The sequence below is a fragment of the Python bivittatus genome, unplaced genomic scaffold, assembly GCF_059951505.1.
Source record: "Python bivittatus isolate LINGU-HERP-01145 unplaced genomic scaffold, Pbiv_v1 ctg000070_np1212, whole genome shotgun sequence".
Classification (NCBI taxonomy): domain Eukaryota; kingdom Metazoa; phylum Chordata; class Lepidosauria; order Squamata; family Pythonidae; genus Python; species Python bivittatus.
Window position 1 is genome coordinate 25,634,469 of NW_028277034.1, and position 144,179 is coordinate 25,778,647.

General features: G+C 36.6%; 1 protein-coding gene across 1 annotated transcript; it reads left to right on the plus strand.

Annotated features, from left to right (window-relative positions):
• Positions 1–42,578: 42,578 nt before the first annotated feature.
• On the plus strand, positions 42,579–106,869 carry SLC7A11 (solute carrier family 7 member 11). Its single transcript, XM_007430906.4, has 12 exons — positions 42,579–43,126; positions 46,099–46,225; positions 49,703–49,818; positions 59,942–60,067; positions 62,719–62,818; positions 63,949–63,993; positions 92,153–92,276; positions 92,428–92,531; positions 93,093–93,189; positions 96,124–96,273; positions 99,383–99,560; positions 106,289–106,869. Exons 1-12 carry the CDS (start codon positions 42,856–42,858, stop codon positions 106,354–106,356), a joined length of 1,506 nt encoding a protein of 501 aa, XP_007430968.2. The 5' UTR covers positions 42,579–42,855; the 3' UTR covers positions 106,357–106,869.
• The last annotated feature ends 37,310 nt before the right edge of the window (positions 106,870–144,179 follow it).

The window sequence follows — 144,179 nt, forward strand, 5'->3', positions numbered from 1 at the left end:
CTATAAAAACAGAACAACAGGACAAGCCTCTCAAACACATTATTAATAAGCTAACTCTTACTAGACAATGACAATGCACTTTTTCAGGCACTGGGTATCAGATCCATATTGCAACAAGCCCAAATGTCTACTAATCTCCATATTTACATCAGCAGCACTATCATGGACCTCAACAACTTCACACACAAGCCTAGTAGGACCTTCATATGCTCTTCCTTTAATGTAATATATGCCATCATCTGCCGACAATGTCCCTCTGGATTCTATGCAGGACAAATAGGCTAGAAAAAGAATTAACAGACACAAATTTGACATTAGAACTCAAAACAAGGAGAAAGTAATAGCAGAAAATTTTAACCTCCAAGGACATTCCATTACAGACCTCAGAGTAGCAGTTTTTGAACAAAAGGACTATGCCAGCATATTTGAGCTTAAAACAGCTGAGCTTACATATATCATAGGTTTTCAGCTATCTCAGAAGGTCTGAACAAACACAGTGGGTTTTAACCCATTGCACTTATTAATTTACAAGGTACTTATAATCTGTCCCACATGAACTTTCATCTGCATAAACACTCTGTCTCTCTCTGCCTTCCCCCTCCCACTGCCTAATCCCAATGTATTTAAAATTTCTTTCTTTCTCTGATGTTTTATCTGCTAGTACATGCACTAATGAGCATGCTGTCATCATATAAAATAATCCTGAGATGCTTGGTCTGTACTTAACCCTTAAGACAGCTACTGTCAACCAGAGGGCAATGTGGAATGAAGTCATGAAGCCCTGAAGATTGTGGGAATCAGATGAGCTCATTTAATCTACAAATACATAGAAAGCTCTCTATAAATGTATCAAGTAAAGAACAATTTCCTCTTCCCAGTGTATGCTGCAAATCTTGCAAGCTTGTTCAGGGCCCATTGCAAGTCAGAAGTCTCATTTCAGTATGGTATTGCTCAAACAATTTTATGTTGTCAAATATTTATCTGAGGCAAAGCAGTTCGCTCTGGTGCTCAGGAGGGAGACTGATTTGATTCTTCAAAAGAAAAACACTAGGATGCATGTAACCCAGCTTGAGACACCATAAAGGACTTCCAAAAGTTACAACAGATAGGTAGAAATAGATCAGCTTGCTGTGATGAATGGGAAGTGAGCAACAGCACTGGAACAGGATGAAAATGCTGTGTAGTTTGTGCAGCTGTGAGGATGAAAAATATGCAGTTGGCATTGAAGCATTTGTTTTGTAAGAAACACATACACAGTAAATTAGCTTTGTTGGAACTTATGGGAAGGCTGCCTGCTGAGGATTGCTATCTGTCTGGATTCTTTCCACAATTACTGATTCTTGTTTTTATGTTATAAAATGTAAAACTGTTCTAGTGCTGAAATAGAATCAGGAAGATCCATGTTTAGTCTCCCACACAACCCTGAAGCAAACCAGGTGTGCTGCTTTGAGCTTTTTGAAGGCAAAGGGAAAGGGATATATACAGGGGCAACCAATAAGAAGCCATAATGATGTACTATGATACCACTGCACAAATGACAGAAATATGTCATGACATTTGATGGCAGAATGAAGTCAGGCCATTAGCCTGCTGATGTCATAATGCATATATTGTCTATGCTCCTTCCTTGTTCCCTCTGCAGAAGCCTAGGATTATATGAATGCAAAAAACATCAGTTGTGCCCCTAAGGAGAAAAATCAGCAAAATTGGAATAACCTTGTTATTGGCAGAAAAACGAGAAGTGGGCAGGGGAGAAGGGAAGCAACTTTAAGGGACTGGGATGGGGGCTGCAACGTTAGAAAAGAAAGATAAAGGAGGGACAGTGGTAGAAACGTCTCTTCCATTATTTTGTTTTCCTGGGCCTATTACGTAAGAGCCTTTGAACACTTTCTGGGCAGACATAAACATGCAGGTGGGTTTTGTGTGAAGGGATTCATCTTGATCACTGTCACCACTTTATTACTACTTTCGACAATGCTGATCCTTCAGTGATCCTAATAGTGATCCTTTAGCAAACAAAATATAATACTTTCATTTTATATAACTCAGACTTAATCATTTGAGCTCCAAACCTTTAGCTGAGGAGGAAAAATAAAGAAATCAAAATGTAGTTTCTGGTTAATATATGTTATGTTTCTTTTTTTAAAAAAAGGATTGTCAAAATAATTTATTATCTGCACTATATTTATCTTTTGAATCAGGCCTTAATAAATACTACTATAAATATGCTTTATAATGTGCCAGAAAGGTTTTGTGAATACCTGACTATGTGCAAGAGATCAGATTCCACATCAACTTAGAGCCTCTAAGGCCTTTTTTCATCTGTTCAGGCTAAAACCTATTAATGAAGTGCTCAATAAAATTGGGTGCGTTTTACATAACAGACAACAAGATTAACAATAAAACTGGAAGATAGAGAAAACTGCATACAGTATGTCATTTTCAGCTTGACAAATACATGCTTTAACAAAATAAGATTTTTATATAACATATATGTTGAGGGGGGCACGACAATCAAATAAATAAATTAGTCTGTGTTGGAAATAGAAAGTAGCATATAAAAGTTTTACATAATACTTCTTCTCCTCCTCCTCCTCCTCTTCTTCCTCCTTCCCGATTGTGTTAAATCAGTGAAAGACTACTCAGAAATGATTGATGTAGGAGAAATATAGCGCAGAACACTTATCCTTTATTTGTGGAATAGATTCTGGGAAAAGGCAGAAATGTGTTAGGGGGTAGTTCTGCTTCTTTCTACTTATATCAATATTTATGATAAAATTCCCAGTCTTGTATCCTTGAAGCAAAAGTGTTGTTAGAGTATAATAGAGTCACTCCATTTTAAGGAATGGATAACCAAGCCATAACCTTAGACAAAGTCGAAATGATCTCTTTCAAAGGTATTATAGCATTGTCTTAATTCTGCTTAAATAAATGTATAGTATGGCCAACTTATCTCAACCAAGTGGCCTTCATATGTGTTAAACTACAGATCCAAGTTATGATCTTGCTAGCTTCTGAGAGTACTGACTCTAATCCAATGTGCTGAGAGGCTGGGGAAACTGGTATGGATAAAGTAATTTTATCATTTGATTTTGTTGTATGCACTGCAATTGAGTTAGCATGTTGAGCAAAATGCTAGGATGAAGAAGTCAGTATCAGAATTGTTCATCCTAGCCCTCAGAACCCCTTCTGCAACAAATCCCTGGATATTACCTTGGCCATTGAACAAAGTAGTAAATAACTGAGCCATCATATTTCAGCATCTTGAGCGAAGTACTTCTATCTCCTACTGGCTAATGGATTATAACACGAAGAAAAGTAAGAAGATACTAACTGAAGAATAAGGCATTGCTTCACTATGTCACTAAACAAGTCCAGGGCTTTGCTTTGTATTTTTGTGTTTTGTCCTGGTTTGATAAATTTATGTTGAATTTATACAAAATGGGTGAGAAGTTATATTTACTGCAGTAACTTTAATTTGGTATAATTTACTGCATGATACAATATATGATATGATATGATATGATGATATGATGTGTAAGTGATCATACCAGCTGCCCCAATCTGGTACCCTGGCCATGCATTGGTCTAATGCACCTGGAGATTCCAGCTTGGAGAAGTCTACTCTATAGCACCAATAAAATTAATGTTATAAATAAATAATTTAGTAACCCTCAATTTTGAATGTGAATGCTATTTTAAGAGGCAAAGTAGACTTTCAGTTAGCTAATGAAGAATTTTATTTATAGTTATGTCATAGTGACAATAATTTTATTGAATTATAAACATTTCTAAACTGAGGAACAAGAAACTGTGACCTTTTATCTACAGATCATTAAGTTGTAAGACTTATCAGCAGAATATATATTAAAAGAATAGAACTATGTGAGAATCTGATTTAAAAAAAAGAATAGCAAGTTGGCCTGTGATTTAGAATATACCAAAATATTTTTTTGTGTATTGATTCACTAAAGTCAAATGTTGTTTCCTTACAATTTTTCTTTTTTTCCCCCCCCCCTATAAATCACAGGGTTAGCCTGAATATAGTGATGCAGTGTTCTTGTTAAATGGTAACAATTGGTGATCTTTGTTACAGAACCATCATGTAATTTAGTCCCGGACACTGCTAGGGGTATCTGTGATGGCCTTCAACCAGTACCTAAGCTCAGGAGTCTACCATAAAGTCATACAAGAACATGGTGTACATGGTCTATGATAAAGTCATACAAGAACGTGTCGATTTTCAAAAATTAACAGTTGGGAGTGTTGTTACAAATGAAGTACCATTTCTAGGATACAAAAACACGAGCACATTACCCTGATGTGAGAAGACTGTCCAATGTTGCAATTGCTGTTCTGCCTACTCCCAGGCAGAGAGAGGAGAAAATTTACCCACAGGCACGAAAGGCCTTCTTTTTGGCTACCAATGATTCTGTGGAACATAGAACTTCTTCTAGGAAGACTAATTAAAAAAAACAAACAAAACAACAGCAGCCAGTTTGATAATGACCCATATTATTTAGTGATGGGAATCCATGGAGAAAAAAACAATTTGGTACAGACTTGAGGGCTGGGCGAAGATAATGAATGTAAGTCATTCATCTGCTTTAAAATTTTAAACTATGTTTTCCTCTTTCCTAAGACAAATGTTGCTGAGGACATGATTTAGAATGCTTCAGTGTTAATGTGGTTGATGGTACAGGCGGATGGGATCTACTTTAATGGTCCTATTGGCCATTAAAGTCTACTGCAAGCACTCTAGTCAGTTGCTAGTGTTGCCCTCCACAGCTATTTTTCAGCTGCAAGGAAACCAGAAACCTACCGTCTAAGGGTACACGTGCCCATAGTTATTGGCTGGCAATGTATTAATATTGGAAATTAGCTAATTATAAATACAAGTTTAATGCTCTTTTGAAAGAGCATTAGACCTGTGTTTTTAAAAAAGGACTAGCACTGTTAGGAGGCTGTGCTGATCCTGTCCTGCACAGATGGTCTGTTTGAATCAAAAAAGAGTGCCAGGTTCTGCCAGTTATGTATTATTGGCTCTGTGACCAATGAGGGGATATCAGGTTTTACAAAATATTTCCTATGGCTGTACTGGGTACTGTTTTCTTTTTCTTTTTTTACTTTGGTGGGGAGTTGTGGAGATAGTTCTTCTATCTGATGGCTTATTTCTGGGTGCTGCCAACCATAGCTACTCACTGCCAGTGCTGCCATTTCCTTTCAGCACTTATATGATTACACCTTCATCCTTTACTCTTTGCCTCTCTTTCACGCTTATTAGACTGAGTGACAAATTGCAGGCACAAGGACAGCATAGGATGAAATGAATGTGAGCGCTCTCAGTGCTCTCACAACCATTTCTAAACCCAGGTTCTAGTCCATCCACAATCACAGAAAATCACTTTGAGCCAGTTACTCTCTCTCAGCAAAACTTACATTGTTGTTGTGGAGAAAAACAGGAGAAGGGATGGTATCTAAACTGACTTGAGCTCCTGTATGAAAGGCAGGATATACAGTACATCAAATAAATGAATGAATAACTCATTGAGTCTGGGACTTTTTAGGTTGCTTCTGAACATGGGTCTAGTACTCTTTCAGTAGAGCATTAGCTTACATTCAAAAATAGCCCTCTGTGTCTCTGACCTGTCATTTGGCCAACTTGAAAGGGAGCTAAATCCTCTGCCCTAGGCACCTACTTACACTTTTTCAATCCCACCCCACAATTAAGGAGACTGACTGGTAGATGATTTTCCTGCCAGCAGATGGCACTCAATGGGAGGAGAAAACAAAGCCGTGGAATCTACCAATTACTTTTCTTAACTGGTCTTGCAGTAAACCTGTAAGGACAGCACTACCTTGCTGTCAGAAAAGAGATTGGCTATTGGGGCAAACAATTTATGCTGGCATTCTTTTGTCTCAAGGGCTGAGGGATATCGTCTTAACACAGCCATCAGGCAAATCCTCTTTTTTGGGTTAGCCTTGTTATTCCCGCTGAAGTTCAGATGTAATGTAAGCTTTATATGAGAAGTAAAATATTTGATGAAGCCCTTTTTTCTGAAAACAATAAAGAAGCTTTGTAGAAACAACTTGGCATCCTATGTGTGTGCCTTTCTATAAATCTTATGTCTTTGGAAAGCTATTGACAAACATTCCATAATCTTTCATCGAAGAAGCATTAAAAATGACATTGGTTTTATTCAAGGGAGTGTTAATCAAATGCTTTATAACGCGATAACTCACGCATTTGCATGTATTTGGTGGAATTGCTGATCAATAAATAAAATCACAAAGTTTTCATGTTAAGATTATTTCTACCTATGGAACATATATCAGCAAACCTTGGCCTGTGCCAGCAGCATCCACAGGAGATGGGGATGTCAAAAAAAGTCGAGCTGGCAGTCATAGCAGTGTGATGGAAGACCTGCCTCTGTGTGTGTGTGTGTGTGTGCGCAGTGTTGATGAATATATAAAATGGGAAGAAGTTTGATATCACTGCTGCAACCATTATCTTGATTTACCTGAGCATTACGGATGCTGCTGCCCTGTGCCTAGGCATGGCAATGCTCGAGGAGCCTAGTCTAGTTGCATACTGGACATTTCCTCCTTCAGATTGTTTTCCTACACCATAACATATCTGTGCTTTCCTTTTAACTCAGGGTTAGGGTTTCCTAGTCCTCATCCTCTTGGTCTCACCATGTAGCCACTAGCTGCTGAACGAACAAATGCCACTTTAAAATCTTTCACTGAGTGAGAATGGCCACCACTGAATCAACTACTGCCTTCAGGGGCACACAGCCTAATCAATATATGAACCAAAGCAAAAGAACAGAAAAGGCTGTGCAGTGTTCTTGTTAAGATATCGGCTTGTATCAATAAGTGAAGAAGAAGATATAATATCATTTCACTAAGAATGTCTTTGGTCTTTATTATTACTGAGTGGAGTGTAGAGACTGGGAACTGTTTTAAAGATCAAGTTCACTCATATCTCCTTGCTTCTGGTGATCAATAAAGATGGCACTTATAGAAAAATATTAAGGCAAGCCCTTTAATAGCCCCAAGGAAGATTTTGAAAATTATAAAAATAATTGATATGTTTTCGTTTTAATTACCAGAAATATGCTTGGAAGCTTTCCCAGTTGAGGTTAAAAGATTAAAGGTACCATGATAACAAAGCCCAGTGAACTGACAATGACTTAGTCTGTGAATGTTGATAGACCCTAGGTATGCATAGATTTTCTTAGATGCCATTCAGGTTGCATGCTAGCATCTCACAATATATTCTCATAAGGTCCTTTCTAACTTGTTCCTAAACATGACCTACCCTTTTTTTGCCATGTTCCCATGAAGTTGCCTTTGACTCACCTCTAACCAGTAAGTAAGTTAGACTGAAGTCATTATTACCTGTATTGCTGTTAAAGACTACAAGGCATATTTTTCTGCTTTGCTTCTGAAATACACTTTTCTATGTTATGTCACCGAGAGCATCTGCCTGTCTGGGGTAGTATGCTTTAATTTGTTGTAGACTAGCCCCAGCAGTTAATTGGCTACTTTGCAGAGAAAGGAACAGCTCTTCAGCTGAGTTAATGGTTACCATGCTCTCTAATACTTTTCAAAGTGCTTTTTCTCATGGATGCTGTAATAGTACAATGAGTATAATTCTTGCAAATAGAAGGTTGCTGGCTCAAATCCCAGCAGAATGTTTTTAATTACTGTTTTTCTTTCCCTGAGCTTACTATTTTTCTCTGCGTTTTTTTTAAAAGTCCAGTAAAGCACTGTTTTATAGCTCTTCAAGTGACCTTATAGACAAGGTTTCAACCAAAGCTCCCAAATAGCCCATTCATATACACACAAATATACACAAACACATACACAGATATTGTCTAGGAAGATTTGCTCATAGGAAGAAAAGTGACTGGCATTTATTTTCCTGAAACAGAAAGGTGGGATGGCACTACAGTAGGGAAATAGTCAAATGGCAGGTCATGGTAATATCCTTTTTGGATTGAATACCCTATAAGCTATTGCCAAAGTACCCAAGTCCAGATATTTTTAAGATAGTTTAGAGTGAAACTAGCATGAGCACAGGACAGGAGCAGCTCAAACAGTAAGTGCAGATATGCTTCCATTGGGTGAAAAGCACTTTGAATTAGCTGTAAGGAAAGTACCATAGTCTGTTAATGACTGTACTGTACTTTAGCAATACCCTAGATTACTTGTGACCTTATACAGATGCTGTCTGTGGATATACAAATAAATTGAAACAGATGAACTACAGGGAACATCAACACTTCTCTTTCACTTGCTATCTAAGTATCTAAGAAGGACATCTAAGACATCTTATTACGTCTCACATTTGAACTCTCACAGGAGTTGTTTTTTTTTATGTGGATCCAGTCCTAGTCTATGTGTGTGTGTGTATGTCTGTCATGGCTGTGTGAGAGGGATGACACTTCATGTATTCTTGTTCTGACATAGTGGATTTTCAACTATAGAAGCTTGAACTACAGTAAATTAGTCTTTAAAATGACACAGCGCCTTGTCTTCTCCATAACATGTAATGCTTTATTATGTATTTGCTTTTGCCTAAGTCCAATCAGTTTTGAAAATACAATCATTTCTGATTCTTTAGAGGAAAGGCCCCCTTAGCTCTTCAGTCCTTTGTCTTAAGTTTTTTTGTGTTTTGGTTCACTTCCCTATACAGTCAAGGAACAGGTATGTAGGTGGAAGTGAGGTTTGTAAAGAAGTACAGGACAGATTGAATCTGTTCAGTGCCTGTGTATCCCTGATAAGGCCATTATTTGTTTCTCTTGCAGAGACAACCTGTCAGTTGCTTGATACAAAAGTTGCTCGAGGCCTGTCTCTTGCCACCAATGGAGAATACACACAATTACTAGGTAAATGCTAAGCAATCTTTTGATGCTTCCAGGCTGAGAAAAGCATCATGAAAAGAGAACTCTGTTCTCTTGTTTCATCCTTCTTGTTTGGCCCTTTTCTGTCTTTCAGATTTAACTATATCATATAACAAAGAGTGAATCACCTCTTCTAATAAACAGTTCAACTGAACTGTCCCCATAACTTCTATCCCATTTGAAGATGATTTGATTAATAGCACAATCATTTTTAAACCAGCCTTTTCTTTTCTTTTTTTCCTACGGGCCAGATGAGAGGAAGTTAATTTTCACTTGAATGATTCCAGTTTCCGACTGATGGAGCATGTAGCTGCATTCCCCAGCTCAAAGCTATCACTTATCTTTGTCAGATTGCCTTCAGTCACTCCTGCATGCTGTTAAAAATTTAGCAATGGCTGGTGCAGATTTTGTTTTAGTGTAGTCCAGATGGAAGGTTAATGCTAATAGTGAGCAGGATTTGAATGAGAACCAAAGCTATTTGTGACCTGGTCTGCCCTTCCTGTGGAGCCATATGGAATCTTGCCAGGTGAACCACTTTTCTCTCCCATTATTCTCCATCCTGCCCACTCTTTGCATTTCCTTCCCTAGAACAATGAGTCAAATTAGTTTACACAGATGTGTGTTTGCAAAGCAAGCAAGAGATGAATCCTTTGTGTCCTGTCACATTTGCTTCATGTAGTTTAAAGACTCCAGCTTTGCAAAACTGTGTTTTTGGTGGGGGAAGGGGCATCCACTAGGATGAAAGGCAACACAGAAGGCAGAAATGACACATGGCATTATTAGCACTTTTCTACTTAAATGCATGTTTGTGGTTGATGTTGACATAAATATTTGATTTCCAACATTTTAAAATATTCATCATGCTGCCTAACAATGGTGAATAACAAATTTAACAAAATAGCCAAGCTGTGAAGATTAAGGTTTGGCATCTGCAATATTTCACTGGTTTTGGTGAACAATTGCTAAATTTAGCTCAACAGTGAAAATTATTTAGCTGTTTAAGGATTTTTTGATAACTCTTTCTTATTCTGAAAGATTGGGATGGATGATTTATGCTTCATGCAGTAGAAGTGTTCTGTTGCATTACTGGGATCTGTAAATGTGAAGGGATATCTTACAGCTTGTCAAATGACTGTAAACTTGAATTCTGTGAGGGGATAGAATAAAAATCTAAAATTACTATTTATGCCCAGTGATAATTCACAGATTACATTTAGATGAGGCATAAAGATTACTTTGATATTTGATATATTCATAGTTTGTTTTTCTATTTTTTTACATCTGTAACATTGAGTTTTATGAGCTTAACTTCCTATAAGTTTTGTTGTGTAACCTCCACTCTATTAATTGTTCACTCATGATATTTTAACTGAGATTGGATATTTGTATTATTATATACTATTAAAAAATTATATAGAATAATGAACAGATTCAGTTTTAAATAAAAGATATACTATCTTTCCATCAAATAGGACTCTAACTCATGTATGTTGAATTCATTCCTTGGATCCAGATTTGTTCAATGCTCTTTAAAACAAACAAACAAACAAACAACTTGAGAAGGAAAATGTAACTTTATTTGTTTCTTTAAATTGATTTTAACCTCTTCATTTGGGAGCACAAATGTTAGAGTTTAATTCAATTTTCACCACATCTGATTATTATATATCTATCTTACATATTCAGTGATCCTGAATGAAATTTTAAGACCTCAATACATTTGGGCTACATTTCATCCATCTATTTTTCTAATTATACCTTATGTCACTGTGAGCAAAAAACAGAGCATGATTGCTGTAAATCAATCAGTGGTTTTATAGGGAGTGTGCATTCTCTGACAGGACGTCTACATTCTTATATCAAAAGGAACTGGCATAGATGACATGCATAAATGTCATAGTTGAGCATCTCACGTCATAAACCAAAATATTTTGATAGTTGCTATAACAAGTTAAACAAATAATAAACTTATTTGCATATGGTAGAAACATTATAAGAACATGTGGGGCAGTGAAAAAATTACATTCAGGGCTGATTCAGTTGAATCTTTAAATCCTCTCAATTCTACATTCATGTCAAATTTTTCTACTCAGAAGTAGGATTTTGTATTTGTCCCTGTTGAAATGAGTTTCTGCCCATTGTTTCAGCTTATTGAAGACCTCCTGAATCTTAATACTGTCCTTAAAGTGTTTGCTATTGCTTATCTTTGAATCACCTACAAATATAACAGCCATATTTTCTAGCTCCTTGTCCAAGTAATTTATTAATATGCTGAACAGCATAAGGCCTAACCTAGATACCCATAGTATACCACTTGAAACTTCCAGTTTGATGTGGAGTCAGTGACCTACACTCCTTGGATACAATTATTCAACCAGTTCTGTATCCATCTAACAACCTAGTTACCCACTTTTTTCAGGCTTTGGCTTTGCCAAGGTGCACTATTTCTATCACATTCCTATCATTAGGTAACAAGAAAACAAGAAAATAAGATTTATTTTAAATGAGTTATTTTTGATAAATCCATGCTGTTTCCTGTCAAGCAATGCATTCTTTTCTAGGTGTTCACTAACTGATTCTTTAATAATGTTTTCTCAAAGTAGGTGATTTACTTTATTGATGACATTTTATTATATTTTTGAATTGTATTTTATTGTCTTAACTTTTATGAACTGATCTTGGACTGTAATAATAAATGTTTGTTCATTTGTAACATCTAAAATTTTGCCTAGTGTCAGTATCAAGCTGACCAGCCTGTGGTTACCTAGGTCCTCCTTTTTCACCCTGTGTTGAAGTTAGGAACAACATTTGTGCTTTTCTAGGCCTGTGGCACTATGATTGTCCTCCATGATTTCTCAATGGTCACGGAAAGAGGTTCTGGGATGTCATCCATAAGCTACTTGAAAGCTCATGATATATGGTTGGTCCTTGTTTATGGTAGCCAGGTGGTCCCTCACTATCCCTTTACCTACCTTGGACTGCTGCTACTTTCTTGTCAGTTGTTTCACTTAGGTCCAAGCAGTAGGCTTGCTCCTTACTTTTTTCCTCCTCTTTCTATTGACATAGCCAAAAAAGTTATTTATACTGCTTTTTAATGTCCCTTATCAATCTGTTCTTCTTGTGCTTTAGCCTTTCTAACTTTCATGCTTTTACATAGGCAGCTTACAGTATTTCCTTGTGCTACAGGTAGATCTAACCAAATCTTTCCACTTTGGACCAGAATTTGTCTCTTCTTGTTGTGTGATCACTTTATCAAGTTGCCGTGAATCTCTTCCTATTAAATTTGTTAACTTTTCCAAATTACTTTTTTGATGTTATCTACCTACTAGCTTTCTTTAGGTGAAATATAAACTGGTGATGTTATAATTTTGTTTAGGATAGTAGGGGTAAGCACAATAGCCCCTCTTCGTTTAGGCACTCTAGATGTTTACAACCTTAAAAAATCAGGATATTTTATACATGGTGAACCTACACAGAAAATACTACAAGAAGACTGTAGCTAGAATTTAATCCCTGCTCACTGATCAAGCCTTATGAGAGTTAATCTAGCATGCAAATCTGCTCATGACTCTATAAAAAGAAAGTAGTCATGGTTCTAGCAATGGATTTTGAAGCATAGAACTTAATCTTAAGCATCCATGATTTTAAAAAAAATTATGTCCATGGAATATTTGTATATGAAACTGTGAAACACTGGATTGATATTTAATCAATTTTCTACGTCTTTTATAATATGATAATATCTGTTTGTAGTCACTTTGTATATGCCCCTTGTTCCACTTCCTTTTTCCTGGCCTAGTTTCTATTCAGATATTGTACCTGACTACATTTTTTTTCTGTTGCATTATTAACAGCTGGTGTTAGCATTGACATGATGTTACCCTCTGTGTAACCTTTATTCCCTGAGCTTTGCCTTGTTAGTCAGTCATGATTTTGACCTCTTGCCCTGGTTCTCCAGAAGGAAAATGTCAATGGACAAACTTATAATCTGTTTCAGTGAACCTTAAAAATGTTGTTGATTATTTCCCCCTCCTGATAATTTATAGCTACTGTCACTTGGCAAAGTACAGAATGCACAAAGTTGGTATAATTATGCCTACAGGCAGGTTCCTGAGTTATTGAGCAGAGTCAGAACTTTGGCTTAAACCAGAATTTCAAATAAGGAAAATCCAGTAGTAGATGGAGCAGTTATAAAAAGTGTGTATGTGTGTGGGCTTATAGGATTCTTGTAAATAAATAATAATAATAAAAAACCGTATTAACTTTTCTTCAGAAAACAGTTTTGATAACTGCTTTGTATGGGCTTCATAGCATCCTATATGTTTGCATTTTTTCCTTAATAGACTTTAAAAGGCCTGATCATTGTTAAGGATTTTTTTTTTTTTTAGACTTTTGCCAGCTAGCTTGGAAACAGCATCAGAATAATAATCTGAGAATTCTGATTGACTTGTTTTTCTCAATGCTTCCCCTGAGTCTACTCTGAAATCTTTCATGAGTTTTTCTTAGCTGAAAAAAAATGAGAGAGATACTTATGTCTCAGTACAAGTAATCCTTCAACAAAATGTGACACTACACTTACACATTTTCACATGTCAGGATCTGAAAATATCCCATCCTCAGGAATATGTGCTCTTGGTTTCCTTCTCCCCAAAGTGATAAATGTTGAATGTTATGTTTCGTTATGGATGAGAAGAAGTACAAATAGAGCTAGAATCCTGAAGCCCTTATTTTCATCTGAGCTTATTTTAAGTTTGGACCATAGTTGTTTACATTAACCAGGTCACAATATTGTAAAAATCATTCCTGCATGATTACCTTCTTAGGCATAAGCACTTGTATGCTACCTTGGCTCCCTGGTTGACAGGCCCCCATTCCAATCTTCTTTTGACTGCCCACTTCTTTCTGTCAATAGCATACAGAGTTCCAATTTAAATTTCTCAGTGGCTTTCATTTGCCTCCACCAACCTTTGGTTTTACTATCAAAGTATCACATGAAGAACATTCATGGAATGGAGATGTTTGACTGTATCTTGGCTTTGCTTTGGAGATAATAGTACTTCACTGGCCCATTTCTACTGCCTGCATTACCCAAAAGGATCTTATCACTTTTTTCATGTTCTGTAATTCTGATTTGGTAGTGCTATTAATACAGAAACACTACAGTACAGCATTTTCTTGATTCTATTACCCATCAGTAGTATGTTACATATCTGCCTGCTCCATGTAAAAAACCTCCACGTATATAAAACTAGGCATATCAGTGAAAAGAGATTTGTGCAGTTTTCTCTTTAATAGAATGTCTTCCTACATATAAGATGGCAAGGTTGTTATTCATACGATCACCATTATCACAGAGAGCAAATCACATATGTTACTGCCTCACTTCACATTCTTTTTTGTTTTTATACCTTCAAATGCTTAAGCATGACAGTTAATTGCTTGGGTCTTTGGGATAGTAATCTATTGTTATAAATTACCCTTCCAGACAGTGCCTTTTTTGTGATTTCTAAAACCTGTCATTACAATTCCTTAAAAATGGCTATTTCTGCTATTTTGAAGCAGGAAGCTCATGAAAATTGCTGTGCGAACTCAATTATAAAATTAATTTTTAAAAACAAAACCTCAAAATCCTCTCCCCTCCCCAAAAGGGAAAAAATTAGCCCTGCCCATTTTCCATCACTGCTTGTCCCTTGTAGCCTTCTCCAAAAATATAAATGTAGCCACAAAAAGGATGTCATCCCAATAGCATGGGATGGCTAAGATTCTCATGCAGTAAATGGGACTAAAACATTATGGGAAATTGATTTTGAAGTCACATGGTCTTTTAGCTCAGCACTTCCTGAGATTTCTTTATGTGTAAGTGGACAGTAAAAATGGCGTCAATAGAGCTAAATCACCATGTGAAGATGTGGTACCCAGAGGTCCAAAATTCAGCACCACATGGTGAATTATTTTTTAGCAAAAAAGCATTCTCCTTCCTCCCCTTTGGGCCTCATGGATAAATAAAGGAAAGAGAAAGGAAAGGTGTCAGTGTCATCACATGGTATGGGAGGAAAAGAGAAAGACCGAATGTGCGCATGAAACTGGAAGGGGAGAGATGAAGGTGGGGGAACAGAAAGAAAGAGCAGAACATCCAGGTACGTAAGGGGATTTTGCCTGGGTTGGGCTAAGCAACCCTGCATGCAAAGGGAAGAGTTAATCATAGCAACTAGTATCTTGTTAGTATGTATGTTAGGTAGTCTCTTGGTAGTTGTGAGATTCTGATATATTCTTTTAACCTTGCCCCCTTTTTTGCCTTCTACCTTCTCTCTTTTTTCTCTTTCTCATAGTTTGCTTATGCAGAATAAATATTTTTTTCTCCTGCTTCCTTGTAAACATTGGTATTGTCTGATATGTAAGTAAAGTATATGTTTGCTTATATGAATATAATATTTTGTGTAATATTTTAAGAGGAGGAATTGGGTCAAGAAGGGAGGGATAAAGAAGAGGGGAGAAATAAAGATAAAAAGCAGAGCTGAAACCAGTTAAAAGTAGTCATCACAAGATTGTCCAATAATTGCTATTCTTTACCACACTTTTTGCTGCATAGGATAACTCATACCATACAAGAGTCTAGAGCTCCCTAAAACACAGAAGTTCCACAGGGAAAGTTTTTATCCCCATCATTGTGGATGCCTCACCCTGACTAGAGTGATTAGTTTTAGGCTCTGCTTTATCAATCAACTCCTGAAGGTTAATTAATCAACCTTCCAGCTGGTATGTTTCACAAAGCCTACACTAGAATTGTACTCAGGTCCATTCCCAACAGATAGGTGCAGAAATTTTTGTGCAAAGGCATCTTTACAAATCTTGAGTGGTAAAAATATAGCTGTCCAACTCTAGGGTCCATTGGAGTTGGGTGCCTAATAAATCCAAACAAAATATAATAATAATAATAATAATAATAATAATAATAATAATAATAATAATACTATTTACTCTATTTTTTTTAATGGAAAAAGGCTATGAAACAGCAGACATGTCTATTGTCAAGAAACCTGGCAAATTACAGACTGGCATATGGTTTTGGAAATATGCAGCTTTACATTGTGGTTTTTTTTTTTTTTAATTTGAAAGTGCTGGTAACATTGGGAGTGAGGTGGGGGTGGGAAGTAGGTTATATTAACTATAGGTAATACATGTGATTGGAGAACAATTAATGAATCATTTAGACCTGTCAATCATAGATTTCATTCCTCTGCCTAACCACTCTTACTCCATCCAGGTGTTTCCTGGAAGAAGAAAATCTAAATGTAGATTTAGATGTACATTTAGTGCTTATCTGCACTGCCCAATTCCTCATTACCAGGACAAGCAAGCACCATTTCTGGAAAGCAGAAGGAAATGATGTTGCCCTCTATTAATCCAGTGACTTCCAGGTGAGCTTTTCTGCTCCACTTTTGAAGTACACTTGAGTATTTCTCTGGTGAGATGGGTTGCAGACTAACACCAGCAACTCATTGAATATTTTGTAGAAAAAGGAACACTTTTCAAATGAGTCATTGCTTACTGTGCACTTTAATAGATTCTGTATCTCCCTTTGCCAGCACTGCTGAAGGAGCACAGTGGCTATGATCTTTTCATAACAAATTGTAAGTTCATATAGTGAATTGTTCAGTACTGTCAGAAACTGTTTTTAATAGATATTTTATTTTCCCGAGCTACCTAGTTTTCCTCACTAACCTTTAAAAAAAAAAAAACTTTATGGGTATTGTTTTATCATTTCTTTCCAAGAGAGGTAAGGCAGAAATCCTTTTACCTCAGGGTGTAAGAATGGAATTTTACTTAAAGGTGGTTGTTAATCCTGTATATATTTGTGTTTTGATGCTTTAACCATGTATATATAAATTTAACTTGTTTCTCTCTCTTTATATACACACATGCTCATGCAGAAAAATCTATAACTATACATAAAAACTACAAATAAAAATTGGTGGAAGACCCACCAATAGAAAGAAAAGTGATTGGCAACTGTTTTTCAGGAACAAAAATGTGGGACAGCACAGCAGCAGGAAAATTGTCTAATGGGCTGATATGGTAGTCCGAAGTCCAACAGAACAGCAGCAGCCTAAATGGTAAGTGTGGAGATCCTCTTAGTCTCAAAGTAGATTTGCTTATTCTATAGGGATCCCCTTTTGCCAGTGGAGCTACAGAGACAGTCTGATTTAGGATTCAGCTGAAACTCATGCAAAGTCTACTCTCTACTTAAATTCTTTCCTAAAGGATTGGTATCACACAGTGATGCAGTTTGCACCACGAACAGATAACAGATATTATAATTCTCCATTGCTGAGACATTTGTTACTTTTTGTTTGTCACATTGTAGACATAGCCCTGTCCTTTTAGTGTTGTCAAATTTATACTCCTGGCTATCATATAATTATAAATATTCCGCTAAAAATTTAAATAATTAAAAATAAATCTGATACACAGCTATGAAATTATAGGAAACTTAATTATAACAAGATTTTATCTTTTGTTATAATATTCACTGTAAGATTTCTAACTTCTTGTAAAACTCATTCTTTATGCAGAAAGCTTTTGTTCTGGACTTTTATTTACATGGAAAGAAACTGAATATGCATCAGCTTTAATTCTAAGGGTTAAAAATAACATAATAACTATATCTATGTTATTACCAGGAATGTACATTAAACATTGTTGTCTTGGGGTCAATATCTTGAAAAAAAAATGTCAATACACTCAAATTCATAGACAAATAGAATATATGCTGATTAAATGTGGTTTAACTGATCAAGACTATGACAAATGTAAACAAAATATTAAAGTACAGAGACATCAAGCTGACCATGAAGGTACATATTGTCAAGGCCATGGTTTTCCCACTTACAATGTACAGCTGTGAAAATCAGATCATCAGAAAGGCTGAATAACAATAAAAAAAAGAGACTTTGATCTCTGGTGCGGGGAAAAATTGTTGAGAATATCTCGTATCACAAAAATAATAAATAATTCAATATTAGAGGAAGTAAAACCAGACTGTTCACTGAAAGCAGTAATAATAAAGCTAAACTTAAATATTTGGGTCACATAATGTGAAGACAAGCATCACTGCATAAGATTCGGATTTCTGGAAAAATTGAAGGTAATTGAAAAAGAGCTCAGCTGAAAACAAGGTGGCTAGATATTGTCACTGATGATACAAGCAGGGGCTTACAAGAAATCAAAGAAGCAGATACATATATTCCTAATGAAAATGCCCATTAGGTCACAAGAAATCAGAAATGATTGAATAAATGAAAAATAGCAATTAAAAACTGATCAACTGGCATGAGTTTAATTTGAACAACAGAATGTCATAACTTTCTAGCTTGAAGGCATGTTTTTAAAATGGAACTATGTGTTTCATCTAAAGGAAAACAACAACTGAAAGCAACATTCTTTTGCTAGATTCTTTTCTTCATATTACATAACAAACAGAGAAGCCTTATTATGCCATCATGCATTTTTTTCTGTATCCAGTACGTACTAATAGCTAACACTGAAGACAGAGACACTTGCCAAGGCACAGTAAAGAGTTCAGGCTAATTATGGAAGAATACTAATTGCGCTGCTTCTCTTTGCTGAACCTGTATTTCTGAGATGTGCATTGTCCAGCACTGTCTGAATTCTGGGTTAACCATAATCACGTCTAATGGGAGGTTTGCATGTGGTACTTGGTGTGTAACTATTTATTTGCCTCCCCTGCCCCAGGGTTCCAGGTGGTTGTAAGCATAAATGGGCCTTTCCAGATTACTACATTAAAAATGTAAAAGTTCGGTCAGACCCACTTCATATCACCAAAACAAGCCTCAGTTTACCAGGTTTTTAGAACACTTATATATAGAGCTAGCATTTTCCAAACTTTGCAGGGTAGAGAAACAAAGAGCTGTCATGCCAGTTTGGTCTTGTTACTGTAATGAGGCTTTCAGTTTTCCTATCCTAAAAAAATAAAGTAGTTTTAAAATATGTCCATGGTGTGACTTGCATACTTTTTTTTGTTGTGGGCTTGCCAAGATGAATTAATGTTAAAACATACAAAAGAGATCATCATGCTCCCAAGCCTCGCTTAAGGAAAGCTGTAAAGTAGGTCAGTAAAGCATGTTGAGACAATTATATTGTAATCCAAATCCTGTAAGTTCCTGGAAGCAAAGCACCAACAGGCATTTACAGCACATTCATTTTCTTTTAAGGTGTGCTGGCTAAAATTATGCTCTCACTCTGTGTTTGGTCATTCATTCTCTACTCACATGGCTATATGCTGGTGGCAATTTCATGCTGCCTGGGGTAGTAAGCTTATGTGAAAACTGTTCCCAGACATTGCTTTTCCCCTAAAATTAGCTTGAAAACCTTAAATGATTTCCTCCTTGATTTATTTAGATTTCTAAGAAATCCCATCCATCAAATTTTAAAGCAAAATTCATTAATAAAACCCATTAGTATCTTTTCAAACATTAAGATTAGAGTCTTATTGATATTTAATTTTACTTAATAATAATCAGTACTTAGCTGAAAAAAAGTATCAAAATAATTCTGCCACAGACCTTGTTGGAAGTAAATTTGAGGGCACCACTTCCAATGAATTCCCAACGGATAAAACGAATACTAGGAGGAATTAAGAGTTCATCCTCATATGTGGTACAAAAATGCCCAGTAACAGGTCTTTTTTTTGTCACACCATTATGTTTTCTTTGTTTCATCCAAAGCTGATAATTGAGGTAGCCTAAAGTATTTCTTATCTGTTCCAGTTTTAACATAGTGTTTTCTTTTTTCTTCTAATGCATTTTGGCCCTGGTTAAGCTCTAGCAGGCCTCATCAAAGATGTGAGTGCTGATATGTCCAGGATGAGATCTACCCACCTCCTATTGTCCACTTTAAGCTGCTGTGTCCATCTCCCTTTTCTCTGGTTATGTTGTCTGGGGTTGCAGCAAAAACTGGACATTTTTACAGGGACATTTGCCTGTGTTTCCAGAGTACTTCTGAGGTCTTAGGCAAACCACTCATAACCATGGCTTCAGAATTTTTTTGAAGCAGTGGTAGGCCTGTATTTAAAAAAAAAAAAAAAAACAAACAAAAAACAAAACAGATCTAACACACGCTGTCTCTCAAGGGTGAGAAAGATAATAGAGGTAGAGTGGAGCATGGATGGGTAGAGAGACTGGGATGTTGAGAAACAGCAGCTGGACTCTCAGGATCACTCAGTTCCAGGGCTTCAAAGGGTTTTTAAAATGGGATAGGATTGCATTTATTTTTTCACTTTTGCCTCTGAATTACAGTAGCAAACTCCTGGGATGCCCTGAGGGTTGGAATTGAGATATGATCCTGATCCTTGATCTGTAGTGATCATACCACCTATTTAATAATAGTTGGCAGGCAATTTGTTAGACTGGAATATGCACCAGCATCAGTTAAATAGAGTGGATCGACCCTGATTTACTGATTCCTAGATGGATTGGGTTGTCTGTTCTAATTGCTTCCTCTGACAATTTCAATTTCAAGAGTTGAAAGAAGCTTCTGCCTCAATAAGGAAAAATCTGTCACCCCCGTGGCATGAGTGCCTCATTGGGATACATCCAACCAATTAATCCCAATGCAAATTAGGTAAAGTCTAATTTATAATTGTGATTTGATGAGTCACTTCAAATTTATGCCTCAAATCATCAGGCTGAATTGTTAAATTAAACTTATTTTATGAAAAAAATATGATAAAAGTGTGTTTCTGTTCATATGCCAGAATCCATGAGATATTTGAACTAATTCAAAGTTACATGATTTCTACAGTTGTTTTTTTTACCTAATGTATAATTTTCATAGTTCACAAGCATATTGTTTTGCAGAGGCACATTTGTTAGGTGATTTTCAGGGCATGCTTTAGTTTTAAAAGATGAAATGTAGTAATTAAATATGCTAGTTGCTTGTAAAAACCTGAGCTATATTTTCATCAAATTGCAGAAGAAAGTTTTTTTTTCCTTTGCAATATGTCAAAGAATTATAACAGAAACAAAGATTCTATAAATAAATAGGGAACAACAAGCAGTGTGTGAGCCTGTTAGTTTCTGAGACTTTGAAGAAGACAGCAAAGCATTAGTGTCCCAAAAGCATCACCTCCGTAGAGCTGAATTTTCTTTAACTGGGTATGGACTTAAACACACTGTGCGGATAGCTGGTATCTTGTTCTTAATTTGAATATTTTGACTTAAGAGGTGAAATTCCTATTGTGCGTTGTTATAAGCTGAATCTCTCCCCCCCCCCCCGCCAAACACAACTGAACACTTTCAATTACCAGCAAATTCAGAAGTATAGCTGAAAATGTTATGATAACAGAAAGAAATCAAATTATTCTGTATTAACACCAAGGACTTCAAATTTGCCAGAAATAATAATGAGCTTTTGTCCTCACCACTCGTTTAAACTTCAATACTACATGAATTCAGAAATTGTAGCAGGGTGACACAATTTGCATATAATTGTTACCTAAGCTCAGAAATTGCTTATAATTCAGCTAATGTCCTTCAAATAAAAATTCAAAGCACAAAGAATTGTTGTTAAAAATGAAATTAAAATGGAAAAAAGTCAGTAGATCAAGTTTTAATTTACTTCTTTTAGAATTTATTATGGCTTTATTGGAGGTTAGGTTTTATCTGGACTTCTACATGTTTTAGTTAAAAATTGATATGATTTCTTGAACAAAATAGTTTGAGCTGGAAAGTTTAGAAGTAAATTTTCTTTGCTGTTTTCTGTCTTTATATTGTTGGAGCTCTTTATTTCTGTTTTGTTCAATTTTATGACCATAAATTGAACATAAAATTAGATTTAATTTTAAATTAAATTTAAACTATTGATATAATTAGCTGAAATGTGTCTACTTTTACTCTAGTTTGTAGATTTTGAATACATTTTTGTATTCTAGAGTTTAGTTCATGGCTTTGTGAAATTTGGAGTTGAATTGAATTTAGAAAGCTGGGTATAATTATTTAGTTTTGATGAAATTGATGCTGATGCCTGATCTCTGATTGTCTGTGTTACGTATGCATTCCATATTCAATCACAATGGAGTTTCTTAGAGCTATGAACTATACTTCAACAGTCATCTGAGATCAGATGCTAGCAAGAAAAGGATGCTTGAAGAAAGCAAAATACTTCTTAGTCAAAAGGATGGCATGCCAACATTTGTACTACTTTGCTGCAAGAGTTGTCTGTTCAAGAAAGAAATGACAAATTGAAGGGTCACAATGGATTTCTCTGAATCGTTATTGAGAGGTAACTGTCACTGGTTCAAAGGATCGTATTTTTAAATAAGTACTGATCAAATTGCAGGTGGAATGTGGAATAATTATGCACCTCTTCTTTGGCTATGTTGTATCCTGGTGGGAACCCATGTAGAGACCAGTGGTGTTCTGTTCACACTGGTACACTTGTAATTATTAAATTATATATAGAAAATGAAAAATGGGATAATTCATATGGACATATGATTGTGTGTATTTGGAGACTCAGTTAAAAGATTCTTGAAATGGACATGGAGACTTTGGCATATTAGAAAAAGAAGAGTTGAATTCAGACTCCCAACAGTACTCATCTTGAGATGATGGATTATTAATTAAAAAAAAAAGAAAAGGCATAGCCAAAACTAGTTTACCAGGAGAATTCTACTAAAAGGGATCTACTCAAAAAGAATCTGCTCATAACCGTAAAACTGCAACTTCTATTGTTAAGGAAACTGCAGTGTGAGACTATATGTTAGCTCTCCTGTGAAAGGATCTTAGAAAATGTTTCAGTAAAGGAAAAGCATATTCCTCACAAATTCCAGGTATGTGATAAAACCCATTGCCCCATGAAGGGCTCATTTTCATGCTTTCTGCTGCTACTTTCCACCTGGCACCTTTAGCCAGAGTCCCCCTCCTTACCTACCTGAACATGGTGTGTAATTTAGCTGTGTGAGGTCCAGATGAGCTTTGTATCATCAATTCTTTATCCAGATTCAGGAGAGTTGTACTTTTAATGCCTTTCCATTTTCCTTCTATTGAGGTAGATATTTTCCTCTCAAGTAGAAAATTAACACTAAATTATAGATCTTTCTTACTTACACTCAAATATTTTAAGTCCTTGCATGATCATTCTGAAATATCTAAATATTTGATTGTCAACTGAACATTTATTGAATAAGCTTGCTCTCTTTCCCTGGCAGTGTATGCCCATACCTAGTAAATTAAAAACAGGAATAAAACACTGCCTCAGCACCTTTTTTGTTTAACTTTCTTCCCATTTGGACAGACACACACTCAGCCTGTGTCACAAATATCTATGAACATGTGGTTTTCCCTCATGTGGTAATGAGGTTATAAGAGTTATTACATAGCCATGGACTTGTCTTCTTAGAGAGGCCACATCTCATTGCTGTAATGGGATCTGCCAGAATTGCAATTTGGGCTGCAGCTAGTGAGAATTAGGAGAAAGACCCTGGCTGTCTGGGTTCAAAAATTCAATTTATACATGTGATATATTCTGCCCCCATCACAATTTATAGTATATACTGAGGAAGGATCATGACAAATTACTTGTGTTGTTTATAACTGCTGCCTGTTCCCACTTAATTTTGCTTATATAGACTTTTATTGCCCATATTTTTATCTCCTTTTTGTGGGTTCATAGTTCCATGGGGATTTTCTTATAAACCATACTAGTTTTTGGAAACAAGCAAATTATGCTAGTGGAATTTGAATAAGAGGGTCCTTTTCTTAAATCATTATTAAAGTGAGTGAACGATGCTGCTTATGTTATATCTCCCTTGGGAAGAATTAGTGCTTAGTAGTGTCTTTGCTTCAAATTGGCCTCTTCTTCTTTTAAACCTACAGTGGGACTTCATCTCTTTCCTTCAGATTCCCAAGGCTCTTTAACTGGCTGACATACAGTGGTTTATATAAAGGCATGAACATTTAAATTAACCTTATACACTGGTGTTCATTCCCCTTGGGAAGCACTAATTTAATACTAGGAAATGCTAGGGAGAAGTATTACCTTTACATGGCATCCATTTTACAATACTTAGGACAATAAATTGGTGGAACTATTTTGAAGATCACACATTTATATTGTGTATTAATTACAAAAAACTCTGAAAAATCTACCATTCATTCTGTCTTTTTGGCTGGATACATTTCTCTGTTTAACTGATGAGCAAGATCACTTCCTGCTCTACTTGACCTTCCCAGCACACTTTTGTTTCAAACTGGAAATCAGAAATTATTTAGCAGTTAAACTTGCCTTTCTAACATCTGTTGGTGGCATTACATATGTATAGTCTGGTTTTCACCAGTTCTCCCTTTGTATAAATGGAATTATATGGGAAAAGCTTTTCTGGACAACAAAATATGAATTCCCTCTTTTCTGGCACCTCAACATTGAATCAATTTATCATACACTTTAGATGGTGCTGTGGTGCCACACGAAAACTAGGGAGTTGTCATACCTCCTTTTTTGGAGCAGGTATGAGGAATTGATTTTCTGTGAAAAGTGTTGACTAGTCCTGGGGAAAGGCTGGAGCTACAGAAAATAGAGCTAAGCTATTGATATGATTCTTCAATTGTTAAGTCTGGTTCCATCCTGATTTCACTCTCCTCCACTTTTGGCACATTTACCAATGTGAGATAAATTTTTTTTCATTCCAAACCCCAATGTAGAAAGAAAAAGAAAAGATACAACATAGAAGCCTGAATTTAAAATAGCATTACTATGAATTAGACAGATGTAATGGGAAAGTGATCAAAGAAGTTCATCTTTCAGTGGCTAGGGGCTACACTTTTTTTAAAAAATGATATTTTTACTGACTGAGGTATGTAGAAGCAATGACATGACATGGTGTTAATTATCTCCTCTTTGGGCCCATTTGGAAAATGAGTATATAATACCTTTGAAATCTTGGCAAGTTTTATGGTCGAGGTATACTAAACAGGGATCTTTATTTCCAGCCTTGAAAGCTTACAGGCACATTTCATTATTAATAGGAAAGCAATGATGCTTTGATCCTGGATCACATGAAAAATTGACACAGTACAATATCCCAAATTTGAATATAGGGTAGAAGTTTTATTGGAATGCTTGGGCTAAATAAGGGGTCAACACTTCAAATCAGGACATTAAATAGTTTTTTTTTTTTTTTAGAGTTTGCATGTTAAGTAGACTTATCTACAATATCTCCTTGGTAATACAGTTGAAACATGTATCAATTAAACTGAAAGGCCCAGATGCTCTAGTATTTTCTGAGGTACTTGTAATTGGAAGTATTGGAACATAGACTTACAATTCAATTTTGTAAGAAATTATAAAGTAGAATGACAGCTACTATTAGTTATATATCTGCAATGCAGAATGAAGAATTAGAATATCTAGTTTTGGAGATCAATGGGTCTAGGTATTAAGAAACTTGAAATATATTTCTGATTATTTAAAACTGAAATTAATTCATCAGAAAATATGACTGTGTTTTCTGGACTTCTCATATGAAGTTTAAAAAGGAATGGATATCAGATTTTTTTTATGTTGACAATGTAAATATTACTACTTAAATGAAAAAACAAACAAACCATTTTTCTAAGAGCTGGACAACTGGTCCTTTTTTTTCTGTTTTATAACAGTAATACTAGCGGTCATGGTCATTCTGAGGAAGTTGCAACAAGCCAGTTAATTAGACCTGGCAGAATCTATCCTGGCATTTGAACTGTGCTAGAAAGATTGTGCTAAAAAATAATCAATATTTTACAATGGCCTTTTGACTCTCCATCTGGCTGTGTTTGAAGTATGATTGTGTGAGTCTTGCTAACCAAAGGAACTCCATACTTTTTTCTTGTTAGAGGGTTTTAGAGCCCAGAAGGAATAAGGGGAGGTGTCTAAAAAAAAGTAGACAAAAAGGTCAGAAGGACAAACAAGATGAGAAATAGAGAGTTGATGATAGATTGTCTTTATTATTATGTCACTATGGCTTAAATAAATTCCTATTACCATATCTCCAGGGTAACCTTTTTGAATCTTTTTCACCGACTAGTTTTGAATGCGGCTAGGAGAAAAGTACTGAGACGCAAGCATAGAGACTGTTATTTAAAAGTGTCATTAACTGTCCATTTGTTGTTCTCTTTACTTATTTTTACTGTCTGCTTTGATGTGGTTCTGATGTTGTTGGTCAACCAATGGTTTCCTGATCCTGGTATTCACTCGCCTTAAAAAATATGAAAAACTTTTCATTCATTTATTTTGATTTACTCCTTGTATTCAGAGGCATATATTATTTATCCATACCACACATTTTCTAAATGGTTTTGCTAGGGCAATATTATGGCAGCTTAATATTAATATTGCCATTTTAAATCTTTGTGCTTTTATTTATTTATTTATAGTCCAAGACCAAATCACAAAATTTAAAAAATACAGCACATGATTAATACATGTGTAAGTAACTACACATAGTACATATATAAATGGAAGAAACCCTATAAAGTTAACATTTCATAACATTATTTGCCCTTAACCTTTTTTTCCTAATTAATCTTGTAATTTAACAAATTTGGGGAGAAGAAGAAATCAAGTAAGCTTCTTCTGCACTGCCACTCTACTGATTTTATTGATAAGCTCATCTCACAGTTAATGTAATCTGTTGTGTATTAGTAGAACATGTCTTTTTTTCATCCCAGACTCCTGTTGTTAATGTTGAAGTGTGTGAATGGATTTGATGACATGATTACCTAGCTGATATCTTTGGTGGAGCAATAATGTGGCTAATAACTGCACTGGTGACCCTACTGGTGTTCCTGTTTTGTATAAATGATAGCGCCTCCCAAAGCAATGAATTATTTTTATTATCATATAAGGCTTTATGTATCATTAATCATATGAATGGAGTAAACCTGAATGTAGAGAGCCAGTTTGGTGTAGTGGCTAAGGAATCAGGCTAGAAACTGGGAGACTGTGAATTCTAGTCATGCCTTAGGCTCAAAGCAAGCTAGGTGACCTTGGGCTAGTCACTCTCTGACAGCCCTAGGAAGCAGGCAATGACAAATCACTTCCGAAAAAATTCGCCAAGAAAACTGCAGGGACTTGTCCGGACAGTCATCAGGAATCAAAAACTGACTCAGAGGCAGAACCTCCCCTCACCCAGCAAGCAAACCAACCAACCTTTGAATGAAGAAAAATTCATAGGGGTAATAGGTACCATATCAGGGTTGAAAAAATGTGGATAAGTACTAGATGGCAGCAAAGAGAATTTTCTGTATCTGAAATTTTGAACTTCAGATATGATAGCTCTAGAAAGGGGAGGGTGAAAATAGGCATGATTGCCTAGGGAGCAGAAGAATCTTACTGCTCTTAAAAGTTGAAAAGTTGATGTGGCCATCTCTTTGGGAACATAATATATGGTTTCACCAAGTCACAGGAAACACTAGATCAGGAAAAATGTTTTCATTTATTCTGAATGCTACAGTATGAAACATTTCAAAAATAAATAAGGTTTTTCTATTGATTTATCTACAAAATCACATTATAAAATATTTAACTAAGAAAAGGCTAAATCTAAATTTATAAATATATATATTTATAGCTATCACCTTTAAAGCCCTACATGGCATGGGTCCAGGTTACCTGAGGGACTGTCTCACCCCCGTCACATCAACCTGTCCCACTCGGTCAGGCAGAGATGGCATGTTGCAAATCCCATCAGCAAGAGAATGTTGGCTGGCAGGCCCAGGATGAGAGCCTTCTCTCCAATCACCCCTCCCATTCTCTCCCAAAGGTGTGGCAGGTCCCTATCCTCCCGGCCTTCTGGAAAGGATTAAAGACCTGGCTCTGCCAGCTTGCATAGGGTGATAACGACCTTACCCAATCCTGGGGGTGGCTAGTGCCTTGATGATACTCCCTGAATGACTCCCAGTTATTCTTGGATCTATTTATTTTCTATTAATTATTGTAATTTTGTAATTTTAATCAATCTTAACTGTTTTGTAAACTGCCCAGAGTAGTTCAACGAGATGGGCAGTGACAAATTTGACAAACAAACAAACAAATAAAATATCCATATACTAAAAAGCTCTCTCCATCACACATTCACATATTTTCCCAGAAGTATGGATGCTGACTCCTTATGATGCATTGCTAAGCTTGAATGGAACTTGTGTAAACAATCCAGCTATGCTGTTAGGGTCTATTTCAGTCAACTTTGCTCTGGCACTTTGTCACAATGAAATTAATGAGGGTGCAAATACTTAACCCTTTCTCTGTTGGTCAATATTTTCTGTATGTATGTATTGATAATATATTTTACCCTATCCCATGGTTCATGAGTTTTTCTCAAATTTCCACACTATCTTTGGTGACAATGGGCTTAGGGTCTCTTTCATTTAAGTATCTTTAGAGAAAAAGAAGGCAATAATACACTACTTTATTTCCACACAGTAACAATTTCTTGTTTCTGTCTTTCCCTTTATTCTAAAATAAAAGTCTCTTGTGACACACACTTGAATTTAGTTTTGTTTCCCTTTCTTTATCCTATTCTTAGTGCCTAAGAAAACAGACAGATGAAGGTGACAGTGGCATATAATTCTTCTTCTTGAATTCTTTTACCATTAACATGTTATAGTAAGCTCATCATGTTAGATTATTAAATTACTACTGTACTTCATTGCTATTTTGCTAAAATTGTTAATTAATTTTCAAAAATGTATATACTGTTTTGCCTTACAACAGAACTTAAAGTCATGAAAGGGCTGGACAGAATCTAACAGCACATAGAAATGGTAATGATAGCAGCCTGTCTTTCTACTTTGCTATTTGCAATTAGTTATATATAATTTAACCTTTACATTCTATAGGTAAAACTTATTTTAATTATCAAAGCAGAATTAAAGATCTAGAGACATCTGTGGTGACGATAGAAACTATCCCAAACTTATGTTTTACAGATAAGTTATGATGTTAATATTCAGAATTCCCATCTATGCTAGCTGGGAATTATGGAAACTGAAGTCCAAAGCTATAATGGAAGTACTGCATTGGGAAAAGATAACTTTACAATACCTATTGCCTAGATATTACTCAAAAGTTTCCGTGGTGTAATTGGCCACTGCTATTCTTAAATCCACTACTTAATTATTAATGCACTAATATTTTAAAGGATATGATTCTTGGGAATTGCTACTATTAATATTTGTGTAATTAATTGTGCCTATATTAGATTATATTATATCTCATGTTAAGGGACTGACATTTCCAAAATCTCATAATACCAAGTCATTGGTTTACTTTTCTGTTCATTAACTGTAACTATTTATAAAATCCAGTGCTATCATGTAGCCTGTTTTGAATTGTCCTGACATATAAATGTGCCTGTCAATGTGTTATTTATTTGTCAATGAGCTCGTTTGAAAAGTTCAGTGCTATTGATTTGCTGATCTTGCATTTCCTTCATAGGCTGACAGATGCATTTTCTAGCAAAAGCTTTAATTTTCTTGGAAATTGGAATTCCATCTGGATTACACATTAATTTTAGAAACATATGACTCAATGAATGACTGCAAGGGAATTTGTCAAGCTTTTGTCCTATAATTAAATTTTGAATAGCTAGGCTAACAAGATTGTGTAGAGTTGAAAGCAAACAGTAGAGTAAAATTACACAATCCTTTGAGCTGGATAGACTCATGACTAAATACCATTAGTATAAGTAAATAATACAGTCTTATTTAATTTTGAAAATACCTTTTATAGGCAAGTTATGTTTATGTCCTTGAAGAGCATCTGGAAGCTTCAACTGGTGCAAAATGTGGCTGCACAGGTAGTAAATGGTGCCAGATTTGCAGCACATGTAACACCACTACTACAGGAGCTGCATTGGTTACCAATGTGTTTCTAGGTGCTGGTTGTCACCTTTAAAACCCTGCATGCCTCAGGACTGGGTTACCTAAGGGACCGTCTTCTTCCAATAGTTTCTGCCTGTCCAATTCAGTTTAGTAGATTGGGGATGCTGTGGATCCTGTCAGCCAAGGAATGTCATCTGGTGAGGACCAGAAGGTGGGCCTTCTCACCCCCAGCCTCTGCCTTTGGAACGTTCTTCCTCTGGAACTCGGGATGGCCCTGACCCTGCTAGCCTTTCATTAGGCTTTAAAAACCTGGCTATGTGCCCGAGCCTGGGGTCCCAAAAGTGTTAAGGGCCCTGCTACCTGGTTGCACTATTGATTTTTATGTAATTTTTATGATAACTGTTGGCTGCCTATATGTATACTTTGTTTTAATGGTTTTAATTATTGAAATTGTTTGCCGCTCAGAGTCACTTGGATTGTGATGGGCAGCTATATAAATTGCATAAATAAAATAAAATTAATACTTTACCATTCCTTATTATAGCTAAATGGGGCAAGGGAGGGAAATAACATCAAAATCCATAGCTAGGCAATATCTTTAATACCAAAAACTATGTCAGTTTTGCCTTCTCTAGATTCTTCATAGAGCAAAGTGCTACAAAAAACAGGAAATGTGGAAGAAGCAGATAATGTTTAAAAATTAGGTTAGCTATTTGTAACTATAAGGTCAGCAGGTGAGAGACAAGATGATGTAGATTGAATGTATTAGACACTGATAATTTTTGCAAGCATCAGATAATGTGTAGCTTTCTGGAACAGAGCAAAGATTAGTGGCTGACCTGCCACTTCTCAATTCTGAAAAATAAAAATTGACTAAGTCTCATATCTGTCTTCTGCCATGGTTAACAGGAAGGGGTGTTTTCATGGGCATAAAGACATACTTCTGGATAAAGGAGTAACTGTGTTATATTGGGAAAACCTAGGGCTCCTCAGTTAAATTCTGCTTTTTTAGTCCCATCCCACTGAAGTGAAATATACTCTGGATCTTGATCAATACACTCTGATGCTTCCAGGATACAGCAGTTTGACTGAGGAGCTAATTTTGCTGGCTTTATAGCTTAGCCAGGACATTGCTATTTGTTGGTGATGAGACTAAGCCTGTGACAAGCTCCAAAATAAGTGGTTACTTTCCGTCATGTAACCCTACTTAAATATATGAAAAGTCAGATGATAAGTAGAAAGAGAAGATATTAATTTCATTGTGGACCCCCATCTTTAAAACTGTATGCATTGTGGATCATTTCCATCCAGATATTTGGATGACGCTACATTTATGTAGCACAAAAATTCCTATATTTGTTGTTCTTTAGTTTTGGGTTTAACATGTTAGGTTAAAGATAATGTCTTCATCTCTTTAAAGAAAATGGCAGTAACTGCATAGCATAGTTTATCCCATCACATAGTACTATAAAGGAAGATGTAGCAATAAATAAAATGATAACTTTTCTGTAGTTACTAAAGTCACAGAAGCCACGTTGCATCAGATAGAAAATTATGTTTCCTCCTCAGAAATGAATTGAGTGTAGATGAGTGTGAAGCTAACCTTGAAGAAGGAATTCAAGAAGAATTAGGTAAACATCAACTTAGTCCTGGGAAGGAAGAAGGGGTGAGAAAGAAAATGAAGATAACCCTGCCTTTAATCCATTTGGTATAAGAGGGTGCTTAGGGAAACTCTATCAGACTTTCAAGATTCTGCTATTATACTGTACTACAATATAGTTCCAGTACTCCTTGTAATGTCTGTTTGTTGATATTTCTGATTTCTGCACCCCAAGGGCTGACCTCAGGGTATGAAAGAGAGTGGGCAAATGAGAAGACCAACGACCTGAGAATTTTGTTTTCATGAAGAAGAGGCTAAGAAAAATAATAATTTGAATTTAGTGAGTTTGACAATTTTTCTGAGCAGGTTGTAGTTATAGAAGAAGTTTACTGGAAGAGGTGGTGGTAGCTGTGTGACTGAGGTGAAGGATTTTTATGAGGTACTTTAGCCACATTCAATCACTGTCTGCCCATTTCTGGTTAGTGTCTTTCTAGGTTTAATTAATGAACTGAGTTAAAGCTTTTTTTTAATCTTGCAAAAGGACCACAAACATGACAGGCTGAGGCTGATTTGAATGTGGATCTAAACATGACAAATTATAAGAATGATATGGAAAAAGATGTTATACTAGATATACAAATGAAGCTGGCTGATGACTTAATAATTAAAAGGGATATACGAATAACAAACCAGAAAAGTGACTTGGATAGCTTTCTTATTTTGGATTTACAAAAGAGATTTGTTAAAGTTAAGGATTTTCTGAGAAGAGACAAAGAGAAAATGAAAAGGAATCAAGCTCTGGGACATTATTTAAAGGTATTAAAGATCAAGATTGTTAAAATCAAAGGGAAGGAGTACAAAGTTGGTTTATTTCATCAAGGTTAAGATATATATGTTGTTGTTTCTGATAACCATTAATGGACTTTTGCTGACCAGGACCAAATGATGAAGCTTTAAACATTTGGACAAATAGATTTTTTGTTGTAGTTTTAGAGAAAATGATAAATTACTATGTTAAAGTAAAGGGAAGGAATATAAAGTTGGTTTATTTGATTAAGGTTAAATATGTTGTTTTCTGGTAACACTTAATGGACTATTGCTGACTAGGACTGAATGACAAGGCTTTAAGAATTTGTTTATAGAGAAGAGATGAGATATGGGAAGAAGAGATCTTTTGTTGTATTCTCAGAGAAGGTGATAAGTTACTGAAATTGTTTGTATTTGTTGTGATGAAGGGGGAAATCATTTCTTTATATATTTCTTTTCTTTTTCATTACTATTGTATATAGTCTTATTTTTTCCTTTTCTATTTTCCTTTCTATTTTTGTTTCTGCACTTTCTATCCCTCCTTTTTTCATTCTTTTTTACTTTTTTAGTTTGTATTAGTCTTATCTTTGTAACTGCAAAGTTTAATAAAATTATGATATAAAAAAAGAGAATATGGAACAGATATAACACCAAATTTCTTTATGGGTTTCAACACAAGAAGCATTTTACAGGAAAGAAACAGCAGGCAAAAAAAAAACAAAAACGATTAACTTATTGAGAGTTGTTAGAACAGGAACATGAAGAATATAAGATGAAATCAAAAGAGCAATTGGCTGCAGAGGGATTTAGTTTTCAATGGTTTTCGTTTGCACAGTTAAGAGAAAGATTTAAGGTAGATAATAGGACATTACAAATGATGAACATGTAATTGCTAAAATGTAAAAACTTTTATTGAAATTTGAAATAGAAAAAGAACAAGTGAAGGACTGTATGATAAAATGGACTAAGAACTTTGGAGATAATATACTCCAAAGATGGAACAGTGGGAAAGTATGTGATTAAAATTTCTATTATGTTATAACCTAAAACAGAATTTTTATAAAATTATGTACCATTGACTCCAGAAAAGTTGTCTAAAACGTATAAAGGTACTTCAAATTAATGTTGGAAATGTGGACAACGTGAAGGGTCATTTTATCATGCCTGGTAAAAAAGGCAGACATTTCTGGGTTCAAATACATATAATGATATAAAGAATTTTAAAGATCAACTTTCAACTGAAACCAGAACTTTTCTTGCTGGGATTAATGGACTGTCAATTAGAAAGAGTCATGGAAGATTATTTTTATATATGATTACTGCTGTGAGACTATTATATGCGCAAAAATGGAAAGACTTTGAAATACCCACATCGGAGGATTGGTTGGTGAAGATGACAGAATTAGCAGAGATGGCAAAATTAACTACAATCTGTAGTAGATGGGACCCAGACCATGTACCTTCTGCCCAACCTAGTGGGATGGGTATAAATGATGGGGGTAAGGCAGTATCTCAAATACCCTAGTCCCATGCCATGTATGGCTTTACAGATAATAACCAGCAATTTGATTTGCACTTGGAATCAAACTGGAAGCCAATGCAGCTTAAGGAATAAAAATATGACATGGGCAAAATGAGACACATCCATAATTACCTGTGCTGCTGCATTCTGGACCAGTTGAAGCTTCTGAATGTTTTGCAAGGGCAGTGTCAGCCCTCTACAGGCGGACCCATGTAGAGTACCTTACTGTGATGCACTCAGGAGCTGACCAACACATGAGTGACTGAGTACAGGGCCTCTTGATCCAGCAAAAGGTACAATACATGCACAACACAAAGTTGTGCAAGGCCCACCTGACCACAGCTTCCACCTGCTCTTAGAACAGGAGCTGTAAGTCCAGGAGGACCCCCAAATTCCATACCCCTTCTCTCTGGGGTAGTACAACCCATTCTAGAACTAAACATGGAAAATCACTAGTTCTAGGAGGCCCTAACACCCAAAGCCCCTCTGTCTTGCTAGGGTTGAGCTGAAGCCTGTTCATCGCCATCCAGACCCCCCTAGTTTCCAGGCACTGAGTCAGATCCTCCACAGCATCACTTGGCCAGCCAGAGGTGGAGATATACAGCTGAATATCAGCTTATTGATGATACTTCACCCCATACCATTTATGACCTCATGTAGATAGGAGTGGAGAAAGCAACTTCTCATAGATATTAAACAGGAGTGGGGAAACAGTCAAGTCCTGAGGTATCCCACATATGAGGGGCTGTGGGGCATATTTCTTTCCCTCATCAACACTGATTGGAACTGACCCTGGAGGAATGAAGAGAATCAGCATAACATGGTGCTCCCAACTCCTAACCCTTGGAACCAGTCCAGAAGGGTTACATGGTTAATGGTATTGAAAGCCACTTAGGGATCAAGAAGCTATCAAGAAGGATGAATACATTATCCCTTCCCGCTCACTCCAGAGGTCATCCATAAGTACAACCAAAGGCATTTCAATCCCATACTATGGCCTGAAGGGGTCCAGATAATCCCCTTCATCCAAGGCCCTGTGAAGCTGGGATAGGAGAACCTACAGCCCTGAGAACCCTGCCACTTTCTCAAGATTAACAGGATCAAACTCTGCCCAGATAATCAAACTAGGATGTGCTTCAGTCAACTCCACAGGACCTGCACTAAGGCCAGAGTCAAATTAGAGCAAATATGAACAATTTCATCTGCAATATGCCTACAGAACATAAATGGAAACAGCCTTAAAAAAAACATTAAATTTCCTTCAGTGAATTTAAAATGAAAACCAACTCATCATAAGATTTTATTTAAAGTCTATTGGACACCCCAAAGAATGTATTTGAAAGGATGGATGTCAGATTTTCTTTGTTGGTGATGTAAAAAAAAATATGGCTCATTGACTAATATAATTTGATTTTATGGATTATTTATATTTTTTGGAATAATATTTTAATGTACATAACTAGATTTATGGGATTTTTTTAAAATGTAAAAGTCATTAATATTACCTTAAATTATGTTCCAAAACTGGGATCTGACTATTTTTAAGGAGTTATTGCTATACTGGGCCTGGGGTGTTGCTAAGATAATTATTTTGAGAAATTGGAAATGTAGTAGCATTCCTGATTTTAAGGACTGGATTGAAGAGACATGTAATCTGTTTTTGAAAAGGCAATTTTATCAACTAATCAAAAAATTACTCTTTTTCTTTGGCATGGATTTTATGATATTTTGCAATGTTAGCCATCTTTTCAAATGTAGAATTAGAAACTGGTTTGACATTTGTTAAATATTTGAAATCTCTCTCTCTCTCTCCTCCCCCCACCCATTTTGGTTGGTTTCTTTTGTATTTTTTGTTAAGTTCCTTGTTGGTTTTTTGTTGTTGCTCTTTTTCATATCTTTCTCTTTTTGTTTTCTTCTTTTTTTGTACTTCTTTATGTAAAACTTAAATAAGTAAATCAACACCCTGCCCTCCTGTGCACATTATGTGAAGCAATCCTATTGAATAATAGGCCTTACATCTATGTTTCAACTCAGATTCTAAAGTGTTAATTCATATAAAGGAAGAACAATATTTGACAATCTTTTCTTCCTTGTGCAGCTTCTTTGTATGATTCCTAAAGGCCCTCTAAATCCCAGAATCTTTTTGTCCTTGAAACTGGGAACATGTAAAGGAAAGGGGAGGCACAAAAATCCTACTCTGGATGTGGAAACTTTGTTTCATATATAAAAGGAAAAAAATAAAATTCCAGGCAATAGCAGTTTACAGTGGTGGACTTGACCTCTGCTCAGTCTTCAAGGGATTTTTTTCCCACACCAATATTTAAAATCAGAGATTTGATTCTATATTCTGTGGTCGATATGTAGATTTATATCAGTATATTTTTTTCCTGAAAGTTCTCTTCCCCATCCTGATTCACCTGTTGTATACAGATAATATACCATTAGAAAAATATTTGTTATCTGAATAGGCTTTTATATACCTAGCTCTAAATAGGATAGAGGTGCCATAAAAATGGCAGAGAGTTATTGTGCTCACCAAGTTCAAAATCATATTTTAAAGTGTGCATAGCCTTCGAGAATACAACAAACTAGGATATGAGGGTGAATATGGGTGCACAGATTAGAAACAGAATTTCGGTTAGAAACAGGTTGGTAAAATACAGAGCAAGTTCAAAGCCCAGCTAGGTCATTCAGCTCATTCATTAGATGATTGAATTATCAGTCACTATTTCTCAATCAAATCTGCCTCATGAGAATGTTGTCTGAGTAAAATAGAGATCTCAAAATAAAGGGAGGACTATTTAAAAAAAAGGAATCTGATTTTTTTCACCCAATTGTTTGGAACAAAAGCAAAATTTAAATTTTTGGAGACCAGCAGTGCCCTATTTGTTTCTCATGAATTGTTTAGCCACTCTTCTGGCTAAAATTTCTGGCTTATACCATGAAGGACAAACTTGGCTACTGTTTAAACAACACTGTCATAAAAAGTATTGTAAAACAACTTTCCCTAAATTTTAATTCTGCCCTGAAAACAGCATAATTTATTCTCACTAAAACCTCCAGTTGAGCTGCTTTGCTTTTTAATTTGTTTTAATCTGAGCTGCTTTGCATAGCATAAAAGCTGTAGGAATCCTGATAAATCACTAAGAATCAAGGATTATATTCTAGTATGGGCACACCAATTAATTATGAGCTTTTAAATTACCACATCTATATAGTTTATCTCATTGGACCAAACCTACCTATTTACTGTATCTGATCCATACTGTTCTGCACACTTGTCAACCTAGGAAACATCTTATGGTTTGCTCAGATAGTTGGGTTTTTTTAAAGGCCAATATTAAATAAATCTATTCATCCAAACACGTTAAAACTGGACAGCCACATAATATGTGTCAGATAGATGACTGCTACCATATTTTAGGACACATCATTTTCCAAAAACAAAACAAAACAAAGCAAAGCTGTTAGCACTATCAGTTATCAGAAGGTTCTGTCTCCAGTTTTGGACAATGCCAAATACTCTCACAAATTTGTATTCAAAGATACTAATATTTCTCCATATATTTTAGTAAAAAATGGCTTTTTAAGCTAAAATATGAAGAAAATATATCAGTATTATTAAATATCAATCTGTAAGAATATTTAATATTTGGCATTCATCATGAGTTGAACTTGACTGAAAGATTTTAAAAGTTAGATTATGGCATTTTGCACTATTTATTCCCAAGGTTTTTTTTTATGTTTAGTTTATCTTTCTTTTTCTTTTTCTTTTTCTTTTTTTGTTGTTAAGACAACTGTTTGAATCCAGAAGAAGCTATACACAGCAGTCATATATTGCTGGAGAGACAAAAACTGAATTTACTGTCTTTATTTGAACTATGGTGATTTTCCTTAGCTTCTTAAATTTTAGCTTCTTATTTTATAAAATTAATATTACATTTAAAGAAAAAAATGGTAAAGATAAAAAGACAAGTAAATATAATTCTGTATCCTTTGAAGAAATACACTACAACTTTGAAGAAGTTATTTATGAAATAACTTTATTAGATTTTAAGGTAAGAACAATAAAAATTAACAAAAAGAAATATTGAAAATAAAGAATGAGAAAGGAAAGAAAGAACAAAAATGAAAAGAAAGGAGAAAGTCAAAAGGGCAAAAAGAAAGAACGGAAAGAAAGAAAAAGTACAAAAAAGAATGACTTCTGACTTTCCTGACAACAGATATAAGTATCAGTTTACACTAAACTCTTACTCTACGTTTACAATATAACTTTATTTTTTTCTATCATCCTGTATTATTTCTAATCATCAAATCCATAATTTTCTGTTTCACACAAAAAGTCCAAAAATGGCTTCCAATTAGTGTTCAAATTATTCAATGTCTTTTCTCTAATCAAAGCTGTCAGCTTCGCCATCTCAGCCAACTTCATCAACTTTACCCTCCATTCTTCCATTGTAGGTAATCTCAAGTCTTTCTACCTTTGTGCATCTAAAAGCTTTGCTACTGTTATCATATATAGAAACAAAGGTCCATGAGTTTTTTCAGCTGTTTGTCCATCAACCCCTAAAGAAAAGTCTCTGGTTTCGATTGTATATTAGTCTTTAAAATCTTCTGGATTAATATATGTATTTGATTCCATTTTTTTTTAGCTTTTTTACAAGTCCACTTGATAAAAAATCCCCTCTTGTTCATATTTCCAACATAAATTCAAAGTACCTTTATACATTTTAGATCTTTTATGGTGACAAGTACCAACAATATATCATTTTATAAAAATTTTCTTTAAGATTATAACACAATGTAAATTTCAGTCTTTTCATTCATATATTCTCCCATTGTACCATTGGTATATTATACCCCAAAATTTTGGTCTACTTTATCATACATTCTTTGACTTGTTCAACTTATGTTTCTAACTTCAATAAAAGTTTATATATCTTAGCGATAATATGTTCATCATTAGTACATAATTCTATTTCAAATTCAGTTTAACCATGTTCAAAATCAGAAGTCCTTTTATTTACTTTAAACCTTTCTTATAATTTTACATATTAAAACTGTTGACATATATAACATTCTGATGTCAAATACTCTTTTGTCTTTAATTTGAAGTCCCCTTGAGAAAAATCCAATACATTACCATAAGTTAACCATCCGTGCTTAGTTATAATTTCTCTTCTATAAAAAGCTTCTTGTGGTGATAACCATAAAGGAACCTTCAGGGATAACCTAGGTGTATATCTGTTCCATATTCTCATATATGGCATGTCTAGTAAAGTGATTTTTAAAATCTACATTATCATAGCCACACCACCCAAATGTTAGATCATGTCTCTCTAGTTCTAATAACCTTCTATTTCTCAAAGTCACCCAATCTTTCATCCAAACTAAACAGCAAGCTACAAAGTACAATTTCAAATTTGGTAGACCTAAACCTCCTCTTTACCATCTTGTAATATTTTATACTTAATTCATGGTTTTTTATCTTGCCATACAATAAATTTTATATATCTTGATATATCTTTATGTCATTGTTTAAATGGAACATCAGTTGTCAAAACAGGTAATATTTGAAACAAGACTAACATTCTAGGTAAAACATTTACCTTAATCACAGAAATTCTTCCCAGCAATGACAATTGTAATTTTCCCCATCTTAACGTATCTTTTTAAATCTCATTCCATGTCTTAACAATTTTGAAACAATATACAATTTGTATTTGTCAGATCAACACTCAAATAAATCTACTGGGTTTATGGATAGTGGGGATTATTTGGAAATATCCTGAAATACGTTGAAATATAGTTAATTTATACTCTTTCTACAGTGGTTTAATGCTTGAGGTTTATCTGCAAAGTTGCATTATAACTGATAAAACAACTTGCAGATCATTCTTCCCATATGACTGTGCCTGGATCAAGCTTTTATTTCCCACTGTTTTTTCTGTCTATGAAATACAGGTTTTTGCCTTTCATTCATGCCTCTTTGATATTTACTTTTTTAGAAAAAGCTCTTACAAATTTTTTTAAACCAACCCTCCCCCCCCCAAGTTGGATTTTGTTTTAGGTTGGTCACTTTTACTATTAAGATCTCTGCCAATTCTTATTTGTCCTTCCCCAAATGAATGATATCTAGCCAGATTTTATAGTGGTGGCCATTTTATTTTGCATGGAACCACATATGTAAGACAGTATGGACACAGTCTTTCAGACAGTGGTTCTGAGGCAGGCTAGCTACATTAAAGATTCGTACAAAGGAATCCTAGGATTACTTATGGTAAGAATAGTTGTGGAAGAAGACAGGTCAGTTCTATAAGTAGTATTTTGCCAGTCACAATAATCATCTAAATCCCTGAATAATCATCTAATCCAAGCACATCAGGGTGGCAAATTGTAGAAAGTTGAATTTAAGGTTTGATGCAAAAACATTATCCACTAACTCTACTCCATCATGGTCCCCTATATATATAAATCCTCATTCCTTTTCCATCCAGTTTTTTTTTTCTCTTTCAGAGGTATGGTCTATCAGAGCAAAAACACATCTTATAGCTGATTACTGAGACTAATTAAATAATTTGCTTAATTAGTAGTCTTATAATAATTTTTTCAAGCCTGTCATTTTATTGGTAGTATTAAGATAGTTTTACAAAAGGAAAAGTACTGAGAAAGAATTTTTGCCAAGCATCAGTCGGTAGAGCACTTGCCTGTTCTTAATGATTAATACATAGTGTCCCAGGACGATCCTGACAGACCAGTTAAGTACTTATAAGGAAGAAGTGGTGAATGCTCCTAAACAGGATTAGCATGGGCAGCACCGTCCCAAATCACTGTATATCTGCGATATCTCTGATTTCATTCCACATGCTTCTGATTTAGGATTACAGTGCAAAAGCAATTATAATTCCTTTGTCCCTCAAAACACCCCACAGTATTCTTTTATGCTCTAGATGAACATTTTATGGGAATGATTGTTTTCTGTACAATATTTGTTGAAGGATTCATTTACATAGGTTTTCAATGCTACTATTGCATCAGTGTAAATAGTTAAGGAACACTTTTAACTATGGCAGTGGGCAGATTTCCTGTTTGGGATAATGTATGACACATAGAGTTCACAAACAATGGCTTAGAAGAGGATTATTTGAAGATGAATCTTCCTGCAAATGATGCAACATAGGAGTAGGAAATTAAATTATGCTAATCTAAAATATGATGTCCTGCTCCCTGATGTCTAAATATGATGTTCATTGTTTTTTCTTAATTCTAGGCTAGAAATAAGTAATTGGCAACTTGTGGGACAGGAAAGAAAATCTGAGAAACTAGGAGTCAATATAGACTTGAAGGAGAGTATGTTTATTGTCTGTAAAAGAGTTTACATAGTAATTTCAGTAGACTTCAGTGCTAGTTTAATGCATTCATTTTATTGCCTGATATTAAACTCTGTGACAGTATTTCCCAGTTGGTACTCTCTGATATGTTGAGACAATTTCCAGAATCCTCCAACAGAGCTTGTCTTATATAACCTGGGAATTTGAGTGTTAAAGTCCGAACATGGCAGAAGGGCATTCAGTTGTGGAAGACTGCACTGTATCATTCAGAATTAAGGTGGGAAATCTATGGCCCTTTTAAGGTCAATGAGTTGTAACTCCCAGCATGGTTGATGGTGAGCAATTTATATAGTTTGATACAACTGGAAGCCACAGTTCCCCAACCCTTAAGTATTGGATTAAGTAATCACTATAGATTTTTTTGCTTGATCAGAAACTCAGATTATACAGAATTCCTGAACATGTAGAAAGACCAATAGAAGAGAATATATGTAGGTCAAGGTTGAACTGTGGAGTCCTTGGGATTCTCTGAGCTTGGTTGTTTTCTTGCAAATGTTTCATTACCTGGCTAGGTAACATCTTTAGTGCTAGAATGGAGTGCCATTCTAGCACTGGAGATGTATCCTAGCTGGAAATGTTTGCAAGAAAATCACCAAACTCATAGAACCCCAAGGACTCCACATGTAGAAAGACTTGTAGCACTTCTTTTATAATATCTACTACAGCCATAGAAATCAGAGTCAGGATCATCCAGCATGACCCCACCCCCTTTCAATGTACATATGATTTACGAGGTGCATGAAAGACTATTTAGTCATACAAGGCAGGAAGTCAAAGCAAAGTTAACTTGTTTAAAAGAGCATGGCAACAACAGGACAATGAGATATACCTTTGTTCAGCATTTGGTAACATGTATCTTTGGAAAACAATGCTCTAGCTTCCAATAAACTGACTGATCTGGCAGAAGGAATGTTTTCATAATGGAGGGGTCAAGTAAACACAGCAATTGGAATATAGCCTGGATTGTCTCAGTTGATAGGCAACCCAGGGAAGTAAAGAGGTAGACATGGAATCTTTTTTTATAAATGTAGAAAATCTTTAAGGAAAATTTTCATTAAGTCTATATAAACTGTATAAAAACATGTATGTGGATTCTTCTTTTTTATACTGTAGGAAAAACTGGTTAGTAATAAGAAGTCACACCCTATATTTGATTTGCTTTTTCCCACTTGTTAGCTACAGGGCTTTGTGCTTGGAAACAGATGTGTTTCACATTAGGAGTCTTTTTAAATATTTGGAAATATGCCAGTAGAATAATCTTTTAACTAGGGATTGGTTAGCATTTGGGAGTGTGTGTGTATTTTCTATACGAGTTTGAGTTAGTTGTGCAACAGCCTGCTACTCTGAAAAAAAAAGCAGAAAAAGTGCTGAGTAATGCTGGAACTAGCTCCTATGGCTGATGCAAACCTGGGGAATTTGCATCATCATTCAGCAAAGCTAACTTGGTATGACAGGGGAGCTTAAGTACAATGCCATACAGAAGTGGAGCTGGCTTCCAATGACAGAACAGCACCAAAGTAATTGAGACAAGAGGCAGGTGTTTTTCAGCATTTTGATATAAGTGAAAAGTCAAAGACACCTGAGGAGCTTTATACCTGTTGGCAAAAGCAGGTTTAAAGGCTATAGGCAGGAAGGGAGTGTGTGCAATAGCAATTAGCTTAGAAAAGTCGGTGAGAGGAAGAAAGAACAGAGAAGGGTTTTTTAAAAAAATAATATTCTTTGTTGATTGTGTGAGCTGCTCTAAAACATGTTTAGGAAGTCTCCAGTCTCGTCACTTTCTAATGGAAGCTACCCACGGGGACAATCTAAGTTGCCTTCAACTTATGACTTCAAGGGAGACCCAGGAGACAAAGTGGTGCTGAAGAAGAAAATAACTTTTCTGAGAGGAGTATCCATTATAATTGGCACTATAATTGGAGCGGGAATCTTCATCTCTCCAAAGGGAATCCTCCAGAACACAGGCAATGTGGGAATGTCCTTGACTGTCTGGACTGTCTGTGGCATTCTTTCACTCTTTGGTAAGTTTGTGAAAATTTTTAACTGATCCATGGGGTGGTTAGCTGTGGTTGTGATATACGTCTGTCTATCTGCAGAAGCACACACACAAAGTCTGAAGATCAAAAGTTTGGTTGGAGAGTCACAATTATTGTGGCTTCTGTACTGAATGCATTTAAGCTGCATTTTCAAAGTAGATGGGGCTCCCCAAAATAGACAAAGAAAGGAGCTTCCTTGATCATAAAATCTGCTGTTTGTGTTGCTTCTGTTTGATCTCTAAAAGCAAGTTGCAGCAGGCTTGCAGATGTTCCAACTGGGAGATGAACTTTTCAGTCTCAAAAACATCTAGGAAAAAAATATATACGTAACTCAGTGATGTATAAAGATAATTCTTAATGGAGTACATTTTAGCTGAATAATTTGCTGCCCCCCCCCAAAGTATAGTAATATAGACTTACATTTTTTTTTGAAAAGTAATATTATGAGACTGAGGTCTTCCTGGAATTTTTGTAGATGCTGATCTGGAGTTCCTTACTTCTAACCCTAGCTGATAGGGAAGATTATTTGGTAAAAGTAAAATCCCCAGTCCATGCTCAGAAGCATTCTTATCTTGATCAAAGTACTTGTAATGTTAGCAACTGCTCTGACTTAAAGGAAGATTCTAGAGATTTTAAATTAAAACTTTAGTAGCAATCCTATGCATTTTTATTATTGAACAGTGTAAGTCCTTCTGAGGAGTTACATACATCATTGCACTATTGAGGGGCAGCATTAATAATCCGCTTGACAATTTTACAATGTACAGAATGGCATTGCTTAAAAATGGCTTTGGGTTTCTCTAAATGTTAATAATTATATTGAGAACACAAAGAACCATTGATGTTAGGCTTATATCTCCTCCTTAAACTGACCAGACAATGAATTCATTGACTGCCATAATCAGCTAAGTGCAATAACCCACATGACTAGAGTTATTATTATTAGCCCATACTACTTATTTTCTAGCATTAGAAACAGGGGATAAACTAGGGTGAATATCAAATATCCACACAAGAAGAGGAATGAATGTTGCTCTCTGTCAGTTTATTCTGCACTTTAAAGAGCAGAGGCAAGGTTGAATCCACCCTTGATAAACAAGTTGCTTTACAAAAGCAAACTGGATTTTGATCAGAGGTAGGATATAGAATTGTCACACCAAGGATAATCTGCAGTTGCTTTCTCAATCTAGTGCTTTATGGATATCTAGATTTCAGACTTCCAAAATTCTCAGATACGGTCATCAAAAATGTCTTATGCTATAATTATGATCATTTCTAGGTAGATAACTACTTCAGCTAGCAACAGTAGGAATAGTATAGTCCAAAATTTTTGCAATGCCTATATTGGGTAACCAACATGGATATTCTAAGGATTATCCATAAAATAAATCCATCTTCTGAACTACTTACAATGATATTGTTTCCACTTATGCTGCTTTTTTTTTTTTTTTTTTTGTGGAATGACTAGGGGAACAGAAATAATTTTTACTTTCTGAAATTTGCAACACACAAATATTTTCTGATAAATTCATTGAGAATGAGTTTAGCAGTAAAATTCTTCCTAATATTCTCATGCTCAGTATGATTAACATTGCCTCCAAACTATTCCATTTTCCATTTTTGTTCCTTGTGGAATTTTTAAGAATTGAATGATTAGATTACACCAAATTAATCTATTTAGCCAGGCATGTTGAAATATAATATTATGAACAGAATTCTGAAGATGCTTATTTTAGAAAATTGTATATTTTCTTATGAATCAGGACTAATGTTTATTTCCATTTATTGATACTTTTCACTAAGTTTGCCTTGTAATTTCTACTGAGAATGATTTTGATTGATTGATTGTATAGCCACCCATCTCACAAGAGAGTTATTCTAGGCGGCGTACAACGCTCAATTAAAAAGAACCAATAAATACATATAAAACAATCATTAAAACTATAAAATCTATAAAAAATACACAAAACATGAATAGATAATGTTAACCATAGTAAGGGAGCCATCACACCAGGATAAGACATTCAGAGCATCGCTTAATTCACAGGGGCAGAGATGTATATTTGGAAGTAGAACAACTATGGCAAAAGAAACCAAAAATAGTACCAATAGTAATAGGTGCCTTGGCTGCAATCCCAAAACATCTGGAGCACCACTTGAACACCATCAACATTGACAAAAATCACCATTAGTCAATTGCAAAAGGTAGTGTTACTTGGAACAGCTTATATCCTGCGACGATACCTTTAACACCATCAACAACAACATCTGCCTATCCCAGGTCCTTGGGAAGGACTCAATAGGTGGATGAAAATGCCAAATCCAGCCTAAACATCTGGCTGTGTAATCAACAACAACAACAACAACAACAACAAATCAGGGTGCCTGCAGCAAGCAATTATGAGTTCTTTGAAAGACAGAGATTCTATTGTGATGCTTTCCAATTTTGAAATCCTTGGGGAAGAAGCTCAGTTGCAACCCATTTACTGTATCCCTATGGGGTTTTCTTCTTTTTCAGAGAAGGATTAACAGTAGCTCAACTTCATTCCAACTAGCATTTATCTCAATTTGGAACCACCATTAGTCTGCTACAATTACATTCCCAAATTGGCTCCTAATAGGATCCATAATGAGATCTTGTTTTAATTCCTGTTTTCCACACTTCCATTTGTAACACTTTGGTTTTTCTGTATTGGCAGAAGATTAGTTAGGACAATTTTAAAATATTTCTGATATACTCACCTGAACTGGCCTTGTGTTAATGATTGATAGTTTTCTGGGAAAAAAAGAAATGTAAATAAATGTCATTTTATTGCATGAGTACTCCGGAAACCAGTGGAATGTAAGTCTGCTTACTGATAAAAAAAAAAAAAAAAAGAGCACCTGTCCTCTGATTATGAAATTTTTTTGATAAAGCTTGCCAAAACTATAGTTTAAAATTAAATGTATTTTTATAGGTGCTCTCTGCTATGCAGAATTAGGGACAAGTATTAAGAAATCTGGTGGGCATTACACATATATCCTTGAAGCCTTTGGCCCACTACCTGCCTTTGTAAGAGTCTGGGTAGAACTACTCATCATACGGTAAGTAAACACAACTTATTTTGATGCTGTCATTCTACTCCTTATGTGCTTTGAAAATGAAAGAACAATTGTAAATGTGATCTGAGTTGAGACAACCTACTGGCTTTTCTTTCTTAATTTTTCCTATTCTTGCATGTTTCCCAAGATTTTATATATTGACTATCTGAGTGCTTGATGTCTTTTTACAAACATAGATAAGCTTATAGAAAAGTCAGTTACCAGATTGTATATACACACACACACACACACACATATGTACAAGTGATAAATAATCACATAAAATAAACTCCCAACCTAAACTCACAAACTGTAGTATACTTAAAAGAAATTTGGGAAGCTGCTTTGTATCAAAGGACAGCAATATATTTGACCTCTCTTGTCTTACAAGCTATTACTCAAAATTTGGTGAGAGATATAGATACAGATATAGATGACATAGATATAGACATAGGTTTTCCTGTGGCAAACAAAAAATGGATTATATATTGATGACACTGTGAAGTGGGGCAATAAGAGAGTGTCTACGCAATTATAAAATATACAGTATAGGAGGATGAGTTGTATAGATTCAGTCTGCCATTCCAAAACAGCAGACTCACATGCAGTATGGATTTTCACATACATTATGTACCAAATAGAACTGTTGAGGACAAGACAGCGCTAAAGTAAAAGCCTGTCTATATTTTGGCACTGATATATTAAAGAAATAATCTGCTGGCTTCAGAGAACAGCCAGTTCTATTCAGATCATAATGATTTGGAACCCGTAACATATCCAATTAGTGATCCAGTCCATATCCTTGATTTATTGCTTAATCATTGGCTGTGGCACTCTAAACCGAGAGCCAAGAGTGTTTGAATTGTTCTAAGCCAATTCCATATTTGAAACCAATTTTGAACCTAGCTTTCAAAAGAAGAGTCCAAGAAAACTGACAGGAAGTTGGGAATATAATGGGACACAAGCCCAAGGGGGTTAACTTTAGCCAATATTCAAAGGTAGTAATCCAGAATATTACCTTTACCTTCAGAAGACTAGCTTAGATTCACAAAATAACATTGGCTACACAATTAGAAATGTGAAAGATTGCCTTAGACATTTTAGATTGGATTGATTTCAAGAGCTGTAAATTGGGGCATGATCCCAGCTGAGTTCATATAAAATTTGTGCTATCAATTTGCCTCAAAAACCTTTTAGAATGCTGGACTAAAATGGATACCTTTGGAGTATAAGAAACCCCAAATCACTATAATGTGTAATGTTGGGCACTTTGTTGAGTACTTTGACTATGAATTTAGCATGCTCCATTCATGAACCACTGATTTTTAAACATCTTTTTACAAAGACCATAATTTCTGGTTTTTTGATAATTGATTGCCATCTCCCTACTTACAGAGAAAATAATTATCCTTACATAGGATCAGGTAATTATTCTCGTTGAAATTTAATCAAACCATGTTATTCTTCAATCAAAAATCTGTTGCACAGTGACAACTTTTAAGGGACTTACTTGCAAACAATAATAACTTTACTGCAGCAGAAAGACTGGCACATTCAAAAGAGGTGCATATACTCCCCCCTCCCCCCATTTTACTTATAATTTGTTTAGTTTGGCAGGAGGTGATCACTCAGTGGTAATGAAAATACAAGTCCCAATACATGAATGTGGGTATATAGATTGCACATATGTGTAGGATATGGATTTTTATATTTCATATTTTACATTAATATTCTTCTTTTTCTGATAAAACAAAAATAAATTGGAAAGCTAAGCTACAGATTTCCAGAGGTTGAATATGTCAGTTGATGGGAACTCTGTAGCTGGACAAATCAAGCATCAGCACTGGTCTTATCCTTGGGCAGAATTATATTGGGGAGAATGAGCAGATCATCTGAGGTTGCAGATATTGAGAGGCAGCCATGACAGCTCCCTGAATTACCTAGGTGTTTCTTTGGTGTATGGGCATGCAACCTGTCCTTTCCACTCCCCACTTGGTGCTTCAGGTGTAGTGGAGACACTATTTTACTATCACTGCTGAAGTAATAAAGTTTCATCTGACATTGCTGATGGTTTTGCTTGTGGAATAGGAAAAGGATGTTCTGTTATGTTTTTGAGGCATAAGCAGAGGATGACTTGATAAGTCACCTGAGCAGGAGTTGTTTGTCTGGATCCTTCCTGGACATTTACCTGTAGAGACATTTTCATAAAGTGTGAAAAACCACACTCAGTCTAGAATTGTATTATTTGGCCCTGGGTAATGAGAAAATAGGATAATTCTCCCATCATTGTATCTTTGTGTGGAAAAGGAGGAGAGCAAATTAATCTTGTTTAGTATTTAGTAATCCCTCAACCATTTCAGAAATATTGCATTAGAGCCTTAGTTGCTTATTTACAACAATGTAAAACTAAAATTAGAACTCATAGTCTACTATACTAATGAACAGACAGTTGTCTGAAATGCTCATTGTTTACTATGTTACTATTCTTTAAAAATCAGTTTTCATATTGTAGTATACAAATGGAATATGGATTGCTAAATCAGTTTATGTGTAAAAAGTTTAGTCCCTCGATCCATTTACCAAGTCTACACCTGACAAGTTCACATTCCAAAAAGATTTCATTTCTGTGGCACTAACATGCTTTCTCACTTCCTCTTTCATTTCCCATTCTAGTTACCTCATTCCAGTTTATCTTATTGCCACATACACTCAACATAACAAGCACAGCAAACAAGGAAGAATTTGGTTTTTATAAATGACAACAGCATTTTAAAAATGCTAAATCACCATGAGTATTTTGATTTCTTTACTCTCCTGGCAACTTCTGAGACTACTGAATGAATTAGCACTTGCTGACCCAAATCTGGCACTTAAACAAATAAAGAAAACCATTTTTGAATTATTATAGTTTGTGTGATTGAAGAAAAATGCTTGTTCAAACCAATAACTGTTGCGAGAGAATTTTCTGCATTACCAAAATCACAATACACATAAAATAGGTTTCTAACTCCTGTTATAAATCAATTGGTACTGTTCCTACAATGCTAAATTTTAAAAGAATGGTTCATTTTAATTTTATAAAGGCCAAACCAGAATACCTGGTAATCAGTAGTGAGATTCTGATGTTGTAAAATCAAAGACAATTCACACTAATCAGTAGTAATAATTCTCACTGACACCATATCAGATCAGTGTGAATTAACTTTTAATTGTTCTATCTTAACTTGCTGTTTAGATATATTTCACTTTAAAAAAAAGCTTTAAAAAGGAGTACAGTACAAGGTTTAATTCTCCTGTTTTTAAAGCTGCAATTTTACTTGTGATGGTTGAGCTATCAAATTATTTTTCAGCATCCATTGGGGATGTAAATGTGTATTGGCAATTTCATATCCATATAATTTATTTGAAGCATCTTTATATTTAATATAGGCACAAAATCAATAGTCTTAGAAAAATGATCTCTTTCTCTCTCTTTTCCAGCCCTGCTGCCACCGCAGTAATCTCTCTGGCATTTGGACGCTACATATTGGAACCATTTTTTGTACAGTGTGAAATCCCTGATCTTGCTGTTAAACTCATCACAGCTGTGGGAATTAGTAAGTACTGAATTTTGGTAGAAATGGGGTGAGGCAAGAAATAAGTAGCAGATCATTAAAACCAATTCTTTGTTTAATGGTGGGATGTGCAAATCAGTGTGTTTCAGAGAATCTATTCGACTTGAGAATTTGAATCAGTTTGAAAAATTGGTTTGATTTGGATATCCAAATTGATTAGGAAAAAGTGTTTCAGTACATGCTCAGAAATGTCCAAATCCTTTGATGCAAAGACATTCAATACTGTTATTTGTTTTGATTTTCCAATTTGATTCATAAAGTTATTTCAATCAAATCACCTTGGAATCAAATATCTGAAGCAAAACTTTATAGAGCTCTAGTTGATGGACTTACATTTCAAATTGTGAGAATTACTATGACTGACATTTAATTAGAAGCAAATTAAAAAGTAAACTCAAATGGAATATTAATGATCTAAGACTAAATCTTTTGAAATATATTTGGAAGAACAAACTGTTCTTTTTAAATTATGCAATATATGAGTGATTCTGTGTGGGTGTATGTTCAAAAGGAAAGAAAGTTGTTATAAAACTGCATATATCTACACTCTGGATTAAGGAGAAATGTGCCACATCCCTTTTGCAGAAAAGCCACATCTCCTTTGCAGAAGTTCAGTTGCAGTGTTTCAGAAGTAAAACATGAGTACCCATTGTATTAGATTATTTCAGTGAGGTATCTAATCAGATACCTCATATAACAAATTAAAGAAGGCAAAGCATAACAAATTGAGGTTATAATATGAGGGAAAAAAATGAGGCTGGGATCTGGTAATAGAATTGTGGAAATTTTAAGAAGTTGTGAAGTTGCAAAATATGTAAGCTAAGCTATGAAATGGTACATGATATCAGGATCACATGATGCCTGTGTTAAAAAAAAATCTGCACAGGTTGCCTATTGTTTTCTGGCACAGTTCTAAGCATTGGAATTTAACTTTTGATCTTCAAGTGTTTTAGGAGTTGGCTATCAGGTAGACCATCTTTGCCATTCTGAATACTGAGGTATTTCTGGTTTCACAGATCCATTTATTGGGCATCTGGGAGACAGACTTTTCTTGCTTTGCTCCAGGCTATGGATTGTACTCCTTCAGAAGCTGTTTTTCCAACTTAGAAGACAGATAAAGATGCATCATTTTGGCAGGCCACTAAATGTTAATGATTGAATATTTTAGCCTGCCTTGAGTGTTCCACAGGAAAACAGGATATAAATTGAGAAAAATAAATAAACTAACTGCAGGGTGAGTAATTAAATGGAAACATCATGCAATCATGGAACTGGATAGTTGTCTGTAACTGAACTTAGTGACAACAGAAATAATAATGTGTCCAGGTCTAGTGCCAATGATGAGACTATAGATATTTGTCATTGAACAGCTTGATCACTTTATAGAAAGTGTTAAAGATGCTCCAAAAAGTTCGATTTTCTTTTCTTATATACAGGTAGTCCTAAACTTATGGCCATAATAGGGACTGGAAAATTAGTTGTTAAGTGGTGCTTTCATTAAGTGAGGTGTCATGTTACTGCACCTAGTTTACGAACTTTTTTGCCACTGTCATTAAGCGAGACATCATGTGACCACAACTTGCGACCTTCCCTGCCAGCTTCCCCAGTGATTTTGCTTGTCAGAAGCTGGCTGGGAAGGTTGCAAATGGCAATTACTGCAGGATGCTGTAACTGTCATAAATGCGTGACAGTTGCCAAGTGCCCAAATCATGATCACATGACTGCAGGGATGCTGAGACTGTTGTAAGTGCAAGGACTGGTTGTAAGTCACTTTTTCAGTGCCATTGTAACTTCCAGTGGTCGCTACACAACTCGTCATAAGTTGAGGACTACCTGTAAAGTCTAAATGAGTTGGGTCTGAGCATATCTCATTAGTCCCTATGTGGTGTTGCCAGATATCTAGTTTGTCTTGACTAAGTGTATCTACTGCACACATACAATGCATGTAAACCTATTCATCCATTTTTAAAAAATCTCTTTTAAAAGGATTATTATGTGGCAAATGACTTTTGAGAGATTATAGAAAAGATGTGGCAGCACCATGCTTAATATTAATATAAAGAAATTGTGAACAGGAAAAATTAATTTTATGTTTTTCATATACAGTATATCTATGACAGAAGTGCAGTGTTAGAAAAATGCCACAATAATAGTAGCCAGGTATTAGAAAGGAAGTTAATGGCATCAAAAATTATGAAGTCATCCAAGATAATTCTAATTACCCATGAAAATATGTGCAGCTTGCATTTTGCTGTTCTTGAATTTCAGCTGCCCAAACTTAATGAAGGCTTGTTTGAACAACATTAATCATTTGTATCTTTTTTTCATAAAACAAAAACTTAAGAGAAAAAAAATACTGGACGTATTTTTTTCATTTAATTCTGTTAAAATCTAAAGTTCTTATTAATAGAATTAAATCATAGGAAGATAGCAGAACAATGAAGACATTCCTCCAAAGGGGTTGATGGTATGGTAGCAGAAAGAAAATCTATCAAAAATAAATATTTGATTCTAGTACAACAACCACATTATTTAGACTGAGATTTCATTATGATTGATTTAACAGAAAAATATTTGAGATAGTGATGGTAGCAATCATTATACAGCAATTAAACATAAAACTCTATGGCAGGAGGACAAAGTTCTCCTGAAATCATGACATATGTAACAGCAGATAGAAATGACTAGAAATTGTTATCATGGGGACCAAATTAGAAGCTGTGCCAACAATGTGGATAAATTGCTGTTTCAGTTGGAGCCTCTTTTAGCAAGTCCTTTGAATGCAAGCCACACTGCTCTCAAGGGAAGCACATAAAGATAAATGAGATAATAGCTATAAAAAGGTGAACAGGGAAGATACAGATATGAAGCTGAGGAAGAATATTATAAACAAGGCCAAGTAGCCTGGGAGAACAAAAACATTTCTTGCTAGGGTGTTAGTTCTGCTCTTACTACAGAGATAAATGCAACACTGAGAAGAAAACACAGATGAAACACGGAGCTTCCATAGAAGCTCATTAGGCCTCATTAACTCATTCACTTGTTCCTTAAGTTTGGTTTTCTATTTCCAGTCACCCATTCTACTCTGTCTTGAAACTGCTAAATTTAATTTTGTGTTTCTTAGCACCCACCCCAAAAATTGGCAGTTGAGAACTGGGCTTGGAGTTCTGCAAAAATCCTTGAGGAGCAGGATACAGGCTATATACAGTATAGCCATGGTGTATATATTACTGTATGTGTCTGGTAACCATTCCTTTATCACAATTCTAGCGCTCATTCATATTTTCCTAGTAAATTTGAAGGAGTGTTAAATACCATCAAGAAAACATTTTGTAACAATTTTCTCTCAGTGCTTAATTCTAATTCTTATCTAACAAATACGTCTATGATAAGAGAACAGTCACTCTAGCCTTTTCATCTTCTGAAGCAATTTGCTATATAACTCTCCGCAATGACAACTTTTCCTACCGAAGTTATGCTTTTGACCTTTGCTTTTGAGTTTCAGCTTTGAAAGCTACCATCAAAGTTAGGAAGATGAGGCAAATTGCTTGGGTGGCTGATCACACTTGCATAGTTACAAAAGTGAATATTTCTGTTGTAATATTAAATTGTATCAATCAAGGAGAATATAAGTTTATTTTAATTATTTTAATTAGTGCAATATTGCAAAACATATCAGTGATAGTAATATAAAATAATATTTATGATTACAATAAACTAAAACAAAAGGAAACAAAACTAGAAAGAAGGAAAGAGTTCCATATAATATTAAGATTAATACAACTTTAATTCAATTTTTAAATTTAAGTCTAGACCTATTAAATCTAGAAACATATTGCTCCTTCTTCTCATATTTAGAATAAAAAAACATTTCAAAAGGAACAGATATTCTGAATAACATTATATAATTGTTTTGGGATTGTAAATTTCTTTCCAGCTACATTAAAATAATAATCTTTGCCAAACCCAGATTAATAAGACAGAATTCCTCAAAAATGTCAAATTCCACATTTTGGTAGTACAATTCAACAGTACTTTTACATCTTTATCTACCATATGTTTGAACATGCATAATAACTTGAAATCAATAAGAAGCCATGACTGAATGTGACTAAATCATATGAGTCAGAGAGCCCTCAAATTTCATACCATGTCAGGACAAGAAATCTGATATTCAACCTTTCTAAAAAAACATTCCTTGAGGATTCTAATGAAGACAAAACAAAATTTTATGATGAATACACTTCAAGGAGAATCAAAGTGAAATACCAACCTTTAATATGCATAGATTCTTATAAAACTGTAAGTACTTAAGATGAGTGTGTGTGTGTGTATATATATTTCTAATATGAGTAACAGGTATAAACCACTTCAACATAAACATGTAGAAAGAGAGGAAAGTTGGAACTCATAGTAGCAAAAGAAAGAATATATCGATAGAATGACAATTTTGTTAGGGTTTTTTGTTGTGCCTTTCTCAAAAGTAGTCCTTAAGACTACTTATACATGGACATGAAATCAAGCCGTTTGGGCATTCTATTATATTGGAACTCATTCATTATAGATCAGATGTTCATAGGCTTGATTTTATGCATCTTAGTATTAAAAATCAAGCATTCTGTGGAATGATATCTCTGACCCAAACACCAAATCTCTCTGGTTTGGATCAGAGATAGCTTTGTGCTACCATATCTGGCTTCAAAAATATGGATAACTACTGGATGATAGCAGAAGAATACAAAAGATGCTAGATGTAGAGGTTGTTTTACAGTCCAGATATGGTGGCCCTAGGGTAGATGCCAGCAAAGCTTTCATTTTGATCCACTTGGGGAATTAACATAAAAGCTAGTGGTATCTTTTCCATCACTCCTTCTATATCTTTGCTATAACAACAACACAATGAGAGGTGCATGGAGACCTGCTCTGATTGGGACAAGAAGAAGTAAAGTAAAGAGTGGCTTGATTCTCATTAAATGATCTTCATAGAGAGCAGAAATGCAGCTAAGAGCCTTTACTATTGTGAAACATTTTGAATGTTTTGGGAAAAGCATTACTGTGCTCTATGAATTAAAAAAAAAAAAGCATTTGGATCTTTCAAGGATCCTGCAGATTAATCACTTTACTAAGGAAATGGTGGCTTTTTTCACTTGCAGAAGCAAATGAAATCATGAAGCCTCAATAATGGGTTATGCCTATGCTGGTCTTTGACCGTAATAAAGATTTGATTTTTGATTTTGTTTTGGGTTATGTCAACTTAGGGATACATCATGTGGCCTGTGAGCACAGTTGAGGTTAATGAAGCACTCTAGAACTGCTGTAAGGCAAAAATGTATAGGGAGATGCCATGAAATATTAACCTGTATGTTTGTGTTTTATAAATTGTGCAACCATAACAAAACAAACAAACAAACAACAAACACCTGGCCATATACCATCTAATACTTCTGGATCTAACAACTGTAAGAAAAGAAAATATGCAAAACTATTGTGACTCTCAGATCAGTTTCTCTGGGATATAATTTATATATGATCTATGTCTATGTCCACTGGTCTCTTTCTGATTTTTGCTTTTACTCTTAGAGAGCCCTAGCTTCAAAATAAACTCACTAAGAAAGTAGTTCGATGGTTCTGATGTAGCAAGAAAACAAGAAATGTGCTTTGGCCTTATTTAATTTAGTACCCAGTTCTCCTTATATGCTGGTTGGTGAGACAGTGACACTAATAGGATTCCCAAACTTTCATGGCTTTCATGGTCCCCACCGGACACTGAACATAGAAATTGGAGGATAAAAGCTATTTGTAGAAAACTATACAATGCCGATGTTTGTCCATTTGTATTTTGTGCACACAAAAATGCATAGACTGCTGAAAATAATGTACCCAACTCAATTTGTTTATTAGATGTATATCCCACCTTTTATACAGGAGCTTAAGGCAACATACATAGCACTCTCTCAACCTATTTTGTCTCCACAACAGCAACCCTGTGAGGTAGGTTGGACTGGGACAGAGTGACTGGTCCAGAGTCACCCAGTCAGCTTCCATGACTGAGGATGTGGGTCTCCTAGTGTATATTAAAACTAATATATGAAAAGAAATGCATTAAAAGATACATACATATTTCCTGCAACTGCTTAATACCCTCCACCACACTTTCTTTAAGTTGTTGTAGAACTGGGATGAAACTGTTATTTATGATTGTACTGTAAAGTGCCATGGGCTGCCTTGCCAGGAGCCGGTAGGTTTAAAGTTGAGGATAGGTAAACAAATGAAACAATTTAAAGTTTGTTTGTTTGTTTGTTTATTTATTTATTTATTTATTTATTTATTTATTTTGATTGTATGCTGCCTATTCCTCCAGGCTCTGGGTGGGTAACAATACTCTAAGAAGCCCCTTATACACATGAATATAAAAATTTTAAAAAGCACCAAATGGAAATAACAAGTGTTGGCAACTGCACCTTCTAGTCAAACCTTTCTGCTCTGCAAGATGGAACAAGTAGGTCCTCAAAGCTTTCCTGAATACTATTGAATGATGAGATTGATTATTTTCCCACTGGAAGGAAGTTCCAAAGAATGGAGTCTACCACTAAGAATGTCTGTCTTTAAGACCCTGCCAGGTGACAATCCCATAGGGCAGGATCTGGAGGGAGTTGACCCTGTTTAATCTGGTGAGATGGATAGATGAGTACAGGGGAAGGCGGTCCCTTAGATAACAAGGTCTGGACCTTGTTAAGGCCCATATAGGGCCTTAAATATGACATCAACACCTTGAATCATGCTTGGAAGCCAACTGGTAACCATGCAGCTCCCAAAGTAGTGGGACAACCCAATTATATGGAGATACACCCATCATTGCCTCAGTCACTGGTGTGAATGAATCTGGCTGGGCCTTGGGAAGGGGGAAGAGAACAGACTGATGTTAGCCCTTTGAGGTAGGCAAGGTCAGAAAACAGAAACAGCAGGGATTTCAGGAATGTTTTGTACTGTTGTAGGGTAGAATAACAGACTCTTTAAAACCAGTCAGAGTTTCTCCTAACCTGTCAGGCCCAGCCCAAGAACAATGGTGAAACAGTTCACTTGAGTTAAGTTCCTTTATTTGCTTACACCTATAGACTAAATCTATACTATTGCAACAAGTGGATATACCTGGGAAATTCTAGAGAGTGACTATCCTGAACTTCTTTTGCTTCCCACGCTCCTCCTGAGGACTCTGTTGTCTTCTGTCTCCTTTCTCTTCATGGAATGCACCTCCTCCTTCCTGCCTAGTCTTGATCTCTGTTTTTATCCCCCACATTACCCTCCTCTTCATAGATACATTCCATCACATAACCACAACTTATGCCAAACAAGGAGGAGTTATTTTGAGTTTCCTTCTCATGCATTCCCCTTTCTCAGGATTGAGTAATCTTTTCTCCCCCCTTAATGCTTCTTTTCTGCCTTCCTAAGACCAGGTCTACGTTCTTTCACAACCTCATTCTGCACCAACAGTAGCTTCTGGATGTTCTTCAAGGGCAATCCATGTAGAATGTGTTATAGTAATTTAAATAGTTGGTGGCTAGGACATGAGTGACCATGAGCAGGCCATCCTGATCCAGGAAAGTTTGCAATTGGTGCACAAGATGCAGTTGTGAAAAAGCCGCCTAGCCATAGTTGCCATCTGCTCTTCAAGCAGGAGCTGTGTCTTGGAAACTCCAAAATTATGAACCACCTTTGAGTAGGGAAGTGAAACCCCATTCAGAGTGAAAGATGGAATTTCCCTGAAATCATTCCACCCACAAATCCAAAGCCATTCTGCCTTGGAGGAATTCACTTAAAATCTGTTCTTCCTCATCCAGATCCTTATAGTCTCTAGGCACTGGGCCAGTGCTTCTAGCACATCACCTGTTTGGCCCAGAGACAAGATGCATGATTGGGTAACATCAGCCTGCTGATTATACCAAACCTCACGCCAGGAATGACCTTCTTGAGCAGCTTCATATCAGTGTTAAACAGGAGTACATGGAGAAGAGTTCCTTGAGGCACTCCACAAATTAGAGGTCTCCAAATAGAGGTCTACTCTCCCATCACTACTGACTGGAACCAACCCTTCAGGAATAAGAACTGCAAAAAAGTTCTCCTGACTTCAGTCTTTTAGAGGTGATACTGTGATCAATGATATCAAAAACCACTGAGACATCAAGGAAGACCATGAAGGTTGCACTCCCCCAATTCTGGTCACTCCAAAAGTTACACAAAGGTCAACTTCCATACTGTATCCCAGCTTGAATCTTGCCTCCCAAAAGCTCAAATAATCTGCTTCTTCTAGAGTCCTTGTAGAGCTACCACTTTCTCTGCAAGATGATTATTTCTAAGATAATTATCCAAGACAATTGGATCAAGCAAAGGTTTTTTGAGCAGGAACACAGCCTACTTCAGAGGAAATACTTTAGACTCAAAGCAGGGTTGATTTATTACTTGGATCCAACTTCTTTCCACCCTGTGAGAGGACTTAACCAAGCATGAAGAGCAGGGATTCAACTCAGAAGTGGCAGATTTAACACTGCAAAGAGCTTTATCCACTTCTTCAGGACTCACAAATAATACTAGATTGTTTCACAATATAAGGCCACAGTTACTTTATTGGCACTGTCCAGCTGAACTTCACCTCATCTCAGATCTGAATGGTTTTGTCCTTTAAATGCTACAAAAATTCTTCACAGCAGCTGTTCAGATGGTCTTGGTGAACATTCTTCCTTAAAAGGGAATGAGTCACCTTAAAAAGGGCCACTGGGCAGCATTTGACAGATGCAGTACAAATGTCAAAATAATTTCTTTTTTTTGGAACTCTAATCACAATGCAAGCTTGAGCTTAGGCTCATACCAGTACCTGGTCAGGCTCAAAACAGCTCTTCCTCCAGCAATGCTCCAGGCATCTCCTTTGTTATGGTAGTGAGCAACTAAGTGAAACCCAGGGTGAAAGATGTTACATCCCAAGAATGTCTATGCTAACAGCTCATTGTTTCAGATGCTAGGTAATGAAGACAACCAAAGTATTATTATTTAGAAATTTGCCTGCTTCTTAAATATGAACTTAAGTGTGGTGAAAATAACAACAACACTAATTATAATATGAAGTAGATGTACTTGTGGCTGGTCTTGTCTTATGCTATGAGAACTGTTGCTCAATCCTAGTTATTGAATTGTTAAATTAATGTAGAAAGAAGACCTATACACCTTCTTGTAGCTGTGTTTTGTCACTGCTGACTTATTTGTTTAGGGAAGTAAATATCTAACCTGTTGTCATTTATATTGATAATATTGGTGTTTCAGAGACGTCAGACAAATATTTCTTTTCCATGGGTTTGTTCTTTTCTCTTGTTAAAAAAGCTTTAAAAAACTTTTGTATTATGTGCAATTTCATATCCAAATTTCTAAAACCATTGATCTCATCTAACTTTGCCATCACACCACAAACTTCAAAACTATATGATGTGATGATGATGTCACTGTCATCATCATCATGTTCATAATGCCAGCACTTGCAGTATAATCCAAATAATTGCTCCTCCTTGAAGAGAGAGATTTTTTATATCCATCCACTTTCCAAGGATGGAAACTGAAAACAGTATTTAATAGTGTACAGAGATGTAGCATGAACGTATCATTTTGTGGAGTCCACAACTGAAGAACTATTGAATACAGTAATCCTTCTTTACTTTTTAAAAACAAAATTACATACCAAAGTACCATTAAATCAAACAGGAATTGTACCTGAAAAGGAAAGTAAAATTAAGTTTGGTTTAAAGTTTAAGTTACAGCAATCCATCCATTATCAAATCTTGTTCTACAGTGAGGGGCAAGCTTTACTATTGTTTGCTGGAAGGCTAACAGAGCATTGTGGCTGGTACTTTGGGAGGTATGACAGACTTTTAGCAGAGGAGACTTTGGAAAGTTTCTAAAAATAAGGTGTAAGAAGACTGGTGAGTAAAGGTTCATAAGAGTAATTTATTTTGCTAATGCCTGGAATGTATATTGGGAGAGGTTCTGCCTAACAGAGCTTTTATGGTGCTTTTGGATGGATGAGAAACACTTCCTTTTAACTGTTCTTTTTCTTTCTCTCCAGCAATTGTAATGGTCCTGAATAGTATGAGTGTCAGCTGGAGTGCCCGCCTTCAGATTTTCCTAACCTTTTGCAAGCTTGTAGCAATTTTGATAATTATAGTCCCTGGAGTTATGCAGCTAATTAGAGGTATGAACTGAAAAGTAAATGCTATTTTATGTGCTTTCATCTCCCTCCTTCCCATCCTTGCCCCTACCAAAGAGTGCTTATGCCAGCAAAAATCTTTTAATTAGCCTCTGCTTGTTCAATTTAAGTTCCATACTGTCATGTAAATAACTGGAAGTAAAACTTGCATTACAGCATCTGGCTATGAGATCATATTGAGGCTCCTTCTATAATTTTTATATGGAGGACCAAAAGATTGTTTCTTGCAGCAAAATCAAAAACAAGCAAGCAGGGTCCCAAATATCCTTGTAATGATGGAAGACTCAAGCATCTATACTGTATGGTTTATATAGAAGAGTATAGTATATATGTAATACAACTTTATAGTCTTTCTCTTTATTGGATGCATTCCTCTATAAAGCAGCACTCCCACTAATCAGCATTCACTCTTAAAATGTTTCTTAAGTAGAGTCTTTAAAGTTCTTTAAGTGGATTAGCGAGTTCCATTCTTTTTGACTGTCTTTGGCTATAATAACATACTTGTACCAACTTTAACATGGTAGGTTTCTTATTGGGCTTTACTCCCAGGTTTTGCATCAATGCTAGTGCCTTGGTAAACAGATGCTAGTCATAATGTAAAATCTCTATTGGTGTGGATTAATATCACTTACTTTACTATAAAAAAAATAACATTTTTATTAGCCATTATTCTAACACTGTTTTTTCATTGTTAAAACATTTTATTTCACCATGATCTAATTCAGCTATGTAGTAACCAAGATTTTGGCTCTTCCCTTCCTTTTTCCCCTTCCTTTCTGTACGTGTAAAGAACTGCACAGTCTTAAGTCTTCTTAAAACTTAATCTTAAGGGATTAAGTCACAGTTCCTGTTAGATTCCAACATACAAACTGTGATTTGCCCAAGCCACAGCTGATAAATGAAGCAGGATCTGAAATCACATGCTGACTAACTGTTCAAACCATCTTTTCTCATACTCAGATGTAGTGGAAAGCTAACTGTGAAAAAAATATTTAAATTTACTTGCCCTGGATTAAAAAAAGACAGACAAGCAAGGAAATGAGTGCCAAAATATCATAGCATGGCGAACACAGTACAGTCATCTGAAAAAGAAAGTACACCCTCTTTGAGTTCTATGGTTTTATGTATCAGGACATAATAAAAATTATCTGGTCCTTAGTAGTTCTCAAAAGTAGGTAAATACAACCTCAGATGAACAACAATACATGACATACAGTATTATACCATGTTGTCATTTATTTTACAAAAAGAAGGCCAAAATGGAGAAGCCATGTGTGAAAAACTAAGTACACCCTTAGTGCTTCCATAGGTATGAAGAGACTAAGCAGCCAGGTGCTGCTAATCAAATGCCCTTGATCAGTTGATCATCAGCAAGTGTGGCTACCTCTAGAAAAGCTGAAGTTTTAGGAGTTTGCTGGTCTCGAGCATTGAGGTGTGTGTTAACACAATGTCAAAGAGTAAAGACATCAGCAATGATTTTAGAGAAGCAATTGTTGCTGCCCATCTGGGAAGGATTCTAAGGCTATTTCCAAACACTTTAAAGTCCGTCATTCTACAGTGAGGAAGATTATTCACAAGTGGAAAACGTTCAAGACAGTTGCCAATCTTCCCAGGAGTGGACATCCCAGGAAATTCATCCCAAGGTCAGACCATGCAATGCTTAGAGAAATTGCAAAAAATCCAAGAGTTACATCTCAGACTCTACAGGCCTCAGTTAGCATGTTAAATGTTCAAGTTCATGACAGTACAATTATAAAAAGACTGAACAAGTATGGTTTGTTTGGAAGGGTTGCCAGGAGAAAGCCTCTTCTCTCTAACAAGAACATGGCAGCACAACTTAGGTTTGCCAAGTTGCATCTGAACAAATCACAAGACTTCTGGAACACTGTCCTTTGGACAGATGAGACCAAAGTGGAGATGTTTGGCCATAATGCATAGTACCATGTTTGGCGAAAACCAAACACAGCACATCGGCACAAACATCTTATGCCAGTTGTCAAGCACGGTGGTGGAGGGGTGATGATTTGGTCTCATATGCCATGTGCTGTTCATCTGAGGTTGTATTTACCTGCTTTTGAGAACTGCTAAGGACCAGATGATTTTTATTATGTCCAGATACATAAAGCCATAGAACTCTAAGAGGGTGTACTTTCTTTTTTACACGACTGTATGCCATTGGAAAAAAGTTAATATTTTACTCCCAGGAGCAGTGCTGCATCATTCAAGAACCCCCCAAGTTGTTGATATAAAAATTGAGCTGCAATTCTTGGACTACACATTGCAATAGGTTCTCAGGCAAGATGTTACAAAAAATGGCATGGGAAAATTAAAAAAAACAAAACAAAACATCCAAAATATAGGCTAGTGTTTCAGTTATGAGTTCTGAAGTTTAAATCAGTCTCAAGATGCAGATTACACTCTAAATGCATTCATAATGGGAGATCTTATCAGTGCTATTACACCTGGCATTCAGGGACAAAGAAACTATTTCTGTTTTATCTAAAGAATGGGGCAGATAAATAAACTGAATTGGAAAAATTACTGTATATAGATTTATCTCTGGGATGTTTATGTTGGTAATATTTTAACCTTAATAAAATCAAAATCAACCTTGATGTGATTTTTTTCCTCCCCAGGAGAAACTGAGCACTTTAAAGATGCCTTTTTTGGAAATGCAGCCAGTGTCAAAGGATTGCCTCTGGCTTTTTATTCTGGAATGTATGCTTACTCTGGTTGGTAAGTGATACTGCTGATTTACTGGTCAAATGGTTTTTGATTAAGAAACTTCTTGTGAAATAAATTCTAACTCACAGAGACAGTGCCTGCAGTTTTTCTTTAGTGTCTCTTTGATGCTAAGTTTGGGATGGGAAGAGTCCCTGTCCTCATGAAAGTTTTGATGGTGAATCCCAAAGCAGGGAGTTTCTGAGACAGGTACAAAGGTTACTTGGCATTTCAGGGTGTGCAAGAAAAGGTCTAGTAAAATTGCCACTATCTATGTCACTGTTTAATTTCCTTTCCACAGAAACCATATGAGGTAAAAGGTTAAGTATGATAGATTAGATTATATTGATTCTACTTAGATTAGTCTTGCTATTCTGGATTCACGATCACACTGGGTCATGAGGCGGCTTCTTTGGTTTGAGTTTAGAGTGCCGTGAGAATCCTGCCACTGTGGTTTGTAAATGTCTTAGTTTACTTATAAACTAAATCTTTTTGATTTAGGCAACAAATCATGGCTAAAGCAAGCCATATCTTAGTCTGAAGTGTAAGCCCATCCAAAGTTTAAAATGGAATGCAATAGGATTCTTGTGATATAGCAAATCAGAGCTCAGTAATTCCTGCTATCTCAAGATTAGTGGCAGTTTTTCGTTTGTTCGCTAGATTTATATCCCACCTTTTGTTCAGGAGCTAAAGATGGCAGACAGAGAGCTGCCTCCTCCTATTTTCCCCCATAATAAGAAGCTTGTGAGGTAGTTTGGAAGCACAACCTGCCCAAAGTCCCCCAATGAGCTTCCATGACTGAAGATGGGCTGGTATCTGAGTCACACCAGTGCCAGTCCAACACACTAATCGCTACGCCAGTTTGGCTCTTTCAAAGACATGGTTTTAGAAACTATGGCTAGAACTGCTAGTCAGTTTTACTAACAATTATAACAGCCAATATTTTGATTTAATGTAAGGCAGGTTCCTGATTGGAGCCTTATTTCTGGTTTTGTAGAAGTTGACCATATACCATAAAGCTTGCTAAGCCTCACCTCCTATACCACATTTATCCCAAGCATATAATAAGAAAAGCTATTCAAGTAAAGAAATATACAGAAATGGTTATAAAAGTCATGACATTAACAACAACTTTGTTTTTATAGGTTTTATCTCAATTTTGTTACTGAAGAAGTGGAAAACCCTGAAAGGCATGTACCTACCCCTTCTCAACTTTTAGCAAAATCCTTAAAACTTTTAAAATGTATAATGCTGGTGAAAAGAGGGAAAAGGTTGATATCTAAGACCTATATTTTATTTAAGATGATCTTGCATGATGGTCAGGTTGTTTTTGTTTTGCAGACTTAATCTGAATGTGTTCTTGCTTCAAGGTTTGCTATTTTTGACTTGACTTGGCCTGAGTTAATAAGCAAGTAGATCTCTAATCATCCTTTCAGTCATATGAGATAATTTCAGTGGATATTACTGGCAAGGCCCTAAGGAAGAGTTAAGACTCTTAATGAAGATTTTGTAACAGATGCTATATCTTGGATATAAGTCAGCCAAGTTGTTTTGTGATTTCATCCTACTAAGACCTAATTTAAATAAGGCAGAACCCTGTAGACAAAACAGTTGATGATTTAAATGGCAGCATACAATTAGACCATTTATGTACAGACTTAGAATGTTAACAATCTGTGTCCTAGGAGGATGTTTTGCTAAAGTTGGTAAATTATCCAGTGGATACACAAGAATTTTAAAATGAGATGGCTGTTATATGGAATACTTATATGCCTCCCACCCCCAATGGATTTCTTATGTTTAAATCCAACTGGGGGATCATGTAAGAATTTTGGAATTCTGGTGGACCTTTACTACCAGTGCAGAGTAATAGTGTTGTTATGTATTCTGGTATGGGCATAAGTCCAAGTTTGGCAACTTGCATTCCCAGAACAGTCCTTTCTCCCTTTTGGCAACCTTTGAAGTTCTATCCAAAACTCATTGGTGTGATGGTTGAAAATTGGCAAAGTGGCTTCCTACAATTTTGAGGTGGGCCAACGTGAACATTTAGGTTAATCCCTAAAATGTATTTTACATGTTTAAAAAAGAAGCAAAATCCTTCTCCAGTGCCTCAAAACTGGAAAAGAAATAGAAAATTTTAGTCCCACCCACATACCAATCTTAATCATTGGCTCATACATCAAAAATATTAAGAAAGTTCACCAGAAAGTTGAATTCTCTTGATGTAAGTTGAAATATTATATAGTTGCATGGATATCCAAGAACTGCTAGCAATATGTTTGTCAGGTAAACTTAAGATTTACAAAAGACTATAAAACAATATATAGTATAGCTTCCAAAACTAAGTGATTCTATATGATTCTAACTAAGCAATTCTAAGTTCTAAAACTCTTCATTTTGCAAGATGTTGAAAAAGCCTGAAATAAGGAGAAGGGTGGGGAAAATGTGGCCAGTATGTATAAGTGAGATCCATATCAGCTAGCATACTGAAATGGACCATGGAAGAAGTCTGTAGACAAGCAAATTTGTCTTATTGTGGACACAGAAATGATGGCAGGTTGCATATAGCTTATTTTCCTTACTTTGGGAATGTTGTTGCCTTCTGTTTTGCACAGATATGTAATTTTCAAGCTCATTTAAATTGGTTCTAAAGAATATCAAAACCTACTTGGTTGTCTCAGGCCTAAACTATAGGTTATTTGCATATTCTCCTGTACCATTTCCAGATTTTATTTACTCTGTCATATGTGCATGTGACAGTCCCAGGTCTTCTAGGGCTCTCCACAGCTTGTCATGATCGACACAGTTGAAGGCTTTCTTGTAGTCAATAAAGCAGCAGTAGATGTTCTTTTGATATTCTTGAGATTTTTCCATGAACCAGCATAGATTTGTAATGTGGTCACAGGTGCCATGACCTCTTCTGAAGCCAGCTTGAACATCTGGTAATTCCCTTTTGATGGTTGGCACCAAATGTTGTATGATCTTAAGAAGAATCTTGCTAGCATGAGGGGTGAGGGCAATTGTGTGGTAATTGGAGCAATTTTTGACGTTGCCCTTTTTTGGCAATGGAACAAACACTGATTATTTCCAATCCTGTGGCCATGTTCATTTCCTACTTTTTCTGGCACAAGGCTGTGATGGTTGTGGGTGGTTCAGGCCTCAGCAATTCTGCAGGGATGGTATCAACCACTGGGGCCTTGTAGATACAGACTTCTATAGAAGGTGGGGAAGCCTCATTCTTCTTTGCAGCCCTTTTGTTTGGAAAAATGAGCACTTGAAAAAGTCTGAGAAAAGAAGACTGAAGGAAGACATGATATCAGTCTTCAAGTCCATAAAAAGGTGCCAAAGGGACGATAGTCAGGAATTGTTTTTCCTTGCCACAGAAACTATAACCAGAATTAACAATAAAATTTACAGTTAATTCAATTTCATTTAAATACAAGGAAAAATATCCTGATAGTAAGGTTTGTACAATAGTGGAATAGTTTACCTTCAGAGTTTATGTGCTCCATCTCTGGAGGCTTTGAAGAAGAAGCCAGACAATTTTTTTAGGATGGTTGAACTGATATTCCTGTACAATGCGCAGAGTTGGACTAGATGCTTATAGTCTCCTCCAAATTCACAGTTCTATGATTTCATGAATTATGTGTGCATAGCTAGTAAAAAGTGCCTGCTACACATTTCTTAGAAAAAAGTTGTAAAAAATATATTTAGATTTTTGTATGGGCTTATTAGCCTGTTTGCAAATTGTTTGGAAATAAGTTAAAACAAATGAGAAGTCTAGAAAACAAGAAACTGGGCAACATTAACAGATTTTACACATCATTAACATCTGTACTAATGTGGAAATGCAGAGATTTTGTTAGCTGATTTGGTCCCCAAGAAGTAGACATTGTTTCAGTGGCAGAAAAGGCTGAAGAGTTTATAGAAAACTTTGGTCTTAAAACACACTAGAATACTATCCCTTAAACACATTAGTACTATCAAATACTATCTTTTTGTAGACAACCTCAGAGTGAGGAGATATGTAAATCTAACCAACTAAGCAACCAAGGCAGATTTGGGGCTCACAGGATTAGATTGCTATACAGTCCTCTTGCTTGCTTTGCTGTGGGGCTTTTATTTAAATCTGCCAAAGTTCACATTATTCAAGCTGCAAAATTTTCTTTTGCAATGAATTTTCCACCTAGAATCGTTACTATTGTCATGAATGACATCAGTTTTGTAATTTCTCCAGATGTATAATTGGTGATATTTTGTGAGGAACTATATATACAAATTAGTACCTGGAACATGGAATTGCATAATGAACTTGTCTGTCTTGGGCTTTGCCAAAACAAATGCTTGCTCCAAAATCAGTCACAGTTATGTTTCCAGGTGCACTTCATGATGCAGAAAAACGGCGGTTGGAATTCCTATCATCAGTTCATGCCCAAACAGTAATAATTACCTTTATGTAACATTAGGATGACTGTATGCTGGAAAATAATTATGTGGCAAGGACTAATATTTGTACCTGAAGAAATGAATCTATGTGACCCAAGGCATATGTTGAATTAGAGTTAAGCCATTGTGCTAAACTGAATCCTTTAAAGAATGATTTCTGTAATACGTTTATAAGCCTCCCCCCCCCTCACCCACAAGACTACAATATTCTTTTTTCCTCATTTGATTTGGAACAAACACTATTTCATTTTATTACACTGACATTACTTCTCATATGTTAAAGGATAATTAAGCAACTATTTTATAAGCAACAAGATGATGCAAAAGAATAAATAATATACTATAAGAATAATTTAATTCAATAAACTGTAGAACAATATTTGATAGCCAGTTTGGTGTACCAGTTAAAGGTGCCAGGCTAGAAACTTTGAGACTGTGGGTTCTAGTGCAGCCTTAGGCATGAAGCCAGCTGGGTGACTTTGTGCCAGTCACTCTCTCTCAGCCCTAGGAAGAAAGAACTGGCAAGCCACTGCTGAAAACTGCATGGACTTTTCCAGGCATTCACCAAGAGTCAAGGTTGTGTCAAAGGCATAACAACAACAACACAACAACCTTAATCCAATAAGAATGAAGCATATAAACTATCGAGTTATGTAATTAGGACATTGAATCCCAACCCAGTAAAAACATCCATCTTGTATATATTTTAAAGCATTTTATAAAGATCTAGGTAAGTTTAAAATGTGACATGAGGCTATAAATATGAACATCCCAATATAAACTGATCTAGATATTTGGTATTAGGAACTGCTTCTAAAGTTTTTGGCTTCAAATGATTAACCTGTAAATAAATTAAAACAATAATACTTGAAGGCAACATACTTTAATAGTCAGAATGGCCAGAAACATAGACTCAGACATTGCTTTGCTAGTAACTCTGGTTAAAAATACAAACAAAAAACCAGAATTTTTTATTTACATATGAAGTGGACCTTTCAAAAGTTTGCAAATGTTCTTTTTCTGCTTGTTAAATAAGTTTGAGGCTGTTCTATCAATTTATCATTGTTTTAAAAGTTACACTGTGAAAATAATGTATTATTGAGATGTATAGTATTTGTAAGCCTACTCTTGGGTTGATAAATCATGCCTAGTGCCTGTAGAAATCCAGAGAATGAATTGCTTTGTTATGACCTTGAGGGGTCTTAGATTAGTCAGTTCGTCTATTAGACTTGCTGCACTGTACGTCTCACTTCATTTATTCCTTCTGTTCTTGAAAGCCAGGATGCTACAGATTTGTTGCCAGGGTTTCATATCATTGCTCATTTTGGAAAAGCAGAATATCAGAATGGCACCCATAATCTTTTGCGTTTTTTAAAGATCAGGTTTAAATAATCTGACTGTCATATTTAATTAATAGACTGTCTGCTTCCGATTTATATTAATTAATGGCTGAAAGTCTCAACATCTTGAGTCAATGAGAAGTGGAAAGACAAAGCAAAATAGTGGATATATTTCCAGTGTTAAGCATGTTGACAGAAAAATGAGAAACAAACAACTTAGAGCTGAAGAAATCATAGCATAGCATAGAAAATCCCAGTCCTTCCTGAATTTTGGAATGCCATATTCTAATGCAACATAACTCCTAATTAAATCATTAACTCTCACGATGCTTTAAAGAGCAATAATAGACCTAATTTTATTTATTATTTATTCATTTATTCATTTATCAGATTTATATGGCCACCCATCTCTCACAGGGTGACTCTGGGTGGCATACAATAAAACCAACAATTAAAACAGAATAAAATAACCAGTTAAAACAAATAATTAATATGAATAGAAACAAGATTGCAAGAGGGTTAAATTAAGATGTTATACATGGTGCAACCAACATGTGGGCTCCCCAGGCCTAATAAAAAAACACAGACACACACTTTGAGGGCTTTCCAAAAGGCCATAAGGGTTGGGGCTAACCTCAGCTCAGGTGATGAACTTCTAGAAGGCGGATACCACAGCAGAAAAGGCTTGTCTCCTGGGACCTGTCAGATAGAACTCCTTGGCAGATGGGACCTGCAACATGCCTCTTTTGCTGGACCTGATGAGATGATAGATTTAATCAGGGAGAGGTGGTACCTTAGATAACCTGCCCCATGACGTGTAGGACTTTAAAGGTCAAAACCCGCCCCTTGTATTGAAATTGGTAACCAAAGCAGCTCATGGAGCAGAGGTGGAATGTGTATCCTTCTAGAAGCACACATAACTGCCCATGCCATTGCATTTTGCACCAACTGAAGCCGATCCAGAGGGATATCATGGACAATGGTATCGAAGGCCACCGAGAGATCAGGGAGAGCCAGGATGGATACACTTTCCCCATTCTGCTCTCACCAGAGGTCATCCAAAAACACAACCAATGCTGTTTTTGCCCCATGTCCAGGCCTGAATCCTGACTGAAAGGGTTCCAGATAATCTGCTTCATCCAGGGTCTGCTGAAGCTCCTGTACAACCATTTCCACCACCTTCCCTAAGAAAGGGAGACTGAACACTGGATGAAAGTTGTCCAGTATGGTGGGATCCAGCTATGGCTTCTTGAGGAGGGGACAAACCAATGCCTACGTAAGTGATGAAGGGGCAACCCCCTCTCTCAAGGATGAATTCAACACCACTAGCACCCACCCACATGTCACCTCCCCAGCCAACCTTGGCCAACCAGGAGGGGCATGGGTGTAAAGAGCAGGTAGCTGAGCTCACAGTCATAAGGACCCTGTCGCTTCCTCAGGCCCAACAGGTTCAAACCATTCCCAGTTAATGGCAAGACTATGCTCCAGGCATCTCCACAGGACCTGCACTAAGGCTGGAGTCTAACTGAGAATAAATCTGAGCAATTTTGTCTGACAGATGCTCTGAAAATTCCTCTGTGTGGCCTTGTAGGTGAATCTCCAGGCCCCTCCCCCCACCCAAAAGGGCTCAGGTCATCTGGAAAAAGGCTGCCAGGTGGCAATCTGTGGACACAATAAGGGCAGAGAAGTATTGTCGCTTTTGTTCTAATTTTGTTCACTTGTTTTGAATATTCTTGACATATGTTTGTTCTGACAAAATAGAAAGTTTTGGGGTGTTTTGGGGTGAAACAACATTTACTTTGCAGGCTGAATTATAACAATTGGCCTTTAGAAAGTTGGTTCACTTTTATGGTAGTTATTGTTTATTTCTTGGTTTGTTTGTTTTGTGCAATGAATTGGGTGACTTGTAGCTCCTTTGGAAAGTAAGGCCTGCTGTGAAGAGAGGTTCCCTCACGCACACAGTGTCAACCCTGCTGTGTGACAAGATAAAATGGTTTGCTTTTGGCAGCACTATGAGGAGAAATAAATGATGTTGCTAATAGTTCAACAAGGTTTTTGAAAACATTGGAACTGTGGGTTGGTGGTAGTAAGAAGGGAAATATTTCAGATGGCAAAATATACTGATTCAGTATTGTAAATAAATTCTGCTTAAGGATGTACTATAGTACATGGTTAGCCAAGTCACAGCTTAACTCATACATTTGGGCATGCACAGAAACCCATAGAATGATAATTCTGAGATGTGAATTAGATCTATAACTTGTTTCTAGTACAGAAAGTTTTGAGATTTGGTACTGAGTAAGTGTATAAGAGAAGTTTTGCGTCTGTCATAATCCAAGGTCATTCATTAAAACTAACTGCTAGAAGAAATAAACACTTCTTCAACTTAAAGAAAGTTAACTTATTTTTTAAAATTGTAAAATCCAAAAAGGAGAGGGAAAACAGCAACAAAACTAACACACAAACACACACACAAAACAAGCAGGGGGGAAAAAAGCAACAGAAATGTATTACATAAAGACAAACTCATTCAGGCCAAATTTTAAACACATCTTTAAATCTTGACCACTCAGAATAACTACTACTTAGGAAGGGATTATGTGTTATTTCCAAACACATAATTGTTTGACTAAAAGGACAAGTTTAATAAAAGCACATTTCCTTGCTTAATGTGGTATATATTAATTCTATCCATGAATTACTGGTGCAGGCTTTCACTGACGGTATCTGTTGAGCAGTGTAGATCTCAGGGTTTAGTGACCGTGGTCTAGAAAGCAGATTTTCTGACATTTCACCAGCAACTGTGGATGGCATCCAAAGTTCCTGGTGAAACATTAGGAAATCTGCTTTCTAGACCACGGTCACTAAACCCTGAAGCTTAACACTGCTCAACTATCCATGAATTGTCATAAAATTATATTTTTGTCATTTTACTCCTTAGCGAGACTGAAGTATCCTGCCCTAAGGAACACTTTGACTACCTTTTTTAAAAAAAATTATTATTCAGCTTCACATCTTAAAAAAAAAATGCATTTGGCTCAAAGCCAGATTTTATTTTCTGAGGCCATTGTGCAAAATAAGTAGTGCAGATATAATAGGCTTATACTGTAATCTTTTATCTTGATGTAATCAACAGAGACATATCTTAATCCTGCAAATGCTTTCTGAAGCTCATATTTTCATGTAAATATAAAAGGTGCCTATGTACCTTATCATCACTTTGAAGGGCATGCCTGTCACTATTTCCTTTCACTTCTATTCAGTATAAAGTATGATTTTGAAATAGAGAGCTCAAGTTCCATATGACTAGATTTTTTAACAAATAGAGAGAGAGAGAGAGAGAGAGAGAGAGGGAGGGAGGGAGGGAGGAAGGAAGGAAGGAAGGAAGGAAGGAAGGAAGGAAGGAAGGAAGGAAGGAAGGAAGGAAGGAAGGAAGGAAGGAAGGAAGACCAGCAACTTTACTTTTTACATTGATTTCTCAGTTTGAGAAGTCCACCATTCCTCACAGTAGGCTCAGCCACTCTGAAACATCTTTGTTTATTCTACATATTGTAATCCAATATAAGTCACTGTAGCCTTATAGGAAGTAGATGGGACAATCTCATTCTCCTGCTAGAATGGGAATTTAATTAAAAAGTTAGGATACATCATACTAAACATAATGATTCTGGTGACATGAAATACAAAGGGTTTGGTCCAGATTAAATTAAGTGTCTTTTATTCCCAGTGAAATAATTATATTGTAATTTCACTACAATATAAGTGTGACTAATGTACTCTTCATCAAGGAGGTTGTTATGAAATTTCACCATCGGTTTCTTCATGTACCTGTAATATATTAACCAAGTTTTCCTTGTCCAGTTTAATAGACAAAGCAGATTAACCTGGCAAGTGCATTTCCTATCTAAATTACATGGCCATTTTATTAATCATTTCACATTCATATACTTTGTAGTTTCAGTATGTGTGTTTTATGGAATGAAAGTAAAAATTCTTTCCAACAGGAAAATTCAAGAATGCTTTTGCCAAGGAAATTTGGCTGTCACAACCTATATTAATGATCTGTTTGTGTTCTAGTTAAAGATAAATCTAACCTTTATCTTTAGAATGTTATCATTTACCAGTAAACTCTGCGGATTAGCACCTGAGTTTTCATCTTACAGGATTTGATATGATTATTTAAAAATGGGCTACAGTATTCTTTTCAGAATTTCATATTTTTCAGGATCATTTAACATAACATTTAGAATAGGCAATCTAATCTCAAACATAGATCTGTTTAGGATGAATAGATTCATAAATGTTTTTACTTAGTAAAAGAAAAACACAGTATAATTTTTAACTAATTATTCCTTCATGTAATTAGTAATCAGCCATATATAATTTGTGGGATAGGCATAAGTAAGATCCAGACAGAATTGTTTGTAATCAAGGAATCTTTCTATATAAGCCATGAACTAGCAGTTCTAAGGATGAAACTGTCAAATGAAAAATTGTTGGGAATAAAGCAAAGTTAGATGGCCAGGAAAGCTATCCAGGGTATGGAGAGAACATTGGGAAATAAACGAGAAAGAAATGCCCCAGATATTATCTTTATTTTCTTTGGAGAAACAAAAGATAAGCGGAAGCAGGAAAGGTCAGGCAAAATGTATAGCTTTGGGGGCAAAAGGAACTAATCATTAGTGCTGGCCTTACTATTAAGCAAAATGAAGTGGTTGTTTCAGGCAACAGACCTGAGGCTGGCTGCTAAGTGCTAGAGGGGAAAGCTGAGTGCCATGAAACCTAGGTGTGCTCCCTAAGCTAGTATACAGTCTCCTTAGCTGATACAACAATACTGTTTTACATTACAACATTACTGTTGTACAAATTAGTGTGTACAACATTACTGTTGTAGTTGATACAACATTACTGTTGAAGAAAGATTCAGATGCAACTCCAGTTGGTTTTTGTACATGGAAAAGAAGGAAACATCACCTTGTACTTCCCTGCAGGTATCGAAATAACTTGAGGCAGCCTTGTTAACCACAAGTCTCAGAGAGACTACCTCTCACAATACAGTTCTGTATAAACTACGAGTAAGACAGCACAGCAATTCAATGTTGCAATCCTTTTATGCAACTGGTTTTGAAACAGTCATTGCACTTGTTTAGAGCTCTGGCATGTTGTAGCGTTGCTGTTGTCTTGGACATTGCTAGGTATGATAGTGCATACTGCAGATTTTCGGGGTTACTGACTATAGAGAGAGAAACATAGCAGGCTACAAATCAGGCTCTGAAATTAATTTAACCATTATGTTTAAGTTATATTTAAGAGGATAAATTTCAGGTGAATTTGGGATGAAATTTGTCACCACATTGTCTAACAATAGGACCAGTTATTTAGGACTGTGGTGTGGTAGTCTCTCAGAGATAGTCAAGCAATGCCATGACTGCCAGCTGTTACAGATGCTTCAGTTAGGGATTTCCTAAGGTTGGACTAAATGACTTGCAATACCCCATACACATGTATTAGTCTGATCCCATTCTGCCTCAGCATAGTGCAAGCTGTGCAGTTTTGCTCATGCTTGTGTAAGATGGCAGTTTACACTAGAGTGGAAGTGGAGGTGGCATAGCTTGGTGCTAATGGCAGATTGTGTAAACCATAGGCAAGGCAGACAGGGCAATTAATATTGTAAGGGATTGATGTTGCCATTATGAAAAAGCAGTGGATGTGCACAGTAGTGTATCTTTATGTGACAAATATTTTGCTCACTTAACTAGATAATGTATGTTGAGGTGCTCATGTTTGGGAAATCTCCTGTTTGGGAGACAAGATATCCATCCATTTCACATCAGACTCCTCATAATAAGTGATTTTGTTTCAAGCAGGGCAGGCGCCTTTTGAAGATATAATAGCTTTCACAAATGTCCATAGCTGGATCCTGGATGCTGTCCAGTGGCAGTGTCTTGTTAGCCTTGCAACATATGATGTGGTCTCCCTCGTGATCAGCTCATTCACAAACAGACATTAGTTAGATATAACTGCATATGGGTTGGAAGAGGGATGTAGAGAAGTCACCTTAGTATTGTACTTTCACAGTTTCACTGTTTGTATTATAATCCACCTACCATGCAAGGTTGTCAATATGGCTTAATAACTATCTGCTGTTGCAAAAGGAAGTGTACATTGAACACCTGATAAAAAGACACAATATATACAGTAGTTTATGGGTCTGCACTGGGCCTCATGGTTCACAGGGCAGCCTCACGGCAATAATTGTAGCCTGAATTACAAAATACTTATGGCATTAATACATTTTTCTTCATGTTTGGATTAGTTTTTCTGTTCTCACCTGATCTCTGTTTTTCTCTTCTGGACTTGTTGGGAACCATCTCTGGGCAGACAATCATTGCTGTAATATCATACCATGAGAAACAGAAATTATGTCCAGCCACAGCTTTAAAATGTTAGTAATCTCAGCCACTGGAAGGTATTGCCAAAGAAGCTATCTGCTTTTTTCAAAATTGTTTTTTGAGAAAAGAGCCCAGAAGCACTTTAAAATTAAATGACTTCTTAACCTTATGTTTCCAGCTTCAACAGTATCGTCTCTGCACTTTAACTAGGGTATAGGTATTCTTGAATGGATAGTTTGCCTGTACATAGCTGTTTATGACAAAAGTGGAGGAGATAACCTATCTAAGTTTGTAATATTATTCTGCAGGTCTTAAGCCCAACTCAGTGTGAACTGAGCACTATATTGAATTTCAGTCCATGTGTATTTATTTTAGCTATTATGTTAGTAGCAGATCAAACATTTTTCTAGCACAATAATATAGAGTATGTTTTTAGGAAAAATTAATAATTATAACTATACAGTACAATATTCATGTATCCAAATAAGAGCAAATAAACCAAATAAGAGCAAAATATAAGAACATCCAGTATATTTTGCCTTTCTTAGATCAAAGTAAGTGCAAAGCAGTCTTTTCTCAGATGTCTGTATTTTATTTGCAATAACCATTCTTTTAAAAATATGAAAGTTGCAGTAAGGTTCACTGTCAAAAGGTATCTGTGAGAACCTAGGCTGGTTTATTACTGATGGTCATCTTGGAATTGCTTTAAAAAATAAGAAACTTAAATTCTCCTATTAGGCTTATAAGTCGCAAAGGAGGTCCTCCCTTTTTATTTCTAATAGATGTATAGATATTTTGCCAAGCATAAGTTACCAGAGAGGGAGAAGACTGCAGCTGCTAAAAAGAAATTCTCTTTTTGTGCAACTGTTCAGGGCAGAGTAGCTCCTGAGAGGGAAAAGTTCAGATAACTTCAGCATGCCTTAAAAATCCATGGCCCCGCATCAGGCAATCTGAAAGAAATAGTTTTATTCAACTGACCTCCCATCTCTTGTTTTCAATACTTCATTCCTTCTAAAGCCTTCTAGAAAAGATGCGGTCTCAGTAATGGATGGCAGGAAGCCTCTGATGAACACAGAGTGTCATGGCCAGACACGCAGCTATAGTATATCTTTGTGTGCCAATGCTATTGCATCTGTGATTGCGAAAATCCAATTACAGCCCAGAGAATGCTGCTTCAGAAGTGGCAACATATTGCTGGCTTGTACTTCAAGGGGTTCTCCCTAGTCCTGTCATTACACAGCAACAATTAACTGAATTATGCTGGCTTGGAATGATTTCAGAATTGCTGGCATGCCAGGGTTACAAGATGCAGGGATGAGGAAGGTAAGGGAGGTTTGCTGCCATGGTGACTGGGTTTCAGTGCATGTATTTATCATTATAAGAAATGATCTACTCTTGCATTGCTTCAGTATAAAGTATTATCAAAAAACAGTGGACAAACTTTCACTATTTAAAGAGATACTTAAAATGTAGGGCCATGTGGGTTGGGAAGGGGAGGGTTTTTTAAAATTCATGGTGGAACTTGAGTAGACATGCGAGATACTCATCTAATTTGTCCAGCTTGAGAACACAGCAAGGAAACACTGATTGGTTGACATTTCTCTATGGTCATCTGTTAGCCAAAAAGAACAATAGCTGATGGCTGGTAATTCTCTGAGCTGTAAACTTGCAAACATGTAGATATTATCTTGATGGCAGAACAGAACTGCAAATAGTCAACACAGTTTACACTAATCCTAGGTTGGCAGTTAGTCAAAGCCAAAGAGTCTGGTCATCTGGAACACCTCTCTGCTTGTACTAGAATGCTTCTATTACTCTGTTCAGACTGATATATTTCAAGGCATTTAAATCCCATAGTTTTGAAATGAAGGACCACATTTCTTTCCACCAATCCATGCTGCTAATCATTACAATGATTGTACAAATATAACTGTGCTCAAATAAGAACTTTTACTGGGTATGCAAAACATCAAGAGCAAAGGGACTTGTTGGCAGCTCTTTCAATCTGCCTTCTAGAGTGTTTGTTTATTTATACAACTATTTGTATGGTGCTATAACTTGAACTCAAGGCAATTTACAATTGTAAAAATGCAGTAATAATCAGTTAAACCCAGAAAAATATTTCAGAAAGCCATCATACTGCTGTCCACCTAATTGGGCTCCCCTCATCAAAGGCTGTATGGAAGAGCACAGGGTCTTCCTGAACATTAATAGGGTGAGGGCCACTCTAACATGAGGACACAATTCGTTCCAGACTGAGAGGCCTGCTACAAAGGAGGCCATTGTATATTGGATCAGTAGATTCTATCTAGAATGGATTGATTCAAAAGTAGCAAGGACCCAAGCCATTTAAAGGTAATAACCAGTCCCTTGCACTGGGCCCAGAAGTCTATTGGCAGCAAGTGCCATTCCTACAACTTAGGTGCTACTTTGCTGAGTACAGTCAGCAAGTGGACAGCTACATTCCATGCCACCTGTAGCTTCCTGATCATCTTCAAGGGCAGCCCCATGTACAGTGAATTGCAATAGTGCAACTAAGAGATGACAAAAGCATGAGCCACTGTCTTCATTACTTCCTGGTCTAGGTAAGTTTGCATTTGGAAGACCAGCCACAGATTTCTTGGCCATTAACTGCAATAAACTATTTAATACATTTGATTTGATTAATATTTTTTCATTACTGGTAAAAGATACTTCACTGAATATGAGCAGTTCATTTTCAGAAGTCTAGTCAATCTCTTCCAATCCATTTCTGGATTGTTGGGTGTATCTGAAGCACATTTCCTAGTAAAACCACCCTGACAAAAAATTTACATCACAAATGTATCTATAGTCAAAGGGTTTTAAAAATTACTGACAGGCTAATTTATTTCAAAGTGAGATTATCCTCTGTCTGATGTACATTGCTCAGTTTTTTCTATGACACCAAAGTTTCTTGTGCTGGGAGATTCAACCTATATTTTCCTTAGTTCATATACCCTTACTACCTCTCCTAAGATCCACAAGAGTGACTGTAAGTTCATTACTTAGTTCTAATAATAAGAGGCTATCAGTATGATATTAAACTTCAGTACGTTTCTGTTACGGCAGTACATCTCTACTAAAATCATTCTGGCTGAGAATGAATTCTTGCTCATAAATCAGATGCGTCATAATTTAATCATTCTACATTCACATGAGAATTTAGACTCCTCTACTCTTCCCTCCATTCATTTTGTGACTGTGCCAACTCAGGTTGATTTATCTTTAAGACTTGGAAAATGATTGTTTGAAAACATATCTTAGAGTGTTCATTGTATAAAAACCAGAACTGATAATTACAGCTGATTAATTTTATGATTTTTTCATGCTTTAACAAATGACTTGGAAAGTTGCCATTATGGTTCCCTCAACATGAATTTATTTCAGTTTCCTATCATAATGCAGCCACCAAAACCAAAATCTTGATTTTGTAGGTGTCTGTTTCTATGAAATTTGATAGTGATATTTCATTATGATCTTGACTAGGAAAAATACCATGAAAATGTCATTGTTATATTGAAAAGACAAAATTTTATTCGAATGTCATCTATTTTAATGTTTCCTTGTCTTACCATCAAGATGAAAAGTATTTAAATTCAGATAAATTCAGGATACTCCAATCTTGGACTACATATTTATACTGCATATCATTATGCTGTATCACCATAGTTGAAAATTAGGAATTTGAGGGTCATCTATATTGGAATTTGCTCCCACTGCTTATGATTAAAAAGACCAACAGTTCTGGCTGCATTGCAGTCATTGCATTATAGCTGGTTTTTATTAAGAACCATATTACCTTAAAAACTGGTATCAGAATTTTGCTTTGATGACATGTTTTTTATACTGTAAGACTGAAACCAGAATTTCAGTCTAAAAAGCCAAATATAATCATAATCAATCTGAAATCAGGATGAAATATACCTGAATTGCAATGCTTTCCACTTCCTAGAAGTAACTCAATGAGCCTGAGCATACTCAGTGGATGAAAGAGGTTTTTCTTCTTTTCAACAATCCTCTATCTCTGCATGAGTGTGTGTTCAGGATGGGGAGTGGAAAATATCTGTGTGAATGGGGGGAAGTAAAGTGTGTACATGCTTAGTATAAGGATCACTGTGTAGGTAGAATGTAAAAGGGAAGTACAAGTGTATAGGTAAGCCCCATGAGCTGCTAACAAGCAATCTGCACAACCCTTAGAAGCAAAAGACAAAAGACTATGACTATTCACTGTAAGCAAGCAGTGTTCATCTGACTGTCTACTCAGAACCTATATGTCTGCACATAGAGTTCCCTGGACACAAGTTAGGACAGTCCTTTTGTGTACCCCTGGATCTCTGCTCCTTCCTGGATCCTCAGATTCAATGGTTGAAGCTCCACTAGTGCTGGTGATATGCTGCTTATTGCTTGCTCCACAGAACTTATGGCATTTGTTGTTTGGGGAGTCCTCCTTTGTTTGCCACCTTTAGTTGTGGTAGTGGTGTAAATCAAATATAGGTAGCACTGCCATCCCAAATCTCCTTTTCTTTTTTTTTCCTCTGCTTTTTTTGGGAGGGTTCTTAGAGTACAGAATGGAGCCAAGAGGAAAGCCACTGCTTCTTCTAGAAGGCAGAGCTAATGATTAAAAAGGTGGGATTTTTGTCTTTGTGAAGCGTAAGTCTTGCCTGCTAACTAGAAGGGATGGAGTTTAACTTTTCCTTTTAGCTTATCTTTAGGGACTGCAAAGAAAAGCCAGTTTTACAACTTTTGAGAAGACTTTCAGCTGTCATTATCCAAAAGTTAAAACAATTTGGTAAACTTTTTATCAAACATTTTTCTTAACAAGGGCTCAAATAATCCTGCAAAATTTAACCAGGAATCATGCAAGCTCCTTCCAATAGAAAGTCAGAAATTGGACTGACTTCTACTTCTACTTCACACATTCCAAGGTATACCTCATGTTTGGTGAGAATCGTCTGTCTCTTGAATTGAGCTGAACAGTGCTCTGGTGCAACAAGGCCATAAACATCTATTGTAGTTAAAAAGTCATTGAGGCTAAAGAAGATGAGAAATATTTTTCCTTTTCATAGAGCTGCAATATCAAACATAATAACTTCCTGCTTAACATTTCTAAACTGAAAATTGCAGAACTATATATGCATTAAAATTTTAAATATGCACAAAAAGGGTCAGGGGCATCAGAAAATAACCTAAAAAGTGCACAATAAATGGAAGGTGGCAGCATGCATAGTTCCTGAACAAAAGGAACAAAAGGTGGGATATAAATCTACTAAATAAATGCATACTCATATTCCATTTAATTTTGTTTGCAAAAGGTGAAAAAAGGAGGACACTCTTTAATGTTAAATATAATATTCTGTAATTTTCTGAACAGTCCAGACTAAAATGTTTTTTGTAGGCAAAATAGCAGGCATTGACAAGGTTTTCCTTATACATATATTCATTTCATAAATACATTCTTAGCTATAGTGGTATAAGAGGAGTTTCAGAGGGAAACATTCCCTCCACCACTCAAAAAGAACATTACACATTTAACTGAATAATCAGGTGGCAGCTATAATCTAAAAACTGCAGATGGCAGCTGTTGAAGAAGATGCATTCCTTGCTGTGAAAATCCAAAAATGGAATGTCTCTTTTAAGATTATGCTTATTACAGTGTATGTGCTCCATCAAAACCAGTTTAATTGAATCAGAAATATTTTAACCAAAGGCAAATTTAACTGATTGAATAATCAATCAGCTCAATTACTATGGTAATTTGACCAGGCAGTCCTAGTAAAAGTGTACCTTGGAAGGAATTAGGTAATATCCAAATAGGAACACACTGCTGTCTCTGTAACAAGATGCACATAATGACTGATGTGTCTTTACCTCATATATATCCTTAAGTGACAGTATGTTTATACATTTTATGCAATGAAGATGGATGTGAAAGTCATATATTTTTTAACATTTTGGGGTCCTGTTTAAATTGCAAAAATACATGGATTTGCTTTTTCTTAGTTGTGCTTATGGAAATGATTTCTTGATTCTTTAAAAAGATTTTAAAAATTCTATGTGATTTCTTGGAGGACAATATATAGATGCAACTTGAAATTCCTCTGGTGGTAGTTTTTTGCTGTGCAGAAGCATAGAATAATGGAAATGTGATTTGCTTCTTTGTCATTGTACTGTAATTGTATGAAGAGACCATTAGAAACTTACTGCCTGATAAAGTTTGATCAGATGTGACATTAACGTCTGGCCATTGCTGGAAAATTCAAATGGTATTGTCTCAATGTAGTTTGGATTTGTTTTATTTAAATTTGCTAAATTGTTTTAATTATTTTAATGGGTAATCAGACAAAACCTGTTTATTTGAAAATCAGGAAATAAAACCATGGTACTTAATGGTTAAAAAGTTACAACCTTTTTTATTAGCATCTGTAGGCAAGAATATGCAATAGTAAGAGCAAAATGTTATGATAATTAGCAATATGGGTGGCTTTCAGTGGGTTGGTTGTGGGTCAGTTCCTCAAAATTCTCATCCTATTGTTACAGAATTTGGGGGAGGGAAATACTGAATTTTATCATTTTTTCCACTGAAGAGGACATCCTCCCAGATGTTGACCATTTGTTGTTCAGTCGTTAAGTCGTATCCGACTCTTCGTGACCCCATGAACCATATCGTGCCAGGTCTTCCTGTCCTTCACTGCCTCCCTGAGTTTGCTCGGTTTCATACTCATTGCTTCCGTGATGCTATCTAACCATCTCATCCTCTGCCATCCTCTTCTCCTTTTGCCTTCAATCTTTCCCAGCATCAGGGTCTTTTCCAAAGAGTCCTCTCTTCGCATTAGGTGACCAAAGTATCTGAGCTTGAGCTTCATTATCAATCCTTCCAATGAGCAATCAGGGTTGATTTCCTTTAAGATTGACTGGTTTGACCTCCTAGCAGTCCAGGGGACTCTTAAGAGTCTTCTCCAGCACCACAGTTCAAAGGCATCAATTCTTCGGCGCTCAGCCTTCTTTATGGTCCAGCTTAAGTTGACCATTAGTTGTTGGCTATTGTATAATAGATGTATTGGCAGGCATTTATTTATTTATTTAGAAGTGCCACTAAGGGAGTCAATAAAGGCAGATACGCTGGCAACTCTGGCCATCATTTTGCATCCTTTGCAATGTCTGAGGTTACACATCATTCAGGGACTTTATCCATGCAGCTGCCAAATATACAACTGGAGGCTAAGGAGGTCTCACGCAATGAACAGCCACACTGAAGAATTGTTTGATCCTCTCTATTATGAAGTGTTCCAGAACATATTTAAAATATGCTAATTCCCTTTTAAATAACATCAATGTTTATTAGCATTTTCATTTCTCCTAACTTTTTTTAAATTTTATTTTTTTAAACAAAAACAAACCTTCAATACCAACTGAAAGTTGGACATTGATTATTCAGTGATGAAAGAAAACCTAGCTATATAATAGTAGTTAATATATACTAAACATGACAAAAAGCCTAATGAACAGAAAAAAAAATCATATAATAATTACATATAACAACATAATGTTAATTCAAGCTTACATTAAATCTAGACTGTATAGAAATAATTTACATCATCTTTTCATTTTTTAGGCATAGAGGCTTTTCAAAAATAGGTAACAATCTCTTGCCTAGATTCATTCCTTAATGTAAACGTATTTCCAGTTACATACATTTATCCTATTTGCCATTCTCCAGGTTTGATGGAGGCAAAGTTCTACATGAGATGACAAATTCTATGTTTTAGCAATATTGTTCAAAATCACATTAAAGTTCTTAACTATAATATTTGTTCCCAGAATTCTATTGACTAATTTAGTGATTTGAAACCAACAAAGCTATAACTGGACAAGACCAGATCATGTGAGTTAAAGAACCTTCAAATTATTTACAATACTAGCATAAAAAAATCTAATCTCCATCAATTTTTAAACATTATCTGAGAGGGTTCAATAAGCCCAAAATAGTATTATCTGATGAATTAATTTATTTTCTATTTCATATTCCTTAATATCTGGATCCATTGATTTCTAACTGGATATTCCAATTCTTCATTCCACAATTCAGATAGCTAATACTGTCATTTTACTTTTTACTTCTTTATAAAGTTGAATTGTGGGTTTCCATTTAAGAATTGCATTTGTTAAGGATCCTAAAAATACAGGTACCTTGCAGGTTGCCAGATTTGGGCCATACTGCAGGTTTCAATTAAATATATTACAGTACCAAGCTGATATTGTAAGTAAGATATATTCAACATGCAGTCTCTCAAAATCTTTAAAACAATTAAGAACAGCTGATTTAAAGTATTGATACCTTGTGTAGTCCAAACATTCCAATAAAACATATTCTCCACTATTTTCACATTTGGGTTATTCTTCAGCATCAGTTTATCAGGTTATATGGGGTCAAAACAAAACCGCTTACCTATTAATAAACAAGTGTGTCTTGCAGCTTTCAAAGCTGGAAATGAAAATCCCTGATTAGTATGCCTGGACCCTAATATTTTCAAAGTTCAGAAGTGTTATATATTTGCTCTCCAAATGGGCCCAATGGAAGGAATAATATTAAAGAATCTAATTTTTTAAAAATGCTAAAATAAAGTCCAGTGATATAGCTGAAAATCTGTAGTCTGAAGCCATCATCATTATACAGTAACTTCAATTTGGCCAAAGATATTCTAGGGCTTTAGCCTGCTATAAACATTTTTTTTATTAACTTACTTATCTGTGTAAAGTATCTAATAGGAATTTACATTGGATTTCCTTCTATAATATGGCATTAATCTTGAAGAAATGTTCATTTTGATCACTTTAATTGTGTCCCAAATACTTAATGGAAGTTTTAGACATTGAGTTATATCTGCTGAAATTGCACCTATATGTTTAAACATATTTAATTCAACATACTGTGATATGTTCAAGAAAGATATAAACCCAAGTATTTTATAAAGTCTCTGCAAATTGTTAACTCTATTAAGAATAATCTTAGAGTAATAATATTAATCTAGATATAATAGGTCCCAAAGGCAACAAATTAAACTTGTTCCAGTTAACGGTAGTAGTAGAGTATAAACCATATCACTGTATAACCTCAATAAATTTTAATAATGATATTGCATAATTATCAATATTAGCCACAATATCATCAGCATATAAGAAGTATTTATATTCATTGCTGAGTGCCATTAATATCTTGAGACACTCTAAGAAAGAAGCCAGTGATTCAAGAACCAAAATGAAAGTTAACAGAAACAAAGGGTATTCTTATTGTCAGCCCTTTGAGTTAGATCTAGACTAGGAAACCAAAGTTATGAATGCTAATACTACTTTTATTATAGGTTATAGTAACAAGTAATATCGCAAGTCTGAATGTGCCTCCCCACTTCCTGCCTTTAGAAAACTAGGGAGGTAAGGCTGAGACATTTTCTCAAATTACATTTCTGCTTTGAACTCAAATTTCTTTTCTCTGACCACTATCATGGTTGTGGCTCTTCCTCTTCAAAGTTATTCTTCCAGCCCATTGCACTTACTGGCTACCATGATATAATCTGATGGTTGAGAGACAAATCCATTTGTTAGAACTCTAGTTACTGAGTGAAGTTACTATGCTAGTCTATGATCATAATAAAGATTTGATTTGATTTGAATGGAGGTACTAAATTGTAATCCAGTGAAAAAAAGATGGTGGAAGCCTGTATATTCTTAGAACAAACCTCCTCAATTTAATCTGGACCATATCAAAAGCTTGTTCAGCATCCAACAAAATTAGAACAGCTGATTCCTATTTATCTGCAGTGATATCCATAATATCAATCACCAGATGTATATTGTCAGATACATATCTATTTTTTTAAAAAAAAATACAGATTGAGATAGATGAATTATAGATGGCATTACTTTCTGTAACATCCTGGCTAGTGTTGCACTTAATATTTCAATGTCCACATTAAACAAAGACATGGGTCTATAGCTTAGGTATCTTGTGGGGTCTTTCCTTAATATTACTGTAATAACAGACTTAAGAATAAGAAATATATAAGAATTATAGACCTCCAACAATATAGGTGCCAAAAAGGTCTGTACCATTCAACTGGAAGTCTATCCAATCCAGCAGTTTTCCGCTGTTTCATAGATTATATGCCACTAGGCTCACTGTCTCCTTACTATGGCTGCTTATTTTATTTCCTTCTCCTTTGAGTCCAATCTGAACAATTGTTCAGCACCTTTTGGCAGCTGTTCTGTTTCCTCACTATTGTCATTATAAAGAGTAGATAGGGTGACCAGAAGAAGATCAGCAAGTCCATTTTTTCTCTGCTCAATTGTGACTATTGGAAACTACCGAACTATGCCAAACCCTGACATAAACCCGGTATAGACATTTACCTAAATGATGTACTTACTCAACATTAGCTGAGATTATGGAAGTGTAATTAAAAGAAGTCTACCTGTGGTTCAAGCTGAAGCTTGTGCCAGATATGTGTTGTCATGGGATAATGGCTAATAATTGTACAGTTTGGAAATGAACTGTTTTACGTTCTGCAGCTGTAATTCCTGCCATTTTATTTTTACACCAGATTAGGCTCCTTCAGATATGTTATATATTCAGATATACTGTTTTCGGCTACAGGAATGGAACATATTTTCATAAAAGTGTCTAAGTATATAATAATAATATTGCCTTGTCTTTAATATTTTTGATTTCTACATAGGCTTTTGTTGCCTCTGCTTCTGAATGTTTTCAGATGGTTTCAAACAATCAATATATCTTGAATAAATAAATAAATAAATAAATAAATAAATAAATAAATTGGGGAGGAAAGGCAATATTGCGACTGGAATATTAAAAATAAATAATGCATTTATTTTGGAATAATTGAAAATAAATTTTGAGCAGATCAGCATGTGATAAGCATGCTGAAATATTTCTGTCTTCTGTTGACTCATAATTCAACCTACTTCTATCATATTATAGTTCTTTTGGCAGGTTTGCAGTTGATATGAATTAAAACACATCATATGAAACACATGAACACACCTAATAGGAAGATATAAAAATAGTAGTAAACATTCCTTAGGAGCAGAATTTAACACAGTATATGATAGCCTTTACATTTTTAATAATTGGAACCAAGATATGTAAAGGATCACCTGCTCATTAAAACCTTAAGTGTTCATCTTATTGCATCTTCCAGAGTCAATAATGGCTCTACGTAAGACTAGGCAGAGTGACAGGTGATGAACAGGCCAGTGACTCACTTCTAGCCTGTTATCTTGGTTTCAAATTATAAAAGTTTTAAGGCCATCATCAATACTTTTATATGCATGTGGAAACAGATTGCAAGCTAGGACTACTGTCAAGTGGGTCATATAATTCTAGTATGTAAGATGAAATAATGCTTTACTCATTACCTTTTGTTTTATATTATAAATTAAGTACCTTGTCATTTCTTCAATTATAAATAGTATAGTAGTAATATCAGCATTTCCTAACATTATTAGCCTCTGCTTCAAATTTCTTTGCGGTAATATTTGTATTGGGTCATTATCTGCAACAGCTTCTTATTGTTTTGCAGACAACAGAACAGTTATTGTTTTCCTTAATCTCTTAATCTTGTTGACTTCACTGTTTCTGCAGTTGGTTGTTGTTTACGGTATTGATGATAGTGCAAAAGTAGTACATATTGTTTGCATATTTTTCCATGTTTCAATTATCTCAAAATGCAGAACATGTTGCAAGCACTCGTGAGAGGTGACTTTTGATGAGTCCTGAAGTGTTAGCTCCTAACAACAAGCAACAGATGTTTATGCAATTTAACAGACTTTGGGAAATTTATTATTAATGTATTGGTTGTCTCCCAGTTGAAATTCCCAATTTTCTCTTACAGTGCTTTGAAACAATACCACCGGCTTGTGTTTGTTTCTCATCTGACTTTCTATGTCACAGTTGAGTTATCATATGTGAATCACAAATTTCGTAATCTTATAAAACCCAGGCTAGTTCAGTCTTCAATACTTTATAGGAACACCTACACATGAGCAACAGCTCTTGTGTATCTCCATAATATAAGAACACCACACAAATGAGTTTCTTGATTGTGTGGAGTCCTTATGTGTGCGTATTTGCTCATCTGTAGGGAATCCCTGGCAGATATTTAGCATGGACATTAGAGAACCGTGCTATATATGACATAGAGGATGGGGCTAGGAGTCCTATTCATGAAACAGTTTTGTATAGGGCCATGATGATTTCTCAATCAATAAGTATCATATGAAAAATATATATGTAATATTTATATGAACATAATGGTGGCATATACATTTAAATAATGAGCAAACGGGGAACTCATTCAGGAAAAGAGGAACACCTTAAGGCTTTTGGAAACTTCAATGCACTTAAGTAGACAAATACTGTAATTACAAATCCCACTGAAATTAATGGGCTAAAACACACTTACCTTTTCTTGGCTTGGACTTTCAGTTTGTTTGATAATCCTAATGTTTCAATCTTCCTGCTTTGTATAAAGAGAATATTTTATATTTCTTCTCCTTCTCCTCCCATCACCCTTCTTTTTTTCCCAGCTTAGAAAAGATGTCCAATTTTGAATGTTAGGAAAATACAGACCTCTTTCTTACTATGTTTTTTTTTTTTGGCTTTTCCATTTCCAAACAAGACCTTATCAGTAATCAATTAATTTAAAAACCACTCATTAGAAAAGGATTTTTCAATTTCAATGGCCATATCAGTACATGAAGTTTGTATGTGCCCAGCTAATTTATAGCAGAATACCTAATTTAGTGCCTCAGAGAAAGAAATTGTATGTGCGTGTTTCAAGGTGTCAGATGGCAATGTAGCACAAGAACTGAGCTTATGCATTGCACAGTGATGGGAGGAAAACTATCTTTTCAGTTAAAAATGGATATGGGTTGGATAGCTCATTGCTCGCATCATTAAACCAGATATTTCATATGATTTTTTCTTTGTGTGAACATTTGTCACTGAAAGCCATCAACTAGCAAGTAGCACTTGCTGGTGTTACATGCTAATGGATTGCAGCTTCCTAAGGGGCCAATTGTATTGGGAGGATGAGAGAAGATAGAAAACACTGCTTTTACATTAAAGCATTCCAGCCTCAGAGGTCATAAAACCTCTTATCTGCTGCAGGCTCCTAGGAACATGGAGAGTCCCAGGCTTTCAACAGGATTATGAATGGCACTTGCCAGCTAGTTTTTTTTAATTATTATTATTTTTACTGTCAGCAGAGGTTAGTGCAGCTCAGCATAATGAGGCAGGGTTTCACATGCCAGATGCATACAGACCTAAGAGTGCTTTCTCACTGGTTGGCTTGTACACTCACATTTGGTTTTACAAAAGAATATATTAATTTCTATACTAAGGGTGTCCTGAATTTTTTTTTTTTTTAAATACTGTCAAGGCAGAGCACAGGGCCTGTAATCAAGGAGCTGAAAGGATGGCCTCAGTGACTTTAAGTGGCTATTCCTACCAATGACTAGTGGAAACTTAAAGGGGCTTGAAGGCAGATTTAGGGATAGGATACTGACAGAAGAAGTGTCTGGCTGTGAAAGCTAAACCCCTGTTTACCTTCAAATGCCTTTGGGCTCTATCGCAGTGTAGCATCCATCTGCAGTGTTCCTTTGGAATCAAGATATATGTGACGAGGTTGATGCCTGTTACAGTATCTGTATTGAGCTAGGCCCTTGGGAAGGGTGGGAAGGGTGCTCTCCAGTTCCAAAGCCTTTGTAAGTCTACTGGATGAGAGTGAGGATAAATGGCAATGTCATAAAGTACTAAGCTAGATGGTGGCAGCAACATCCCTTTCTCCTTGTTCCTGCTACTGCATGCCCAATATCCAGAAACAAGGTGCTTCCTGAGTCTGGACTCTCTTGAATCTGGGCATAATTCTATAACTAACTGAGGAAAAATGTTAGAAAACATATTTTGTAGTCATTTGTCTCCTGCCTTTCTTCAAGTGAAATGTTTCAAGATGTAAAGTTGTATTGGATTTGTTGTGAGATCTCCAAAGAGTATTTTCCATGGCAAATGAATATTTACCACTCACTCAAAAAGCATACACCTGAAAATGGTTGAATAATACTGTTATTGTTGCACTGTATTCTGAGGAAACTGCTTTGAGACTTTCCCAGAAAGGCTATGCTTTCTATCAGTCTCTTCGCGCTCACTATCCTCATTCAGCTGCTGTTGGGTTTAACTAGAGCTTTATTATAGCAAGTTAGGTGAAAAAGGAAAAAAAAAAAAAAGGGAAGGAAGGAAGGAAGGAAGGAAGGAAGGAAGAAAGACAAGACAAGACAAGACAAGACAAGAAAGACCACAGTTAGGACAAGTTAGGAGGTGCAGCATTTGCTTATTTTGCTTTCTCAATCAGATTGAAATCCAACAGTTCTAATATGTGTAGTTACACCATTGTTCAAGGCTGGCTCTTGTGGCATAAATCATAATCACTAAGTTTTAATCACAGGATTTCTGTAGGGCCACCAGGTGTGTTTGAATTGTAATTCCCAACATGTCCAATGAGGCAAGGCAACACTGAATGAAACTTTGGTGAATTGCAGGATCAGACTAAAGAAAGGATCTAATGGTTGATTGGTTTCAGCCAGTTTCTAAAATGGCACCGTCACTCTCCTGAGCCATTCAAATGGGGCATATTGAGTTCTGTGTAATGTTTCTTTAAATGCATCATTTAGCCTTCTTTCAAAAATACCATATATGAAATTAATTTATTCATACATTTCAAGAATAAAATGCTAGGGATCTATTTGTCTGGAAATATTCCCAATTTTATTCCCTGTTGTCTCTTATGAGAATAGTGTCTTGTGAGATCTACCTGTGAAATGGATCACTGAACTGATGGCTACAAAAGAACTTGTCAAATTGTAATTCCTTGTTTGGATAGTTTATATTCAGATATGTGGTGATGGGTAGATTTCCACCCATCCACCGTTTTTCATGCTAATGATTTGCCTAAGGCAACCCAGTGGTCCACTTTGATCTCAAAATATATGTTAAATTACAATTTGAGGATAATTCTCTGAAATGGCTCAGAATATAGTACAGTGGGGCAAAAAAGTATTTAGTCAGCCACCAATTGTGCAAGTTCTCCCACTTAAAAAGATGAGAGAGGCCTGTAATTTTCATCATAGGTATACCTCAACTATGAGAGACAAAATGGGGAAAAAATCCAGAAAATCACATTGTCTGATTTTTAAAGAATTTATTTGCAAATCATGGTGGAAAATAAGTATTTGGTCAATATCAAAAGTTCATCTCAATACTTTGTTATATAATCTTTGTTGGCAATGACAAAGGTCAAACGTTTTCTGTAAGTCTTCACAAGGTTTTCACACACTGTTGCTGGTATTTTGGCCCATTCCTCCATGCAGATCTCCTCTAGAGCAGTGATGTTTTGGGGCTGTCGCTGGGCAACACGGACTTTCAACTCCCTCCAAAGGTTTTCCATGGGGTTGAGATCTGGAGACTGGCTAGGCCACTCCAGGACCTTGAAATGCTTCTTACGAAGCCACTCCTTCATTGCCCGGGCAGTGTGTTTGGGATCATTGTCATGCTGAAAGACCCAGCCACGTTTCATCTTCAATGCCCTTGCTGATGGAAGGAGGTGTTCACTCAAAATCTCATGATACATGGCCCCATTCATTCTTTCCTTTACACGGATCAGTCGTCCTGGTCCCTTTGCAGAAAAACAGCCCCAAAGCATGATGTTTCCACCCCCGTGCTTCACAGTAGGTATGGTGTTCTTTGGATGCAACTCAGCATTCTCTCTCCTCCAAACACAACGAGTTGAGTTTAGACCAAAACCTTCTACTTTGGTTTCATCTGACCATATGACATTCTCCCAATCCTGTTCTGGATCATCCAAATGCTCTCTAGCAAACTTCAGACAGGCCCAGACAAGTACTGGCTTAAGCAGGGGGACACATCTGGCACTGCAGGATTTGAGTCCCTGGCAGCGTAGTGTGTTACTGATGGTAGCCTTTGTTACTTTGGTCCCAGCTCTCTGCAGGTCATTCACTAGGTCCTCCCGTGTGGTTCTGGGATTTTTGCTCACCATTCTTGTGATCATTTTGATCCCACGGGGTGAGATCTTGCATGGAACCCCAGATCGAGGGAGATTATCAGTGGTCTTGTATGTCTTCCATTTTCTAATTATTGCTCCCACAGTTGATTTCTTCACACCAAGCTGCTTGCCTATTGCAGATTCAGTCTTCCCAGCCTGGTGCAGGTCTACAATTTTGTTTCTGGTGTCCTTCAACAGCTCTTTGGTCTTGGCCATAGTGGAGTTTGGAGTGTGACTGTTTGAGGTTGTGGACAGGTGTCTTTTATACTGAAAACAAGGTCAAACAGGTGCCATTACTACAGGTAACGAGTGGAGGACAGAGGAGCCTCTTAAAGAAGTAGTTACAGGTCTGTGAGAGCCAGACATCTTGCTTGTTTGTAGGTGACCAAATACTTATTTTCCACCATGATTTGCAAATAAATTCTTTAAAAATCAGACAATGTGATTTTCTGGATTTTCCCCCCCATTTTGTCTCTCATAGTTGAGGTATACCTATGATGAAAATTACAGGCCTCTCTCATCTTTTTAAGTGGGAGAACTTGCACAATTGGTGGCTGACTAAATACTTTTTTGCCCCACTGTATATCCCACTGGCTCAAGCAAATTCTATGCTACCTATAAATTAGAAAGTGTTGAGATAAATGCAGTTTTCAATATCACTCTTTTTATAGTAAATGCCTTGGTTAATAAAGCTAGCTTAAATTGTTTGCCCTAAAATAGTTCTGTCCTTAGGGTAAGCAACAGAAGCATCATGGTTCAGACTTTGCAAACAGAGATGGGGCAGAATTTGCTTCCTGTTTGCAATTTATCCAGTTAGCAATTATTTATAACACAGAAATAAGTTAATTTGACTGGGGTATAATATTGTAGACAATCAGATGCCATGTAACAAGATTTATTTATGTATAAAACTAGTAGTCACAATGAAAATAATATAACATGAATCAAATATATTTCCTAACCAAATTGCTTTAATTTTATGTGCAGATGGATAATGCTAAATTTCTTGCTGTTTTTCAGAAATGTGCCGCTTGCCATTTGCACATCAATGGTTATTGTCACATTTGGCTACGTCTTAACTAATGTGGCCTATTTTACAACTCTCAGCCCTGAGGATATGCTAATCTCCAAGGCAGTGGCAGTGGTAAGTCATGGTAAAATACATAAATTAAACTAGGGAGTATTATAATGTATTGAAACTAAATTCTTTGAGTATAGGGGAAGAACTTAATTTCTAGGATCTACATTTCAGTATTAAAGAATATGTATTGACTGATTTTTCTGTTTTTTGTTAGACTTTTGCTGAACGCCTACTGGGAAGTTTTTCCTTAGCTGTTCCTATTTTTGTTGCACTTTCTTGTTTTGGATCTATGAATGGTGGCATTTTTGCAGTTTCTAGGTAAGTTATTCTTTTGCTAATTATAGGTAAAAGAAAAGTGAATGGAATATAGAAACACACACACACACGTGCACACACATACTAGACTTATTTCTCCAAATGTAAATATCACTGACAGTCTAATGATAGAATGAATACAGAGGGAATATTATACCTTTGAGCACAGTCTAATAGTAAAATGAATTAAAGCAGTAGAACAATCTATAATATTTCACAACTCCCATTTAAAATAATTTTTTTTTATTGTACCCATTGCCTAGTAATACTTTCTGATACCTGTATAATTTATCTGCAAAGGTAAAATAAAGCAGTGCTCAGCTGCTCCTGTTTTTGAATGTTGACAAAGATGTAAGTTTAAAATACGTTTTAGAAGCATTTTTCATGGGCTTCTGAATTTGTTTTCTCAAATTCTTTAATTCAGCTTCTGGTGCTTGCCTTACATAGAAACAAATAGTACTATTGAGGATAACTTTGAATGTATTCTGCGTCTCTGGTGAGCTGCTTCAATTAATCTTGGTAATGAGCATCTTTAAAAGCTGTCCAAATTTATTTTCCCACCAGGATGTTCTACGTTGCATCCCGTGAGGGTCACCTTCCAGAAATTCTCTCCATGATTCATGTTCGCAAGCACACTCCTCTACCAGCTGTCATTGTTTTGGTAAATCATATAAACAAATGGCTCTTTATCAAGACTGTGTAACATGGTCCTGCTCTGAACCATTCAAATGTAACTTAAATGCTACTTGAAACTTAGTTATTTATTTCCATTTTATGTTTGGAGGGGTAGAAAGTATATAATGAGGTGATGTATTCAAGAACTTTCTGCTAGTTGCACTTAACTCACAGGGTGGCACCTAAATCAGACCTCACTATATTTTATTTGAGGGTTGAATGAGAATGATTAGTTAAACTCTCAATGGAATGACTCTTCCTAGATAGGGAAGCAAACCAGTAAAATTCTACAGAAAGGCTATATGCTAATGTGCTGTTTTGAAGATCTGAAGTTACATTCTAGATATTTTGAAGAAAAATGCAAACAGCAGTGATAGATAAACAGCATTATCCCGCCTTTCATAGTACTAATTCTAGATTTTATATTTATGTATATGTATATGTGTGTGCGTGTGTGTGCACGTGCGTGTGTATAAAAATTCCCCTCTCACCCCTATGAGTGGTACATGTCTTCCTCAATCTCAGGTCTTCGACCAGAGGCCTGGGACTTTGTGGGTTCTGCGCAGTATCTTAGCTGTTCCTAGCACTGCACGCTTCCGGACAGAGAGCTCTGATGTTGTTCCTGGGATCTTTTGGAGCCATTCTCCCAGCTTAGAAGTCATGGCCTCGAGTGCTCCTACCACCACTGGGACCACTTTGGCCTTTACTTTCCAAATCCTCTCTATTTCCTCTTTCAGGCCCTGGTACTTCTCCAGCTTCTCCAGCTTCTCATGCTCCTTCTTCCTGATGCTGCTGTCACTTGGCACTGCTACATCTATCACTACCGCTGTCTTCTGGTCTTTGTCTACTACCACGATGCCAGGTTGATTGGCCAGTACCTGCCTGTCGGTCTGGATCTGGAAGTCCCACAGGATCTTAACCCTGTTATTTTCCACGACTTTCTGTGGAATCTCCCATCTGGACTTGGGGGGGGGGGGTTCTAGCCGATACACTATGCAGATGTTCCTGTATACAATGCCAGCTACTTGGTTGTGCCGTTGAGTATATGCTGTTCCTACCTGCATCTTACACCCTGCCACTATGTGTTGGACTGTCTCTGAGGCCTCTTTGCACAATCTGCACCTTGGATCCTGTCTAGTGTGGTAGACCCCTGCTTCTATGGATCTGGTGCTTAGTGCCTGTTCTTGTGCTGCTGTGATCAGTGCCTCAGTGCTGTCTTTTGGTCCAGCCCTTTCCAGCCACTGATAGGATTTCCCATTGTCAGCCACCTCAGCTATCTGTCGATGGTACATCCTGTGTGTGTGTGTGTGTGTGTGTGTGTGTATGTATGCATGCATTTTCTTCATACCACCAATATGCAATGCTGAAATGAGGTGGCACATTGGATAAAGGATCACAACTTTATTTATGACAATGAAAATGCATGTATTACAGGACTTGCAGTTGGATAACTGGAGGGATACATACCCTTTTCTCACTGTCATAACTATCAAATCCAATGAATAATACAAAACTCCTCTCCAGCTGGATAGTCCCAGCCCTTCACTAATGCAACAGTTTTGGTCAATTTAATAAACACTCATATCTATAAGATAATCAGGTTGCAGCACAAACATCTCTCATGACTGTATTAAGAGAGAGTGGGCTGACTGAAGAGAATAGGGTACTCTTCAGATACTCTTACACCTACTGTATGGCATCTCATTGTAGAAACAGCGTAATACAGTGGTACCTCGGGTTACGAACTTAATTCGTTCCGTGACTCTGGTCGCAGCCCGAATTGGTCACAACCTGAAGCAAATTTCCCCATAAGGTTCAATGTAATTACCATTAATCTGTTCTGGCGTGGAGGACAGGGAGGTGGCTATTGCTTGGAGGGAGAGTCCCCCTCCTTATGACCATGTGTCAGGGGCGGAAAATGGCCGCGGACCACGTATCGGGCAGAAAAATGGCCGCGGACCACATGTCAGGGGCGGAAAATGGCCACGGACCACATGTCAGGGGCAGAAAAATGGCCACGGACCACGTGTCAGGGGCGGAAAATGGCCACGGACCGTGTCACGGGAGGGAAAATGGCCGCGTATCCTGTTCGTACCCCGAGGTGGAGTTTGCAAACCAAAGCAAAATTTTGCAGCCGGAGCTGGTCGTAGCCTGAAAAGTTCGTTAACAGAAGCATTCGTAACCCGAGGTTCCACTGTATTAGAAAATTAATTATTCATTGCCAGTCGATGGAGGAAAATCAGAAATGAACTTGGGTACAAGCTCACATTCAAGCCTATATTGTGGTGATTAGGGCAGTGAACAACTCTGCCCTTTGCATTAGTAGTCTGTATCCCAGGAGTCCTTTTAGGGTGATCTACTCCCTGTTGGAAGGTGACAGACAACAAGAGCTGTCTACAGGCCACTGAATTATTTGGGCAACTTTTCACTAATAACATTGCTCAAATTTCCTGAAGTTGGGACTCCATATGGGCAGAATATGAAGATATGGCAAAGACAGAATCTTGCAATCTTATCTGGATTAATTTCATTTCATTGATTCTGAGGAATTGTATTGGGTGCTGGGTAATATGAGCTTCATCATGTATGGGCTATACCCATGCTCAACCTGATTCCTTTGGGAAGGTTGGACCAAGTTCAGGGAGATTGTTAATGTCCTCCTCTTGAAGAAGCCATCTCTAGATCCAGCCATGTTGGATGCCAATTGTCCAGGGTACAATTTTCCTCTGTGGCAAAGGTTTCAGAGAATATGTTAGAACTCCAACTACAGCGTGCCTCAAGGAAGTGGGTTAATGATTTTTTTTTTCCAGTAAGGGGGGAAGAAACTTGAACTTGGCTGTTATGGTACATCTAATACAATGTGATAAACAACAACCTGCACACCAATGAAACATTTCTTTATTTTTAATCTGTTTTGCAGTACCCTCTCACTATGATCATGCTCTTCACCAGTGATCTCTACAGCCTCTTGAACTTCCTCAGTTTTGCAAGATGGCTTTTTATAGGATTGGCAGTTGCAGGGATGATCTATCTCAGATATAAACGTCCTGATATGCCTCGTCCTTTCAAGGTAACCTCAGTAATGTGACTGTTTTCCATAAATAAGTTTCTCTCAAACTTGCATCAGTCCCTATCTTTCAAAGAAGATCACTTTTAGACTTTCCTAATGAAAATATCCTCTTTTCTGGTTGCTCACTTATTTATTTATTTATTTATTTATTTATTTATTTATTTATTTATTTTATATGCTGTCTATCTCCCCCAGAGGGTGACACTGGGTAGCTCACAATTAAAATCAAACATCAAAAATGGTAAAAAATATAAATATCCACATTAAATTAGCTAAAAAGATAAAAAGACTATATACATAAAAAGACTATAAAATTCAAGATGACGGGGGCAGAATCAATCAACCCACAAGCCAATTTCAATTATGTGAGCCCCCATCAGGTGCCCAGATTTCATACTCTTCCTGAAGGCCTTGAGAGTGGGGGCACACCGTACCTCAAGTGGTAAGTTTTTCTACAAGTGAGGCCATGGCAGAAAAGGCCCTCTTCTTAGAACCTGCCAGATGGGTCCTGTGCCATGAAGGGCTTTAAAGGTAATAACCAACACCTTGAATTGGACCCGGAAGCAAACCGGCAACCGATGCAGCTCATGTAACAGAGGTATTATGTGTGGCCCCCTGGGGACATTCAAAACTTCTGTACTGCTGCCTTTTGTGCCAGTTGTAGCTTCCAGATATTCTTCAAGGATAGCCCTATGCAGAGCGCATTGCAGTAATCCAACTGGGAGGTGACCAGGGCATGAGTGACTGTGCGGAGATTCTCCAAATCCAGGAAGGGACATAACTGATGCACAACATGAAGTTGTGTAAAGGCCCTCCTAGCCACAACTGCCACCTGCTCTACAAACAGGAGTCATGAGTCTAGGAGGATCCCCAGATTATGCACCGGTCTGTCTGGGGTAGTGCAACCCCATCAAGAACCATATGAATTTATCTGTTTTCTAAGAATATCTTCTGAGGCCTTGCTCAGGAATAGCCCCAAACAAATGGCATCCTTTCACCAGTCCAAGTCCAACAGCAGGCTAGATTCTTATCTTCAACAGTATCCAAACTAACCATGGTGGTAAGCAAGTTCAAGAGTTGTCAAACAGGCTTGGTGGCAAATGTAGCTAAATCCTTCAACAGCAAACTGAGGAACTCATAAGGAATAGCTCAAAACTGTCAACACTGCTTCAGCCCGTGCTGCATGTGGCAGTTGCCTGAATTGGCTCTTAGCTTCTGCTTTTAGAGATTAGGTATCACAGCTAGAAATTAAATAATTTCACTGTTGATTAAAGAACACAGTTCCCAGTTAAAGAACATATTTTGCCTAATATTACTTGGTACAATGTCTATCAAGTATCTTGATCATTGTTTTATATTGCTCTTTGATGCAGGAATTGTTTTCCCTTAATTTTATTTTAGGTTTTTTTCAGCAGTTCATTGGAATTTTATTATTAATTGTTTTTGTTGTTTGTAATAGTAATGAACACCATATCATTCTTGAAAATGGAAGTTGTTAATTACATATTGTAGATTTTTCTTTATTTTAAAATATACTGCAAGTTTTTATTAAATTTTAAAATATTTTGTACTTCTGTGAAGAAAGAAGTGTAGAATATTATAGGTACATAATGCTATCAGAAGTTGTTATTCATTTCTAAAACACTATTTAACTTGGCAGTCTTTTGCCAGATTATTTATTGATTTTGGGCAGCTGGGAAGTTAATCAATATGTAGTGAAGAGTTTTAAATGGTAGACCATATCCTAGAAATCTTGTTTCATTGTAAGATTGATTCCAATAGGCAATTTTGAAATACTGCATTCTGATTGCGACTGCTTGTCTCTTATCATTTAAAATAATGGTAGATTAGCAAAGGGACAAAGTGCTAGGAAAAAAGTTCATATAGAAGCCTTTCAAGGTACAGTATGCATAGATTTGTGAGAACATAAGAATAGTCTTACTGTATGAGGCCAAGGCATTTTGTTTTTCACAGAGCAGATGCCTTTGGGGTATTTGCAAGCAGGAGATGCATACATACCTTTCTCTCACTGGAGTTCTACCATACCTGGTATTTGGAGCTTGCTGCTTCCAGTCCAGAAATAACACAGAGTTTCAAGACTAATAGCTGTTGCCAGAACTGTTCTTCATGATTTGATGCAATTCCCTTTTTAAAAATTAATTAATTAATTAATTAATTTTATTTAACCAGTTTGTAAGGTTGCCTACCCATAAATGACTGGGGTCGACTTACAAAGTTCAGTAAAAAACAACAGTAAAAGAGAACTACACCAGGGAGGAAAAAACCGAAATCAATTATACACCAGTTAAACAATTACAAGGCAATTATACAGCAATTAGTGGTGCCACACACTGCCCAGCCCAGTCCTGTGGGAAGACCTTGGTCTGAAATGCCCTCCTGAAAGACAGCAGGGTTAAGCCATATGGATTTCAGGGGAGATGCTGTTCCAAAAGGCAGATGTAGCTACAAAGAATGCTTTCTGGGTGTCATGAGATGATGTTGCTTTATTAATGGGATCCAGAACATGCTAACTCAATCAGATCTTAAATGAACAATTGGAAAGAGATGGTCCTACAGCTACCTAGGCCCTGTGCCATGAAATATTTTACAGATGACCATCAGTACCTTGAATTGCATTCAGAAATCCACTTATAGCCAGTGCAGCTTGCAAAGTATTTGTGTTACATGAACATTCCATTCACTGGTTTAAAGAGATTCTTCTGGTTTTTAACCACATCAAAGACTTTAGTATCATCTGTGAACTTAGCCAGTTCACTGCTTACCACTGTCAAGGTAATTTGTCAACAAGTTAAAATGCATCAGTCCCAATACAAGTACTTGAGGGATTCCATTTCTTGCTTTCTTTTATTGAGAAAACTGACCACAGTATAGAGTTTGTTGTTAATTAAGTCACCACTGGGATGCAGGTTGAATAAAAGTGCGTTTAGTTTTCTTTTAATAGTCACTTACATTTGCACTGGTCTCCCTGAATATCTGAATTTTCAAAGTTGTAGAGTGCTATGTTTTAATTATCACGGAACATTAAATACTACTGTCATTTAATAGCCACAATTAGGCTAAAATTGTAATTTTTTGGACTGTTTTCCAGGTGCCACTCTTCATTCCTGCTCTATTTTCCTTCACTTGCCTCTTTATGGTTGCACTGTCACTTTATGCTGATCCGGTTAATACTGGCATTGGCTTTGCCATTACACTGACAGGTGTCCCTGCCTACTACCTCTTTATCATATGGGACAAGAAGCCAGCATGGTTTAGACGGTTTTTAGGTGAGTGAACGTTGAGCAAAGTTTATTCTTTTTTGTATTTTTATTTCTAGAAAACATAGAATAACTTTACAGCAGAGAATCTTAATTTTTCCTCCTACCCTTACTATTCTCACTGTCATAGTAAGGCATCTTCTTAATTTGATGTACTGTATACATTGTTGTGTTAGTTAAATAAGAGATTAGCTTTTAGGAATAGGATTTATCTCACACAATTTATAATTTGGAACACAATTGCATTCCCATTTCTAATCCTATTTTTCATCCAAGAGACACTGGCTCTCTAGTTGTCCTGTGACTACAGAACCAGCTGTATGTCTTTCTGTCAAATAAAATATTAGAGCTGGCTGGTGATTCCTAATGTTTGTTGAAAAAGAAGACAACCCATTTGGATAGGTATATGTTCCTGTATGTATGGGGTGGAATATTTTTCCCTGAACTCTCTTGAATATAATGTCTTCTTCCAAAAGACAAAGGGAAATTTCTTGCAATATATTAGAGATTACAGTATGACAACAACTGAATAATTATTAGGAAATGTCTCTGAATGTCAGCACTACATTATTTTACAACTGTATCTCAACAAAGCCACAATCCCTTTTCTGCCTGTTAATACAATAATTGATTTTTGAATTAATGTTTTATAACAGCGGTGTTATGCATTACTGGCCACCAAGCAGTGTGCAAATAGTTTCAACCTTCTTTGAATTCATCAGGTACAGACAGCCATTGTAGTTTAGTATCAGATCTTATGGGGTTCAAAACCCTCTATTGGGAGGTAGGCCAATGTGCTGTTATGCAGTGCATCTTGTTTTATAAACAGTAATGGCCTTGGTTGGCAAAGATTGGCAGTAAGAATATAGACAAGTTATGAGTAGTATATACTTTCATTATTCTGGACTCTCAGTTCCATGATTATACTACCAGAGAGGGGAGATTATTTCAGCATATATTCCTGTGGTTTAGATATTGCTGACCACCAGAAGGCAGTGTATGACCACTTTTGTCTCTATTGATACCTAGCAGGTACCCGCAGCCATTTTAGTAACTAATAGTTCTTAAGTGGTTCAGAACCGCTACCTACTCTTAAGTCAAGACCTCTTTTGTTTCAAATGGAAGGATATGGCATAATGGGTTTAAGTTGATGGGAGCACAGATGCCAGTTGAATATTAGAAAGAAACTTTGAAGAGCAGAGTGTCAGTACTGTAGAACCAATTTCCAAGAAAGATGGTAACTTCCTTTACCTAGATGTGTTCAGGCAGAAGCCAGCTAGTCTTCTGTCAGGGATCCTTTAATTTGCAATCCTGAAGAGGGTGAGATTTAATTTGAATCCAACAGAAGAGGGTGTTGGCTTTGAAGGCCTTATGTTTTGAATAGAAATCCCTGTGAAAATCTCAACTCCTAGCATTTCAGTTAATTTTAGGAAATATTGTCAGTTTAGACCATTAGAAGTCTCTTATACTAATTTTTGCCTGGGGGGCATTGTCAAGGTTATGATGGGATAGGAACATATCAACCATCCCTTCCTATGTATTGCAGTCCTGATGAAAACCCCAATACCTGTGATTCTTCTAAAAAGTGATTCCTTAATGTAGCTGCAATTAATTTTAATTAGCTATACTTTGACTCACCAAGTTGCTGTTTCTGCAAAAGGAAGAATCTACAGTCTGTTTGTGTAATGGGGTGTGTGTGTAGGTGCGTACATGCTAACAGGCTATTTTCAAGAATGTGAAACTGAATACTTACCGGATATCCAAAAATGGTGATTAAAAGATGGTTGGTAATTAATGTTAATATATAAAGTTACAATGGCATAGTCCTTTTTAATATTTTCAGTACCCACAATAAACTAAACTATTTCTTGCTCTCCAAAGTGTCCTCATAGCTTTATTTATTTACCTATATGTCTTTACAAGTGTTGTTTTCTTTAAGAATTGATATAAACAAAAGGAATATAAAATAAATTTGTGTGGTGGGAATCACTGTCACTTATCAAATATTATGTCTTCAGGATTCTATAGTTATTTGTCTCTGCCTCAGAAGAGCCAGTGGAGAGAGCTATTCTTTCATCAGATAGTTACATTTCCCAAGCTTTTGGATTGTAGTTTCATAAATCAGTATGGCCACAGGATGCCAGTATTGAACCATTTCATCTAGGTAAAAAGCATAATATTTTTGAGATTTTTGCTATTGGTAACAATGCAATGGATTTCTTGAGCCCTGTGAATATTATTGCTTCCTGGCAGGAGAAAATATAAATAACCATAAATGAAACAGAAAGACCCTGCAAACCCAGTTTAAATTTGGTGTACAAAATAGTTTGTTAATTAGAATGCTATGCTTCAATCTAGTGGATAATATCTATTGGCAATCTAATTGTAATTATTTTGTTCAGAAGACAACAATACTTAAAAAGACAATAGTCTGTAAAGGTCTTTTTTTCTTGGATATCAATAATCCCATATGAAGGTAGACCATAAACCTTTGTTCCTTCTTAAGGCAACAGTGGTTTTGATCCTAAGACATGTTCCTTAAATATGAATAGTCATCAATCCCTTAATTTGGCCAAAAAGGCTCCCTGATTTTCTAAAAAGAGTTTTCAGGAATCATTAAATGGTTGTAGTAAGGGAGAGGGCATAGGAAACTAGTTCAGTGGGACTTATTCTCAGATATAAAATTGCGATATAAATTAATTTATTTTAAGATTCAAGCTAACACCTTTTTGTTGTTGTTTAGTCGTTAAGTCGTGTCCGACTCTCCGTGACCCCATGAACCATACTGCGCCAGGCCTTCCGGTCCTTCACTGCCTCCCTGAGTTTGCTCAGTTTCATGCTCATTGCTTCAGTGATGCTATCTAACCATCTCATCCTCTGCCGTCCTCTTCTCCTTTTGCCTTCAATCTTTCCCAGCATCAGGGTCTTTTCCAAAGAGTCCTCTCTTCGCATTAGGTGACCAAAGTATCTGAGCTTGAGCTTCATTATCGATCCTTCCAATGAGCAATCAGGGTTGATTTCCTTTAAGATTGACTGGTTTGACCTCCTAGCAGTCCAGGGGACTCTCAAGAGTCTTCTCCAGCACCACAGTTCAAAGGCATCAATTCTTCGGCGCTCCGCCTTCTTTATGGTCCAGCTCTCACAGCCATACATTACTACTGGAAAAACCATAGCTTTGACTATGCGGATCTTTGTCGGCAAGGTGACGTCTCTGCTTTTTAATATGCTATCTAGGCTTGCCATAGCTTTCCTCCCAAGGAGCAAGCATCTTTTAATTTCATGGCTGCAGTCTCCATCTGCGGTGATCTTGGAGCCCAAATAAATGAAGTCTGTTACTGCTTCCATTTCTACCCCTTCTATTTGCCAGGAATTGATGGGTCCAGATGCCATGATCTTAGTTTTTTTAATGTTGAGTTTCAAACCAGCTTTCGCACTCTCCTCTTTCACCCTCATCAAGAGGCTCTTTAGTTCTTCTTCACTTTCTGCCATTAGGGTGGTATCGTCTGCATATCTGAGGTTGTTGATGATTCTCCCTGCAATCTTAATTCCGGCTTGTGATTCTTCCAGCCTGGCATTTCTCATGATGTACTCTGCATATAGGTTAAATAAGCAGGGTGACAGTATACAGCCTTGTCGTACACCTTTCCCTATTTTGAACCAATCGGTTGTTCCGTGACTGGTTCTAACTGTTGCTTCTTGGCCTGCATACAGATTTCTCAGGAGACAGGTAAGGTGGTCTGGTACTCCCATCTCTTTAAGAATTTGCCACAGTTTGTTGTGATCCACACAATCAAAGGCTTTTGCATAGTCAATGAAGCAGAAGTAGATATTTTTCTGGAACTCTCGTGCTTTCTCCATGATCCAGCGAATGTTGGCGATTTGATCTCTAGTTCCTCTGCCTCTTCGAAACCCAGCTTGTACATCCGGTAGTTCTCGGTTCATGTATTGCTGAAGCCTAGCTTGTAGGATTTTGAGCATAACCTTGCTAGCATGTGAAATGAGTGCAATTGTGCGATAGTTTGAGCATTCTTTGGCATTGCCCTTCTTTGGAATTGGAACGTAAACTGACCTTTTCCAATCCCGTGGCCACTGTTGCGTTTTCCAAACTTGCTGGCATATTGAGTGCAGCACTTTAACACCATCGTCTTTTAGTATTTTAAATAACTCAGCTGGAATACTGTCATCTCCACTAGCTTTGTTGTTAGCAATGCTTCCTAAGGCCCACTTGACTTCACTCTCTAGGATGTCTGGCTCAAGGTCAGCGATCACACCAGCGTGGACATCAGGGACATTAAGATCTTTCTTGTATAGTTCTTCTGTGTATTCTTGCCACCTCTTCTTAATCTCTTCTGCTTCTGTTAGGTCCCTGCCTTTTTTGTCCTTTATCATGCCCATCTTTGCACTAAACGTTCCTTTCATATCTCCAATTTTCTTGAAGAGATCTCTAGTCTTCCCCATTCTATTGTTTTCCTCAATTTCTTTGCATTGTTCATTTAAGAAGGCTTTCTTATCTCTCCTTGCTATTCTCTGGAAATCTGCATTCAGTTGCTTATATCTTTCCCTTTCACCCTTGCTTTTCGCATTCCTTCTTTCCACAGCTATTTGTAAAGCCTCATCAGACAGCCATTTTGCTTTCTTGCATTTCTTTTTCTTTGGGATGGTTTTAGTTGCTGCCTCCTGTACAATGTTACGGACCTCCGTCCATAGTTCTTCAGGCACTCTGTCTACCAAATCTAATCCTCTAAATCTATTCATCACCTTCACTGTGTACTCACAAGGAATATGATCTAAGTCATACCTGAGTGGTCTAGTGGTTTTCCCTACATTCTTCAATTTAAGCCTAAATTTTGCAGTAAGAAGCTCATGATCTGAGCCACAGTCAGCTCCTGGTCTTGTTTTTGCTGTCTGTATAGAGCTTCTCCATCTTTGGCTGCAAAGTATGTAATCAATCTGGTTTCGGTTTTGACCATCTGGTGATGTCCATGTGTAGAGTCGTCTCTTGTGTTGTTGGAAAAGAGTGTTTGCTATGACTAGCTTGTTCTCTTGACAGAACTCTATTAGCCTTTGCCCTGCTTCATTTTGTACTCCAAGGCCAAACTTGCCTGTTATTCCGATTACTCCTTGACTTCCTACTTTAGCATTCCAATCCCCTATGATGAAAAGGACATCTTTTTTGGTGCTAGTTCTAGAAGATGTTGTAGGTCTTCATAGAAGCGGTCAACCTCAGCTTCTTCAGCATCAGTGGTTGGGGCATAGACTTGGATGACTGTGATATTGAATGGTTTGCCTTGGATACGCACTGAGATCATTCTGTCGTTTTTGAGGTTGTACCCCATTACTGCCTTTCCGACTCTCTTATTGACTATGATTGCAACTCCATTTCTTCTAAGGGTTTCTTGCCCACAGTAGTAGATATAATGGTCACCCGAATTAAATTCACCCATTCCCGTCCATTTCAGTTCGCTGATTCCCAAGATGTCGATGTTCAGTCTTGTCATCTCATGCTTGACCACATCCAGCTTGCCTTGGTTCATAGATCTTACATTCCAGGTACCTATACAATATTGTTCTTTGCAGCATCGGACCTTCTTTTCGCTTCCAGATACATCCACAGCTGAACGTCCTTTCGGCTTTGGCCCAGCCGCTTCACTCTTTCTGGAGCTACTTGGAATTGCCCTCCGCTCTTCCCCAGTAGCATATTGGACACCTTCCGACCTGAGGGGCTCATCTTCCGGCGTCATATCTTTTAGCCTTTTAACATTGTCCATGGGGTTTTCTTGGCACGGATACTGGAGTGGGTTGCCATTTCCTTCTCCAGTGGACCACATTTTGTCAGAACTCTCTGTCATGACCTGTCCGTCTTGGGTGGCCCTGCACGGTATAGCTCATGGCTTCACTGAGTTACGCAAGCCCCTTCGCCACGACAAGGCAGTGATTCATGAAGGGGCAGTGATTCATGAAGGGGTAACACCTTTTAACACCTTTTAGGAGTGCCAAATGAACACGTTAGGACAGAAATATGTTGAAACATCTTGGCATACTCAAATGATTGTTCTCACAAGTGTGTGCATTTAAAGATCTGCTTTTAGGGAACAGAAGGGAGCTACTGGACAGGTTGAGTAGGAGCTCCTGCCCTAAATGCCAGTAATAGCTTTTATTTTATTTTAATTTATTTTTTACATTTACATCTTATGTTTCCTATAAGGAACTCCAAGTGGGTATATGGGGCAATACTATATTTTATTCTCACAACAATCCTATGTGGTAGTTTAGGATGAGAGAAAGCAACTGGCCCAAAGTCACTCCACATCAGTTGAATCTAACAAGGATAGGTAATTGTCATTGCAATACATCTAAAGTACTGTGGATAGTAAGCAATTGCCAAGTTATTTATAGGTTATTTATTTATTTTTTTCATTTGTTAAATGTGTTACTTTGTAAAGGCGGTCTCCTTAAAAAGTTTAGTAAGATTCAAATCCTAAAACAAAATTATTAACCAGACTGTTTTTATATATGTTCAGTATATAACAAATACTCTGGGTTTGAATTAAATTGTCAGTTGCTTCATTTAAATTCTATCTATCTATCTATCTATCTATCTATCTATCTATCTATCTATCTATCTATCTATATCTTAGGTCATAGTTGTATTCACATTGATCTGAAAAAAGTTCTACTGATTTTATCTGAACATCTAAGTAAACTTGAATAGATTCTCCTATATTTTTCCTTCACAGACAACATGACATCAACATTGCAAATAATCTTAGAAGTTGTTCCAACAGAAGAAAATCCAAGTTTGTGATCTTCAGCTAGAAGAATCTGCTTTGTTAGTCAAGCATCCAAGTTCTTCATCGATTGAATGAAGAGTATTTTTGCCAAAAGGCTTTTTTTTAATTAACTGTTATTGGAAAACTTGGAGAAGTTAAATTGGGGCATCACTTTTAACCTGTTACTTGATGAGAACTTTAAATAGAATTGTTATGGATGTATGTGTGTACACATATATAAAAAGTTATCTGACACTGTATCAACAGTTTTGTAGGCAACTGTTTTAACTGTTGTTAAACAGTGCCCATCTTCTGTTTTGCAAATGGAGTTGATGTGATATTTCCTATATTTTAAATATATAAGAGCTCAAGTTCTTCATACTGATATTTACTAAGAACATTTGTTTTAAAAATGTTCATGATAGCTAGAAATAATATAATGGATTGTATATGAATTCTCTTTGCTGGACGTGAAGTAAGACAAGAATAAAAGAGTTGTTTGAATTAATACAAAATTATTCCATTTTTTTTAAATCACACTTTTCTGTTTCATTGAGAACACTAATGCATTAAAAACAAAAACAACAACTCTATTTTTCCCCTATCCAGTTCTGCTTAGGGCTGCTGAATTGTTTTGGCACCCCTGCTTTAGAGGAACATAGCATATGAAGAGCAGAGAGGCATTTTTCGTTTGACCAATACTTACATAACAAAAGTAATTTCTATTTGAGGTGATTTAGGCAGATTTGCTCCATTTTACTGTCTTTTTATTGCAAATCAACATAAATTCACTATTTATTTGAAGTGCTTTCAGATCAGCATTTGATCGAGGAAAAACAACCTGGTTTGTGCCAGATGTTTTGTATTAGAATTCCCATCAACCACTCTGGTAAATGAAAAGGGCTTGTAGGAGTTTTATTTCAAGAAATCTGGATGACACTCTATTGCCTATCCCAGCTTTTGTGATGCAATTACCCTGCTGACAGATGTGGGAAGACAGATTATCTTCTACTTATGTACTGTATTTATTTTAATCACTTTAAGTCTTTGTTTTTCCCACTGTGTTTCTATTTTTGAATATTGAATAGAATATTTGAAATGGAGTAGTTCCACAGTATCTTTTAACTGGTAGCCCTAAGAACTGTATATCTAGAAACATTGTGAATTGTTGGTGATACTTTAAAATCAGCTAGAGCAGATATGGGCAGCCTCTCTTTTTCTATAGAAGGTTTCATTTCCTTAAGAGTCATCTGCTGGGATCCATATTCTGGGCAGGGCTGAAGCAAGCAGTGAATAAAGCCTGGTTCAGAAAACGAGTGGGAACACCAATTGTCTCTCTAATGTACTCTTTTTTTTTTTTTCTTTTCTCCTTCTCCTCTGTACTAAGAAGCAAGCTATGGGGGAAGAGAGAAATTATTCTGAGCAGATCCTTTGAAATGAAGCATAGAGCTATGAGATATGTGCACAAATGGCTTGCTATATGGAGATGAAGTTACTTTGAAATAACAACCACCTCTAACCCAGCCACAGAGCATGCCATTTCAGATCACTAATATAAAGCCAGTGCGATGCTTGAATGTAGTAGCTGTGCCAGATCTGAAAACGATGGTTTTTAGTTTTGACTCATTCTGACTGCACCAGCACCTCTTTTGGTAGTTTCTTACATCTCTGCCAGAAGATGTATCAAGGATTGTGCTACTCCAGCAGGGCTGTTAATTAATTAAAAATATATGGACATTTATGAGGATCATAAGGGAGGTTTCCACCTTTGCCCTATGTGTTTGTGTGCATGTGTATGTATAGTAAAAGCTTAATAATGCATCTTAATACAAAATTATTATTAAATATTCATTCATTGCAGCTATCTAGTGCTATTTAGTCCTAACAATATATTTTCTACCAAAGCTTTAGTTATTTAAAATTCTAGGAACCTGGAATTGTTTCCAGAATTCAAAGGACCATGCTCTTAATTATGAGCATCTGAAGCAGTCTTAGAGTACTGCGTTCCAAAGCCAATCCCTTTTTTAAAAATGGAGAGAGAGAGAGAGTTAAAAATAAATTTGCAGGGTCACAGGGCTATACTATCTTCAGTGTGGCATAGAGATAACAGCCTTATTTTTTCAACATATTAAAAGACACCTGATTTGGTGTCTTTTGGATTAAAATATTGTGCAAACCTACCATTGTTGGGAAATTAGTTTACAGCTTAGTATTTTTGTGAGCCCATCAATTGTGATTATTTAGCAAATCATTATTAAGCAAACAATGGCTTGACATGATGTGTAAATCTGGTCACTTTCACTCAGTTTTGCTGCATAATAATACCATAGTTACCTCATGATAAGAAACAGAAATAAAATGGTATCTTACCATCCTCCATTGTTGGCTATAACAATTAACCTTATTCATAGTCATAATTTCTGTCATAATCCTGAATAGCTGATACCATATTGAATTAATTGTAACATACAGATCTTGAAAGGATATTCCTCATACTATCATATTTAGGAAATCCATTTATAAATGAGATGCTATTCCATTTTTCTTGTTCCATCAAAAAGAAACTCTTGTCTTTTCCTTTCTTTGCTTTAATATATAGAATCTTGAAGTATAAACTTGAAACAGGAAATTCAAAGTAACTTTATTGATGTGGACAGCATTCTGTTCAATGTCTTCCTGTTGTTTTTTGTATTTAACAACACAGCATTAAGAAAAATTGTTCCAGGCATCACTTTTTTGTAGGATTAGTGGCCCCAAAACAGGCTCTGTGTCCTTAGAGATACTGCCTTCTTCATTAATTGTGCAGTTTTATATTCTGTGCACAGTGAATTATTTGTAAAGTAATAGTGTGACTTTTAGAAAGGCGCACAGGAGGCTTATTCTAATTAATAATTCCATCACATGAATATTTACAATCACTATAATAATACAAAACTATATTAATGAGGTACCAAAGGAGAATAATTTGCAAAGATATGTATAGCTGAATGAAAGCCAGGAGATAAACAACATTGTCTAGGATATAAATGGATAGTGATGACTATTGGCTAAAGATAAAAGTTGCAAATCTCTAACTATTGCAACACAACAGAACATGGATTACTGTGCTACAGCCTTAACAGAGTGAGGATGCAAAATATGTGATTTAAGAGGAAAGCATGGTATGATGAAGTACAGTATGTACAGCACCTGCAATGCCCTTTCTGGTTCCTTCCACCTGATCAGTTTTGGTTAGGAGAAACACATTCAGTGGGACTGCTGCCTTTTCTAAGGAGCTGGGGGGGGAAGACAATTATTTGCACTCTCTCATGTGCTGTTCCTTCATTTTATATCATAGGTCACATGTACTTAGGACTAAGTAAATATAAATATAATCCTGCTATGGAAGAAGAAGCTACAATTTGTATTAACATGGACTTAGAGCCCAATCCACTAGAAATTGTTTTATGAATAAGGTGGGTAAGAAGTGGTAACGCAAAGTTGTATTCAACTATCTACTACCGATTCTCTTCTATGTACTTTGTGCTATATAGCATGTATATTGTTGAACCAAATCACCACTGGAATTACCTGCTGCTACCAAGATGAATTCTCAACAACTTAGCAACCACAATGGGGACCAGAAAATTGGTTGTTAAGCAGGGTAGTCATTAAGCAAGTCACATGATGGGACCTGATTTTATGACCATTTTTACAATGGCCATAAAGTGAATCACTGTGGTCATTAAGCAAATCACATGGTCATTAAGGAAATCTAGTTTCCCAAATGGACTTTTTTTTGCCAGAAACCGGCAAAACTCACAAATCGTGATCAGTGACTGCAGGATGCTGCAACCGGTCGTAAATGCAACCCAGTTGCCAAGTGCCTGAGTTGTGATCATGTGATGATGGGAGTGGTGTGATAGTTTGTGATGGTCACAAGTGCAAGTACAGGTCACAAAGCACTTTTTACAAGGCTGTCGTAACTTCAAACTGTCGTTAAACAAATGGTCGTTAAGCAAGGACTACCTGAAAGATGTGTTTTCTTTTGCTTACTCAGTTATAATTCAGTTACATTTGGAAAGAACTGATGCAAACTCTGCAAACTTGCTTCTTTTCAAAAACTATATAAAGCATTGGTGCAGAACTAGCACTGCTCACAGTTACATAATTACAAGTGTTAGACTGTGAATATTAGCTATTAGTATTAATGTCTAAATGGCTATTATTAATGGGATTTAAGTGGAATCTAGGACAAATATAAACCCTGTTGAGTTCAGTGGAGTTTTCTCCCAGAGGAAATACGCAATGGATTTCAGTTATAAGACAGTTATATCATATAAGGTCCTTACAGTACACGGACCTTATACAGGATGAATAAAGTATTAATCAGTTTATGTACTGATTCAAAAGGCATTTACTGAGAAATTAACCCCTTTTAATATAATGATGTATGCGTGTCTCTGTGTGTGCATGTGTATATACATAAACTGTATATTCAGCATGAATTAATACATTGCAGGAGGAAGGCCTCACTGAAGGTTATGGACCATAATCTATGATATTGGACCAAAGTGGTTTGGTAGATAGACGTTTTTTTTACTTCCTGCCTAGGGCTGAGATTGAGTGACTGGCCCAAAGCTACCTAGCCAGTCTCCATGCATAAGGGAAGATTACAATCTGGTTCTCCTTATTCTTTACTTCTAGCCCAGCACCTTAAACATTAAACCATACCAGCTGTCATATGCTATGCTTTGAAAATTACTGTGTGTAATTTAGACCTTGCACAAGCAGCCACCTCTGTGCTATTCATTAAAGCAACCCATATTTTTTTTCAAGTTTCTGAGCCAGCCTGGATGGGTGGTAGATGATATACCTGCTTTCTGGTCTCAATTCATTAAAGTTAATGTGACTTTAAAACTGTATCAGGATGGTGAAGAAGCATGAAAAAGAAGGGGCTGCTCTAATGAATAGTACAGAAATAGTATGCTTTTATGTGGTCTAAAGCAATTCTTCCTAACTTCAAAAAGCGTACAACTTTGTGCATTGCAAACTAAGCTAAAAACTAACATGTTCATTATGTATTTTGTATATGTTCATTGTGTATTTATATACATATATATGTATGATATAATACATATCGTATCATTAGAATTTTATATTTTTGTGGGTCAGTATCAACTATATATATTTAAAATTAAATGGTATTATTGAAAGAACTGTGTATTTCTTCAAGATACTTGTGTTTCAACAAGCATTGTTTTTGATCCTATCAGTTTAAGTGGAAACTGAAGTAATGCATTGCCCTACAGCAGAAGCAAAAATGGCTGACTTCATGGTGAAATCATGACATCAACACAGTTACCACTTAAAATGGAATGGAGGAAGATCATATGCTTAAGCATATTAGGTGCTGCATTATACCTGCCAAATGGCCACTCAGGAAGAATTAGCTTGGGTCAAAGAAAGAAATAGAAAGATAATCATTGGGCTGTTAAGAAATGTTGATTAAAAAAAATCCCTTCTCACCCCATGGGTGGTATGTGTCTTCCTCAATCTTGGCTCCTATACCAGAGGCCTGAGAGTTTGAGGGTGCAGTAACTTAGCTGTTCCTATACTGCACTCTTCTGAACAGAGAGCTCTGATGTTGTTCCTGGGATCTGTTGGAGCCATTCTTCCAGCCCTGAGTGCTCTTACCACCACTGGGACCACTTGAGTTCGCTCTTCAGACTCTAGTACATCTCCAGCTTCTCATACTCTTTCTTCCTGATGTTGCTGTCACTTGTCACCTCTACATCTATCACTACCTCTATTTTCTGGTCCTTGTCTACTACCACAATGTCTGGTTGATTGGCCAGTACCTGCCTGTCTGTCTGGATCTGGCAGTCTGACAGGTTCTTAGCCCTGTTATTCTCCACAACCTTCTGTGGAATCTCCCATCTGGGAGGGTCTAGCCCATATACTGTGCAGATCCTGTACACAATGCCAGCTACTTGGTTGTGCCATTCAGTGTATGCTGTTCCTGCCTGCATCTTACACCCTGCAGCTATGTGTTGGAATGTCTCTGAAGCCTCTCTACACAGTCCGCACCATGGGTCCTATCTAGTGTGATAGACCTCTGCTTCTATGGATCTGGTGCTTAGTGCCTTATCAGTGTCTCAGTGTTGTCTTTTAGTCCAGCCCTTTCCAGCCACTGATAGGATTTACCAATGTCAGTCACCTCAGCTATCTGTTGATGGTACATCCCATGCAGGGTCCTGTCTTGCCATGGTACCTCCTCTGCTTGAACTTCCTTCCATGTCTGCTGCTGCCTTAGGCATTGTCTTAGCAGCTCATCTTTGGGTGCCATCTTCTTTGATGTACTTCTGGATGCTCTGGGTTTCATCCAGGAGAGTTTTGGAGTCAGGCATTGGAAATACCTTCAGAATTTTGTGGAACCTTTAAGGCTAACACATTTATTATAACATATACTTTCACAGGTTACATCCATTTAATTAGATGCATAAAATGTGATACTGAGATAGGAATATATTTGCATCTATATTTGGGAAGAATGATAAACAATGACATCAGAACAATAAAATGAAAATAGTCAGAGGTGATAATTATTGTATTAAAAGTAGCTTCTTCTATACCATCTTCACTCTGACCATGCATGTAAAAATCAAACTGATTTGAAAAATGTGCTTGCTTTACAACAGTGTGAAATTTATTCTCTGCCCATTGATATTAGAACATACTCTGTATAAGGATTTGGCCATATCTGAGAAGAGGTTATTGAATTTTGATTTCAAAATCCACAATCTGGCAATATCGTTATTGGGGCTAACCAGTATGCATAATGTTTTGGGCAAATGTTCAAAAGCTTTAGCTGTCCTCATAATGCAAGATATTACCGAAGGCAAGCAGAGGGAAAATGAAGAAGAAAAATAGTTGATGATACTGCAGTAATCAAGTGCTGCAGTCAAGATCTAAAGAGCTGTTTTCAAATACCACGGATAGAAAGAGAAGTTGACTATTTCCTTTGCCAAATACAGCTTGTACTGCATTAAATGCTGTCAGTCATCTGTTCTCCTCTAGAGGCTGAAGGAGTCCAAAGGTTTTAGAATGTTCTGTGTACAGACTTCTGAAACTGCCAAGTTCTGCAAGCGCAGCAGAAATGTACTTTCAAAATGCTCTTAAGTGTTCAATAGCTCGATGGTCTCTATATGCACTAAACACATTAAATGTGAAATGTTGTATGTGAAAGATGATGAAGGACAATTCAGCAATGTACAAAACATACGTTGTTTTTACCTAAATTTAACTTTCCTTATTTATGGTCTTTTGCCTTTTATTGATACCAGGATGAATAAACATTGAGGAATAACAACTTTGCAATGAGATACATTTTTTTTCCTGCCAAAAATTCAATTTCCTATTTCAGCAAGGTCATTGAACAATAGACATCAATCTGGCTATGGGATAGCTATGATGCATAAAGTTGTACTAATAATCTATAAGAAAATTTCTTAATCTGATAACATCCAGGTCTGTTAGATTTCATCTCCCATATATGAGGTAGCAACGTATTTAGGAGATACGTGGTTAGGGAAATATTGCACAAAGATTAAAATCCATCAGATTTTCATGTCAATGCTGTAACAGCTGCAGCAGTATATGCATTTGTTAAACTATAGAATAAATAATGATTCCTGCAGCTTCTTAAAGAAATACAAACTTTTATTGGTGGAATAATTTCCTATCCATTATCACAAATGATTGCATTTGTTCATTTTCCACTAGGACAAGTTGTTCACTTGAGCAATATGTAAGTACCCTGTATCAGTTTTAGAACTTCTGATGATAATTACACTACACAAGGAAATCATTCACCCCATTTGTTTCCTTTAAACCCTAATTTAAATAAGATCTTCATAAATATCTCAATATACAAGCAAGAGAAAATGAAAATTAAAGCAAAGTAAATATATAAAGTGTAATGAAATATTCAGGTAATTGTCTCTGGAATTTCTAATTTCAGGATGGAACAGTCTAATTCTGTGGTTCAACAGATGGATGAAACATTCTTCCTAATCCTGACGGGATCAATTTTTCTGCCTGTAACTGTGCAATAAATATGCAATTAGGTTTTATTGTATTGCTGTTTGATTGCTAGCATTGATGCCTGCTCCAGAATTAAGCACTTAAAACATTCAGCAGCATTTTGCTCTCTGATGGAATGGCTAGAAGAGGAATTATAGTTTCAAATATTTTCTGTATCTTAATTTTTGATGATTTGTTCAATTATAGGAAGTGCTTCACAACAGCACTGATAGAAATAAATGAATGCTTAAGCATAAAAGAAAAGTCAGTCCAATATACAATAATCAAATATAGGTTATGATACAAAAAAACAAAAACAAAAAACAAAAAAACCCCACCCCAAACAGTTCTTTGGCAGGAATCATCCATTAAATCTGATGTACAAATGCAAGAAAGGGTTATCAGAGTCACAGCAGTGCATTGGTTAAAATGTAGTACAGAAGGCAAAATAAAAGCCATTGTGAGAATAACATTATGGAGAATTCCTTCAAAAGGGCTTTTGATGTGTTTCCAAAAACAAAATGTCTTTGCTATTGTTATAAATACACATTTACTATACATAAAAGTTATTTTTAAATGATCACCCTTAATGTTGTCAGTACAGTGTATATATCTCCTAGTTGGTGGAATGCAGATAAGAGCATGTTGACTTACAAGATAGTCTCTAGATTACTGGTCTAGCATGAATAGAATAGTGTGGGTAAGCTTGAGTAAAACTGATTCTGGTTTGAATGCCTGGAGTTATTATAGCACTATCATATGAATGTCCTTAGGATGAGATCTACACTGTAAGTCCAAGGAGTATCTTCTCTCTCCAAAATGTGCCAGCTATATAAGCTATGGCTCATCTGAGTGTGAGGCAGGGAGCCAGAGGAAAGTCCTGACTTCAAGTGATGTCCTGGGGACTGATATCCAGTTAATTGGTGACCTTGATCTCAGGTTGTTGCCAGGTCTGTTTGTAATAAGACCTTGCTAGTACCTAAATTGGTGGCTGATGACCACACAGGTCTGGCTTACTTCAGTCAGGTATTATTGAAACCTGGCTAAGAGTGGCAAATAGTGTCTTTTGTAGAAATCCCTTGTTTCAGGTCCTGTCCTCTGGAACATGACCCTCCCAGAGATTTGCTTGAGTGCTACCCTACTCACCTTCAAGAGAGCCCCCAAAACATGGCTCTTTTCTCACACCTTGGGTTAGGGGGTCTGATGGGCTGTTGGGGTGATGTGGAACTTTGTTTCTGTCTTATTGTTTCTTTAAGTTAATTGTGCTTTTTAATATGTCTTTTTTCTCTTTTTAATTTTTGGAGTTGAGTGGCCTGGAAATTGGACAGATAAATAATCTCAGATTTGGTACTGGAGTTCCTTCATCAGTTGGCCTTGGGGAATTTGAATCATCTAATCTCTGAGACTCTAGGAAAGTTCAGGAGTTCATGGCCTAATACATGCAGTCAGTCATACATAAGACCTTGTTTTTGCCCAGAGTAATTGTTTGATTATCTGGATATGGGGGTTATTACACTCAGCCCTTTGTGTGGTAAAATAATTAGATTATTTATTGCTTGGCCCCTCTGTGGGGTAAACAGGCCAATTATGGTGGTCTCTCTTAGGTATCTTATGGATCAGGTGGGATTCTGGTGGGCATTTGGGGGCATTTTTCAATGATCTGGCAGCCAGTTTTGTAGTTGGCCTAATGTGCCACTGGCAACAGGCAGTAAACTGAGTTTTTGAAGTGATTGTTCCTAGATGACCTTTCTCTGCTTGCTGGTCCCACTTGACTCCTTGGTTTACCAAGAAACTTTAAGAAATGAGTAATAGAAGATATGCATACAGCAATAATGGAGGAAAACTAGAAGTGAACATGACTGATCACAAAAACAAATTTAAGTCTGAATCTACCCTGTAGCAGCAACACCTGAACCCAGAGTTTTTCAATCTTGACAACTTGAACATGTGTGGACTTCAACTGCCAGAATTCCCCAGCCAGCCATGCCCATTTCCCTGCTGGCTGGGGAATTCTGGGAGTTGAAGTCCACACACCTTCAAGTTGCCAAGGTTAATAAACACTGTCCTAACTTGAATTGTGTTATATACTGTGTTGTTCATTTATGAAGAGGCAATAATCCAAGAAGCAAATTGACTGACCCTGTTGGATTCAGTTCTGACCTGGATGAAAAAGGAGTATTGCAAAGAATATACCATTATTCCCCATTACCTGGAAAAATCCAGTTTCTAGCAAATACCAACTTCCCTCATACATCACTGACAGTCTTGTGGCAGCAGAATTTTTTTTTTAAAAAAAACTAATGTATATAAAAATAAAATGTATGTCAGTAATAATAAGTTCCTGTGATTTAGGTTGGTGTGACTGAATATGTATGTAGGAATCCATAGGTTGGTGATAATGGTGTGTCACATGCCAGTGAATGATAAAAGAAAAACCAGATACACATTTTTGGAAAAATTGTACAACATTTTGCATGAATGTGATCAAGGAAATAGATGACAGAGAATGAGTTGAATACAGCAATAGAGACTGGGTGATTTGGACAGCCAAGGATGAATGAGAATAGTCATTATCTGTTATGTATCTGCTTAGATAGACTAATCTCTCGGTAGAATGAATGGAAACTGGATAAAAAAGAAAGAGAGTGTGGAAGCTGCCTGAACAAAATGAAATTAATTATGTTGTAAAGTGCCACAGAAGTGTGTGGAGTTACTCTAATGGGGAGTATGGACATAGATGCTTTATGAAATGATAAAGTGAAAGATGCTGTGGATGAGGAAAAATGGTATATAAAGAAAGATTGTTACCAAAAAAAAAAAAAAGAAAGAAAGAAAGAAAGAAAAGAAAGACAGTGGGCAATGTGTAAGAGAGAAAAAGGTAGTTGCAAATAATTTAGGCAAATAAAGTAAGGAATGATTAAAGTTAAAAGAGGAATAGAAAATGGAGATTGGTTTTGATGGACTGTATAATGCAACAAGTATTATGGATCTGAAAATTTAAGATATGGGAAAATAAGTTAGCTGTGTTTGACAGAAAAAATGGAGTAAATATAGCAAGTTGTACATGCCTGGCAAAAAGGTAAGGAAAATAAATTTGTGTACTTTAGTAGAATGTTTAGTAAAGGTGAGAAATGGATGGATAAATTATTAGATGAGCAGATGCTAGTAGAAAAATAGCGGTAATATGTAATCTGTTTAGAACAATGAATGTTTGTCAGAAAGCATAAAAAATGCTATGCATAACAGCAGACTTCTGCCTACTTTGTTATGGAATTGAAAACTGCCAAGTCAGAAAAACATAAAAGTAATTTGAATGCAATGAAACGGATATTTAAGAGGTATGTGGTAATACAAGAAGAGAAAGGTTAAGAATAAACAGGAGCTGTAGATTGAATACAAAAATGAGTGACTAGTACAAACAAAGTATGCAGAGGTGATCTGGCTATGATTTAACAAGGAGAAAGACAATAGAATTACCGAAGAATTATATAAAGGAAGAGTGAATAAGTCCAGAAGAAGGGAACGAATGAGAAATTCAGGCTTAGATGGGAGTTGATGAGATCTTCAGTCAGAGAGAGAGAATAAGTTTAAAGAACAAAGTGCAATGCATGAAGTGGTGAATGGATGTTGTGGAAGCAAGGCTGGCTTGCAAAGATAGAATGATATGGAGAGGTGTGGTAAAAGGCATTTATATAAAGTAGCTCTAATTATTTTATCTCATGCCCTTCATTTCCATGATTTCCTATTTCATACTCCTTTTATGTACTCTAAATAATGTTGCTTACTGTAAAAGGAAATAGTGTGAGAAGTATGTATTTGTTTAAACATGCTTTTTAAATGTGGGGAAATTTGTAATTCCAATAATATACACAGGCATGGAACTGGCATTCAAAGTATCCATAAAGAGAGGCACCTGAAATAGCTCAGTGGACTGTGGCCTTAAACATCTTTATAAATAGAATTCTGCAGAGGATTCAAAAAAGTCAAGATAGTGGCCACACCCATGACACACCTAAAAAAGGGCAGGACTTTGACTGCATGGTTGTAACCACCACCTTGATGTTTTGGGCCCTTTCCCTGCATGCATCCCTGTATTCAGGTGTACCATGTTAAAACTCATTATATACATTTCTATTAAAAAAAATTAAAACAAATAAATACAATTATCCAATGTCCATATTTTAAACTATAGCCTTTGGAAAATAGTACATATTGTATTTTATTGAAGCAGAACAGCTTATTAACCAATATTTCCTTTGGAAAATAGTACATATTGTATTTTATTGAAGCAGAACAACTTATTAACCAATATTTCCTTTGAACACAAAATAGAACCTCTACATATTAATGTCCTTTTCCAGACTGAGCATGCACTTAGCCAACTGGTGGCAAGTGATTTATTTGTGGGTAGAAAACAATTACACACAAGACAATTAATGACAGACATTTAGGCTAAATGGCCATAGTCTAGCTTTCTGGTGTCCTGACATTTCAGTGGTAGCTGTAGCTGGTATCTTCAGAGGCAGAATGATCTGCTTTGTACCATACCACTCAGCAGCTCACCAACAGCTAAACAGGGGCTGACTGCTCTTGTATTTGTACTTGGCAAGCTGATCTCTGATTGGTCTATGTCATGAGAGTCCAAGAAAGCTGGTTCCTGATTGGTTTCTTTTCTAGGTAGATTACCAATTGATTTAGGTAGACTGCTAATTGATCACACAAGACCATCAGAGAGCTAGTGGGTGCAAAGACACACACATTCTAACAACTTTTACAGGAGAACTAGGTCTTGCCTGAGGAAGTTAAGTCCAAAGCCAAAACAGAGCATGGTTAGCATAATCCACAATAGTCCAGAAATCCAGTCACCAAGAAAGTTACTTGGCTAGTCCAAGACTGAAGAGCTGAGGTTCAGAATGCCAACAGGAAGCACAAGAGCATGGAAGTTGATGTGCTTGTTTGCAATGAAAAGGCCAGCTGCCAGTAGTGGTTCTACTATAGACTGGGTACAGGGGTAGTTTAATTAAGGTAATTCAGATCTTTGCTGCTCAAGGAACTGGACAGAGACTTTCTGCTCAACTCTTTGGAGTTCTTGCTATATCTCAGGTTGAGTGGACATTCAGAATCAGAATTCTTGTCACTGATTTTTTTTTCTGCACCTGCTCCACATCAGCCTCAGGTGATTGACCAAATCTTGAGGCTGACAATCTGGGGGAGCAGGTTATTCAGCCTCTGATTCCTCTGAATCAGAAGTAAGTAAGTAAGTAAGTAAGTAAGTAAGTAAGTAAATAACTTTATGGCCAAGGGAAGTCCCCTGCTATCCCCTGCACTAAGAATGTCAGGAACCTGCACTGAACCCTGTTGATACATTTCCTTAGTGCCAGTAATTGTTAGAAGCTTGAACTCAGTAAGTGGAGGTTTAATGGTAATCAGGAATATGCCTTCACTTTGTAACAAATGAAAAATTGAAATGAATGAGGGTTGTTTCATTCACTTCATGAATAAGTTCTGAATATCTTATATCCATCTATACCTCATTCATTACTCAGCCAGAGACATTTATTTTCCCATAGCAACCAGAAGAGGTCAGATGGAGGTTAAAGGAAGACAATGATAAAAATATGGAAGAAATATGGGCAGTTTAGACTGTGTAGTCTTTTGGCAATGTTTACTGGAAGAATATGTGGAATTCTAAACATGCAAAGTAGTTTGCATTTTTTCACATAAGATGTTTTTCCTCCTGGAAAGTCAATGTTTGTAGGTTGCAGTATGTTCTTCATACTAACAGGATGAAAACAGTTTCACTCAATTCTCTCTGACATTTCTTTTGAGCACTTTCAGCTTAATCTACACCATTTTTCTACCCTTTCTCTACCTGAGTATTTAGTAATTTATAAGTGGTTATATAAGAGATTAATTATTAATTATTAATTAATTATTAATTAATTATTAATTAATAATCTGATTTCTATGTGACTATGGTTGGCTTTGTACAACATGCTAGGATGAAAATACAATTGGTCACCTTGTTTTATGAATCCAACTGATGTATTTAATTTAAGATTCAGAATGATGTGTGAATTCAGGCAATTGAATTAATTCAGTGAACCATCTTAAGCTTACGGTGAAATAGCCCTAACATTTAATTCCTATTAAACAGAGTTATGTGGATCCTTTGCCCCTTTGGATTCAGTCCATGAAAATGTGAGGAAACTTCAGTCATTCAAGTTTTGTGTGGTTATGTTGAAGCCCTCCCAGGTCTTTTGTATATGCATTTATCTGCATGCACTGAAAACATTTCTGCCATAGCTGCCTAGAGTGAAAGAGACTTCTGCACATTATGCAGGATTTCAGGAGTGCCTCAGAGCAACCACCCAAAGTCTCCATGCAGCTGCTTTGAAGCTTTATGATGTGGATCCAGAGGGATTCTTCATTTTGCTGAAGAATCTGCACAGGCTTATGTTAAATACTATTTCTGCATCTGTAACATTCTGACAGTTCAGATATTTATTTTTAGATTTATATCCAGCCTTTCCTCCAGGAGCTCTACTTCTCCCCCTGCCTCATTTTATCATCAGAACTCATAAACAAGGTATGCTAGGCTGAAAAATAATGACTGGCTGATTCATCCGGAATCATCTTTATTTTCACCTATGTGTGAGCACTAATTATTATTTCCTTGTTGTTGTTTTTATTTCCATGCTATATGCAGAGCTATATTTAATATTAAATCTGGTTTGGTGCAGGATACATCATCCTGAAGCATTAAAAAAAAAAAAGGGAGGAAGGCTTGACTTGATAAAAAGCATCTGGTGACTTGTGTATCATAGCACTTGATATGAAAATTTTTGTGAAAGTGTATATGCTACAAATTGTAGTTACCAAATAGAGATAGATGAATTCCTGCGTATCACTCCTGGCCACTCTGCTTAAGAATTAAAGTAAGGGTGATGCAGCCTTAAAAATACTGATATGTTTGGCCACTATATAAATCATTTTGTAGGAAAAACTGATTCTCACTGGGAAGGTGATGTGGGGAGTTAACTAGTTTGCTAGTGCCATAATCCCAGTCAGAACAATAGAATGGCCTTTCTCCTGCTATACAAATTTATATATCCCAGGCATTGGGATAGGGTGAGATCAGGATAGGATGAGAATGTGGGTACATTAGGGAAGAGTGGTTGTTTTTCTACTTCTAGTTTTATTATTGTTTTATTACTGTTTTATATTGTTTTATGCTGTTTATTGGTTATAAGCTGCTCAGGGTTGTTTCTAAGATGGATGGCTCTATAAAGTTTTAAACAAACAAACAAACAAATAATATTTATATATTTATTTATTCTATTTGCATCCCACTTTTCATTCAGGAGCTCAAAGTGGAATGCATAGCATTCCCTCCACCTGTTTTGCCCCACAACCACTCTGTGAGGTAGTTTGGGCTGGGAAAGACTAACTGACCCAAGTCACCTGTAAGCTTCCATGGCTGAGAGTGGGCTTGAACTTGGGTCATCCCTGTGGCAGTCAAGGCTTTAAGCCAGTGTTGTCCAAACTTGGCCACTTTAAGATGAGTGGACTTCAACTCCCAGAATTCCCTAGCCAGCCATGCTGGCTGGGGAATTCTGGGAGTTGAAGTCCACTCATCTTAAAGTGGCCAAGTTTGGACAACACTGCTTTAAAGCACTAAACTACAGTGGAAGTGCTATTGATTTGTTACTCACATCTCCTGTAGTTTGACTATAAGCTTTGTGGTACAGGAACTTTCTGTTCTGGGATAATCAGTGGCAGTACAAACCTTGGCTGTAGCTTCACTGAAGAATGTAGCTTGCATGTGTAATAAATTCAGACAATGGGTGGAGAAGAGTCTTACTGTTCCTTCTAGGCACATTCAACAAATGCCCCAAAGAGAATTCCATACTTACAACATTCTACATTGTCCTGAGTTGGCTCTTCATAAAAGATTAAAGTCCTTAGGGGGACAATGTGAGTCTGCTGCTTATTCTAGCACTAATGCACAAAATGGCTGTCTGAATGAGAAGTCTGTGTACACCACAGTACACATAAAATTGTTCAGGGGCTTTTTTTCAATAGAGACACATTTGTAATCCTGAAGATCTTCCTTTTATTTTTCCAGGGATGATTGAAGCTATTGAAGAGGACCACACTGTCAAACAGTGTTTGGAGGATTTTGCCTCTTGCCAGCCTGTAAAAGAAAAGATATAGGAGGCATATATGGAGAATGGACAGCACTGGGAATTATTACTTTGCCCAGCTTGCCCTAAATACGTTATGTACTTAAGTGCAGGCCTTTAGTCCTCTCAAGTAGCTGTTTGGCCTATTTTTATGAATACTAAGCTCACTGAGATTCAGAATCAATAAAAACAATTTCTGCAGGGAAAGGAGAAATGTTATTTGGGAAGCTGAAATATGCTTTTGCATTAAAATGTCTCTTTTTCTAGATTATATGGATATTTTAGAAGCAGGACTGCCAACATTAAAAAGTAAAACAGAACTCTCCAATGTGTTATAAAACGTCTTTCTCTAGCAGAATAGAATATATAGACAGGAGAAAATAGTTCTCTGGTGAGGTAAATGTACAATGAATAACACTGCATACACTAATTCTAGGCTGAAAGCTATTCTCTAAAGGGAATGAATAATGGCATTCCGCTGGAGAACTGCACCATCTAACTTTCATGTAAAAGCTCTATTATCAATGAATTTGCTTCTGAGATTCTTCTGTGGTTTGTGAGATGGCACTGCTGTAGTTAGTTATTCTTTCTGGTGGGAAAATTAAAACATGAGTTCTTGAACTCTTGGGTGAAACTAGATCTGTACACTAAGTAAAAGGTCATAAAGAAGTTACAAGTTTTGGAGTTCATCAACATACTTCATCAGGCTTGAAAGTAAGCAAAAATAAAAAAGAGCAAGGAGTAAATGAAATGCTGGATAAGACGAAGTCAGAATATTATACTTATTTTGAATAGAATTATTTTATTTAAATTTATTTTGTTAAATAATGCCCTGTTACTTTTGATTTATTTTTTGCCTAATGGACAAAGATTGCTCTCTGATATAGTCTAGAAATTCACTGTGGATCCTAGATAGGAACCATCAACTGTTTTTGACCAAAAAAAAAAAAAAAAAAATAGAAAGAAAGAAAGAAAAGAAAAGAAAAAGAAAAAAAAAAAAAAGAATGCTTATATCATTTTCCAAATGCAAAATTCAGTAACAGTAGATATGATGGATCAATCTTTTCCCAGTCTGTGTCAGTTTTGCATACGCTGATGATAGGTTTGTTTTATCTCATTTCTTCAATAATGTGCAATAAAAATGTATAATTTTTCTATGCATCTTATGGATGCCTTCTTAAAAGTAATTCACATTAAGATTAATAGGATTTACCACCAGGTGTCTTTGTGTATAATTCAGCATTAATATGCTTTTTCCTTCACAAAACATGCGTTTGTAAACATAGTTTATATAACCGCACGTATTTATATTTGTGGAATCTTTTTAAGCTGAGAACTGCTTCACAACATTTAGGTAAGTGCACAGTTGAAAGGATTATTGTATTACATCTGCCCAGCTTATTTACATTAGAATTTATGTATACCTGCCCCCCCCCCCACATACACATATGTATAATCTCTATGGAAGGATCCTATTCTTGAAACTTCTTATGCAAATGCCCCTGAATAGGCTGATTTTATCTAGGTTTTCCTTAGTCATTTCTTCATCAGCAATTTATACTGTGTTTTAGCATCATCCAATCGTCATTGTGATGATATAGTAATAATGAGGACAAGTTTTATGCCACTTTAATAATGAAGAGGTGATGTTGCTAAGCTGCTGCAAGTTCCTACTGAGAAGTTTTGATTCAATTTTCAAAATTAATGGCTACTTTTGATTCCTTTAAGCTTGTGATTATTCATTTCTTTATGCTTCTCATAAGTAACACATATGAAATCTATTTGGCATGTAACATTTTCCTGCATATCTTCTTTCTACTTTCATAAGTCCACTATGTGAGGAGTATAAGGGAAAACATCACACACTAAAGAACAACACGCTAAACCCTACTAAATTAATGTAACATATTTTTTGTTATTTTATTCTTTAAAAAAAAAGTATAAAAAGCATTTAAATTCTTAGTCAAAACTTCCACATAGAAATCACTAACTACAGTTGTGAAAGAGAAAGAAAAATGTATTATTCTGAAATAAAATTCACAAATTTCAGCAGGAAAGCATTACTTACTTTCTTATATAAGAAAAAATGCTAGCCTACATATATTTAAATATTTAATAAATATTTATTTTTTTATAAATTGGGTAATATTATTGTGAATTAGTGTTTGAGCCAAATGAAATCTTGTGGGTTTCCTTTCATTCCTTTCATGATCTTTTCTTTTACCATAATTGTTGGATGGGACCAGGTAAGAGAATTTGATATTATCTTTATGACTCTAGCAAATGGCGAAGAATCCTGTCTCTTCTATGGGATCTGGTAATCCATAGTGGGCGAATGGCAGACAAGATAGTCCGCCTGACTAGAATCTCATAACCTGTCATGTATTGCTGTGCTTTGACTAACAAAGATTATGGGAAATATATTCTAAAATCCTCCTTTACTGAGTATATATAATACTGATTGTGATAGTGAGGAACAAACCACTAAAGAACTATTATCAGCTGGCAGTGTTTTCAGTAACAGATTCTAGTGTAAAGATAAGTTGCATTTCCCACTTTTTCTGCATAATAAGTATATCAACAGATTCTATTCCTGTAATATTGGCTTGTGAAGTAAGCTTGATTATGGATTTTATATTAACATCCTATTTTGTAGAAACTTCATTCTCTTCATTAACAAAACATAGCCCTGATTTGCTGCTGTTTTGATTTATGAGACTGTTATTGTAGAAATTGATTACAGCAACTCTGTTGCAGCTGATTTTGCTATAAATAATCATGCGTCACATTTAATAGGTTTTCAAAAGGAATTCATGTTCATCTGATACGGGTCAGAAAACCTAGTAATCTTTATTTCTTTTCTCCCTTTGTTTTCAGCATATTCATATTTACTGGCAAATAACATACAAATTTGTGAGAATAGTTTCCAGGATTTCTCTTCCCTGCCAAATAATCTCAATATCATTTTAATTTGCCTGCTAAAGAGCTTCTTTTCCTGTTCTCTCTCTCTCTCTCTCTTCTTTTGAGTCAGTGTTGAGTCCTGGCAACTGCCTGGATATGTCCCAGCAATTTTCTTGGCAAAGTTTTCGAAGATGGTTTGCCATTGTCTGCTTCCTAGGGCTGAGAGAAAATGACTGGCCCAAGGTCACACAGCTGGCTTTGTGTCTAAGGCAGGACTGGAATTTACAATCTCTGGGTTTCTAGCCTGATGCCTTAACCCCTACACAAAACTGCTCTCAACTATCCTGTTCTCTACTACTGATTATTTTTTTAAAAGCAGACTTTCACTTCATGGGGCAGAAACAGATGTTAGGAAATTTTTGGATCTTTGGGTCCTTTGTTTCTAAAAAATCCTTTCAGCAAACAAAACTTAACAGAATTTATTGTAAATAAGATATAAGATGCATAGATGAAAAAAAAAACAGTGTGACAGTGTGTTGCAGAGTTATAAGTCGAGCTCTTTGGGTCCTATGGCAAATTTCTCAGGGTCCAGATAAGAGAGGGGAGGTGCTGAACTCCACCTGCCAGCTGCAACAATTAAGGGCAAGCAGCAGAAAAGGAAAAGGAAGGTTCCAGTATCAGGCCTGAGCCTTGCAAAGCTCCCTGATGCTCCTCAGTCACCTGAAGTATCTTGTCCCACCACTTTAACCCAACTTTTTCAAAACACAGCTGCACGTGCATGCTGCAGTCATGCCCCCTTTTTTCTGAAGACCCCAGTTCAGGCACCTGAAAGTTTGTCTTGTGCTGATCATACCTGGGCTTCAAAAAGCCAGATAACCACTAGATGGAAATGTAGAGGTCTGTATCTCATTGCTGCTCTCTAGACATAGTCTAGTTTTTCTGATCAGATATGATATTGATGGATTAGATCCAGACAAAAGAGATTCAGCAGATTTTTGATTCTGCTGTTTTTTGAAATGGCAGCTATGCTTTCAAATAATTGCACTTCCGCAGTCCTTAGACCTGGCCTCTTTCCCCATTGGTGAGAATACCAGCTACTCTCATGCCTTCAGCATCCTGTGCCTTATCTCCCTGCCAATCCATATGCTGCAGCAACACATAACCGTAGTCATGCTATTGGGAAAAATGTCTAGGTGCAAAATTGATTATATGCTATCATTTTAACTTTAAAAGCCACTAGAGCTTTTGGTGCAACAGAAGCATGGCAACTGGAAAACTTTTGGAGTTTTCAGTGCTTTTGTTTACATTTTTAAAACTATCTAGTAGCTTCTCCTCATATCAATAATTCAAGTATTTTTTTTGCAAGCCCGATATATGCATATAATATATACCAGACAACATAGAAGGAGTTGTTATTAATTTATTGAATTTCATTTTGTGTAGAATAGAGATAAGAGAACATTATTTTTAACAGCTTGGGGGAAAACTCATTATCTGGATGAAACTGAACTCTTCTGTTGGTCAACTGGTCAGAGAAAGGGTGTTCTCTGCATTCTGTCAAGATGTCTGCAAATAGTGGTGGTGTTGATGATGGGTTGGCTAACTAGTTGTGCAGGACTGGGAGGGAGAAATGCTAGTGGTATGGAACTGTCTAGATATGCTGTTTGCAAATGGTATATTTGTCTAATTAAATGCTAATTAAATGGTGTTCATGCTGTTCCAAAATGAACAGATGTATAGATTGGGGGTTTTTTTTGGATCTGGTACTGGAGCCTCAAGTAACCTCAGTGGATAGGAGGGCCTTATATTACCTTAGGGCAGGATTCTGTTCTCTGTCTAGGTTCTTATATTATTTTTATTTTTTTTTAAGCCTTAGACATGGCACCTGGCTGATGTCTGAGTTCAGAAGTTAAGGAGGATCTGTCTTGGTTATTACTTGGATGGGAAACTACAAGCAAATAGTAGCTTTATAGACTAGACTGGGAAGTCAAAAAACATCCCAGAACAAGACTTCCATTCTGTTACCAAGAAAACTGCATGGATGTATTCAAGACGAATCAATCTGGATAAGTGAGATTTTACCTTATTGTGTATCTGACGTTGTCATATATTGTTTCTTTACAGTTTTATTCTTTTATGTTGCACATAGTACAGAATGCTTTTGTTGCACATTGCACAGAATGCTTTTGTTACTAGATTATACAAACATACAGTGTTACTAGATGACACAAACATACAGTGATCATCCTCATCATCAGTCTTCTAACTTGTGCTCACATCACAAATGAAATGGATTGTCCTACAACTATAAAAGTATTCCTAGTAATAGAGATTGTTCCTACCTGCCAATTCTAATATACCTTCCTGCCCAAGTCATTAAATATTAATAGCTTCCCATTTTGCTACCTCTAGAGTAAAGGTTCTTAGTTGACTAATCAATTGCCAGCTGTTCCACAATTCAAACAAACACTGATTAATTAGATTGGATTTTCAGTTCTTCTTATTCTTCTATATATTTCATTGGGAGTTCAACATCTGCAGAATGGCCTCTTGTACGACGTGCAGGTTTAATGATAGACACATCTGCTTGGATAATATGCTTTTATAAAGCAGGTGAGACCTTTTTCTTTGACTAGTAAATATCCTTACTTCTATGCCAATATGGAGCTTGATGATATTTCCCTGGATATGATTAATGTTACCATTTGTTATGCTTCTTTTAGTAACATAGAATTTGGAACATTCTTGCTAGTAAAGTTGGTTGTGGCTTGTTTGCCTTGGTTCTATACCTGAATTCCATCTTGCACTAAGTGGTCTTCTAGAAGAGTTTCCTCAGTTTATAGCTCCACAAAATGATAGAAGCTCCAAGCTAGATGAACAGGTAGTACATCTATTAAAATGAGCAAAGTATTGAATTCTGGTCTTTTCTGTAGCACAGCACAACAGAGCTGTAGAAATGACCTATGAGGCAATTTCTACAGTAATGGAGATGACATGCTCTTCTTTCAGGAAGAGCCAAAGTACTCTTCTGGCCACAGTACAAGCACATTTTGCTAATTCAGCATAAGGACCATTTTTCATTTTTCTGCCACAAATTTTTAGTAGTAGGCAAAGCAACACATAAGGTCAAGGTTAATGTTGATTTTAAAACCAAACCTTGTGTTGTCATATTGAATTGCCCTTTCAGTGACTGTTGCAGGTTAAGAGCCTTAATTGCTCATGTGTCATGCTATTGCAATTCAAGACATTATCCAGTAAATGGCTAAAATGGTTAAACTTCTAGTGAAACCTGTCATTGTGTAAACTGTATGCCAGTTTGCTATAGGCTAAGACTGAACTGTCAGGGTTAAAAGCTGTGATGGAGGTATATTGCCTTGATTTATTTGAGGAATAACAAGAGGAGTGAAGCATGAAGGCTGCCTTGGCTGAAAATTGTATCTTTCTCACAGAGGATGGACTGATGGAGATAGAAGACTTAAATCTGTAATTTCTTCCTACAATGGGAATATGTGGCTGATACACCTGTTTCAATTGATTTTTCCTTTTTATTAGCCATTGCTGTAAGAGATCACCTCTACTATAGCTGCAGACACATGGCTTACCTCTCTGTCTACTTTTATAATGGCGTGCTTGCTCTGATGTGTTCTTCAGATCTGTACTTTTTAGATAGATAATTTTCCGAAAGATTTAAATCCTGTGACAGATAAATCAGTTTAGGTTGCTGTACAGTAAGGATTTTATTTAGTACATTTTGTAGTGAAAATCAGAGTTCAGATGTTTATGAGTTGTTTATAGATGCTTATGTAAAGCATATATAACCACAATGAGTTGTGGTTAAGATGTTGGACTAGATCTTAGGAAACCCAATAGTTAGTCCATAGAAACTTATTTAAGCATTTTGGCCAGGGGCCTTTTCTCAGTATAATCTACTTTTCAGGTCTGTTCTTGCAATAAAATGAAGGGAGATGTCACCATGATCTCCTGGAGCAAAGGCAAGATATAAATCTAACAGATCATCATAATAATCATCTGATGAAGAATGGATACTTCTAATCTCATTCATATGAAAGTAAGCATATTGAATCATTCAGAGTGGTAATCTGATTTCTCTAAAGTATCACTTAGTTGACAATGAGGAAGGCTATGTATCTTTCTTGCTATAGTCCTTTTAAATTTTTTTAAATTTATCATGTTCAAATTATTTGAGTCTGGACCTGTTTTTTTAATTTCTTGGTGAAGGCTATTTTAAGTTTAGAATTTTATTTCAATTGCTGCTGATAATTAATTGTGTTTGTAGCCTGAATTTTGCAGCTTTGAAGCTTGCCTTTACAGCTGCTTTGGATGAATGAAGCTGAATGCTGTAGTATGAGTTTGTTCTATTAAGGGTCAGAATAAGAATGGGGAGAAAATCTTATAACTTTAAAGGAAAGTGGAAAATTTGTTTAAAACTGAAGATGCTGCCTAGGATTAAGTCTCTGCAATTCAGATGACTTTACTTTACAATTCTATCTTAAAAGCACCTGTTGGGAGTTTCATTTTTGCAACAATTCTGAATTTACCCTAAGACTAGCATTAAAAATACCTTACTGAAGCCTGTCCAATTCTTGCTTCCTTAATCTGCCCAGCTTCATTGGGCTTGACATTAATCTTGGAAACTGCAAAAAGATTTTCCACCCTTCATTTATAGTGAGCTCATTAAGGAGGAGTCTCTTTGAATGATATGAAATGGATCTTAACAGATTTCTTGCCTTTTGGGCTGAGTTTCCATTTATAAGATAAATTGCCAATTCTTCTATCTCTTGATTGCTTATGTCTAATTTCCCTTTCTCAGTCTTCCTACAATCATTCACAGTGGCAAAATCCCAAAACTTTATATTAGTACTGGTTCTTTTGGACTGACAATAGTATTTGAAATATTTGATCACCATATACTGCTATGTAGATGATAGTTTTTGAGCATTCCTGGTGTGCAGGTTATTGGTTCAAGGGTTTTTGTGTGTGTATGTGTTCTCATTATTTTGCAGTATGATATGGTGGATTACAGTCCTGGGAATTTCCCACTTTAGCAAGTAGAATTAATTCTGGGATCTATTTGTTTAACCTTTATAAATTCTCTTTGGGTGACCTGATTCATGATGAAGGATTTTAGTATCACTGCTATGCTAATATTAAGATCTATTGGTCTCTTGAGATCTCTGATGACAATGCATAGTCAACTGTGTCAGCATGTCTTATTAGTGTTTCATCATGGATATCTTCTTGTAATCTCAAGCTGAATATGGGTAAAATGAAGATTGCCATGATCATCCTTCCCATTTTCTGTTGGATTTTTATCCTATTTTTTTCCAAGTTCCCAAATTGTCCCAAATTCTTCTGCCCACAGTCTTGGGTTTTGACTAATGATCAACTGACTTTAAAACCATTTACTTTTTCATTCTATGAGTATTCGTAGGATCCAGGGTGTTTATTAGTCTTTGCTTTGGTGCTTCTAGGCATAGATTGCTCCAATAGTCTCCTGGCAAGTATTTCTGACTGTTTCCTACACTTCTAACTGCAGTCCACAACTAACCCATTTGGCCTGTTTGGACCTTTCATGATATTCTTATGTTTCAATTCATTGCAACTTCTTCACTGGCTCCTTACTCAAACTGGGGCCCTTTTTATATTACTAGGTTTTTGTTTTTTTTAATCCTTTCAATTGTGTCTGATTCTCAGAGACTGCCTGGACAGGTCCCTGCAGTTTTCTTGGAAAGGTTTGTCAGAAATGGTCTCTAGGGCTGAGAGAAAGTGACTGGCCCAAGGTCACCCAGCTGGTTTTGTGCCTAGGTGGGACTAGAACTCACAGTCTCCTAGTTTCTAGCCTGGTGCCTTAACCACTACACCAAACTGGCTCACTTATTACTAGTACTTGTGTTTAAAGCCTTCTAGTAACATCTCCCTCAGTATATCTGCTCTTATTTCTTCCTAAATTCCTGTGTGCTGATCTTCTTTCTGTTCCTCATACTAGGGTCACAACCTCCAGGATCTGGCCTTGCAACGTTGGAATCAGCTTCTTCTTTCCCTTTATATCTGTGCAAGTTTGATGGCCTTTTAAAAGGGTTTTAATGACCCTGCTATTTGACTAGTGGTTGTATTCAGGGCTTGTTTATTTCACTTTATTCTTGAGACTTTCTACTGTAATACTGGTTTATATTAATTATGTACATATGCATGCTCTTGCATATTATTGACTTTTTCTCTAGATATGTCTATCGTGCTTGGTTGTGTTTTACTTGTAAACATCTGTTTCATTGGATTGGCTGTTAAGTGTGAGTTAATTTTCATGGCATAGAGCCTATTTATTTGAGGGAAAGCTTATCTCTAATCATTTCTGCCTGACTGGAATGTTCTGGCAAAGTGGGTGTGCTCTAGGTCCCCTCAATTAAAAGCTGTTATCTTGTGGGACTGAGAAAGTGTGCCTTCTCTGTCGCTGCCTCCACTCTCTAGAACAGCATCTCCTCCCCCCCCCCGAGATATGGGTGGCGCTTACTCTCCTGGGATTCTGGAAGGCCCTTAAGACCTGTCTGTGTTCCCTGACCTGGGATTAGGGTGTCTGTGGAACTCCTGTCATGCTCTTATCGTTATGGCTCTTTTTAGTCAGGGCTGTCATTTTGTTTCACATGTTTAACTGTTATATACAGTATGTAGATACTGTAAGTAAGGGGGACGCGGTGGCGCAGTGGCTTAATGACGCTGAAAGTTGCCGGCCAGAAATGGCTGACACTTCAGCGGTTCGAGTCCAGCCTTCGCGTTAAACAAGGTGAGCTCCTGTTTCCTCCCCAGTTCCTGTCAACCCAACAGGTCTAAAACTCACGTGAGTAGATAAATGGGTACTCTCACTCCGGTGGGAGAAAAAATGCTGGTGGCGCCTTGCAAAAAGGAGTTGGGAGCAGTTGCCGGTAAGCGCAAAACTGCGCTTGCCCAAAAAGGGTGCGAAGCAACGGAAACCCCACCTCCTGTGCTCGCCAGCTGGGCTCTGCTCTAGGAAGGAGGCTCTGGCAAACCACTTCCGAAACACTTGCCTTGAAAACTGCAAGGACTCGTCCAAGCAGTCACTGCAGAGTCAGTAATGACTGAACGCAGATAAAAAAAAAAAAAGATACTGTAAGCCACCCAGAATGGATGGCCATAATACATTTAATGAAATAATAAATAATTTTACTGAATGGAATTGCACCAGGCTTTAGTAACGGTATGCTATAACAGATACTATTTTTGATATTATTATTATTATTATTTTTATTATAATATTTATTATTATTATTTTATTATTATCATCTCCCTGGACAACAGATTGGCCCCAACCCTGTTGGCTTTTTTCAGTGCCCTGAAGACATGGTTTTGCCAACAGGCATGGGGACCCAGGAGTGTGGTGTAGCCAGTGAAGTGGCTGTACTGATTGTTTTGATGACTGGGATTATCTCAGCTGTGAGTTTTGTCCATTTTATGATTTTTTAAAATATGCTTTCATATTGTTTTTCTTTTCTTGTTTTTAAATTATTGTATTTTTGTTTTGTTTTAATTGCTTATAAGCTGCCCAGGCTCATATATATGAGGTGGGTGGATATGTTAATTTAAATAATAGATAACTAACTAACTAACTAAAATATTTTATAACTTTTATTAAATTTCCTTCTTTACTTCCACAGTGCATATTTAACTGGGAATATGCTCCATTGAATTTGATAGGTCTCACTCACATGCTTACTCAGATAGCTGCTCTTGACCACCTCAGGCATTTCTTTTCTTTTCTTTTCTTTTCTTTTCTTTTCTTTTCTTTTCTTTTCTTTTCTTTCCTTTCCTTTCCTTTCCTTTCCTTTCCTTTCCTTTCCTTTCCTTTCCTTTCCTTTCCTTTCCTTTCCTTTCCTGTCCTTTCCTTTCCTTTCCTTTCCTTTCCTTCCCTTCCCTTCCCTTCCCTTCCCTTCCCTTCCCTTCCCTTCCCTTCCCTTCCCTTCTCTTCTCTTCTCTTCTCTTCTCTTCTCTTCTCTTCTCTTCTCTTCTCTTCTCTTCTCTTCTCTTCTCTTCTCTTCTCTTCTCTTCTCTTCTCTGGGTAGCAAACAAGAATAACAATACAATACAATTTAAAAACAACCATTTAAAACAAAAAACAACATTGAGGCCTTGATAAAACTCACAACCATAAGTCAACCACTTCATGTAACTCCATCAACATCCTGGCCCCAGGGCCTAGGAAAAGCCAGGTCTTCACTGCTTTCCTGAAGGCCAACAGAGTCGGGGCTTTTCATATTACTGAGGAAGGCGGTTCCATAAGGCAGGTGCCATGCAGAGAAAGCACATTTCCAAGGGCCTACCAGGCAACACTATTTCACCAAGGGAACCTAGAGCATAACGACCCTTTCAGAGTGGGGATAGGTTGTCATGTCAGTAACCTCACCCCTTGCCATATAGGGCTTTAAATGTGACAAGTAGCACCTTGAATTGCACTCAGAAGATTACTAGGAGCCAGTGCAGCTCATGCAGCAATCGTGTTACATGGGTGTACCATGATAAAGCCACTATTTATTTATCATATTATTTATTTATTTATCATATTTATATAGCCACCCATCTCACACAAGGTGACTCTGGGCGTCAAAAAAATAAATACATAAAAACAAGAGCAGGTGGCAGTCGTGGCTAGGAGGGCCTTTGCACAGCTTCATGTTGTGTGCAGTTGAACCCATTCCTAGATCAGAGGGACCTAATCACTGTCACTCATGCCCTGGTCACCTCCTGTTTGGATTTCTGTAATGTGTTCTACATGCGGCATATAAAAAAACTGTAAAAACACACAAAACAGGAGGGGATAAAATTAATAAGAGAGCCATTGTAAAATCTCCCTGGTCCCCTGGGAGCCCCAGGCCCGATCACAGACCACAAGCCAGGTCTTGAGGGACTTACGGAATGTTAAAAGGGATGGAGCTAATCGCACTTCCGGGGAGAGAAGATTCCACAAGGCGGGTACCACAGCAGAGGTCTGTCTCCTGGGACCCTCCAAATGTAATTCTCTAGCAGATGGGATCCATAGCATACCATCTCTGCCAGATCTGATGGGACGGGCAGAAGTAATTGGGGAGAGGTGGTCCGTCAGGTAACCCAGCCCCATGCCATGAAGGGCTTTTAAGTCAAAACCAGAACCTTGAACTGGACCCGGAAGCAAACTGGTAACCAGTGCAGCTCATGAAGTAGAGGTATAACATGTACCGCCCTAGGGGCACACACAACTGCCTGCGCCAGTGCATTTTGTACCAGTTGAAGCTTCTGAATACTCTTCAAGGGCAGCCGCATGTAGAACACATTACAGAAATCCAAACAGGAGGTGACCAGGGCATGAGTGACAGTGATTAGGTCCCTCTGATCTAGGAATGGGTTCAACTGCACACAACATGAAGCTGTGCAAAGGCCCTCCTAGCCACGACTGCCACCTGCTCTTCGAGCAGGAGTTGTGAGTCCAGGAGGACCCCCAGATTGCGCACATGGTCTGTCTGGGGCAGTGCAACCCCATTCAGTACCAAAGATGGCATAACCCTAGCACCAGAAGGCCCCAGAACCTACAGCCACTCAGTCTTGCCAGGGTTCAGTTGAAGCCTGTTGTTCCCCATCCACAGCCTCACAGCCTTCAGGCACCAGGATAAGACATTCACAGCACCACTTAATTCACCAGGGGCAGAGATCAGCAGTGATGATGATACCTCACCCCATGGTGATGGATGAGCTCACCCAGCGGCCTCATGTAGATGTTAAATAGGAGGGGGGGAGAGCACTGAACCCTGTGGCACCCCACATAACAGGGGCTGACATTGGGATCTCTCCTTCTCAACCACCACTGACTGGAATTGGCCCTGGAGGAAGGTGAACCAGCACACCACAGTGCTGCCCACTCCTAATCCTCTGAGCCGGTCCAGAAGGATACCATGGTTGATGGTATCGAAAGCTATTGAGAGGTCAAGTAGGGCGAGGATGGCTGCACAACCCCCATCCCGCCCTTGCCAGAGATCATCCAAAAGCACGACTAATTCCATTCCATACCGAGGCCTGAATACTGACTGAAAGGGATCGAGATAATCCGCCTCATCCAAGGTCCTCTGAAGTTGTTGTGCAACCACCTTCTCAATCAACTTCCCCAAAAACAACCCCCAGCTCCCTCTGGAACCCATCTGGGTTAATTAGTCACCGGGGGCAGACCGATCTAATAGGTCCAGCCTTTCTGCAGTGGATAGTGATGCTAGGGAATCCCACTGTGATCAGGGTATGATCTGACCATGATAAGGGGGACACCAAAAGCTCCCCCAATTTCAAATCACATAGCCACTGCTCCGACAGGAACACCAGATCCGGTGTATGACCACTGTTCCGTGTCAGGCTCTGGATGATTTGGGATAGGCCCATGGCCATGATGGTGGCCATGAACTCCTGAGCCCCCTCAGGCCCCATCCCTCGAGAAGACAAATTGAAGTCCGCCAAGACCATAAGCCTGGGGAACTCCACTGCCAACCCAGAACTGGCATCAAGGAGCATAGGCAGGGAGGCCAGTACAACAGCAGCAATCTCAACTGATCCCTAGAGCCCAACTTGATGAACAGGGTCTCACATCCGGTGACCTATGGCACAGTGCCCCTGAAAGCTGTAAGAGATTCCTGGATGACAATTGCCACACCTCTACCCTTGCCCCAGACTCTTGGCTGATGCCACACTCAAAACCCGGCTGGGCATAACTCTGCGAGAGTTATCCCCCCCCCCCCGACTCCAGCCAGGTCTCAGTGATGCATGCCAGGTCAGCCCTCTCATCCATGATTAAATCACTTATGCAGGATGCCTTATTACAGACTGATCTGGTGTTTAGAAGCAGCAGCTGGAGACCAGTGCTATTGCCCATGTTGCTGCATTCTGGACCAGCTGAAGCTTCCAAATGCTATTAATGGGCAGCCCCATGTACAGCACATTGCAATAGTCCAATTGAGAGATGACTAAGACATGAATGGTCATGAGTAATGCCTCCTGAATTAGGAAAAGGCATATTTGCTTTCAATCTACAGATATTTAACATTCAGGTTGCATCAGACTGGGGTGGTAGAAACCTGAAATAAGATCCCAATATGTGCTAGAATATTGTACCTTCAAAAATAGGGTTTTCTCTGTATCACTACAGGGGAAGATAAGTCAGATAGGCTTCCAACTAATGAAACTTGCATGAAAGAGGAAGAGGAGGCAGCACAACAGTCTTCCAGTGGAAGAAATGTTTTAGTAATGCTACCTGCAGATCTGCAATTTAGACTTAAAAATAGTAAGAATTCAAAGGGGTCATTTGTAAACCACTTAGAGTCAAGAATGTTGGCTTGTAAACAGATAGATAAATGTAGGCTATTGAGTCCAATAGCCAGCTCTCTGCAAAAATCCAAATGACAGGCATCCATGACAGGCAGCTGGTCAACCTCTGCCTGAATACATAGAGTGAAGCTCAGCTCAGCTCAGCTCAGCTCAGCTCACAACCTCTCTGAGTAATTGATTCTGCTGTTGAACTGCTTTGAACATGTCCCTTTCTATTATTTTTCTTTGATTAGGCATTTCTTCCACTGAGCAAACATTGCTTTAGCAGGTTCTTGAAAACAACCTTTTAAATAAAGTTCAAGACTTATGTAGCACATCTAAAACATTATAGATGATTCTTGAAGGTTACATTAGAAATTTTGAAAATAATCTAATAGGCAGATCACTGCAATTATTTTCACATTACACATAATGCTGTGCCCCTTGAACATTACCCAGCAATTTCATAGTAGGCATAATGTCTAGCGCTGTAACCACATCTTATTTATCTTTAATCAGATGTAGATCACATTGTATTTCATGAGTCTTAATCCCTAGTCATGACCTGTGCTATAAACTAAATTTGATGAACACCTAGTTCACCACATTAGAGTGCTTTGTAACTTGATAGATATAGTCTTCCACATATTAACCTTTTATACTCCCTTGCACATATCCAATGCTCCTACCCCTTCTTTTAGTTTCTTTTAGATTCTCACTTTTTATATGCACTTTTAATTTTTAATTTATATTTCATTTATATCTTCTAGCTTTTCATAAGTTTTTTTTTAGATTTTTTATTTTTACTTTTGATGTATCCTTTATGCATTTTAAGGAGTGTACCCCACCTTCCTTATACTGGTCTATAACGGTAATAAAGATTTGATTTGATTTAATCCCTAGTGCAGTCTGATACCTATCAGGTTTATAGGACTTCATCTCCCAGAATGTACAGCCAGCGTGCCAAATCTGCTAGATGCAAATTCTAGACATAGACTGCCACACATATGAATGGTGTCATTTTGGGGAAGCCTAGGTGTGTTTAGGACTTAATTCTTAAAAGGAATATATTCCTTATGAAGTTTCCACAAAAACTTCAATAAAAAAGAAGTGTAACTGAAATGGAAAAGAGGACTTTCCAACTGTTATTATAAGCCATTATGCTACCTCTTTTCTCATTTAGAATGAAGTGTCTTTTAAAAGAAGGAGCGTGGCATCTTTTTCTGTAGAAGAAAAATAACAGAAGGCTGATCAGATTCTTCTGTTACTCCCCAGTGGTATACTGGATGGATTGCATGCTGTTTGTTCTGTAGCAGCATAAGTGAGAGAAAAGGAAGAACGCGACTTATGTGCTGCCCTAGAACTGGTATGTACATCTACCACTTGCTAAGTAATCCCTCCTGAATCTAACACTGCACAGCATGTCCTTAAAATAACAAGGACGTTGGATGCAAATACAAAAGGGAACAGCAGCAAAATAGAAATGTAACTGAAAAGCATATTTAGCGCATTTTTGTTACTGTTGTTAATTTCATGATTTATAATAACGTAAGAGCTGTAGTAGATTAAAGATCCTTTTAAACTAGGAATCTGTTTCCAGTCTAGCAGCAGGCAGAGCAATCCTGCATTTTTTCTACCAGTTCTCATTCCATTTGGTGAAAAGAGGTTGCTTTAGAAATTAATTAAAAGAAAATTTCAGAGAGTTTTGTATGAATTCATGTCTTCCAGAGCAGACTCTTTTCTTCACCAATATCATCCTCTCTAACTTCCCCAAGATCCATGAATTTTCAAGGGAAGAAATCAGGAAGGTAGTTCTTCCATTGTGCTTTTTAGTGGCAGTGCTATTTTCACCCCCAAAAAAGAATCCTGTCCTTGATAAATTGTTAGAGATTTTTTCCATCTTTGGGAGAAATTATTCATCCAATTTCTATGTCAACTACTTTTTGCTGAACAAATTGAAAACAATATTGCCAGTCATTAAAAAATGCCCTTGGGTAAGCCTACTAGCAGGACATGAATGCAATCGAATTGTCCATCACATGGTTATAGGGACCTCATGTAACTGTATTTTTGGCCTGCCCTTGGCATTAAGTGTATCACTGGATCTACCAGAGATGGGGTTGCATTTGTGTGGATAGTTCACCTAAGGAAGCCTTCCGTATGCATATATAACTGAATGTGTGAATATCTAGGCCAGTGTTTCCAACCTTGGCAACTTTAAGATGTGTGGATTTTAACTCCCAGAATTCCCCAGCCAGCATGGGAATGGGCATGGCTGGCTAGAGAATTCTGGGAGTTGAAGACCACTCATCTTAAAGTTGCTAAGATTAAGAAACACTGGTCTGGGCTAACAGTAGGGATAGGATGCTCCCCTTATTCATTATACCATGGATAGGGTAAAGAAAGCAATGTTTTTGGCACTCCATGTGCCACTTTCATTCATGAAAGGAGATAAACTGTCTTTGGTTCAAGGACAAAATTCGTTATTTTGAGACTCTACTGGGCACTTTTTTAACTGGATATTTTTTCCAGGATTGCTTTATTCGCATTTTATTATAAATCATGCAGATAGAAATACATTCCTCCTCCCAAATAACCACCTATTTATTTAGAGGGTCATCTTACCATCTCTGGCATGAATAGAAGAAATTTTTGAAGCAAACAAATGGGCAGGATGTGAAAATGATTGCAGACCTCCTTGCCTGAAAAACTGGAAGCCTTTCAAGATTAATTTGAATATTTGCCAGTGCTTGGGAGAGGCAGTTTGCCAAGTTAATTTCATTCTTTTTGAAATGCCTAAACAGGGTCTCTCAGTTTTTTATTTCCTTCTCTATCAAGTTATCTGTATACTTCTCACCTTTTCTCCATTGAGTTCTATTCTTCCTTTTCTTTTTCCTTCACAACTATTCCTTTCTCTCAGCTTATCTTGGTCCTTCTTTCTTTTCATTGTAGCTATTTCGGCTGGAAGAATGGAATATGCGTGTGTGTCTGTGTGTCTGTGTATGTTTGCATGGTTATCTGGGTGAGTATGTGTGAGAAATAGAATGGTTGGTAAGGTGCATTCTCAATCAATTTGATAAATCAACATCTTATTTTGCAGATAATTAATTTTAATCAGTAATGATCAATTTAGGGGTTTGTCCCTCTGGCCATGTACTCTGTTTTGGAGTATGACTTCTGATTGGCTCATGTGTATCTGTATGTAAACATTTATGCACACACAAGAAGATATGCACATATCTGTTGTGGAAGGCGAAATCTCCAGAGCTGGATTCAGCTGACACTGACCACCCTAGATTGACAAGAGAGGGAACTAAACATTGCATTTGTCCATATTTATAATTCTTCTTTGATCTCTTGCTCTTTTTGGAAGGTGGAGAGAAGGAGGTTCCTCTTAAATTCAGTCATCTTTCTTCAGATAAAAATGTTTTTTAGAGCTTGAACAAAATCATTGACCCAAACATTCAGTAGGCAGCAGCCATGATTTTTGAAGAAGGCAGACTATGGAACTCATATGCAGGCACTGCCTAGTTGGCTGCAAAAGTATAGACAACCATTAGATGACAACAAAATTTAGAGCACTCTATATATCTTTGCTATATCTAGTGATTCTCTGTGCAATCCTGATATGGTAGGGGTTGTTCTGCCTCTCCAAGCTGGTGTCCTCTGGTATCCATATCTGTGCCTACTGTACCTTAAGGAATAGCCTCCCCTCTGAGACATGGAGGGCACCTGCCCTCCTTGCTTTCCTGTTAAGAACTGCTTTTCCCTCAGGAGGTGAGCCCAGCATTTGTGGTTTTGTGATGGGATTGTTATAGTACTTGAAGGTAAGAAAGGATTTTAAATTTTTTGTCTTTTGTTACCTATTTGCTATTAGCTGCCCAGAGATATTTTATATACTATCGGTGGCCATACAAAACTTTAAAATAATGAATGAGGCTACTTGATCCTCAGGCTTCCATGCAGGTCATCTAGAGGAAAATTCTCCAAGGGAGGCTAGATTAGCAAAAGACTCAGCATTATGTAGATAGAAGAACTGCATATTGCAAGAATGCTTCTGGGAACAACACATTGTACACCCAGAAATAGTCATTTCACCTTCCTAAATTTGGCATATTTTTAAAAAGTCTCACAAATTTCTTACCATCTTTTATGCCAGAATATAAAAGTGTAATACAATATAAAATAATACAAAACACAACAAGCAACAGAATGATGTCCATAGTTGCTGCAAAGGGATACATAGCATTTGTTCACCTAGGGGGTATAAAATCCATGTATATTTTCAGGACCACCTCTGTCTTTATGGCAGTACCTGGCTCAGATTTCACCCCCACTAATCACTTCCTAGATTACAGTTCTCCCTATAATAGTGTAGGAAGAAATTTTGAGACTAGTTTCAAATGATAATATTGTGAACTGTGATAAACTGCCATACTTTCATTTCATTGTCTCATTTTGTGAGAAACTTCTAGATAAATAATAGTGAAATAAGGACTATGTTAAACATGGAAAATTAATCTAGATGCATGCTAAGTATGATATCACAATCCAACCTGATCATGGTAGATTAATTTCTAAGTGGATGGATTGAAATATTGAAAGACTGCTGCATGATATTCACAAAAGTGGTTTTTTGTTTATCATACTAAGGCTTATAACCATAAAATGCATAATTTTGCATTTGAAAAAATTACTGCTTATATCTATAGGACTGCAAATAATCTGGCATAGCATTTAGCTAATTTTTTTAAAGGCTTTGGATGAGCAGGTAGAACTCAACTCTTCGCCTGCCCTCTCAAATGATTTTTTTTTCTGTAAGAACAATTTTTTAATCTTGATATCTCAGTAGGGGGGAAAAAAAACTGGAACAAAATAGTTTCTGTGGATTATTTTTAACATAATTAATAATTTAATTTAATTATGTTTATATTTTTATTTTTGACTATATATTCTGGCAGAATGTGAATGAAAATGTGAATTATTTATTACTGCCCTTGGATTAATTAGAGCTGCATTTGAATTAGTGATATTAAAGTGTCTTTTTTATTATATACTGATTATAAGCATGCTTTGATATTTCATATCCCCTATAGACCAGTATTCTCAGAAACTGGGCATGAGGAAAGATACTTTTCAATAATCCTTTATTTTGCCTTCTTAGATGACACTTAGTTAAAATATTGCTCCGAATCCTTACATCTTTGTATATTATTTCTTTATTAAAGACACAGACATTTTTCTTGGGTAAATGCTTTTATGGTACTGTTAACCACAAGGTGGCATCATTGGTACAGCTGTAACTTCTATATCTTAGAAAAAACAGATTTAAAGAGTAGTACTGCTCTTTCCAGAATAATGGAAAAGGTATTGCCATTAAGAGACTTTGCATATTCTATCCTGGTCAGAAAGTTGTTGCAGGTGATAGTTATGGGAAATTGCTGCTTCATGGACTGTCCAATCTTCAGTGACTGATATATTTTGAACTCTTTTTGGTTTCTTCTTTTGATAGTTTAGCTGGAACGTTATATGAACATTGACACCTATGGATAAAGATTTTCTAGCTGCATTAAAAATCACAGAGAAATAGAAGTGGTGTTTTGAACAGTCACAGTATATAGGAGAAACATTGGCTGAGAGACAATGAATGTCTCCCTAATAACTTCCTTAACCAATTTGACTGTAAGAATATTGGGCAATACTTTATTGTTCCTAGTGTCTACGTATACTTCACTACATATACTTACATGTGAATCTTTATCAGAGAAAGAATGGGAACAGTAGGTTGAGACCCCAAGCATTCTGATCTTAGCACCAGTAACAAGACATAATCATCAACCTAACCCTAACCCTAATCTCTGTATTTTTTTTTCAGCTCGCCTGTCTCCACTTTTTAGGGAATGGGTTGTGCACATGTAGAAGAGTTTCATTTCCAAATAAAATAATATTGTTTCCTAAAAAAATGTCATAACCTAACCTCAGCCTTAATTCTAACCCGATCCTTCTGATTTTATTCTTTTGGACTTCGAACTTGATCTACTTCAACATTTCTGAAGTACAGCCACTCCTTTTTAATTTTTTTTAAAATTTATTTTTTATTAATGAGAAGAAGAAAAAAAACATGCTAGTATGTCATTATAACAGTAAACAATTACAATTCTATATATACTTATCTAATGCAAATATTATTCAAGTATGTATATATTTCTAATACATTTATATGGCTATCATTTTTTTTAACCAACTGTATTTTATATAAATGAATCCCATATTTCATTATACTTGTCCATACAAAATCTACATCTATAGGCAATGCACTTGTAAGTAGCAAGTGCAATCAGGTCTTCAATCCATTGAATAAATGAGGCCATACATTTATCTTTCCAATGCTGCAATACAGGTAGTCTTTGCTTAATGACCATAATTGAGACTGGAATTTAAGTTGCTAAGCGATGCAGTCATTAAACGTATCATCATGTGACTGGACCTGATTTTATAACCTTTTTTGCAGTGGTCATTAAGTGAATCACCACAGTTGTTAAGTGAATCAGGTGGTAATTAAGCAGATCACATGACTGTTAAGTGAATCACATGGTTCCCCATTGATTTTGCTTGCCGGAAGCCAGATGAGAAGGTAGCAAATGGTGATCATGTGATTCTGGGACACTGTAACCGTCATAAGTGTGAACTGGTTGCCAAGTGCCTGGATCGTGATCACATGACTGTGGGGGTGCTGCAATGGTTGTAACTTCAGGCACCAGTTGTAAGTCACTTTTTTAGCATTGTCGTAACTTTTAATGGTCACTAAATGAATGGTTGTTAAGTGAGGACTACCTGTATCTGTCTTTTGGCCATAGTAAGGGTACAGACAATCCATTTATGTTGTCCAGTTGCCAAGTTACATGTACTAGGTATATAGTTCAAAAGAATACTATTGTCTGAAAATGTTAACTTTTATTGCACAATCATATTTATATAGTCCGGTACTTTCTCCCAAAATTTGGTAAGTATAGGATATTGTAGAAATGTATATTTTAAAGAAGCATTATCCTTACTACATCTCCAACAAAATGCTGTTTTTGTTGAAGTACAGCCACTCCTTGTTTAGTGACTACCTTGGTCAGTGACCATTTATAAATATGATGGTAATAAACAGTAATAAAAAATCAATTTTCTGACTAATGTGCGCATTTAAGATCAAATTTCATGTGTCTGACAACAAAAACCTTCAGTGTGAAACTGATTAAAGTCTGGTCAGTTTCAAGTGGCAGTGCAAGCTGGCCTGAGGCTTCTAATCAACTAATTAAGTTCACAGAGCTAAGCTTGTTAACTTGCGGTTAGCACCTTTTAGGGAAGCACTG

Coding starts and splice junctions, on each gene's coding strand:
- SLC7A11 (XM_007430906.4), top strand. CDS start 42,856: ATGTTTAGGAAGTCTCCAGTCTCGTCACTTTCTAATGGAAGCTACCCA. Junction 43,127..46,098: donor TGGCATTCTTTCACTCTTTG/GTAAGTTTGTGA, acceptor GTATTTTTATAG/GTGCTCTCTGCTATGCAGAA. Junction 62,819..63,948: donor ATGTATGCTTACTCTGGTTG/GTAAGTGATACT, acceptor TTGTTTTTATAG/GTTTTATCTCAATTTTGTTA.